General features: G+C 33.4%; 18 protein-coding genes across 28 annotated transcripts; 12 read left to right on the forward strand and 6 right to left on the reverse strand.

The window, feature by feature from the left end:
* Nucleotides 1–2,915: 2,915 nt before the first annotated feature.
* LOC18611531 (RNA-binding (RRM/RBD/RNP motifs) family protein) lies at nt 2,916–7,167 on the forward strand. The gene is made up of 6 exons (XM_007047826.3): nt 2,916–3,195; nt 3,276–3,378; nt 3,718–3,788; nt 6,252–6,443; nt 6,568–6,695; nt 6,791–7,167. The coding sequence occupies exons 1-6, from the start codon at nt 3,073–3,075 to the stop codon at nt 6,837–6,839; spliced, it is 666 nt and encodes a 221-aa protein (XP_007047888.2). The 5' UTR covers nt 2,916–3,072; the 3' UTR covers nt 6,840–7,167.
* A 1,322-nt stretch (nt 7,168–8,489) lies between these two features.
* Nucleotides 8,490–10,786, reverse strand: LOC18611532 (phospho-2-dehydro-3-deoxyheptonate aldolase 1, chloroplastic). Its single transcript, XM_007047828.3, has 5 exons — nt 10,259–10,786; nt 9,820–10,094; nt 9,232–9,508; nt 8,844–9,089; nt 8,490–8,741 (listed from the first exon to the last, which is right to left on the reverse strand). Exons 1-5 carry the CDS (start codon nt 10,784–10,786, stop codon nt 8,490–8,492), a joined length of 1,578 nt encoding a protein of 525 aa, XP_007047890.3.
* Nucleotides 10,787–23,616: 12,830 nt separating this feature from the next.
* On the forward strand, nt 23,617–26,913 carry LOC18611534 (uncharacterized). The gene is made up of 3 exons (XM_018114434.2): nt 23,617–24,442; nt 25,587–25,697; nt 26,328–26,913. The coding sequence occupies exons 1-3, from the start codon at nt 23,798–23,800 to the stop codon at nt 26,520–26,522; spliced, it is 951 nt and encodes a 316-aa protein (XP_017969923.2). The 5' UTR covers nt 23,617–23,797; the 3' UTR covers nt 26,523–26,913.
* A 991-nt stretch (nt 26,914–27,904) lies between these two features.
* Nucleotides 27,905–32,699, forward strand: LOC18611535 (ATP synthase subunit B). Of its 4 annotated transcripts, none has more exons than XR_001926245.2 (14): nt 27,905–28,054; nt 28,141–28,206; nt 28,286–28,346; nt 28,427–28,563; nt 28,816–28,917; nt 29,316–29,390; nt 29,467–29,561; nt 29,664–29,745; nt 30,521–30,613; nt 31,141–31,205; nt 31,621–31,633; nt 31,726–31,810; nt 32,202–32,310; nt 32,397–32,699. XR_001926245.2 is itself a non-coding variant. In XM_007047833.3 (14 exons), exons 1-14 carry the CDS (start codon nt 27,932–27,934, stop codon nt 32,492–32,494), a joined length of 1,227 nt encoding a protein of 408 aa, XP_007047895.3. In that variant the 5' UTR covers nt 27,907–27,931; the 3' UTR covers nt 32,495–32,699. The 4 variants fall into 4 exon arrangements, 2 of the variants coding, with proteins under 2 accessions (XP_007047895.3, XP_007047894.3); XR_016024261.1 differs by having other exon boundaries at nt 31,726–31,864; nt 32,397–32,415; XM_007047833.3 differs by having other exon boundaries at nt 27,907–28,054; nt 31,726–31,806; nt 32,175–32,310.
* An 806-nt stretch (nt 32,700–33,505) lies between these two features.
* Nucleotides 33,506–36,406, reverse strand: LOC18611536 (F-box protein FBW2-like). Of its 6 annotated transcripts, none has more exons than XM_088802969.1 (4): nt 36,295–36,406; nt 35,609–35,701; nt 34,942–35,285; nt 33,506–34,513 (listed from the first exon to the last, which is right to left on the reverse strand). In XM_088802969.1, exons 3-4 carry the CDS (start codon nt 35,247–35,249, stop codon nt 33,862–33,864), a joined length of 960 nt encoding a protein of 319 aa, XP_088659095.1. In that variant the 5' UTR covers nt 35,250–35,285; nt 35,609–35,701; nt 36,295–36,406; the 3' UTR covers nt 33,506–33,861. The 6 variants fall into 6 exon arrangements, with proteins under 6 accessions (XP_088659095.1, XP_088659094.1, XP_017969649.2 ...); XM_088802968.1 differs by having other exon boundaries at nt 34,942–35,293; XM_018114160.2 differs by lacking the exon at nt 36,295–36,406 and adding an exon at nt 36,038–36,253.
* A 5,884-nt stretch (nt 36,407–42,290) lies between these two features.
* LOC18611537 (EPIDERMAL PATTERNING FACTOR-like protein) lies at nt 42,291–43,416 on the forward strand. Its single transcript, XM_088810370.1, has 2 exons — nt 42,291–42,794; nt 42,883–43,416. The coding sequence occupies exons 1-2, from the start codon at nt 42,669–42,671 to the stop codon at nt 43,129–43,131; spliced, it is 375 nt and encodes a 124-aa protein (XP_088666496.1). The 5' UTR covers nt 42,291–42,668; the 3' UTR covers nt 43,132–43,416.
* Nucleotides 43,417–45,881: 2,465 nt separating this feature from the next.
* Nucleotides 45,882–47,641, forward strand: LOC18611538 (mediator of RNA polymerase II transcription subunit). The gene is made up of 5 exons (XM_007047841.3): nt 45,882–46,042; nt 46,163–46,262; nt 46,524–46,581; nt 46,668–47,024; nt 47,409–47,641. The coding sequence occupies exons 1-5, from the start codon at nt 46,007–46,009 to the stop codon at nt 47,509–47,511; spliced, it is 654 nt and encodes a 217-aa protein (XP_007047903.1). The 5' UTR covers nt 45,882–46,006; the 3' UTR covers nt 47,512–47,641.
* A 424-nt stretch (nt 47,642–48,065) lies between these two features.
* LOC18611539 (Haloacid dehalogenase-like hydrolase (HAD) superfamily protein) lies at nt 48,066–51,814 on the forward strand. Its single transcript, XM_007047842.3, has 11 exons — nt 48,066–48,516; nt 48,602–48,695; nt 49,105–49,149; nt 49,277–49,327; nt 49,659–49,733; nt 49,819–49,852; nt 50,494–50,549; nt 50,671–50,730; nt 51,167–51,226; nt 51,317–51,363; nt 51,451–51,814. Exons 1-11 carry the CDS (start codon nt 48,146–48,148, stop codon nt 51,497–51,499), a joined length of 942 nt encoding a protein of 313 aa, XP_007047904.3. The 5' UTR covers nt 48,066–48,145; the 3' UTR covers nt 51,500–51,814.
* Nucleotides 51,815–58,254: 6,440 nt separating this feature from the next.
* On the forward strand, nt 58,255–60,083 carry LOC18611540 (linamarin synthase 2-like). Of its 2 annotated transcripts, XM_018126269.2 has the most exons (3): nt 58,255–58,853; nt 58,987–59,122; nt 59,261–60,083. In XM_018126269.2, the coding sequence occupies exons 1-3, from the start codon at nt 58,346–58,348 to the stop codon at nt 59,919–59,921; spliced, it is 1,305 nt and encodes a 434-aa protein (XP_017981758.2). In that variant the 5' UTR covers nt 58,255–58,345; the 3' UTR covers nt 59,922–60,083. The 2 variants fall into 2 exon arrangements, with proteins under 2 accessions (XP_017981758.2, XP_007047907.3); XM_007047845.3 differs by having other exon boundaries at nt 58,987–60,083.
* Nucleotides 60,084–63,595: 3,512 nt separating this feature from the next.
* On the forward strand, nt 63,596–65,758 carry LOC18611541 (linamarin synthase 2-like). The gene is made up of 2 exons (XM_007047846.3): nt 63,596–64,189; nt 64,565–65,758. The coding sequence occupies exons 1-2, from the start codon at nt 63,682–63,684 to the stop codon at nt 65,509–65,511; spliced, it is 1,455 nt and encodes a 484-aa protein (XP_007047908.3). The 5' UTR covers nt 63,596–63,681; the 3' UTR covers nt 65,512–65,758.
* Nucleotides 65,759–67,698: 1,940 nt separating this feature from the next.
* Nucleotides 67,699–69,586, forward strand: LOC18611542 (linamarin synthase 2-like). The gene is made up of 2 exons (XM_007047847.3): nt 67,699–68,350; nt 68,466–69,586. The coding sequence occupies exons 1-2, from the start codon at nt 67,843–67,845 to the stop codon at nt 69,392–69,394; spliced, it is 1,437 nt and encodes a 478-aa protein (XP_007047909.2). The 5' UTR covers nt 67,699–67,842; the 3' UTR covers nt 69,395–69,586.
* Nucleotides 69,587–72,941: 3,355 nt separating this feature from the next.
* LOC18611543 (linamarin synthase 2-like) lies at nt 72,942–74,564 on the reverse strand. The gene is made up of 2 exons (XM_007047848.3): nt 74,063–74,564; nt 72,942–73,882 (listed from the first exon to the last, which is right to left on the reverse strand). The coding sequence occupies exons 1-2, from the start codon at nt 74,562–74,564 to the stop codon at nt 72,954–72,956; spliced, it is 1,431 nt and encodes a 476-aa protein (XP_007047910.1). The 3' UTR covers nt 72,942–72,953.
* Nucleotides 74,565–75,953: 1,389 nt separating this feature from the next.
* On the reverse strand, nt 75,954–82,343 carry LOC18611544 (Molecular chaperone Hsp40/DnaJ family protein). Its single transcript, XM_018114158.2, has 8 exons — nt 82,220–82,343; nt 80,827–80,990; nt 80,278–80,419; nt 80,038–80,095; nt 78,684–78,726; nt 77,454–77,502; nt 77,270–77,350; nt 75,954–77,166 (listed from the first exon to the last, which is right to left on the reverse strand). Exons 2-8 carry the CDS (start codon nt 80,931–80,933, stop codon nt 76,315–76,317), a joined length of 1,332 nt encoding a protein of 443 aa, XP_017969647.2. The 5' UTR covers nt 80,934–80,990; nt 82,220–82,343; the 3' UTR covers nt 75,954–76,314.
* A 2,323-nt stretch (nt 82,344–84,666) lies between these two features.
* LOC18611545 (uncharacterized) lies at nt 84,667–86,569 on the forward strand. The gene is made up of 2 exons (XM_007047850.3): nt 84,667–85,849; nt 86,144–86,569. The coding sequence occupies exons 1-2, from the start codon at nt 84,982–84,984 to the stop codon at nt 86,194–86,196; spliced, it is 921 nt and encodes a 306-aa protein (XP_007047912.3). The 5' UTR covers nt 84,667–84,981; the 3' UTR covers nt 86,197–86,569.
* Nucleotides 86,570–87,478: 909 nt separating this feature from the next.
* On the reverse strand, nt 87,479–90,733 carry LOC18611546 (alpha/beta-Hydrolases superfamily protein). Of its 2 annotated transcripts, none has more exons than XM_018119586.2 (4): nt 89,884–90,733; nt 88,338–88,430; nt 88,147–88,214; nt 87,479–87,868 (listed from the first exon to the last, which is right to left on the reverse strand). In XM_018119586.2, the coding sequence occupies exons 1-4, from the start codon at nt 90,505–90,507 to the stop codon at nt 87,676–87,678; spliced, it is 978 nt and encodes a 325-aa protein (XP_017975075.2). In that variant the 5' UTR covers nt 90,508–90,733; the 3' UTR covers nt 87,479–87,675. The 2 variants fall into 2 exon arrangements, with proteins under 2 accessions (XP_017975075.2, XP_017975109.2); XM_018119620.2 differs by having other exon boundaries at nt 87,479–87,838; nt 89,884–90,727.
* Nucleotides 90,734–91,143: 410 nt separating this feature from the next.
* LOC18611547 (Pentatricopeptide repeat (PPR) superfamily protein) lies at nt 91,144–94,699 on the reverse strand. The gene is made up of 3 exons (XM_018127102.2): nt 92,082–94,699; nt 91,816–91,963; nt 91,144–91,452 (listed from the first exon to the last, which is right to left on the reverse strand). Exon 1 carries the CDS (start codon nt 94,607–94,609, stop codon nt 92,255–92,257), a length of 2,355 nt encoding a protein of 784 aa, XP_017982591.2. The 5' UTR covers nt 94,610–94,699; the 3' UTR covers nt 91,144–91,452; nt 91,816–91,963; nt 92,082–92,254.
* A 4,359-nt stretch (nt 94,700–99,058) lies between these two features.
* LOC18611548 (putative LRR receptor-like serine/threonine-protein kinase At5g10290) lies at nt 99,059–107,957 on the forward strand. The gene is made up of 12 exons (XM_007047858.3): nt 99,059–99,318; nt 100,742–100,884; nt 101,598–101,730; nt 101,900–101,971; nt 103,332–103,475; nt 103,591–103,662; nt 103,844–103,909; nt 104,102–104,172; nt 104,296–104,439; nt 105,180–105,521; nt 106,178–106,572; nt 107,329–107,957. Exons 2-12 carry the CDS (start codon nt 100,818–100,820, stop codon nt 107,641–107,643), a joined length of 1,821 nt encoding a protein of 606 aa, XP_007047920.3. The 5' UTR covers nt 99,059–99,318; nt 100,742–100,817; the 3' UTR covers nt 107,644–107,957.
* Nucleotides 107,958–127,351: 19,394 nt separating this feature from the next.
* LOC18611549 (4-hydroxyphenylacetaldehyde oxime monooxygenase-like) lies at nt 127,352–129,142 on the forward strand. The gene is made up of 2 exons (XM_018115540.2): nt 127,352–128,257; nt 128,356–129,142. Exons 1-2 carry the CDS (start codon nt 127,352–127,354, stop codon nt 128,983–128,985), a joined length of 1,536 nt encoding a protein of 511 aa, XP_017971029.2. The 3' UTR covers nt 128,986–129,142.
* The last annotated feature ends 10,912 nt before the right edge of the window (nt 129,143–140,054 follow it).

Raw genomic sequence — 140,054 nt, forward strand, 5'->3', positions numbered from 1 at the left:
AAGTAATTTGGTTATTGTGTTTACTAAAAGATTTGGGCATTAATCATATGCAAGTTGTTTCTTTGCATTGTGATAATCAATCTGCACTACATCTTTGTAAGAACCCAATTTTTTATGAACGAACCAAGCACATAGAAATAGATTGCCATTTCATAAGGGAGAAAGTTTCATCAGGTATCATCTCTCCTACATATGTTCATACCAAGTTGCAGTTGGCAGACTTATTTACCAAAGCTCTCCAATCTGGTCCTTTTTCTTCACTCTCTGGCAAGATGAGTATGCAAAACATACACACTCATCTTAAGGGGGAGTCTTAAGTATAAATTAATCATGTTTATATTGTAAATAGATTATTAAAGTTAGTTTAGTTAGCATGCTGTTATTTCGTTGTAGTGTCTGTATATAAATAGTGTAAAAAACAATTGTAAAATGTAACTTTATAGAGAAATGAAATTCAGGGGACATTCCCGATTCTTCTTCTCCCTTTTTCATTCAATGTTTTGTTTTTTAAAGAAAACGAATTGAATATATATATGCTAAATAGGAACATCAAAATGCAAGTCTATGGTAACGACAATGCAACAGACCTAGTGCGACATTACAATTGGAGTTGAGCAACAGCTCACATATCACAATAGCTGGCAAACAACACAGACACTTCGACATAACACCCCTGTCATTCGGACATAACAACATAACATCCTACCAGACCCCTCACACAATCCTCGAATGGATCAATCCATCAGCTCATGATTTCATTGACCGTGATTTCAACCCAGTCACATTCTCAAGAGGCCACTAAAGCTATATTGCAGACGACACAGCACCCACTTGCAAGCAACGTCCAATTAAAGTCCAGAGGAGCCAACAACACAAATGTATACATCATAGGAGATCATGCTATCATTGGTGAAGTCCAGCACAGCTCCAACGGAAGGCATTGAAAGGGAGCAGATGATCATGACACGGCCTAGGGTCAGCGGCAAAGGCTGGAGACATCCAGCAAAGGATAACGGCAGTCTCGTTGGTGAATTAACATCTTCTTATCAACCTACAGTAAAGAAAAGAAAGAAGGGAGCTCTGATCATTCTTCACAGCTCCCTCTCTCTTTTTTATTTTTGTTACACTTTCGTTTAGGTTTTTGTTTTTTTTTTCATTATTTTTCTTCTCACTCCTTTTATTTTCCTGTATAGAACAAGATGAAGTTATTCCAATATATTATGAGTATCAATATTCAGCAAATCTAAAGCACATATCACGTCAGCACAACATCATGTTCCCCGTAAACATTACTATCTATACCATTACTCGTTTCTACTTTCATTTTTTAATTGAAAGAACGGAATTCGAATCTTATTTTTTAAATAAAAGGATAATGTACCGATTAATAAATTAAATGCAGGACATGACATGATACATGGCATGAGCCTATGCTCATCCCAGCAGCCCTAGGATTCGATAACATAAGAGAGAAATACCCTCTCCCACCCCAGCTTACTTCCACCCGAAAAATACCCCAAGAATCACCCATAGCCAGAAATCATATCTAAATATAAAAGGCTGTCTGTACCCCACAACACCCAGGGCCGCCCTAAATAACATAAATAGAACCATTAATTGCATGGGAAGGCACACAACCACCTCACGGCCACTCCAAAGCAGGACCTTGTGATGTGGATGAGTTATGTTCATAGAAAGAGAATCAGTCAATCAGATCATAACTTAGTACTTATTCAATTTGGTTCATAAAATGGGAATTGAAACGTTATTCGTTTCATGAAACAGGAATCAAGACATAATTTCTTACTTGCTCAGAAGGCAGAATTATATATATAAAGCCAAAAGGATTCACAGAGAGATGATGTTGGCATGGCATCGTTTGGCTGGAAGAAAAGAAAAATGTAGTAACAGACAATGGCGTCAGTGGCACTACCCAGGTCACGGGTAAAGGGGGTGTTTCACTTCCATTTTCACCTTCTCTGTTAGGTAATTCTCTCTCTCCTTATTTACTTTTGCAGTTGACAAAAACTGAAAAACTCCAACTGAAGAAACTCAGGCTTATTAACTTCAACTCCAACCAGCATCATCTTCTTGCAACACACATCCAAATTCTTGCAATCTCTTTTTGCAGATAAACAATGTTCACCTACTTATTCTTCCTCTATAAAATACCTCGGAAGAAATATCACAAAAGGAAAACATTCTCACATCCTTATGAATCACTCAGCTATTTTCAAACCCGTCCCCACACCCCCCCCCCCCCCCCCCCCCCCCCCCCCCCCCCCCCCCACCCCCCCTCCCCACACCCGGAAAAGGATCCATACAATGAGGAGTACTTACTCTAGAGTTCATTGAAGCAAAGCTGGGCTGACGTGTTGTGAGACCTGCGCCCTTGGGTCCAGAAGTTTTGTGAGTGGAGCGATGCTCACGCATCTTGGTGTCTTGTATTGATTCGAGAAGCTAAAGCTAATGAGTTCCAGGATCAATACAAGATTCCAAGATGCGTCAGTTTCAATCCGACCATGGAGTTTCTCAACTCAAGGAAGTCTCAAAATAGTTCAGCCTAGCCTTGCCACAATGAACACCGAAACAATATCGTCGTTGAGAAAATGGTAGGGCAAAAATATAACTTCATGAAAACCATGTCTAATTTCTTTGTTTAATTAACTCTTATCAATTTTGTAACGTTTTCGGGCTGCTTCTAATTTATTTGTTATTATTATTTTTAAATAAAAGAGTTAAGGCACGTATTTAACGTTAGGAATATTAACCATTTTTGAGAAAAAGAATGACATCTTCTAGCTCATTAGGATTGAAGAGGGCCCCCATACAAGAAAACTTATCACGAGCAAACGACGTCGTTTAAAGGCCTGGCAGAGACGATTAGCTCTTAAGGTAACCCTGGGGCCACCATTGAGCTTCCACCTGTACGGCTTTGATCGCAAAACGTGAATCCTTTCCTCGCCGTATAAAGTTAACCACTGAAGAAAGGAACAGAGTCGGGAGAAACTTCTAGAAGAATAAAACAGACAGACGGATAGAGAGCGGGGGCGGAAAATAAGAAAACAGAAAATGGAGGAAGAGGAGCATGAGGTGTACGGAGGAGAAATACCCGATGAAGGAGAGATGGAAGGCGACTTGGACCCTCACAACGCCGATGTTGATATGTCCGCTGCCGATGACGACGCCGTCAAGGTAAATTAGAAAAAGTAAAAAGTAAAACCCTAGCTGAATCCTGTCTGTCGATTATTGTTCTTGTTGTTTGATTGTGGTAGGAACTGGATGAGATGAAGAAACGGTTGAAGGAAATGGAAGATGAAGCGGCGGCTCTCCGCGAAATGCAGGCCAAGGTTGAGAAGGAAATGGGTGCTGTTCAAGGTTTTTTGTTGGATTTCTATATGATTTGTTATTTATTCCGAAGTTATTCTGTGGATTTTATTATTTTTGTTGAATTTGATGCATTTATCGAAGCTAAAACTTCTAAATGGTTTTAAATTAAAAATAGAGTATTATTTCATTTTTCAGTGATTCTAGTGTGTTAGTTTATAAAGGTTTTAGTGGAGAACTCTAACCAAGAGTTATAATCTGGATTGCATTGAAGGTGCTGATTTGTGCTCACTACGATTTTAGAACTTTTGTTTCTAACCTCACTCGAAATTTAACATTTATACAATTTTTTTTCCTTTTATCAAATTTTAATCGGAATGTTGCACACAGATCCTGCTGGTGCAGTGGCTAATCAGGCGAGCAGAGAGGAAGCTGATTCACGATCAGTTTTTGTTGGCAATGTGAGAAAAGAATATCTTTTATTTATTTATTTTTTAAATTGTAACATTATTGTTTTTGTTGAAATAGCATCTGCATGGTGAACCTATTCTTGCATTCTCAACTTCAGTGATGTTTCTTAAAAACAATTTGTCTTTTACTATAACTTTTTTTTTTGTTTTATTGCTTGTTTAAGCTTGTGGATTAACATTTTAACATAGATTTATGTGTTAATCTGTTTCCTGTTTCCCCACGTCAAGTGTCTCCCATGAATCTACATGCTTTCATTGAATTCTTACATGTAGAAAATTTGAAGCATCATCATTTATATGAATTATAACAATTAGCATTATTTGGAAGAACAAAATCCAGACAAATGATCCATACATTAGTTTGTAAAGTTCCTCTTTAGCTGCAACTCCAAAAATAGGCGGAATGAATACACCTCTCTGTTATTCCTACATGATCTGTTGCAATTGGGAAGCATTTTCCCCACTTAATGGGCATGCTTTCCTACAGCTAACATTGATGGAGGGGACATCTCCATCCCTTCATTCTCTTCTTCTCTCTTCTCCTCCGTGCAGCATATGCCATGGTCACATTCCTGAAGTACTGATACCCTTTTGTAGTAATTCATGTTGCATAAATCTTTGTAAAATAAACCATGCAATCAAGTAATGTATACAAATGAATTATCATTTTATTCAAAACCCTTTTTGTCTCTCATCTTTCTCTTTGTTATGTTTTTTTAGATACCCATAGTAATGTTTATTTCTGACTACTGCATTTTATTTCTTTCTCTTCCTTTTCTTCGTCTATAGCTTAGCTAAATGGGTTCAATTTAATTGTCTATTAATTTCTTGTTGACTTTGGATCGGGTGTGGGTACCTTTCAGCTATAGAATCATGGTTTGACCTTTATGTCTTACTATGATCGCAGGGTTGTTAATTTTCCTCGAGTTCCCTGTATGTTATCGCTGGAATAGTTACATTATTTTTGAGGGTGGGCCAAAAGCTATTTTGATTTTGAATAGCCTTGTACATGAAAATGCTTTGTATGTGCTAAATTTTCAACAAGGAAATAAGAAAATGAGTGGGAAAAGTCAAATGTTTTCCTGCAGAGAAAGAACAAAAAGAAAAGGGAAAAGTCAAACGTTTTCCTGCAGAGAAAGAACAAAAAGAAAAGTAATGGAAGAACATGTTGAATGGGAAAAAAATGCAGAGAAATGTAAAAGAGAAGAGGAAAAGTTAAACAAAAAAACAGAAGAAAAAATATGAAAAAAAGGAAAGTGAAAAAAATCAATATGAGGGAATTTTAATCAGTTACACCTTCATGCACCAAATAAACTAAGCTTGGTTGGAGTGGATGGATGGAAGTAGCATGTGATTTAACATGCTTCGACTTCTTGCAAGGGATTTAATTTGCTTCTTTTGAAGAGCAAAGGCAAGTCAACGGTATGCAATCTAAGTTTCAAGAACCACGTTGCTGATGGTGGTGGTGGTGGTCATTGGAGCCTTACAAATTTGTGGTCATTTTTGCTGATGTGGTGAGAGGCATTTGTTCACTTCTTGTGTACCCTTAATCCCTTGTTTGCCTGTTATTCGCAGAAACATATTTACTGTGAGTTCTCGTAATAATTAGCTCTTTTAGTTGTTGTTGTGATTCTTTTTGGGGATTTACTTTAAGAATCAAGTCTTACCAATTTTTTTGGCATCCTAGTCATAACAAAATGTTTTGGTTAGTTTAGCAGAAGAGAACCCTTTTCTTGTTATTTACGTGCTGGTAAATATGTTTGGTTTTCATTAATCTGTGGGTTCTCTACCTTAATGTTTCCTTGCATTTTGGTGGCTATTCCCATATAATTGTGATTAAATTACTGATTTTCTTGGAATGTTATTGAACTTGATAATAATGCATATTATATATACAATTATATTCATCATGATAACATTTAGGGAATATGTTAACTTTTTTTTTGGATGGCGTGAGTATCTTAACTTACTGTCGCTCTTGAGATATTTCACAGGGAAAATTTGTCAAACAGCAGTTGAAAGGTGCCTGTTTGGTGTTTGGATTGTTGTGGGGTTCAATGGACATGTTAAATAGATATAATTCACTAAATGTATGATTTCATGTTCAAAAGTAAAATTTTGAGCGCCAGAAGATTGATATACTTTGACAAGCTGAATTAGCATACCTGAATTTGACATTGCCTAGACTTCCATAAAGAAAATTGTTAAAAAACTTTTTGGGCCTCTATAGTATCACATTGGCTGGACCACCCAAAAAAATTTTTCCTTAGTCAACATATTGTTTCCTCATCCTGTGCATCTGCACAAGGTTTAAGGTGAAAACATGGTGATAACCAGGCATGGATGTTCTAGATTTCAATCTTAAAATAAAAAAAATGGATGTTCTAGATTTCCTTTGTTACTGTCTGACTCACATTTCTTTTTGAAAACCTTGGGTCAAATTTTATTCTGCAGGTTGACTATGCATGCACGCCTGAAGAAGTGCAGCAGCATTTCCAATCATGCGGCACTGTGAACAGAGTGACTATTCTGACTGACAAGTATGGCCAACCTAAAGGTTTTGCTTATGTGGAGTTCCTGGAAGCAGAAGCCATTCAAGAGGCTCTGGTGCTAAATGAATCTGAATTACATGGCCGCCAATTGAAGGTTGCACATTTTCTTTAATGAATGTTAAGAAACTTATGAAGCCTGATGATCCTGATAATGAAAGCTTTGTGGTTGCTTCAGTGTCAAATTTCTACTAAATTTGTGTATTTCATGTGATATTCAGGTTTTGCCTAAAAGGACTAATGTTCCTGGGATGAAGCAATACCGTCCAAGGCGATTCAATGCTTATATGGGCTATCGGTTCAGGAGGCCCTATGTACCTCCTTATTTCTACTCTCCTTATGGATACGGGTATATTTCTTCTGGTGCATGGACTCTCCTCTGTTCACAGATTGCATTCTTTCTTTTCTCTTACCATGTTCTGCCCCCATCACATCTCATTGCAGGAAAGTTCCTAGGTTCAGGAGGCCAATGCGATATATGCCCTACTATTAGAAGACTGAGCTTGCTAGAACATATTACCAAATATGGATGGTTTCATCCAGGAAGTATGATTTTAACTGTTGAGAGGATATAAGCTGACATTTTTATTTCCTACATGCAATTTGTATAATGTATTATCAGCTGTATGACATTGCTAAGAGTATCAGAATTTCTAGTTTAAGAATTTAGACTATACCATATGATAATGGTACCGTGCAAGCAAGGTGTTTCAAGTTTTATGTTAGCACATCAGATAATCTCTTAGTTTACAAGCGATTCACGCATGGGAAGTATAAACTAAATCAACATATCTGATTGGTTGCTGACAGTTTATTGTTAACAGTTTCATTGTGGTTCTTATTTTATTGTTAGTGGTTGTTTTCTATTTCATGTTATTAGAGGTTGTGTCTCTATTTTTTCACTTTCTTGCTTTAAGGATGGTTATTCCACCAAGCTGTAGTTAAAAAGGCAGTGAAGTTAATAAAAGAGGGTTGTTCAAAATCTATTCAAGTTTTTGAGTACTTAATACTCAAGAGATTTGTAAGTTCTCTCTAACGAGCCAGCACTACAAACATAAGTCGAAAAAAAAAGCTTTTCACCCAAGTACCTAGCATACTTCAAACTAAACCAAATCTTTTCACACATCGTCTTATAACTCGATTTGTTTCAGGGATCGTATCATTTTAAATTTGTTTGTCATGTTTTCCTTGAATCATGATAGAGACCTTGAGGTTCTTAAAGTGATTAGGCAACAACCCTTGAAATACTTGGTGTAACTCTATTAATTGAGATTTAGAAGGTGTTCTTGTTATTGTCATTGGTAAAGTATCATTGTAGGTGAAATGAACATTATGCCTTACAGAGCTGAAAAGCTCCGTGAAGTCCTTGGTTTGGCTCGCGGGGCTAACGATGGAGAATGAGGACTGGGGAAGAAGTAAGAGGTTTGTGGGAGTAGTCATGGTTAGGGGTGTATAAATGCAAATCGAACTGAATTAAAGTGAGTTTGGTTTTTCGAGTTTGGTTAGTTTGATTTTTTGGATAACTTGATTATTAAAATTAATTCGGTTTGGTTTTGATTAAGAATTTTTTCAATTGAACTAATCGAATTAATCGAACTTGAATAATGATATAATGAAGTTTTCGTGTGAAAAATAAATTTATTTTAATTATTTATCATTATTTTTAATATTTGTTGTATTGATTTATAAAAAAAAGATAACATAAATAAATATATATAAACAAAAAAAAGAAATTTTTCAAGTTCGATTTTCAAAAATCAAACCGAATTAACTAAATTAATTCGATTTCGATTAATTTGATTATTTGTGAAATTTGATTTAATTTTGATTATTTTTAAACATTAGTTTGATTATTATATGTCTAAAATTGAACTAATCAAAATAATTGTTTGCTCAACGTTAATCATGGCTAGTGGGGCTAACAATGGAGAATGAGGACTGTTTGTCAAATTAGTACATGAAAGACATGAAAGTAGGAAAATGTGTCCAAGCGCAATATATGGAAAGCATGCACTCGAAAGGTTTATGCTTCCATTAACTTGCATTTCAAGTTGGGAAATTTACCATTTTATAAGAACATCTTTCACTACGCCAAATTTATTCACTAACAAATTATATCACCCTTGTTAATCGGAGATGATTGTTAAAGGCCCAAGGAAAGTCCAATTCTTTTGCTCCTAAGTCGCTCAGCAATGATGAAAGCCAGCTCCAGAGACTGAGAAGAATTAAGCCTTGGGTCACACAGTGTGCGGTAACATGAGCTTAGGTCATCATAAATCACTGTTGGAGACCCTCCAACGCACTCTGTCACGTCTTGCCCGGTCATTTCTAGATGGATGCCTCCAGGGTGACTGCCTTCTTGCTCATGGACATCGAAGAACGCTTGCACCTCAGCCTATCAGAAACAACATAATACTTATCGCACTGAACTAACAGGGACGAACATTGAACATTGTATAAATTGACTGCTGTGAGCAACATAGAGGGAGACAGTTACCAGAATTGCATCAAAGGCACGGGTTTTGAGTCCACATGGTGCCTCAATAGTGTTACCGTGCATTGGATCGCAGACCCAAGTGACAATGTGGCCTGCCCTACCAATTGCCCTCGTCAAATGGGGAAGCTTGACTCTCAAGTTGTCAGCTCCCATTCTCGTGATGATTGTTATTCTTCCTGGCTTGTTATGAGGATTCAGTATTCCAGTGAGCTTAACTAGTTCATTTGGATCCATCTTATCGCTAACCTGTAACACAAGTTTCACCTTCAGCCATTTCAATTTCTCAGGCAGAATGTTAACTCATGGTATATAACAAATTGACGTTATATCTAAAGCAACGAGAAAAAAGTAACCGTTCAAGGTTATTCAATTGCCTCAATGAGGATACCTTTATGGCTAGTGGATTGGCAATTCCTCTCAGAAACTCTACATGGGCACCATCCAGCCGCCGGGTTCGCTCCCCACACCAAACCATGTGAGCAGAGCAGTTATAGTACAGGCCAGAAGTTGAATCCAGCCTAGTTAGTGCCTGTTCATAAGGCAAAAGCAAGCACTCATGAGATGTCCAGAATTCAGTTGTTTTCATGATAGGATCGTCAACTGTGACTCCTGCAGCAGCCATGAATCCTAAGGCCTCATCAAGATGGTCAGCAAGTTCCTGGAATCTGTCAAATTTCCCCAAGAGAAAACACTTTCAAAATCCAAATTGGAATATTTTAGCACAAACTCAATCAAATTCACACCTAAAATTTAATAGTCATGTTTGGAATAATGTACTTTCGAACCAGTGCGCTGTTATTGACAACTCAAAAGGCAGTCATACTACCTTGTCTTTGAAAATTTAGGGTGCATCACATATCTTAAACATACGAAATTTTAAACCAAATGATAGCAATTTTCTTTGTTGTTTCTTATAGATTGATATAGATCAAAAGACATATAACTGTAACTTCGTAGCAAGTTTAGTCTTGGTCACCTGTCTCCCTGCTCAATATTCTTTGCAAAATCAAGATTCCAGTGGGCAACCCTCTGCATTACAGCGTACCCTCCACTAGCAAAGGCTCTAAGGAGGTTCAGAGTTGCTGCGGATTGAGTATAAGCCCTTATCATCCTCTGCGGGTCAGGAATTCTTGACTTATCAAAAACATGAGCATTCATGATGTCCCCCTTGTAACTTGGCAACTTCATTCCATTCTTCTCCTCAAATTCAGCAGAGCTTGGCTTAGCAAATTGTCCAGCCATTCTTCCCACCTTTAATAACCAACCCCAAAAATTGTCAATGATTCACTTCCAACTTCCCAAATCAACTAGGAAAGTAAAATAGAAAAGCAACCTCTACGATTCAAAATCATTATATGACGAGAAGAAATTAAAAACGACACACAAATAAGTAAAAGAATATCAATCAAATTAACCTTAACCACTGGCATTTGTCCACCATATGTAAGCACAACACCCATCTGGATCAGCAACATGAATGTATTCCGGATGTTGTTGGCGCTAAACTCCTCGAAGCTTTCGGCACAATCGCCACCCTGCAGCAAGAATGCCTTGCCCATGGCAGCCTCCGCCAGCCTCTCTTCCAAGTTCCTTGCTTCACCAGCAAATATTATAGGAGGAAACGACTCAATGGTCTTCAACACTGACTCCACCTTCTTCTCATCCCGGTAGTGAGGTAGCTGCAATATCTTCTTCGATTTCCAGCTATCCAATGTCCATTTCCTAGTGATGGATTGCGTAAATGTTGATGATTCCTTCACTGCTACTTGGTTTTTGGTGGACTCGGCTGCATGAACAGCAGTGATGGTTGGAAGAGATGTTGAATTCTTGTTGCTGGGAGGGAGAGCAAAAGTTGGTCGAGATTGATCCTTGGGTTTGGAAAAAGAGTTGGTGTTGCTGTAAAGAGACTTCGAAGAAAGAAGAGAGGTATTCATAAGAGCCATTTTTGCTCTAAGCAATGCAGTGAAGGGCTTTCAAAGAGCGAAAGACTGATGGCTCTTGAGAAAGAGAGACAGAATTTTCTTTCAAGAGCTTTAGAGAAAAAAAGTTTGATCGAGAGAGAAAGATTGATAAAGAATATTAATTTTTTTTTAGAAAGAATAGTAATATTTTTTAATGAATTAATTCATTTTTAATATCTATTTATAGATAAATTTATGACTATTTATCAAAAATTAACACTATCCGTAAAAGAATCATTATTAGGGGTGAACAAAATCAAACTAGACTAATTACTTATTTAAATCAAATGCAATTTGAGTAAAATGATTCGGTTTAATTAATTCATTAGATCAATTGATCCAAAATGTTTGGTCTAGTTTTTTAATCGGTTCTTAGTTTTAAAATTTTTAAACCAATCCATCCAAAAAACTAAACTAATTATATATATTAATATATATAATATTTTTTATATATATTAAGAAGAATTAATAGTAAATTTAATTAATAATATACTTAAAATATATTAATTTATCATATGTGCGTATACAAATTATAATTATAACAATTTAATTTTAGTTATATATTTATTTGTTTATAAATCTGTATTAATATGAAATTATAAGTTATATATTTTAAATGATATAACTTATATGTTAATATTATAATATATAATAGTAAATATCTTATATATTAATATGTTATGATTATTATACCTTAGTAATGTTTTGTAATATAAAATGTTATGAATATATATAATTGTATAAATATTATATATATATATTTAATTTATACATAAGTATTACTATAACTTATAATATTTATTTATTTGATTACACTTAATAACCTTATTAATTATCACCCAAGTTTTTATAATATATTTTTTATAATTAGTTATTATTTATACAAATTTTGATATAAAACATTATAACATATAAGTTGTGACATTAGTTTCATATATGCATAATAAAGTAATATATTATATATAGATACATATATTTAATTTTTATATATCAGTATTATTGTAACTTATAATAAACTTTATTTATATGATTACACTTAATAATTTTATTAGTTATCACTTTAAATTTTATAACATATTGTTTATAATTAGTTATTATTTATACAAACTTTGATATAAAAATTACAATATTATAACATATAAGTTGTGTCATTAATTTCATATATATAATAAGGTAATATTATATATATATATATATTTAATTTATACATAATTTTCATATATATTTTATAATTATGGATGAAGTTTATAAGTTTCAATATTATAATTTGTAAAAGCAAGTGATAAAATTTTGATCCATTGATCCAAAACCAAACTGATCAAACCAATTCTATATTTAGTCGGTTTGATCTTCTTTTATATTTGATCAATTTTTATCGATTTTTAAAAATGTTTGATCCATTTGGTTCTTAAATATGGTGGACCAAACCACTCAATCCACCCATTTGCTCACTCTGAATTATCACTCTTGAATTTTGAATTAATAGATATTTTTATTAGAACTTGTCAATATTTATCAAATCGTATCAAATTTAAGCTTTGACCAAATAGGCAGGTTTTTTATTAGTTTCCTTCCATATAGTTTTCAAATGTAACTTATTTCGTACTACTTAGATAGGTATCCTTTCACCTTTTAACTAGTCGATTTTACCAAATTGAATCTTTTAGTTTGTGGTAGTACTTGAGAAAAGGTTTGTTTTTCATTATTGGTGACTCTGGGAAAAAGTTCTTAGATCCATTCCTGATGGCGTCCTTCTCATCAGGTTTCTAGTGAGCCCTTTCGTAAAAAAGATTTCGTGAAATTACTATATGTTCACACATATATAATTGTAATTACCCTATCAATAAATAATCGTTTGACATATTCATACCTTAAGCTTATATGTTTAGATGTCTAGATAATTTTTTTTAAAAAATGTTTAGATAGATGTCTAGATTTTTCATTCTAATACTTTACTAAAAATTCTAGAGTTAATAGGTTAATTGTCATAGTAGTGCAAAGAGATAGCTGCCATTTGTTGTGGCTGCAATTCTATCCATTAACAAATGTTTTTAACAATTCTGTCTATTTTTTGCAATTATTAGAGCAACACACTCATATTTTATAGTGGAATAAGTTATGCATGTCTGTTTCTTAGAAAACCATCGAACAACATCTTCTCCTAATTAAGGTGATTTACCAAATGATTTATTATCACTTGAGCTAATTATCCAACCAATATCAATGAAACCTTCCATTACTGCTAGAAGTCTGTTCCAATTGCTTTCCAATCTTTAGTACTTGGATTACAATAGAATATTATTTCATATTCTGTGATTATAGTGTATTAGTTTATAGGTTGTAGTGGAGAACTCTAAACAAGAGTATTAATCTAGATTTCATTTTTTTTCAATTTTATCTATATTTGAAGATGCTGATCTATGTTCAGATTTAAGAATTAATTTTTATAACCTCATGTTAATATTGCACACAGATCCTGCTAGTGCAGCGGCTAATCAGGCGAGTAGAGAGAAAGCAAATTCACAATCAGTTTTTATTGGCAATGTGAGAAAAAGAATGTCTTTTTATTTATTTATTTTTGTAAATTTGTAACATATTGTCTCTGCCAAAATAACATCTGCATGGTGAACCTGGTCTTGCATTTAAGTTTGTGGTTTAACATTTTAACATAGACATATGAGTTGATATGTTTCCCATTTCCCACTTTTTGTTTGCATTGAAGACTTGTTTTTTAGATTGTTGGGTATAAGTGTGTAGGTGTATTTACAAAATTATGTATTTCATATGAAAAATTGTAAATGAAAAGTTATGTTTTTTTATATGATAAGTTGTGACTATTCAAAAGTCACATTAATGGAAAGGTTATGTCATATAATGTAATATAATATGATTATTGTATTGTATGTGGTTACTCATATGAATAATTTTATCTCTTGATAAAATGATATATTAAAAAAAACACGTTTAAAATTCAAAAGTTATAAGATAATTGAAAAACCCTACTGTTTAAAAACTTGGATATAAAAAGTTATCTTTTTCATATTTTAGTTCAAAAGTTATGACTTATAATATGAATCTTTTAATAAGATAATTATTAAAACAATACTTTTATTCAAAAATTATATCTTACAGCATATAAAAGAGTTTTTTAAAACATAAAAGATACTTCATGAAAAAGTTATGTGCTTTAGATACGTGAAAAACTCAGAGGAGAAAATTAGAAGAATAAAAATCCAAGAAAAGATCCATAGGTTCGCTGATTGCCAGACATTTTCTTTCAACAAGGTTCCTCTTTAGCTGCAAATCCAAGAAAAGCTGGATTGGATACACCTCTCTGTCATTCCTACCTGATCTCTTGTAATTGGGAAGCATTTTTCCCACCTAATGGGCATGCTTTCCTACAGGTAACATTCATGGAGTGGCATCTCCTCCCCTTCATTCTCTTCTTCGTCCTTCTCCTCCATGCGGCATTTGCTATGGTTTAGCCTGTGTTGGGTAGAGTTGGTGTACTTTTGTGTATCCCTTTTGAGTTATCCATGGGGTGAAGTACGTAGCTGTCTATTTCACATACCTGAAGTACTGATACACTTTTTCAGTAATTCATGATGCATAAATCTTTGTAAAAAAAACCATGCAATCAAATAATGTATACATATAAAAATTATCATTTTATTCAAAACCAATTTTGTCTCTCATCTTTCTCTTTGTTATGTTTTTGTAGCTACCTATAGTAATATTTATTCGTGACTTGTCTATTAATTTCTTGTTGATTTTGGATGGAGTGTGGGTACTCTTCTTCTTCTTCTTCTTTTCTTAAATTTCAATCTGTACTGATCAAAACAGCAAACCGCAGTCAACCTCTTTACAGCTGATTCTGCAAGGTTATGCCCCATAGAAAGGATAACAGGGGTATACCAGCACAAAATCTCACACATATTCCCCTAGGGACTTGTCTGCAATTCCATGACATACTTACCCTATACATTCCTAGCCAAAGAACAAAATCATCCCCAATACCCTATCGGCACAGCAAGACAGAGAGTATAACACACTATCCAGATTATACACAACAATCACTCCACAAAATATTACTATGATCATGGTTTGACCCTTATATCTTACTATGATCGTTCCTCGAGTTCCCTGTACGTTATCGCTGGAATAGTTAAAATTGTTTTTGAGGGTGGGCCAAAAGCCATTTTGGTTTTAAATAGCCTTGATGTGCTAAACTTTCAGAAAGGAAATGAGATAAGAAAAAGGTGAGAAAATGAGGGGAAAATTCAAAATGTTTTCCAAAAGAAAAGAGGAAAAATATCAAAATGAGGGAAATTTTAATTAGTTTATATGGTGCATGAAGAAAATTTATATACGAAAAATCAGGGAGGTGAAAGCACTAGACTACCTGTCCGTGAAAGGTGTAACTGAGCTTGGTTGGAGTAGGTGGATGGAAGCAGCAAGTGATTTAACATGCTTCAACTTCTACTTGCAAGGGATTTAATTTACTTCTTTTGAAGGGCTAAGGCAAGTCAAGGTATGCAATCTAAGTTGCAAGGACCTCATTGCCGGTGGTGGTCATTGAAGCCTCTCAAATTTGTGGTCATTTTAGCTGATGTGGTGAGAGGCATATGTTGGCTTCTTGTGTAGCCTTAACACCTTGTTTGCCTGTTTAACCCGTATCTTCTCGTGTCGTGTTTAAAATTGTCATTTCTACTTTTAGTGCATGGACTCTCCTCTGTTCACAGATTGCATTTTGTCTTTTCTCTTACCTTGTTTTTTCTAAGACTGTGCAGCGGTCAGTTGCAATCGAGCAACCGTCGGTCATGTCAATCGACCTCGCTAGTCTATCAGCTAGACCCTGGGGGGGACTCCTTCCCCCCGAGCCGACCGAATAACCGGGCATTGACTGTTTTAGTTTCCATTGAAGGTGAAAGCACCAAAATACCCCTTATTAAACACTTTCTCTTCTACCCCCCATAAAGGTAAAAATGTAAAACCCCATTCAAAAGACCCTAAACCAGTAATCAACTTCTGCAGACCTAACTCATATTTTCTCCCTTTCGGCCTTTCCCCCGACAACCTCCTATTTTCTCCGTTCCCTTTTCGCCTCATATAGCCAACGATCGTCTCATATAACCATAGGTGCTTCTCAGTTGCTATCAATTGTGTTTCTCAGTCAAAATTGCTGCCATTGCAAGGTAAACAATAGTTTTTTTTTAAGTTATTTTGTGAAAATAAGCAGAGAGAGAAAGTTTGAGAGAAAATATGTTAGAGATTAATTTGGTATCAACTGTAACCGACCGACTCGCCTATCTCAAAAATTGATCGAAACTGATTTTGGGGGGAGGTGCAATTTGATTGGTTAATTTGGTAAAAAAAAATTATCAGTTTTATGAAAAATCGACCGAAACCGACTTTACTCACTCCTAGTTTTTTCCCATCTCAACTCATTGCAGGAAAGTTCCAAGGTTCCGGACGCCAATGCAACATATGCCCCGCTATTAGAAGAGTGAGCTTGCTAGAACATATTTACAAAATATGGATGGTTTCATCTAGGAAGTACGATTTTAACTGTTCAGAGGATATAAGCAGACATTTCTAAGTTTACGAAAATTAGGAATTTAGGATCCAATAGTGTCACCCCGTTAGCCGATTTTGTATGCAAATGCTAAGAACGTAGGCGTTTCTTTATATTTTCCGTTCACCTTGACCAATATGTTATTTTCCTTGATATTCTCGTATTTCCATTAATCAAGGCGTAATCTCTCGGAGATCTAAACTGATAATTAGATACTAACGAGTTCATGCAATAACCTGGAGTGACCTGATATTCATTCGATTAAATATTTAACTGTCTCCATCTACCGCTGCCAAATGGAACATGGGGTTTTCATTTCATTTGGCACACTGAAAAGTGAAAAACTTCTCATCATGCATGATTCCCTCACCCTTCCTTCTTCAATAATTCATTTGTGTCAGACAGTATTGCCAAATAGTTTTATCGTGAAACACGAGAGATCGTACTCACAACTTAGAAAAGCTGAAGAAAGAAAAAAAAGTGGTGGGGATTGGGACAAGAAGATTCATTCATATGTATATGGTTGCATAAATTATTTAAATGCAACATGGAGGGGTACGTAGTTCGTCCTTTTCTCTCACCACTCAATAGTAATTCTTGATATCTGTTGATGAATGCATGATTTGCTTTTTCAGCTGTCCAATTGAACCAAAGATTATTAAGTAGGAAAATATGTCCTAACGCAATATATAGAAAGCATGCACACGAAAGGGTTAATCCTTCCATTAAATTGCTTTTTAAGTTGGAAAAGTTACCATTTTATAATAATATCTTGCACAATTAAATCAACTTGAATCCACAATTCAGTTTAGCACACTGTAAAAAAACCATCTCCATTTACTGCAGTTTCCAAGCTGCTTTTAATTGTTGGGAAGGACAATAAGCGGTCACCACAACACAATGATTAGTGGCTGAGCCATGCCAAATTTATTCACTAACAAATATGTATCACCCTTGTTCATTGGAGATGATATGGGTTTTTGGAATATGTTTAAGGCCCTAGGAAGGAAACCTTCAGGTACCTATTCTTCTTTTCCTAAGTCGTTCAGCAATGATGAAAGCCAGCTCGAGAGATTGAGAAGCATTAAGCCTTGGGTCACACTGTTGTGTGATAACGTGAGCTTAAGTCATCGTAAGTCACTGTCTGAGACCCTCCAACGCACTCTGTCACGTTTTGCCCAATCATTTCTAGATGGATGCCTCCAGGGTGATTGCCTTCTTGCTCATGGACATCAAAAAATGCTTGGACCTCAGCCTATCAAAAACAAAATAATACTTATAACTGCAACATATGGTAAAATGTCACCAGTGATTGAGTGAAGTGGGAGGGAAGTAGTTACCAGAATTGCATCAAAGGCACGAGTTTTCATCTGCTAGGAAAATAAGAAGCGAATTGTAATACCCAACATCCCACATCTGATGTGAATATGATTGTTAAGACTTATATAACAATCCAAGCCCACCACTACTAGCAACTTGAGCTTAAGCTTTTGAGGACCACGTGATTTAGGCTCAAAAAGCTGTTGGGCCAGTGGTTGGACTTTGGTCGTTACAAATGGTATCAGAACTTGCACCAGTCCGATGTGAACTTTCACATTGCTCTGGTGAGATCTTGGTCCCGTGGATATGATGTGTGGCCTTGATGAGAACATCAAGGATTTGAGTGGGTGGGATTGTAATACTTAACAGCCCACATCTGATGTGAATATGATTGTTAAAACCTATATAACAATCCAAGCCCACCACTACTAGCAACTTGAGCTTGACCTTTTGAGGGTCACGTGGGTCCCGTGGATATGATGTGTGGCCTTGATGAGGACATCAAGGATTTGAGTGGGTGGGATTGTAATACACAATAGCCCACATCTGATGTGAATATGATTGTTAAGACCTATATAACAATCCAAAGTAATACCCAACAGCCCACATCTGATGTGAATATGATTGTTAAGACTTATATAACAATCCAAGCCCACCACTACTAGCAACTTGAGCTTAAGCTTTTGAGGGCCACGTGGTTTAGGCTCAAAAAACTGTTGAGCCAGTGGTTGGACTTGGATCATTACACGAGCAATCAAATTTTCCGTGTTGCAGTAAATGTCAGTCCGATTTTTGTTGGGGCTTCATTATTAGTGTTGCCTGGAGCCCATTCTGGCACAGCCAGACCCTTCAAAATCAAGCTTAATTACCTGCATGCAAACAGCCCTGGAACTAAGAAATTAAGAACTAAGAAGACATTAACAATGCTTAAGTTGATAGGTGAGATGAAAGAATAGTCAAGGAAAGATCACTTAGTGATAGTACGTAGTAGAGGTTGATGTGATGTCCCTTGTACTCTTACTATAGAGAACTAATTCCTCATCCATCAAGTATGATCTCTTTTTAGAATTATCAGTCACATATACTTCTACCAGATTTCTTGTCTATGCCTCTAAATATATACCCAAAATTCTCTTCACCAGCCAGTCCATAGAAGAAAGAATTGGATCAGATTTTTTTCCCTTTTCCAAAGGCTGTGAATTGAATTTTGATGTGGTCGTACATAAGATGGCAATTCCCTAGTGGTGGTAGTTGCTGTCGTTCCCACTTCGACAGTGGTGCTTGATCTCACAAAATCCCTTGGTCTTATCCTCTGGCCAAACCAATACTGCCGTTTTAGCTCTTCAAGATGCTCTACGTAGAACGGTTAAAAGACGATATCATTCACTTTATAACTACATGTTCTTTTCTTTGGATTTTCTGACACTTGCTTGTAAAAGATATCTGATAAAGTCATTAAACAGTAGCAGGGGCCATCCACAGTTTCAGAGAAGGTAGCAAGGTTGCTTACCATCAAGCTACAACAGAGATGTTGATCAAGTAAAATTAGAGCTGAATTGTTCAGTCTTATACTGACTTAAAACAGAGGTATAATACATGTAAGAGTTCTTGACTAAAATTGTACAGAAAGTAGATTGTGAAGAAATTTCATGGCCTTTACCAATCTAATTCTTGTGACTGGTGAAGTGGTTTAAAGTATGAAACTTCATATGTGAAAGTTCAAGGCTGGTAAAAGAGTTTGACAAGCTCAATTCAGTTGAATTTAAATAGGTTTTTCTTCAACTCAATATTTTCTTCCCCTCCTTTGCAAAACTGAACTTTTTTATGTATTTATTTATAGTACGAATCCTGCTATAGAGAGCAGAGAAGCACCAAATAATCAACAGCTACAGAACAGAAATTAAGAACTGACTACTGAGTTACAACCATCTCACATGAAACAGTACAAGCGGTTAAAGCAATAAAACACGGTAAACCAGCTAACATTTGACTTGGAACAGCAGTTCTCCTTCTTGTTCAGTTCAGTTTTGTGGTCATCCCCAGTTGCATGATCCTCCTCCTTGTCAACAACGAGGATGTTATCACCTACAGAGTGATCTTTACTCCGTAGGAATTGAGACCAACCCATGAACGTAACCGGTGCTGTTGATGGTAGCAAAGCTGCTATGCAATCTTGGTTCTTGCCGTAGGTGATTTATTTCTTTGAGCTGTTAAGTTTACAGAAATGTAATCAACACGGGTTGCTAATATAGAGAAGTTAGAGCCACGGGGAAATTCCATTGTAGGTTCAATAAGAGATTAGAGTGGTATGACTAATGGAATACTTTGCATTTTCTTTTACCCTTATTGCAAATTGAATAAGTTTATACCTTTGACTAGTGAACCTTCATTGAAAGTTCAGCATTGGTGCCGTACCAAAAACAAACCTTGAATTAATTCTAATTTGGTGCCGTATCATTTACAAACATGAAATTACATTATAATTTGTAAAGATAAATATTTAAAAATTAATAAATATTTTGATAGCTGTTTGTCAACTTAACTTGGAGACTATTACTGTATTGAAAACACAAATAAAAATTCACAAATGGTGCTATTTCTCTTCTTAAAAACAAAGTAAGTTGAAAAATTAAATATATATTAATTAGTTACATACAAAAAAGTTTAAAGTGAAAACAAAAATAAAAAAATAGTCAAAAATTAGAGATTTGATTCAAAAGATAAATAAGTTGAGAAAATAAAAAAAAAAACAAACGAAGAAAGATAAAGAAAATGAGGAAGAAAGGAATGAAGAGAAAAACTAAAGTGGAAAAACTAAAGAAGAAATGGACAAACAATTCTAGAAAGAGAAACTCAAAGAAACTTTGTAAAATTAAAATAATTCTAATCAATTGCATTCTTGAAAATTAATCCAAAAACCACATCAATTTAAAAAACAGAAAAATTCATGCATAAAAAAAACCAATAGGTAGTTCATATTTACCTATATGACATTTTTTTCTAAAAAAGATAAAATTGTAAATTTAATCAATAAAGAAATTAAACATTAATAAAAAATAACAAAAAATTAAAAAAAATAGAAAAATTAAACAAATCTCAAAACTCACTAAATCTGTAACTTGATAATATTATATCAATATGGTTTCAATAATATACAATTATAAAGTAAATGGTTGACTAATATTATATTTTGTAAAAATACATTTATCTATGATATTTTTAAATATTCAGAAAGTAATAACAAAAAAAAAATTAAATGAGTTAAAAGATAAACATCTAACAAAATAATAATGACAGACATGTAAATTAAAGAATATATTCTTAAAAAAGAACATATTCTTGCTCAAAAGATAATTAAAAGTAAGTTTATTATGAGATAAGATGAGTAACAGGTAAAAGAAGTCAATAATTAATATAACTTGAGTAAAAGTGCAAGTCGATTATTATCTACAACCGAAACGTATAACCATACACTTAATCATATAAGATAAAAACTAAAGAAAGAATTTAAAAACTTATATGGAAGACTTCTAATTTCTATATGGAAGCAACAATATTATAAGAATAGAAATAATAAAAAACCCAAATAATGAAAACTTGAAAAAATAAAAAAATCATGAGATTAAGAAATAAAATAAGAAAAATATAGAAAATACCTTTGAAACAATTATAATTAGAAGCTATCTTTAAAATAAAGTAGTACTAATCAATCACATTCTAAGAAATTAATCCAAAAACCAGATTAACTTAAAAAACAAAAAAATTCATGCATGAAAAAAATAACAACAATTGGTAGTTAATGTTTACCTCTATGACAATTTTTCTAAAAACAAGACAAAATTATAAATATTATCAATAAATAAATAAAACATTAAGAAAGAATAACAAAAAATTAAAAAAAAAAAGAGAAAAACCAAATAAAGAATTCAATCTCAAAACTCATAAAAAAAAAAAACTTGTCTATTATGTTCCAATTTTTCTTTTTTTTTTCCTTTCTAAGAAATCATGCCCCCCATAGTCTCCATTTAAGATGCTCTGAATATTAACATAAATAAAATACCTTCAAAATTAATAATGATAATTAAACAAAACAAAACAAATAACATACAATGATCAATGAGAAACAAATAAAAAAATCACAATGCGGAACAAAAGCAAAAGTAAATTACATGCAACCTAAAATCCTTAAATCCAAAAACATTAAAAAAACAAAAATAAACCAAAAATAAAAATGAAAGAAGGAAACCCAACAACCAATTTCTATGACTTGAAGAAAAACTAAACAAAAGAACACCATAAACAAATAAAACCCATATTATTAAGCAATATGTTGAAGAATATGTTTTCTTATTTAATAAATTAATATGAAAAAATATATTTTTTATTTAAAAATCTATATTATTAAGTAATATGCTGAAATAAATATAAACAGACAAAATTATCCTGAACATCTTCTAAAATACCCAAAATCTCATCAATAAGAAAAATCAAACGAACACATTCAACAAATAACAAAATACTACACATGTTCCATGGTCAATTCAACCCAAATCAAACCATCATGTGTCAAACAACTAAGCTATGTAGATATCAATTAATTAGCTTATCTGGAGACAACTTTTAATGTATATAGATGACTAATGGAACCCTAGTTAAGGTGTTGTTTTCTTACAAGTAATTAAGGTGGAAAAACTTAACAAGCAATTGACTAAGAAATCTAGAATAACCAAGGAAGATAGAAGGAAAAACTTAATAGGCTGGATAATCTTCTTCATACTTTCTCAACTTATTAAATCTATTAGAATTTGACTTGACAAGTCTTATCAATTGCAGCCCATCACCTATATAGGTCATCAATGATATGGCCCATCCAAGATCAAACCCCTTAACAACTCTCCTTTAATGGCTCCACGGACCACTTCTTTTGACCTGTAGCACTCCCTTACTGTTGTGTCCACGTTGTACTGTTTGGGAGCCCCATAGGGTTTCCTTTTATATAAAGTTATAGATTTTTATGATGATATTTTCATTTGAAATATATAAATTAAGACGTAATTTTTAAAAAAGTTATTAAATTATTAAAAATTTTAAATAATTTTTTTTATTCTATTTAATTAAGTTCATATATTTTTATTTTAAATCAAATAAGCTCTTATAACTAATAATTAATTAATCATTATTAATCAAAATATCATTTCTTATTTTCTACTCACATGACGTTGATGTAAATAATAAAAACGTTACATGATCAGGTCATTATGTCATATCAATATGTCATATTATCATCTATTATTATATATCAATATGTCATACCAACTCTGCATGGTATTAAATCACTAATAAAAATTAATCATAAGAGCTTATTTATCTTAAAATAAAAATACAAAAACTTGATTGAATCTAATAAAAGAATAAAACTTATTTGAATATTTGTAAATAGTGTAGTAACTTTTCTATCAATTAAGAAATATATATATTTTATAATAGTAAAAATTTTAAATTTTTTTATAATATTGATGTTCATTTTTTAAAATTTCAAAAAATAAAAAATTTTAATTTTAAATCTATAATATATAAAAGTAGTATTCATAAACAAAAACAATTTTATTTCAAGAGAGTAATTCACTTTTGATTTTTTGTTTCTTTTATTTTTATAGATTTTTTGGGTTGGAATGTTAGTGTGTCTGAATATTCAAACTTTGTAGCCCATCACCTTATCATGGGCTTGTAAAGCTGTAATAATTCCCTTGGGCTTTGTATTATTTCCTGATGCTCAAGCCCTATTATATATCTCCAAAAAAAAATGTCCAATAAGAAATGGGAAAAAGAAACGAAAAATACGTGTCCTATAGCCATGGCGAGTGCACAAAGTCCACACAACATATTCCTACCTGGCGCACTTTAACCTCATTTCAACTTACCTAAGCTAACGTAAGCGAATAGACCTCCGCGCCCAAAACCATTGAATTCATCGCCACCCATCGCCATCTTCCTTCTCTCTCGCCAAAAAACCCTAACAATGTCTTCCCCTTCAATGCAAATCCATCCCAAACCCTAACAGAAGCCAATACGACACCCTTTAACTCCAAAACACGAAAATGTCAATCGCGTTTCAGAACCTCTTCACTCCTTCGTCTCCTCACTTAAACCCTAATCTGAAAAACCCTAATTCATTTCCTCCAATCACCACCCGCCATCTCAGCTTCACCTTATCCAATTCTCAAATTTTGCATTTCCGGACCCGGAATTTTCTCAATTTCAAATCCCCCCACCCTTCTTCCCATTCCCTTCTCAAAGCCTACGAATCCGATTCTTCAATTGCCGCCTCACAAGAACAAAACCCTATATTTAATGATTTCAATTTAGATTCTTTTCTCTCAATCGCTGAATTTTTATGCATTCTTTCTTCAGCTGTTGTTTCGGTTGTTGGTGCCGTTTCGGGATGGAAAGGTGTCATTTTGGGTGGAATTTGGAGGAGGGTTATGGTGTGGGGAATTGTCGGATTGGTGAGTGGGGTTGCCATTGGGGCGTGGATTAGGAGGCGGCAGTGGCGGAGGATTTGTGCGGAAACGGTGAAGGGTGGTGGAGGAGGAAAAAATTTAAATTTAATAGGGAGGATTGAGAAATTAGAGGAGGATTTGAGGAGTTACGCTACGATTACAAGAGCTTTGTCTAGGCAACTTGAGAAGTTGGGGATTCGGTTTCGCGTTACGAGGAAAGCTTTGAAAGAGCCCATTGCTGAGGTAATAATATATAAGCATTTGTTTTTGGTTTGATACTATTAAGTTTTTAGTTAGAGAATTAAAGGACTTGAAGAGATTGAGAACAATAATAAAAAATGGTTTCTAATTTTTGATATTGAGCTTAATGTTTATAAGGATATTGACGATATTTCTGAATAGTCAAGTGTGGATGCTTCTCAGTAGCTTGCTTAATTATACACTGGAAGTCGCTAATCATTACTATCTCGGATTTTCTTTGAGACAGTCATAGAGAAATGGCAACTCATCCAAAAAGTTAAATTGAATGTTCAAGAACACTGTGACCTGCCAAGCTAATAACCATTTTAATTTAGGCTTATCAACAAAAAAAGAAAAACCATTTTAATTTCATTAAGCTGCTATTTATTATTTACTCTCAATGGCTTTCTTTCTAGCCCTTAAATTTAGGTATAATTTTGTGAAGTGTGAAAGATTTTAAGTAGGAAACTGTTAAAATATAGATTAAGAAGAAGAATGAAGGAAAGATAGAGCTATGAGAACAGGCACTGAAGTAACTTCATAATGTTAGAATTTGCCTTGGGTGCTCTAGTTATATAAGAAGAGTGCTCCAGATATATAAGCTTGCAATTAAACAAAGTCAAGGTGACTATGTTAGAATAAAAAGAGCATATTCAAGGCAGCTGAAGATATAAAAGGAAATACCTACTTCAAGTAAAACAGGTCAATTGGTTAGAGTGCTAATGTGGAGCTAAGTAATTTTGCAAAACACAAATCTCACTTCTATAAATAAGTTCACATTCACAATAGAGTTACAGTTGTAGACTGAAGACTTTGATGAAGGTTTGTCATTCAAGACGAAGGGTGTGTGCGTGTGTGTTCAAAAGCCTTTTGGTATTGTTGAGTCCAAGTGTCAATCCATTTTACAGAGGCAAATGTTCTCACAATTGTATTTAATTGTGTCATCATTAGTCTATGTAACCTGGTGTTTGACTTGACAAAATTCATAAAGCAATGTTAGCCGTCGCTCCAATGTGATAATATTGAAGATCTTATGCGCACTTTCTGCTGAGTAAATGGGAAGACAAACTGTTGATAACAAATTGTGTTTACTAATTTATTGTGATTTTTATATTTATAACTTCTAACCATTTTGCTGTGTCTGAAGACTGCAGCTTTGGCTCAAAAGAATTCTGAGGCTACTAGAGCATTAGCAGTGCAAGAAGACATCCTAGAAAAGGAGCTTGGTGAAATTCAGAAAGTTTTGCTCGCAATGCAGGTAACATTTTAGTATTGTTTAATTACATGAATGGACATTTTTAATTTTCTGAAGTCGTAAGGAATATGATGCTCGGTTGATTTACTAGGAGTTCCATAATAGGGCTTCTAGAGCTACAATCTTCTTGTTTACATGAATGGACTTTTTTAATTTTCTAAAGTCCTAAGGAATATGATGCTCAGTTGATTTACTAGGAGTTCCATAATAGGGCGTCTAGAGCTTCAATCTTCTTGTTCTGTGTATTGATTTAAGGGTTTAAACGAGTATATAGTGGTCAAGCTTTTTTGTCTTTTGGGATGGTTTTAACTTTTGAACGCTTCAAAAAGTGTGTTCCCTGATTTAGAGGCCTTAAGCCTCTCTAAAACCAATTGAAAGTTCATGAGCTGTGATTCTAACCCAAGGAAACTGGATTGCATGCATGTTGTTCTAGAATCATTGTACCAATTGAAACCTTGTTGTTGTCTTCACTAGTAGTCAGATGAATTATTACTCAGTAATAATAATTCTTGCTTGTGGCTTTTGGTTTATCAACGTTTAATTAATGGTTAATTAAATATATGGTTTTTGTTGTGTAGTTGTTGCTGTCTTTTGAAAGTAATTTAATTTCAAATATTTAAATGTACTCTGTAGGAGCAACAGGGAAAACAACTTGAGTTAATCCTTGCGATTGGAAAGTCAGGGAAGTTGTTTGAAGACAAGCGGGAACCTAGTCAAGAGAAAAATACAGTTGAAGCGTGTAATCTGACTGAAGAGGTGAATCAAATGGAAATCAATCAGACTCAACCTTTAGGTACAAGCAAGGGATCCGGCAATGACAGAGCATAAGATTTGAAGCAGTGGGTGTATGTAATTAACAGCCGTGATACCAGTTTGTCTGATCCTTCTGTTTTTAAGGCACTAGGACTCCCATAGATGCCACCAGAGCCGTGCTTGGGCATAAACATTCCTGAGAATCTCCTTGTTTCTTGACCCCTGCAGCCCTGCTAATTGAAGATGGAAAAAGAGCTAGAAAGGGATAAAAACAATAAAATAAAATGGGAGACATGCTAATTCCTCGTTGAGCATAGAAACATGCCAAGGTGAAAGAAGTGGCTTTTTTGTGGTTAGCTTGTATGTGTAATTCTTCCTTGTATGGTATTCTGGTAATCATACCATTTTTTTTTTTGTTCTATTTTCTTTAATTTATAGTAAAATATTCAAAAATAGTTTTCTTGTACATCTTGTTGGCAGCTTTTTTAATGCTCACCAGCCCTGCGAACTAATTCCCCTTTTTTTAATCTGTTTGCCCTACTTTCCTTTTGGGTATTGCATTCTTAGTATACTTTAATTTAAAAGTTAGTATATTTTCATGTTTACTTATGTTGCTAAATGCTTTCGCTATGCGATACCATGCAGTTTAGGAAATGTCTAGCTATGTCATTTAATTTGAGAAATAATTATGTTATTGCCATATGGTCTTAGGAATGATTTTGTTATGTCATTTAGATTTACAAATATCATTTAATATGTTATTTACCTCCAAAGGTATTTTTATTATTTGATATATCCTATAGTCTTAAAAAGATATTTCAAAGATTTTTTTATAATATATACATATATATTATGTATATATAAACTTTAATTTCTTCTTTATTTTGTATCTAAATTTTCGAATTAATCATTTTGGTAACAATGAGACTTGTAATTTAAAAATTTATATAATAGATTCTCGATTCCAATTTAAAAATCATGTCTCGATTTTTAAATTTTGTTTAAAGTAGTAAAATTTAGAGTCTAATTAAAAATTAAAATTGACTAAGAAAAGATGGTTGAACAATATTTTTCTTTATTTTGTAATACGGTTGTCTGAAGTTCATATCATTTATGTTAGGATTTGATAAAGTACGTCATATAATATTATGATTACACTAAATTATTATACCATATAATTTAAAGATTATCTTGAACCTAATACTATTCTTACTAATTTAAAAAAAAAAAACTTGTTTTTTCATTTAATTTCGAAAATAAAAATAGTAGTAAAACCTGAAATATATGTATATATATATAATAGTAAAAGGTTTTACTTTTATGAACGACAAAAATATAGGATTTTTCATTTTGCATGAAAAAGTAAAAAGGGTAATTGGGTTGGTATCTAATCTAAAGCGGCCAGTCCCAAAACGCCGTCGTTGCTGCATTGTAGGAACTTTAAAAATTTGTGGAAGACGAAAGGCAGAACAGGGGAAGAAAGAATGGAAGAATTGAGGAAGCTAGAACAACTCCAAAGAACTTTTACATTCATGCAATCGCGTAGCTTTGTTTCTTCTTCATCTATTGACTCTAATCGGTTTCTCGCCAATCTCATACTTCTCTTAGTAATCTCTCTCTCTCTCTCTCTCTCTCTTACTTTTCACCACATTTTAACTAAAATTTCGAAAGATTAATTAACACCCTTTTGTAGTTACAACCATGCGGTGAACTGAATCTAGACAACAAGTGCAATTTACTTTCTGAATATATACCAAAAGTAAGTTTTTTTTTTCATTTCTCATTAATGATTAATTTCCTTACTTTCCCTTTTTTGCTAATCGTTTTCGAAATTGCAGATTTCAGTTACCTTTTTGGAAGAAGCATCACAATGGGTTAGCTTGGAAACTGATGAAAGAGGTCAACTTAATTTCTTTTAAAAATTTTTAATTGGTTTATAAAGCGCTGGACTTTATGTTTTGAAATTTTTGATTTTGCAGATTCTCAAGAGAATTATGTTGAGCTTAATAATCCGCCCGATAAGACGGATTGCCGTTCATTGCAGATAAACCATAAGGATGTAGCAATGGTGGGACTCGAATCAATGGAACGGGCGAATTCTACACTTGAGGATTTCGTAAGCACTCAAATTTAAAACAAAAAAAAAAATTATTTGGTGGTGGTTAGTTATACAGCTTTATATCACTATCTGCAATTGTGTTGTACGCGTTAATGTTCATTGGATGCATTAATATAATTTTAATGGGTGAAGGAATGAATGAACAAATAGGTATGTTATTTAGCATGGTGGGATAATTTTAAGTATGCTTGCAGGCAAACTTGTTCTATTTCATGATCTCAATTAATGATATTATGATTGTGTTTGCAGTGCAGATCTTATTTTATGTTTCATGGAATCGACATTACCAGCCCGCAAGTGATATTCAAATATTTCCCTGTCCTTTCATTTACTGAAAGCTTCATTTATCAGGTAACAGTTAATATTTGAAGAAATAGTGTCATTTTTAGAGTAATCTTTACATTAATGTAAGAATATTGCATGAATTCTATTAATTTGTTGGAGCTAGTTGTACGGCCTTCAAAGCAATGGCATTTGGAAGTTGATGTAGGAATTGGGTGAATTTTCTTTCCCTTGTATACTTCTGTTAGGACATAGTAATGCTCTCACCAAGAAGGAATGAGCCTTGCCTTGGCTTCCATTCGTTCCACTCGTTCTACGTCCATTGTAAAGGACATTCTAGAAGTAAGAATTTATCTCTTAACTGTTGGAAACATGGCATGCAAGGTTGCAACCACACAATTTTGAATGATCTGATACCATGACTGTTTTTCTTCCTTTTCTCAGCACCCATAATTTTGTTTGTGCAGTTAGATGGTTTGAATGAGAAGATACTGTATATACCAATGGAAGGAGTTACCACTCCAGAAAAAGAACTTGAGAAGGTAATACTGAGATCTGGAGAACTAGTTCAGAGTTTATCAACTTCCATTGTCAAATTAAATTCTTTCGGTGGTACAGGAAAAATTCCAGGGTTGGGCTATGAATGTGTTTGAAAAGGATCCATTCAGACCACTTTTAAATGTACTTAAATGCCGGGGACTCCTTACTGAGAGGTAACCTTTTTTATGATATTGCTATTTTTTTTCCTTTTGTGGAAAGGGGGCGAGGGGTAGAAAGACTTATGTAATTGATTTGTATTTGTGCAATGGATTTAGGATCAGAGAAGAATTTAAGTCCGGAGAAGTGTACTGGGCTCTGGAAAGAAAGCTATGTTCTGCACTAATGTGCAAAATGGAGGTACATATACCACCTTTGTACTTATTGTTTCACTTAAGTTAATTATGTTCGTAGTTTATTATTACGTATAACCAAATTAGAAAAATGATAATTGTTTTGTCTACCTTTAGTATTGATTTTGGAATTGTTATCCTTTACATCTAAACAGAACAGAAAATAACAGTATAACTTCATCGTATGCTATGAAAGGTACAATAATTCCCTGGTACCATTTATTCTTATTTATTTGGCTTCTTGATGTTCATCGGCATTGTGTTTCAGCGGAATTTACAATTTCAAAACATCAAACTCATACAGATAAATCTGCTGTGCCCAAAAAAGAAAAGAATAACCATTGACCTAGCATGTTTTTCAATGTTATAATTCACATGACCCTGCACCAGTAGTATTCCAACTTTTGACATTTAAAGTGTATTGAACGAATAGATCTTTGATTTTAACAGTGCCTTCTCATAGCTTGTTAAGCAAAGTGTATCCTGATGCTTATGAACTTTGGTTTGTTTTGACTTGTTGATGTCAAGAGAGAAAAACCTTTCTGTGTAAATGTTCAACTAGTTATCAGTAAATGCATGCAAACCCTGCTTGAGGTTCTACAAATATTCTGGAATACAAGAAGACCAAGGTAACTGTTTAATAATAGCACTGACTTATGTGCTTGATTAATTAATGGATAAAGAATTTTATCCTTCAAATGGAAAGGGTGTAGAAGACAATGTAAGAAGAGGAAAATCATGCACTGGAGAAATATTTAGGGATTAACTGTTTGCTTTTCCAGATCTCCATTGAAGATGTCATGAGGGCAATTCATCTAAAGTCTTTTGACTATCGGGTGCTGAATCTTCTCCTATATCAGTTAAGAGGAGAAGAGGTAATCTGTTATTACCATGTTTATACATTTCCATCTTTTGCATGTACATACCTCTGTTGGGTTTTGTGCACCATACTTGCATTCTAGCATTCGTATTTCTAAGATCTAAGTTGAAAGCTCTACTAGAGTGTTGGGTAAAAGGGGATGGAAAAAGGAAATGTCTAAAGCACCATGTTATTCTTTCAGATTTGATAAAGTGACAATTCCATGATGTTATTATTTGCTATGTTGGTTTTCATCAACTTTTGTGAAGGCACATACATTAATTCTTGCATTACAGTTTCTGCCTTACAGTTATTTTTGTGATAACGGCTTCTTATTTTCAATCTTTAAACAACAAGCGGAACTGAACTTCTGAAGGAGTTTAAAAATCTGCAGTCTATATTCTTATGTTACAAAATGATGTCAAGATGTCTCCATAACTTTTAAGTCTTTAACATGATATATCTAATGTCATGCATACTATAAATCATTTCTAGTAACATACGTTACAAGGGGCTAAATATATTTTCTTTGAAGTTGTTAAGGTCAATGACTTGCACATGGAATTCCTATCAGTCTCTGAATTCCTGGTAGAAATATCAGATGATCTGTAAGTGTTTTTCCTTTCTGTTTTCTAATTTTACCTATATTTAAGTGGTTTTAAACAGTATAGACACATTCCATTTTGGATCAAGTAATTTTTAGTCAAAGAAATGCGTATACAGCTGTATAGCTTTGGCCAAACTGTGAATGTACATTAGCAGCAGCATACTTTTGGCCATTCAAGAGGCATCTGCTTGAGTGCTGGCAAATGCATAAAAGGCTTACAAGTCTCCCCTTGTGTGCATGTTTACTCCAATGGAGCCTGCACAAGTGCTCCAATACACTCAATGCTCAACTGCTTTTGGTCTCTTTTTCTTTCATTGTTGTTGGGGTAACTGATGTTATCATTCATTTTCAAAATAATATGTTGCAAGTATGGTGTCAACTTTACTCAACTCCCAGATGATATAATGATGCTCCAGGTTTGACTATGAGGTACTTTGTTTTTTGATACTTTTCGTAGTTCTGACTACATGATTCCATTTAATTATCCATTTGGTTTTTACAATTTTGTGGCTTCCTTTCAGGATGACGTATTAGAAAATAATTTCAATATTTTGCGTATGTTTGCCAAAGTATACGGACCTTCAACAGCCCCAGCTATGCTAGTGAGTATGAGACCACTCTTGGAAAGAAATTCAATAGGCTGAAAGATTTGACTGACTGGTGAAATTCCTGCTTTCTTCACATGGAATATACTTGTCAAGTGTGACGTTAAACATATGGACTGATCAGAGAATTTTGTTTTCTCGCTGTTTCTTAACACAACCTTTTATATTTTTTGAAAAGCATTTCTTAAAGCAACTTTTAATCTCGTACCTCATTAATTTAATGTGTTGATTCTATTACTGAATTATTACCTCATTAATTTAATGTGTTGATTCTATTACTGAATTATCTTCTAACTTCATCACTGTTCAAAAAGACCAGGCTCACATATGAAGTCTTACACCAAATTGTTCTTTTTCTTTTTCCGGTTGCCAAAAACAATGTTTTATTTCAGGCAAAATACATAACAGATTCTGAAGAGAGGTATGACAATTTATTGAAAACTTTGGATCCTCAGCTGTCCTCGAAATACAAGAGAAGATGTGAAGAAGCCACTAAAGAAGGTAATTTGCCAACACGAAAATGTTCAATTTGAAAGTTGGCCATCTTTGTCTAGGGTGCACTTATGTATTACTTCTGGGATTTTCAGGTGGGAAGGTTTCAGGACACCCTCTTGGAACGTGGAGCATTCCACCTCTGATTGTGAACGAGGAGTTATATCGATCCAACTGTCTAAATACTAAATGAACTGTTTAGAATTTGACGTTTCTAGGTCGACATTTTCTCTTTGAATAATCAAATTTATTTGCACCGACGTTCATTAGAAGCCTTTAGTTTCAGAGAAGAGCATATATATTTCCTATTCAATCTCTAACTCTAGCATGGATTTGTACTAAGCACTCGTCGGAGATACATGCAGTCACTTAATTTCGCTGTTTTCTGTTTGCATTCACTTGTGTGCGCTCCTTGTTGTCCCTGATTAAATTACTCTGAGAGAAAAGGTTATCATTGCACTTACAATGATAATAGGTAGCAGTACTTAACTGAATTATAATATAAGTTAAATAGGATTCCAAGATTCATTCTCCCTTGGTTCCAAGATTCTGTCACTTAATTGGATTACTTTTTTATGGGTTTAGTTCAACTTACACGTGACTTGTACAATTTTCTTGTGACAAGATTTCTAAGCCTTGTTCTGGATTATGGAGTTATACCCACCAGTATTAATGATGAGATCTCTCGATCCAGCCGCTTAAATTGCCTACCATAGCTAGAAATTTGCATTTCATTTTTGGGTTTCCCTCTGGATCACATTTTTCAAAGAAAGAGAAGATTTATATAGATATATTGCTCAGGGACCATGTTTGACATGTGCTGAGTTGGTGTAGCCATTGATTTATACATTAGTGAAAAGCTTGGCTTGAATTCCACTATCATCAATCAGATGATTGAGATGGACAGATGCTTGTTCATGGGGTTTGAAAAATGAAGCAGCCTTTCGAATCTGATGCTTCAAAATGATAGTTTTTTCCGATAAACCATTCCCCGTATAAAAGGATGGACTGTAATGATTCACAAGGGACACTGCTTTTCCTTGGTATATTTCCAAAATGGCGTCATGATGAAGCATCCGAAATGCTCGACCGACAGAGCATGGCTCTTTTCTTCCAATCCTCAAAATTGACCTTTGGAAATACTTTGTTGATAAGAAACCTAAAGCATCAACACAAGTCAAAAGATAAAAAAGGCAAATCCTGCTTTCTGTCACAATCTGATCAATTTCTTCGATATACCATGGAAGTCACCAAACACACCAATCCGGACTATCTTTACAATCCCACTTCGAATTTTATAATTATTTGCAGGGACTGTACAAGAGCATGGAAACGCTATGAGATGTCTATCAATTACTAGGGGAAACATTTTGTTACAAAATTACAAGCTTTTATTACAGACACTCACAGAAAAACTCGTCCTATATACTACTTTAGAAACACAAATGTTTGTACATAGCAAAGTGGCTGCAAAGAAGTAACCACCACAGCAGGCCTGACAGTGGTGGAGATGGTTGACGGGGCTTATCAACCCAATTATGAAAAGCTACCAACAAACCCTCATGGGGAGAGGGGCCAATCAAACGCAGCATTATCCAAATCAAAACCATCATAGAACCTCATTTCCACATCTTCCATACTTTGGTCATCTTCCCAATCCCCATCTGATATCTCATCGTAATCAACACCAACATCGCCCGCAATAAAGTCCCAGGCCAAGTAACCAGAGGAACCTGAATAGTTTGAACAATCATCCCAGCCCTTCATCCCAAAATAATCCACAACAAGAGGTCCAACCACCTTCAGCCGGGAGAATTTCTTCACAAAATTATCGTCTAGCTTCACATTCCAGCATCCTCGCACATCTAATAATTCAAGCTTAGGGCAGTTTTCAAGTATCTTGAGCACACCTTCTGTGCTAATAAGCAGGTATGCCATCTCAAGTTGCTTGAGCTTTGGCATTGTGGTAGCAATGGCAAGGGCCTCATCATCTTGAGACTGCTTGTCAATTACCTCTAACGGGTGCATTGTTCTCCTCAAACCCATTAGTGACTTACAGTGCTTGCCAATTGCTTCAAGGGCTGGAGCCCCAATGTTCCTGCAGTAGCTAACATCCAAGAAAGTTACTGACGAGAGCTTGCCAGCAACCTGTTCCACTACTGCATCACTTATTTCACTTCTTGGCAGCCGCAAAGTCTGAAGAGATTTGGCACTAGAAGTAGGGGAAAATAAGAGTAAATAACAAATGCAATAATCCAATTTACCATATCCACAATGAAGTCATAAATAAAACAGCATGTCACCACTGATCTTAGAATCCCCTTCAGATTCTTTTACCATTAAGTTGGTTATTGTTCCCTTCCCCATCAATAAGATATTCAAAATACAGAACTTCAGCAACATCATGGGAAAATGAAAATTACAAGAAGCGTCATCCCTATTTAACTATGTACTATGTAATTTGCTGTTTAGTAATATTAGTCGCCTAAGCTAACATTTCAACACCAGTATATACCCAATGCCAGCCTTTTTTCATTTACCATGTTAAACTGAAAGTGAGGAATCAAATTAGTTTAGCCAAAGGGATATAAACAGAAAATGCATTTAAGAGACATTGATGGCAACATGTTATGTCCTTACTTATCTGCAATGAATGAAAAGCTCCGGTCATTAGGGAGACCGGTAACACAGAGCTTGCGGAGTGAACCTGAGCTTCTATTTATCAGCATTTGAAGCATGCGATCCAGGGTCTCAGGCAGACAGTGTTGGCTCCATTGCTCGATGTCAATGTCCTGCCAGCAATAAGGTCCTGTAACTGCTCTCCGCCATGATTTGCAGACCCTTGGGATAACTGTAAGTATCTCCTGGAGTGAAAGATTCTTGAAAATCAACCCAAGTGCATCTGGAATCAATTCATCCCAGTGCCTTATTTCACCATCCTCTTCCATCTAATCCTGCTTCCCTTCCTGCTAAAGCATAACCAGCTATGGAGCTGCAAGCAGTAAGAAATGAGAATGATTCTATAAACAATAACTGAAATTACATGAGTTCTAAAATAAAAAAGAGGACAGAAGCTAATTGAGAATCAGTCATAATCTTTTCGTAGAAAGAAAATAAAGATATATGGAGCTCATCAGAAGCCAATAAAAATGAAGCATAAACTATTAGCAAATGCAAAATCCAAATAGTAATGTTGAACAATAAGAACAGGCCTTTAACAATCAATAAAATCTGCGTTCCTGGTAAAAGAGGCAAGCCTCAAGGAGAAAGATGATAGAAAATGAAGACCCCAGAATAAAAACTTTACCTGGAGACCGAAAGCTATAGTCTTTTCAAGTATCTAGAAACCCAAATCCACACACCTTGTAAAATTTCTATTCCCAGCACATTGACCGAATAACTATGAAAATAAAGCAAACCCAGATCAAGAAATAGCTAAAAGAAACCAATTCCACAACAAAAACAAAAACAACTTATCCAAACAAGAAGCCTAATGCTCAGAAATATAGATCAGAGAGTTAAAACCAAGAACATTGACATGATTTTATCCGAATTAACATCACTAAATAAGTCAATGCAGAAAAACTGTGCACAGAATATGTTCTTTTAGAAGAAAAAGTAAAACTGACAAAACAAAAGAAAAATGAACATATGTAGTACTAGACTACACTTTACAGATAGCAGGAAAAAGAGAAAGCAAGAAAGAAAGAAAGAAAGAAGAATAAAAAGATTTTACCAGAAGTTGGGTTTTCCTGGATCTGTAAAGACCCCGGTTTATCCGCCAGAAACAGAGGTTAAAAAGAGAGAGAAAGCTGAAAGAGAGAGAGAGAGAGAGAGGGTAGAGCTAAAGTAGCAGTAGAAGACTACAGAAAGAACAAGGAAAAATAAAAGCAAACCAAAACAACAAAGAAAGGAATGGAGAGAGAGAGAGAGAGAGAAACGTGAAAGAAAAGTAAAATAATTGAATGAAAAAATGTTGGGTCTTTTATTTACTTTTGTGGGTTTGGGTAACAGTGGGAGACCGAATGGGGGATGCTCAACACTCTGGACTCTACTGTTGGTGGAATGCTGCTGGGTCGATAGATGGCAGATGATGCTTAGCATGCTACTTTCTGATTTATGCCTAGCGGTACAGATAGAGATATGATATTTTCTAGGGAGACTCTTCACTCTTTAGCCCTTTCCCTATTTTGTCTTTAACTTCTTTCTATCTTTATTGTATTTAGTACTAAAAGAAAATCTATTTGGATTTGAGAATTACATAAAAAAAAAAAAGCTTGAAAGATAAATAAATTCGATATCTCTTCATGTCCAAAAAAGTTTACTGAAAACTCTTTTAAATTATAATTTTTAAACTTTTTTATAAAAATCTTCTAAAATATAAATTTCAGAGTATAAATAAGTAAACTTTTTAATGTTAATTTTTAAAATTATAATTGAATAAATACGATTAGAATTTTTTTAAAAAAAAAATGCAGGTATAATGCAATTTTAACTTTATAGGCAATACACGTTTAACTACTGAATAACACTATTATTAAAAAAATAGTGAATAAAAGTAAAAAGAGAATTAAAAATAGTGAATAAAAGTAAAAAAAGAAATTAAATAATAATTATAATTACATGTTTATGTCTGTGAGTTTCCTTTCTTTTTGGTGAAGCGTCTTCCTTCTTGTTTTGCCAACAATAAATCTTATCTATTGCAAACGCAATCCATAAAGTATACTTTAACTTACTAAGTAGAACATTTAATGACAATATTAACAAAATTCAGAAAAATTCTAACCTAATTTGAATTGAAAACTTGAAATCTCTTATTACATTATTCTTATTGTACAAATAAAAATCTTTTGTTTCATTCAATATCTTTATCATAATGTTACATCACATGTTTAATTTTTTATTTTTGACTAAAATTCCTATGTTCTGAAACTCTAAATTATAGATCCTAAATCTTAAAATTGGTGTAAAATTATAAAAAGGGCATTAAGAAGGGGTACCAAATGAGGGTAGAGAATTTCTATTTGATTTAAAATTATGAGAAAAAAAGAAACGAATAAAAATCTTAAATCTTTATTTAATATCATGCTTGGTGTCTCTTTTCATAAGTTTACACCATGTATCTAATTATATATTATTAATAAGAAATTCTGATTCTAAAATCCAAAAATCTAAACCTTAAACCCTAAATCATAAATTTTAAAATTTTTATTGAAAAAAATTGGTTACAACAAACCTTAATCCTATGCTTCCGTTGTTTGGTATAAAGTTCATATACGATTTCTCAATTCTAAAATCTACTAAAGGAAGGTGATTGTTCTGGGGCAAAGTAGAGACGGGTGGACTCGGTTGAAATGCAAGGCGCCTGGTGTGGGGTGGGGTGACCTAAAGAAGAGGCTCTTAATTTGGTGGTTACTTGTTTGGAATCTAGGTATACCCCAGCCAATTTCAAATCTACATCTACTGCCACTTGTACTTGGAAGGTGATAATAGGAATTAGGGTTGTGCTAAATAGTCCGGAATCCAATGGGAGAAGGCAAAAATTAATGATAACATATTTAAGTAATACAAATTTGTAAAGACAAAATAATTATGTGTTTTATTGGCATTCTGTCCGGACTCCTATGTTTTTTTTTTTTTGGACTCTTTATCATTTTGCAAAGGCCCCCAAAGTTGATCATATTCCTAATTAAGCACTTCATCATGGCCCTGGCCTTCTATGTTAACAAGCTGGGCACTAAACCAGACTCATAAACATGGCGAGGTCCTGTTAAATGAATGCCATTTCCCTGTTATTCCTTTTCATGCAGGGGTGGAATGATTATTGTGTCTATAACATTGGTGAGGAAAGAAATAAGAGACGATATGATGAAGCAAACTCAGTGGCAACAGAAGTTTTTCCAAATATTGTAGAGAAAATATGCATGGCAGAAGGGATTGGAGAAAACAAGTAGCAAAAAATATGACAAAGAAAACAAGGAAAGGAATCATTGCTGCAGTAGTTCAATCTGCACAACTTTAAATTGTAGTGTAATCTCCCCAACAAACAAACACCAATAAAAACAGTAATCGAAAATCCCAAAATTTCAAACACCTAGCTGTAGGACAACAATGCTAGGTGGTTAGCATATCAAAATCAAGCGGGAAATAATACCCTGAATCTTTGTACATCTTTGTACTAAGACAAGACACTAAAAAATAAAGGTATTCGTAAATCTAAATCCTGTCCATTAAGGTGACCAAACGTGTAAAAAGGCAGTAAAATGGAATCTCATTTTCGTATCTTTGTTTTCCCTCCAAATCAAATAGTTTTTCTTCAACATAATAAACTTATCGATCCATGTAAAAAAGAGATTCAAGTTTATATTCTCTTATTTCAATTAGATTTTGAAAAATGATTTCAAACTTTTCAATCTTCCTACAAACGATTCAGCATCCCTTAGGGTCTGCACTTCCCCATGTTGGGGTTCTAGCTCCGGTTAGGGATGTGTAAATGCAAACTGAATCGAATAATTGAACCAAATCGAAGTAAATTCGATTTTTTCGATTCGGTTAATTCGGTTCTTAGAAAAGTTCAATTAGGATAGTTTGATTATTAAAATTAATTCGATTTGGTTTTGGTTAGGTATTTTTTTAGTCGAACTTAAGTTATTTGCTCAAAATTATTTATTATTGTTTTTATCTATACTTTTAATTATTTGTTATTGTTTTTATGAGTATTCATTTTATTTATTATAATTTTTTTATATTTTTATAGTATTGATTTATTAAAAAAATATAACATAAATAATTATATATAAATAAATAAATTTTCTCAAATTTGATTTTAAAAAATCGAATCAAATTAATTGAATTAATTCATTATTTATAAAATTTGATTTAATTTTAATTATTATTAAATATAATTTTGATTAATTTAATTATTAAATATTTAAAATCGAATTAATCAAAATAACCATTTGCACACAAATAACCCCAGCTCTTGCATATCCTTTTAACAAAAAGATAGCACTTGATTAAAATTAGGAAACCTTCAAAAGAAAAACTTTGGGCTTCAGAAGGTTATCCTTGGGCATGAAGTGCGGACTGAAAAGTTTATCCACAATGAACCAAGCCTGAGCCTGATAGATAGTTTTTCTCCTTGATTTAGGCCAAGAGCAGTTGGGTTATGAAAAAGGCATCGAGGGTCCCCATAGGCTACAGGAACAAAGCTTAGTACCAACAGCTTCTACATTTTGAACTGCCTTTACAATCTTCACATTTCACAGCAACAGGACGCAGCTGCCATCTGCATTGCTTCCCACAAAGCATGTGCGTCTGCACTGCCATTTTGCGAAATTTGCAAACCATGTTTCATAGATGCAATGATGTTTGGGACAACGGACCACCATGCCAAAGAGTTGTAATACCAGCATTTATTCATATTCTTCTTTTTAGTACTTTTGGGATGGATATAGGATGACAGCCAAGAGTCCTGCGACTCAGCTACTTCCCAAGAGGTTGAGTGAATCATTAAGGGCCAAATCCTAGTTGCATAACGTAATAAATTGGTTAATCTACCTTTAGATATATGTATTTTTTTTCTTTTTCTTGGTGGGGTTAATAGATGATTTAAATCACAATTAAGGATCAACAAATTCATGTTCAAAGATTGAGTTCGGATATTCGAACAGAAAGACAAATTACACATGCGCTTACCATTAAGCTTAATAGTAATTAGTTTGGTTGGTGCAAAATGGGCGATGTGGCCTCACTGAGCGACCAACACGCCCGGCACGTAATTTTATACACAAAAAATAAAAAATAAAAAGAAAGTCGGCTCGGCATTGGGGAAATCAAGACCGTTGAATCTATCTGATTATCAGATTACATGTGAACTACTTTGTACCATCCGATTCTCATACGTAACCTCTGTATGACAAGTCTTCTGCAGCTGCAGCTAGTCGCAACCAGCAGTTTCCCATTAATCATCAGCCTTTCCTTTTCATCCTGAAAAAAATGCTTACTCTATAAACTGGTTAAAATAGAGCAGTCTTAGTAGGACTTTAAATACACTAAAAACAAATACTTGATTAAGAAATTTTAAGTTACAATCTCATGAAACCTAAACTTATGTTCATCATATGGCGTAACAAAATCTTATTTTCGTCCATCTCAAACTAATTATTCACGTTTGACTTGATACGAAAATTATAAAAGAAGTAATTCATTTTAGTGCGTCTAATGGGAGTCGGAGAGTCGTATATACTCATAGTCTGATAACCATGTCTCACTGTCTGAACTGTGCATGGGAAGTTTGTTGTGACAATGGCAGACGGCAGTAACGTAAATAGCTTAGTGATTAGAAAACTCAAACAAGTCCTTAAAAGGTTTACAATTATTTTTTACAGGTTTTCTGATGATAAAACTGGAAAAAGATGTAACCTCAAAAGCGAAAGAATACTTCTCTGCCAGCCAAGATCTTTCTTTTCTTCTCTTTAGTCTTTTAAGTTTTAACTCTACATAAAAACAAGTCAGAAAGAGAGAGAGAGTTGTGGGGATATGTTATGTTACTGTTTGCTGCAGATTGACTAATGGGCGCATCTGATTTAAAAAAAAAAAAAAAAGGGGAAAATCACAGCGATAAATCAGGAAACGTAGAGATAGAAAGTGCTGAAAAACGGTGGCAGGAGCCAGGCCCTCTGTTAGAGTACTTGGAAACTCAGCCAGGCAGCAGGCAGGCACTTTTTATGAGCTTTATTCACGCGTTGCTATGGGCACGTATCTAGTCACGAAACTAGCTGATTTGTTGTGTGTAATCTGAATCCTGAATATCTGTTCTTTTTGTTATTTTAAAACAACATTTTCTTGGTTTACTTGGTTAACAAGATTATCATTCTCAGTTTATGGGAATTTGTCTAGCTGCATTGAAAGGTCATCTTGAAAATTGATTGCGGTTCCAGGTTAAGCTAACAAAGAGGAAATGGCCAGGTTGTATATGGTGCTCAGCAGCTCAGGTTCTGGCCTGTACCTGCCAAGTGAGTCAAGGATGTAGAGGAATAGATTGAGGTGTATTTGTGTCAAGTGGGTATATCAGAAACAAAATTACTATGAAAAACCCCTGAAAGTTTGACATAATGCTATCCTTTTTTCTTCCTTTTCTGTGTTTTTGGCTTTTCTACTTTCCTTTCCTTACCGGTTCTTGAACACTGCTGCCAAACTCAAGGCAAATGTCAAGCACCTAACCTTCGAGGACAAGAGAAAAGAGCCAGTTTCTTCTCTGATATTTACCAAAAATAAAGCCTGGCACTATATTTTTCTTAATTTCTTTGTCTTAAGTGACTTAGAGCTTTTATTCATCCTAAGACAAAAACATAGAAATCGGGAAAAGCCATGAGCATCTTATGTTCAAATGACAAGCCATCCTAAGATTCTATTGCGGTGACCATAGCGTATAAACCTGTTTCAAAATGGTAAATTGTCCGAATTCAAAAACAAAGATCAAATCGACTTGAAAAGTAGCCTCAATTTTATATGGTAAAATTTCAAGTGAATCCATTTATAACATGGGATTAAATTCTGCACTGATTTTCAAATTCAGAGAACTGCTTGGATTGCCTTGTACTCTTGTTTGATTCTTGGATTTGCACTTTTGTCCTTCTTAATTTAATTTAATTCAGTTTCATTAACATTCCACATTGTGAAAATGACAGATTCAACAAGTCGCAGTCAAACCCCATAATCTAAAAACTTTGAAGCAACACTTGGGAATCAAAGAGTGAGTCTGAAGTTATTAAATGCTGAAAATTAACCACTGCCTCCCTCTTTGTTTTTCACCAAAACTCAGACACACGATCCTTTCGCTTTCTTAACAGCTGCAATTAGCCAGGCCCTTCCTCAAGACCCTAATCAAGTAAGAGATCAAATAAAAAAAGAAATAGACCTATTGGGTCCCCCTCCTTTCTGATGTGGATTCTCCCAATTTGTTTGCCTCTTCTGAATTGTTCCTTTCACTCTTCTGCCACCTTTCCCTATCTCTCTCTCTCTTTTCACACAATGAGGTCAGACCACCACCCACCACCACATACCCCAATTTATTACCCATCTCTTCCTTCCTACTCTCTCTTCTCTCATAACTAAGCTGCCAATATTTTTATTCGTATTTGTAACTTAGCCAGTTCATTTCCTTTTCTTTCTGGCTTTGGTTTTTGGCTTTTTGCCTTGCCTTTGCAGCAGGGGGGTAAGTTAGTTTCCTATGTACTTGCAGTTAGAGTTCCATTGATTTTTCCATCTTTTTAGTTTCTTTCTTGGTTTTTGGCCAAGCTGGTTTTGAGAGCAATTCTATTATTACTGACTTCATGGTTACATGAAATCCTTTCAAGATCATTATGAGTTCAATTATTTCTCTCCTCCTTCACACCTCTACCTTAGTTATTTCCCTTTGCTTTCTTCTTCTTCTTCTTCTTTCTCCAGCCGCTTCCCTTGGCCAGCTGCAGCCTCCAAACTCCCCTCGGGTCAGCATTCGAAGCCCCAGCTCTCTCTTCTTTCCTAAGGTTATGCTCTTGGATGAATCTAATAATGGTGCCATTGGGTTTTCAACAGGGTTTATCCTTTGAGGAGAAAACAAGGCTGGGATCAACTCCTCCAAGTTGCCACAACAAATGCAACGGATGCCACCCTTGCATGGCGGTCCAAGTACCTACATTACCCAGCCATGAACGATTTCAACCAGGTTTGAGCAAAGGAATCACTAATTCCATGCAGTTTCTTGACCCATCAGGTAACCAATACTCCAATTACAAGCCTCTTGGTTGGAAATGCCGCTGCGGTAAAAACTTTTACAATCCTTAAACGATCAAATCTTCAATAGGTTTGAAATTGCTGTTCATTGGTTTAAGCTTTTGAATTATTGTAAACTTTTTCTTGTTCTTGTCCCCGTTTGTATCGAAAAAGAAATTGTTTGATAGGGGGGGTTGGTGGGGTCTCTGGGATTCTTTGCAGATTTTGAGCATTAAATGTATACTTTAAAATCTTATAGTCATGTACAGAAGTTGCAACTTGCAACAATGCCCGTGAGTTTTTTTCTCCACTCTTTTGCTGCCTCCGGAATGGATTATTTCTATTTATTTTGCTATACATTACTTGCTTTGTCAATGTGTCTCCTCAACTCTGAAGCTTTCGATTTTCTTGGCCTTTTCTCCTTTATCTTCTCGGGATTTTCATGGAGGCCATCAGCCCATCATCATGTATCCATCTCTTTCTCATGTCTTCTCCCCCGTTTTCTGTCTCCCCCAATCCCCATCAATTTACCAAACTGCAGGAAACATGTTAATTCTTTATTAATAAATGTTAGGTTGTATTTGTCATGCCAAAGAAACTGTTTGTTAAATTTGTGAAAGAAAACGTACATGCATTTGTGAATGGTCCCTCAGATGTACTGCAAGCATTAATGTGTTGAAAGAAATGGAAAAATAAAAATGAATGGAGTTATCAAATAAAAGCATTATTACAGAAACATTTGTAACAGCATGGCAGTTCCATGTAAAAATCCACAAGTCCGAATGGAGTGCATCCGTACAGATAGATACGCACTAAAGCAAAGATCTTAGTGCCAACAACTTCGCTTAGCTCAGTTTTGTTCTTCCTTTGTGTTGGCCTCTTGGGTAGGCCCATTAATCTATTTTCTTCCATCCCGTAGTCATATCTCTTTACTTACGACTCTGGTCACCTGCTCGCCTATTAAATCATACCTTAATGACAGCGGTCCCTACAACCTATAATGTGAATTTTTTTTATTGAAATTAAAAGAATTAGTATCAAATATTTTAAAATCATAATACATATACTTATCATTAAATCAAATTACATATTTTAATCATATTTATGTGTCTATGATGTAATATATTACCTAATGTATAAGTATCAGTCAGTATCGTCATTGAAATGATCGGAAAAATATAAAAGTTAAAAAGTTTTCAAAGTTATGATAATCGTAAGTTGGATTAGACAAGCATACACTAATCTTTAAAGATTCTCTAACCATTGATGTTTAGTCAATAATGGAATGAAACACATGTGATAGTGACTGTAAAATTACACGTTACAGTTAGGTTGATGAAGACTTTAAAATAAAGTTAAGCTATATATATATATATAATTTGTAAAACCTTCGTTTAATCGATTTGGTCAAATTGAGTTGAAATTTTGATTCAAAGGAAGCAACGTCGTTAAAAAAGAGGGTGCAATTATGGAGGTTCAGGTTATGTAGAATTTATGTAACTGCTCCTACTTTTTACCAACCTTTTGAAGTGGGGGCCTTTTCGTTGACAATGTCCTCTCAATGAGTGCAGCCCTATCTTCATGTGATGCAATATGAATTTTCCAAATCACGAGGACACTGTTTTGGAATTGTATTTTTTTTCAATGCCTATCTGTGTTTCTCTTCCAAACAATTATTTTATTTGCAATATTTTACTTTTTTATATAATTTTAAAAAATATTTTAAATTATTTTTTAAAAAATAAATAAATTTTAATTTTTTATTTTATGTTCAATTAAATCTTTGTCACTAATCAATATATTATTTATCATTTTGAGTCTCATATTACTTACGTATCACTATAATATATTATAATGGATGATGATGTGGTATGATAATAGTGTCACATAACATTTTTCACCTTCCATGTTAGTACTATGTCAACGTAATATAAATATAAAATTATAAATAATATTTTAATTAATAATAATTAATCAATCATTAATTATAAAAATTTATTTGATCAAAAAAAATATAAAAACTTAATTAACATAGTAGAAGACAAAAATTTATTTAAATTTTCTTAAATAATTTAAGAATTCTTTTAAAAAATATTTTTTTAATAGATTTGAATAGGAAAATACGAATCACTATACAATATACAAGGATCCATAATTCATTTCATAAATAAGTTCAATTATTTTTTATATCTAAGTTAAACGAGTAAAATGATAAATAAGACCGTTGTCATTCCATGACCCAATTACAAATAATTGAAAATAAAATTACTTTAGATATATAAACAATTGCGATAATTGTAATTCTTTTAAATGATAAGGGCACATGTTATAAAAAATCGTTCAACAAATTCATGAACCACAAGAGAAATTAATGTAAAGTTCGATCGGATGCTTGACCCAACTTATGGAAGAGCTTTTCAATTGCAAAAATTGAAACAAAGTATTTTGGGTTTCAAAATTTTAAATTTTTTTACCTTAAGCAATAAGTCCATTTTAACTTTTAGATGAAATTATAATTCAAAAATTTTTCTCAGTACTACAATTTAATAACAAATTTTAATAAGATTTTTTTTATATTCTCATTTGAATTTTCAATCATTTATAAAATGGTGAAAAGGTAAAAATCATGTTTAAATCAAAAAATAAAAATTAAATTAATTGCTTTTTTTTCTTTATAGGTTTGTCAAAATCTTAATTTTGGAATTAAATTAGGCCTAGTGACATTATGGTCTTTGATTGGGTCACAACCCTAACACTACAACTTGATAACCTTTTCAAGTTTCAGCCCATCTTTTTCTTCGGGTGGGGTGCCGGCACAATCCAGCCCATGCCCAGCTCAAATTAGTACAACGAAACTCAGACCAGAAAGGAGAGAAAGGGTTTCGCAGCAGCGAAGGTTTACCAGTTGCATTGCATTTAAGCGTTTGAAATCAATAAAATTGTAAAAATGGAGTGTGTTGTTCAAGGAATTATAGAGACACAGGTAAGAGTTTCATACCCGAAATCGTTCTTTTCTTTTTTAGAAATGTTAACCGAAGTAAATTTGCTATGGTGATCGCGTTAAAAAGATTTGTTTTTTTTATTATTATTTTGAGATTTGCAGTATGTTGAGGCACTTGAAATTCTACTTCAAGGTCTTTGTGGTGTTCATAGGCAACGCTTAGGGGTCCATGAAATTTGCCTTAAAAGTGGTCCAAATCTTGGTAAGTCATCAAATTTTTTTCACTCTGCAAAAGCTTTGGTTATGTTTACAAGTATGTAAATTATACTCTTGCTTGTTGGGTGATATGAGCGTTTTAACCCGTTGGGTTAATGTTGTAAATGAGTTTCCTGCTGAATCATGTATCAATTGATGATTTCTTGTGTCTTTTCCAATTTCTAACATGGGTGTATTTGTAAGAATAATATAATGAATTTGTTCATAAGTGTTAGGTTCTGCCTTTCTAACGCTAAGACTTTTACAGGATTTGTTGCTTCCGAGGTCAGATTATTGTGTGATATTGAGCAGGCTGAACCTACATGGTAAACTGGAGTTTCTAGCTTTTTTCATTTCTGGGTAATTTATTGTTATTTTGGATGTTTATTAAAACCCTTTATATTGTTTGTAGGACTGTTAAACATGTTGGGGGTGCAATGAGGGGTGCTGGTGCAGAGCAAATTTCGGTTCTGGTTAGGAGTATGGTAGAAAGCAAAGCAAGCAAGAATGTGCTTCGATTATTTTATGCACTGGGATACAAGTTGGATTATGAGCTGCTGAGAGTGGGATTCACCTTTCATTTCCATAGGGGTGCTCCAATAACTGTAACCGTTTCATCAGTTAATAAGATGCTTAAATTGCATGCAACAGATGAGGCTGTGCCTGTAACACCTGGTATACAGCTTGTTGAAGTGACTGCCCCTGCGACCTCAGAAAATTATAATGAAGTTGTTGCTGCTGTTTCATCCTTCTGTGAATATCTTGCTCCGTAAGAGTTCCATCTACGTTCTTAAGATGCATGGTTAAAGAACTTGTCTATCTAATCAAATTCTAGTCTGTACTTAGAAGCTTGCCATGCTTTCTTCAGTTCCTGATGATTGGACAATCCTGACTATAAAGTATCATTTGCATTAAGGCATATAGAATAATCTGTTTTCAGTGTTTATAATTGAAAATTTTTTTTTCTTAGGATATGGTTGTAATTACACCCATCTACCTTCTAGTCCATGGTATCAAGTCTTTGGTGGATCCTGATTTAAGGAAGCGAGTTAACAGAATAAATTGGAGATTAAACGGACCTATTCTAGGCTCTGTAACTTTTTTGATTGTATTATATGCAACTCATTCAAGCTGGTGGTGTTTTATTCTGCAGGCTGCTGCATTTGTCAAAGCCTGGTGCTTCGACTGGAGTTGTCCCTACAGCTGCTGCAGCTGCTGCATCTCTCATGTCTGATGGTGGGGGCACAACCTTGTAATAGAATTTGTAAAATTGCAGAATGTTAAAACTTAAAAAAGTACTCTGCACGAATGATGAAGGAGATGATGCATTGCCAAATTTCATTTCCCCTCTTATATATGGCTGTCAAAAATACCTTGTGAATGCTATATTTTCAATCCCCATTTTTAACTTAAAAGATTTTGTAGATAAAAAAGGAGGGTGTACTTGTGGAGTTTCTGCAATATGTGGGTGGAACAAGGAATCTGTCAGTCAACTGAGCCTTAAACCGTGGAACTTCTCCTCCGTGGAATATTTTATCGCAAAATATATTTGCATGGTAAGCCATCATCAGGTTTATAATAGTACATGAACAATCTTAGTAGTTGATGTAGTTTTCCTTGTCACTCAATCTTCAATCTAACGAGACGAAGAAGAAATTTAACTCACGTTTCGAAAGGCAAAGATAACCAAATGGTGCCCCAGATTTGTGTCAAAATTTTACTATGAGGGTCTAAATAGCATCGTTTTCTTTCATTGAAACCGATCGTTTAAATCCGTTAGAAAGTTGCCTGGAGTTATCCACAGCCACACGAACCAAACCCGCCAAATTTCACCTCCTCAACTCAAAAACCAAAACTTTTCCACTTTACACCAATCACTCCAGCCAAGCCATGGCCTCTCACTCCACACTCCTTTTCTCTCCTCCAAATCTCTCTCCCAAATTCTCTTCTCTCTTTCATTACTCCCTACAATCTCTCACTTTCCAAACCAAAAAACCATCATCACTTTCCTTAACAAACACGAGAAAACGAAGACAACTCTCGGTTTCTGTCGTCTCAGCTTCTCATTCTCTTCAAGCTCTCATTTTGGACTGCGACGGAGTCATTCTAGAATCCGAACACTTGCACCGCCAAGCTTACAACGATGCTTTCTCTCACTTCAATGTTCGTTGCCCTCCTTCTTCACAGCCTCTTAACTGGGAACCTGAATTTTATGATGTGCTCCAGAACCGGATTGGCGGTGGCAAACCCAAGATGAGATGGTTTTTGTTTTTAATATTTCTGGGTTTTTTTTTTATTTTTCTTATTTTTGGTTGTCGTTGAGAATTTTTTTTGGTGTTTTTGAAGGTACTTCAAGGAATATGGATGGCCATCTTCTACCATATTTGAAACACCGCCTGAGGGTGATGCGGAGCGAGCCAAGTTAATTGACACTCTTCAGGTATTATTCTTATTATTAAGGTCATGTTTGTGATGTGGTGATTATCAATGAATCACGGCTAGTCATCTGATTATTCTTTCTTTTTTATTTTTAATTTTTAATTATCAGCATTGATTTTGATGAGATAATAGTTGTAGTTCATTGATAAATAGTAAAACTATACATCAATAGTGCATCAACTATAAAGTCTTATTATTATTATCATTTCAGTGTAATGTAATGGAAATTAAGTTTTCTTTTGATTAAGTGAATGTATAAAGCTGGAGGAAACAAGGAATAAAAACCCAATTAGGATTTAGAGTGGCTTTTATTAAGAATTTTTTTTCCTTTTGAATCAAGTGAAAGAAATTATGTTAGCTTATATGGAATTCTATCTACTGATAGATGTGATCCTGTTATGTGTTTGCAGGATTGGAAGACTGAAAGGTACAAAGAAATAATCAAATCTGGAACTGTAAGGAAACTTATTGTTCATTGCATTACAATTTTCATTTTTCTTTTCATTGAATCTGAATTGGTTATCCATTATTATTCAATTAGAAGCTGTTTAGAGTATTATAGAGTGGTATTGTTTTTATCAGGTGGAACCTAGACCTGGCGTTTTAAGATTGATGGATGAGGCCAAGGCTGCTGTAAGATACAACTTACTATCATTTAAGATTGAGAATCAAATTCATGTTCTTTTCCCTTTCCAATCGGGTCACTGTAGATGCAGTCTTTTGCTTTTGTTTTCCCTATTTGGGTCACCTTGCCAAACCTCTTTCTTTGGTTGCATTGGGTTGTGTAGAAATCTCTCTTTTCTTTTATTGGCCAGAGTGCAGAAATCTCTTTCCACTTCTGGATGAATGTTTTTATTTTCCTTTCCTTTCCTTTTTTTTTCCAATTTATTTTATAGTATTTGAATTGTTTCTTTTATCTGTTATTTTCCTGTGATGCCATTTTGTTTTCCATTCCATTCTACAGGGAAGAAAGCTAGCTGTTTGCTCTGCAGCAACTAAAAGTTCGGTTATACTCTGTCTTGAGAACCTTATTGGAATGGTATGTTCTGGTTACAACATCATGATCAACAAGTATCCTTTGTTTCTGTTTCCTTATTCTTTTATTTTCTTGTATCTTGTTATAGGAGCGTTTTCAGGGTCTTGATTGCTTTCTTGCAGGTATGTTCAGTACTTTTAACACATGTCTTGGTTGTTAGATGTATTGTACACCTATGTGAATCAAAACATGTACTCAATGCAGGCTTCTCAGTATGATATATGAGGTGCATTCTTTCTATGTGGAATTTTCAGTATTCTTTTGTATAATCAATAGAAATTCAGATGTAATTCTGTTTGGAACAACATTCATCTGATGATTCACTAGCTTTGAATAAATTGAAACTAACAGAACTGAATTGAAGTTCTGTTTGGATTTTGAAAGAATGACATACCATTCCTCACCCTATATAAAATGCATGAGAAAAGGAAAATTAGTGCAATGCAGTTACAAATGCAACCTATTTTGTTTGGAATTGGAGTTGTCATAAAATTCCGGAATAATTTAGGTCCCCCCCTAAGAAATGATTCTAGACAAGCTATTTTGTAAACTTGATTCAATATGAATTAAACTCTGAAGTTTTATATGTTCCTAAAGCAATACTCTCATTGGTTGTCTTTTGTACTTTTTCCTTTTAGTTAGATCAACTTAAGGTTGTGGCTGTGCATTTGACCCATTTTTAATTTGTCATTTCTTTCTCTGCTTTCCTTATTGATGATTTTCGACTCTTCAACTCTTATTCTCTTTTCTTCTATGCTTGTAGGTGATGATGTGAAGGAAAAGAAGCCTGATCCATCAATATATCTGACAGCTGCCAAGGTAGCTATCAGTGAACTCTATCATGTGCATTTAACCATAGGGTTGCCTATTCTTATATTTCTTGTCTTTCAATCTTTGCTTTCTGTATGCGGATCTGATTCAAAGATCTTATATATGGCAGAGACTAGGCGTGTCCGAGAAAGATTGCTTGGTGGTAGAGGATAGTGTGATTGGACTACAGGTGGATCTTCTATACTCTAGAAAACAGATAGACATGTTAATTTTAGACCAATGACTTCTAAATTTGGTCCAACAGTTGGAGAAAACTGCATTTTATCTTTTGAATTTTGGTTCTTATCTTCAATTGATTAGATGATGAGAGTTGACAGCCAATATGTGTTTCAAATTATTCAATTTGAGTTCCTTTCTACATATTTCTAGGCCATTACACAATGAATCCAATTCATTTACCTTAGCTAAAATCTAAGTCAAACTAAGTTTACTTTTGTACCTTTCTGCGAAGAAACTGTGTCCAATCATGTAACTCTAGTAACACTGTAAGAGTTATTGAAGCAATGAATTTGTGCTAGTTGACAATGTCAATCTTTCTAGCCGTAGACTCTAACAAGTTTATTAACCATGACTAAAGTTTAAGCAAACTTATTTCACCTGTGCAGGCAGCAACAAAAGCTGGGATGGCATGTGTGATTACCTATACTTCTTCAACTGCTGACCAGGTGAGGTCTATAAGTTATACTTGCTGACAACTGGTAGTTCGACAGTTGCTCGTTGAGACAACTGAGTTGTTGTTTTCTAACTTTGTTCAGGATTTCAAAGGTTCTATAGCAATTTACCCTGATTTAAGTAATGTGAGGTATGCCACCACTTCATTTCAGGTAGTATATTTTTCTTTTCCCTCCCAATTTGTGTTTTATTCTTATCATTCTGATTGTCCATCCAGATTGAGTGACTTAGAGTTATTGCTCCAAAATGTCGCTGCTGCTAATTAGGAGATTCAGCACAAATTCTTGGAATTCAAAGCAAGATCGTCATTGATCTTATAGATTGTTTACTGCTTGTTTACTGCTTGCCTTTAAACATTTATTGAGTGCATCTAATCATAACCCAGCCATTTATTTTACCTACTTGCCTCCTCCCAGGAAATTAAAAAAAAAAAGAAAAAGAATTAGATGATATGTCTGTGATTGTGATTTGTCTTGTACTTTTATATTCATAGACGGCAATTGTAAATGTAAAAGAATTATAACATTGAGGCAGCAAAATATTGCAAATAATTTAATTCAAAATTTCTCTTTCCTACTGCATACAGGCATCTCTGCCTCCCTCAGCTCTACGAGTTTGCTCTATTGCCAAAGTCTAATTATTTTAACTTTGCAATTGATCTTTACCGAATTGGGCATTCAAACCATCCAACCTGTACTTGTTCAATCAACTCATAAAAGGCATCCATCTCTCCCTCCTTCTAAAAGTTGATTTTATTCATGTGCCATTTAATTTGTTTTCTTTTTCATGAATAATGGAAAAAAAAAAGAAACAGAGAGAAAATGACACTTACATTTTTTTTTGGTAGCTCGTGATATATACAGTCTGCGTTGCTGAATTATATTCTTGCAGAGTACATATTTTACGACTTACACCAACCCCTCTGACCCATATTCATGATTCCATTCACAATACGATCTTCTTCATTCTAAGAGGGAAGACTATAAGCCCCACTTTGATCACAACAAATACGAATTTGATCAATTCAAATAAGTAATGTGGTGGATCCTAAATCAGTAAAAAATGAAATAAGTTTTAAGTTTATAAATAAATGTCTTCTTTAACTTGGTATCTCTTTTTTATTAAAAATATAGATCTGTGACAAATAATATTATAATTTATTAAACTTTTCATTAATGTGAAACTTCTTATGAGAGATAGTAGAATTGAGAAAAAATCAGACCAAGAGTTGTTTGACTTAGTTTTTTTTTTTTTTAGCTTAAAAGCTATTATGAAGCTCTTATAAAAATTAATAATTTTTAAAATTAAACTAAAACTGTTTAACAAAATAAATTATATAAGTTCTAATTTCGATTAAAATTATCATAAAGAGTATTCATATTATTTTCAATCACTTAATAAATTATAACGAAACGTTTCAAGTTTATATACAATTTTAGATTTTAAAATCAAAGAAATCAATAAAAAAATGGAATAACCCTCAAACTTATATAGTATTAAATTTTTGTTGATCTAATAAACAATCAGATCATGATATTTCAATTCCTAAAAAAGAAGAGAAAAGAAGAAACAATGTATTTAACATTAAAATCATTTTTTGTGAAAAGGAAAGAAAACTTTTAAATAGTATTTAAATGCAGTTTTAAATTTTAATTTTTTTTTTAATTTTTATAAAAACAAAAAAATTTAAAAATTTATTATTTTGTTGCTGGGTCTTTCTTTTTTCTTGGTAGTTTTTATAGAGAGAGGTCGAGGAGAGAGATTACAATTTGTGTTGGAGAATGGTCTTGTTAAGGGAATGATGGAAGGAGAAAAGGGAAATCAGACGAGGCAAAATGCCCAGGAATGGAAGAAGAAAGCTGAAGCTGCTACAAATGTCGGTGGATCTTCTCTTAGTAATTTTGATAGAGTGATTAAGGAGGCTCTCCTTCTTGGTTAAGTGGGAAAACTAGCTAGTTTGGTTTACAATAATTAAGCACCTTGTCATTTGTACTACTGGCTTTTCTTTCTGCTCTGTATCCAATATTTTCTCGTCAGCCTATTACCTTGTTCCTAATCTGCTTTCAGGTCCATTTGTACCTTAAAGTTGTAATAATGCAACTCAACAGGCTTCTTCAAATAAAACATAATCTTTCTTTGATATATAATATATCTACCATCAAGTATTAAAAATCTTTTCTATTTAACAAAGAAGAAAAAGAGAAAAACTCAGATAATTTAAAAGGGTAGCTAATTGCCAGTTGTTGCTAGTGTTTTGTGTGGGATATCATTCTGTAGTTCGTGCTTGAACCGCTTTTGCAAAATTATCATAAATTAGTAGACCAACCTGGGCTCAAGCCCGAACCTAAGCTTTCAATATGTCCAACAAGCCTAAGCCCAAATCATCGATGTCTCTGAGATTAATATATACATACAACAGAAGTCTCCTTCCCTCCCTCCTTCCAAGGGTTTGCTCTATTGTTCTTTTCAGTTTCCGCATTGGGATTATATCAGACTTTGCAATTGAATTTTGTCAAATTGGGTATTTAAATTATTTTAACTTTTATCTGGCCTATAAAAGACTTATTTAAACTGTTTTTTTACATATTGTGATGCTCATATTATCATGACATTTACACACACATATCATGTTGTTTTTACAGTAAATTGATGGATAAAATAATGAAAATAATTTAAAAAAATTATGAATGACAAATGCAAATTTGTTAATCAAAGTCAATAATGAATTTATAAAAACTCTTGAACTTTCATTGACTTTTACTGAAAAATAAACAGAAAATGTACATAAATATTAATTTTTTGTATAAATGAAAAGAGAGATATTTGAACTCTACTCTTTAATTAAGAGATTATGTACTAATCAAAGAATCAAATACTCGAATGCGTATAAATATTAATTTGATTCTTTCAATATAGTTATTACGAGAGAAATGAATTACATTTTGGAGTTGATTTGATTAAATTGAATAAAGTGCGACATTTATGATCTCGGATGCCTACGGACACCAACACGGGTGCAATAATACATATGTACAAAATAAGGTTGTTGGAAATATTGATTGGACAAGCACTGGACAAGTATTGCGATGATATAATGGGTTGGTAAATTTATTTGTGGCCAAGAGCCTTTATAATTAAGGCCTGCCAAAAAATTGATGGAGACAAGTAGGCTGGTAAATTTATTTGTGGCCAAGAGCCTTTAGCCGGTGGCATCTTCACATTGAACATGGCGACCATTTGGATTGTCGCATTCAAATTGTAGCTTCCAAACCACAAACTGTAGTTATCAATTAACTTAGTACAATCATCCAATACGATATTTATAAAAAATTATATATATTAATAATTATATTTTATTTTTTAAAAAGAATTATATTATATTTAATTAAATATTGAAAATGTATCACATGATACATAATATGTTTTTTACTGTAAGCGATGTATCGTAATATAGTGGATATATTTTTTCTATATAATTATTAAAAATGATTTATTTATTTATTTTTTGAATTAAAATATGCAAAATTATTTTTTATGAATTTTAAGGATATAGATGTATGTATTTATTCATATTTATATTTTATATGTAAATTAGGATATATTGTGATTAATATGTATATATATATAGTCAAAATATAATTTGGTCGACTCCTTAGCAGTTTAGTTACATATAAAACAAATGATTACGTTATATTGATTATATATATATATATATATATGAAATTCATCCAACTTAATTTTTGGTTCACGTCAAGTCGTTTATCTGAAAATTTCAACCGTTCCTCCATTTGCTAAAAATAAAAATAAAATAAAACCTAATCATTGAGGTGAGCAAAATAAAACCAAATCAATTACTCATCCAAATCTAATACGATTTGAATAAAATGGCTTAATTTAATTAGTCCATTGAGTCAATTGATCCAAAATATTTAATCTAATTAGTTTTTTGATCGATTTTGGATTTTAAAATTTTTAGACTAAACCGATCAAAAAATTAAAGTAATTATATATATTAATATATATAATATTATATATATTATTTTTAAATTCACATAAAATATAATATACATTCAATATTTTCAATTCTTCATTTTTATTTTTTAACCATCCATCCAATCCTTTACTCTTTCTTTTTTTCTCACCTTTACTACTTTACACTTTACTTTTTTAGTCTTTCTTTTTTTCAAAACCTAAACTTAAATCCTAAGTTCCTATGCTTGCACAAGCCCTTATTTATACTCAAGATTGATTACATGAATCTTCATCTTTCAATTTCAATGAGATTGAGTTGAATATGACAGATACTGAAAAAGTTAAATTAGTTAATTGTAATTTTTTATTTTATTTTTTCTTTATTTTTTATTTTTTTTTTGTTTATGCATTTTAGAAATGTCAAAAATTGAAATTGTGGATTCTATTTCCATTGTTGACAATGGATAAGTGAAGAGGTTAGAAATGCATTCTTTACACTTCAATTGAGGTAAATGTTAAATTTTATGACTATTTACATAATTTTTCATTTTTAATCTTCTTTTACTTTGTTATTACAAAAAATTTATATTAAATATATTTTTTATTTTCTTTCAATTGTTAGATAGCTTATGTGAATGAATGTAAAGAGCCAAGTTATGAAGGAAATTTAAGTTAATAATTTGTGATGGTTAATGATTTTGGGTTAGATAGTTTTATTTTATTTTATTTTTATAATTAAAAGAAGAGAGATTCGAATCTTATTCTTTAAACAAAAGAATCATATACCAACTAATAAGCCAAATGCTCAGGTACTGTTAGATAGTTTTATTTTGTAGATGTTAGTTTTATTATTTAATTTTTTGTTATGTTAAATCTTAAATGTTAATTTGATAGTTTATGTAAAAAGATATAATTATGTGAGTGAAGGAACAAATGTTATGTTTTTTTTATATTTAGATTATTTGTATATTTTATAATTATGGGTGAAGTTTAAAAGTTTTGATATTGTAATTTACAAAAATTAAATAAAATTTTGATCTGATAGTCTAAATCGGACCAATCGAACCAATTTGATGTTTAATTAATTTAATCCTCCTTTAAATTTGGTTAATTTTCTAAAATATTTAATCTATTTAAATTTTAAGTGTAACGTAGACCTAACAATTTGTGTTAACGTATCGTAAATGTGTCAAATACGATTAGACACGAAACACGTTAAAGCTAAATACGAACACGACAAATTTAATGTTCGTGTCTTAAATTTAAAACACGTACATATATACGTTTAATACACGTGTAACACGACACGACACGATTAACACGTTTATTAAACTTGTCAATATACAACACGACACAATTAATAATACGTTTAAATCGATTAACACGTTTAACACGATTAAATAAAAATATTTATAATTAAATATAATTTTATTATTTAAATTTAAAATCTATAATTATAAAAATAATTATAACAAAACAAAAATAATAATAACATCAAATAGTCACCAAAAGTTAAAAATTAGGGTTGAGCATGTATAATTACATTATACCCTTTATAAAATTAAAAAAAATTATTAAAATAATTATTTAAAATTATTTATATAAGATTAAAATAGTTTTTAACTATTAATTTTTAATAAGTTAATAAATGTATCACGTATACACGTTTAAATACTATAATACGATTAAGTAAATGTGTTTAAACGTGTTTGTTGTGTCTAACACGTTAGACACGAAAATTTTGGTGTCTTAACGTGTCAGACATGAAAATTTTCGTGTCTTAACGTGTTAAATACAATTAAACATGAAATACGTTAAGACTAAACTTAAAACTTGTTTAATCTGTATTTTCTCGTGTCGTGTTAACGTGTCGTGTTAACGTGTCGTATCTAAAATTATCAAATCTAGTATAACGAACCAAACCACTTAATTACTCTCCCTTTCCTAATTAAAATGCGGCTGCTACTTTTTAACTTTCATCGCGTACTCTACCATCCAAACCATCCAAACAGCTAGTCATAAATGCTAAATGCTACAAGCTTAAGCATTCGCTTCTTGTCTTGTATCTTCTAAATACGTATAACAAATTTTTTTTACTATTAAATTTAAATATTTATTGAAATCAATTAACAGATATAATACTTATAATTTCATAAGTTTGAGATAAAACAATGTTCCTCATCAAACATCTATAACCAAACCCTGATCAAATAATAGTCACTCCCTCCTACACAAGCATAAAACATCTTGAACATTTCGGATCTATTTACACTCGCCATCAAATAGTTATATAGCTAAAATCCATAAATAAGTTATTAGCAAGTGAGCTAATATAAATAGAATTTTCCTCAAAAAGCTGGAGTAATTACTTGTTTATTTTAAATATGTATAAATATATTATTATTTCAGTAGAGCTAATCATGCCTTTATACAAAACGAAGCTTTGAAAACAACCAAAATAATGAAAACAACACCTTTTCTCCGGTGGCAGGTCATTTCATTCTAATCAACTAATAAAATTACTGGACCTTTTTGTTTCTGCGCTCTAATCATAACGTCATGTAATGAGGCAACAAGTTGTGGGCCCTCGTTTTACTCGCAATACATTAAAGCTCCTCAGATAAAACGTGTGTCTTGTTAACAATAAACAATTTAAAGCCGGCACGGGCTAACTCCATGGGTGTATTCGGTCCGACCAATCTGAAACTGAAATAATTAAAATTTAAATTGAAAATAATAATAAATATATTATTATTTTAATTTTAAATTTGAATTTAATAAAAAATAAATATAATAATCTAAGTTATATAGAAATATCTATACGCAAATACATTTGAATTGTTTTTAATTGTCAACCAGACCGTCACTTATCTACTGTAAACATAACAAAAAAAAAATGCTAATCCATACAAATAATTCTCTACCCCTCAGATTATTTTTATGCAGAATTGTCAATAACGCACAATCGAAGGACCTAGAAGTTTCTTTGTCATCCAATCATTTATCTTTTACAACAGATAAACAATAGGAACTATTTAAGGCATCCTCCCATCCCCTGCCCCCCCTTACTTCATCGTTTGTCTGCCCCTTGGTTTCAATATAATAAGCATTCACTTCAATTCATTGCTCATTACTCAAAGATGGATTCATTTGGAGCCACTAAATCTCATGCAGTATGTGTTCCATTTCCAGCACAAGGCCATGTTAACCCCATGATGCAACTAGCTAAGCTCTTGCACTCAAAAGGGTTCCACATAACCTATGTTAACACCGAGTTCAACCATGGACGCTTGATCCGGTCTAGAGGGGAAGAAGCCGTTAAGGGTCTGCCGGATTTCCAGTTCGAAACCATTCCAGATGGGCTGCCACCTTCTGATTGTGATGCAACGCAAGAGGTTCCATCACTATGCGAATCCACAAGGAAGACTTGCTTCGCTCCATTCTTGGAACTGTTAGCTAAGCTAAATTCCTCACCCGAACTGCCGCCTGTTACTTGCATAGTTTCTGATGGAATCATGAACTTCGGAATCAAGGCTGCTGAAGTACTAGGCGTACCATACGTTCAGCTCTGGACTTCTTCAACTTGTGGCTTTTTGGGCTACTTGAAGTACAGAGAACTAGCCGAAAGAGGCATTGTTCCATTCAAAGGTACGATATATATATATATATATATATATATATATATTTAAGATTGTCTCTTCGCAACGATCTCTTAGCCTGCTATGTTATTTGCAGCTATAACTTGAACGTCTGAAAATAGATTTTCATTTTCCATGTTCAGATGAAAACTTCGTTGGTGATGGGACTCTTGATATGCCGATTGATTGGGTCCCTGGTATGAATAACATGCGCCTCAAGGATATTCCAAGCTTCATCAGAACCACCAATCCCGACGACATTATGTTGAATTTCGCCATGTCAGTATCAGAAGAATGCTTAAAATCTACTTCAATAATTTTCAACACATTTGATGAGTTAGACAAAGAAGTGTTAGAAGTCATTGCAGCCAAATCCCCTGATAATTATGCAATTGGTCCACTTAGCTTGCTTAGTAGGCAAATTCCAGAAAGCCAATGCAAGTCACTAAATTCAAGCTTATGGAAAGAAGACGCAAGCTGTATCGAATGGCTTAACAAAATGGAACCCAAGTCAGTGGTGTATGTGAATTATGGTAGTGTGACTGTGATGTCAGATCATCATCTGAAAGAATTTGCATGGGGACTGGCAAACAGCAAGCTCCCATTTTTATGGATAGTAAGGCCTGATGTGGTCATGGGCGAGTCTGCTGTTTTGCCTAAAGAATTCATGGAAGAGACAAAGGATAGAGGATTCACAACAAGTTGGTGCCCCCAAGAACAAGTATTGTCCCACCCAGCAGTAGGTGTTTTCCTGACACATTGTGGGTGGAATTCTATGTTAGAAGCCATATGCGAAGGTGTGCCTCTAATCTGCTGGCCTTTCTTTGCTGAGCAACAGACAAATTGTCGATATGCTTGCACCAAATGGGGCATTGGCATGGAAATCAATCCTGACGTCACGCGTGACGATGTCAAGGCTCTTGTTAAGGAAATGATGGAAGGAGATGAGGGAAAAAGGACGAGGCAAATGGCCACGGAATGGAAGAAGAAAGCTGAAGCTGCTAATAGTATTGGAGGTTCTTGCCTTGGTAATTTTGATAGAATGATTAAGAAGGCTCTCCATCATAAAACTAGCTAGATTACTAGTACCATTGTTAAATAAAAATAGGTTAGTTTTTCTATCCGTACTGGAATCAATACTGTATCATTGACCCACCTTGTTGTCCTTTCTGCTTTCAGTCCACAAAATAAATAATAATAATAATTGAGATCAGTACCAGGTACTGAAATTTGTGTCCAATATACGTGGTTCTTCATTTTTTCTGTTTCTAACAAAAAGGAGGAAAATTCAGTTTTTTAAAATCAACTTTGAATTTAATATATACGTATGAACTGAGAGTATGCACTGAGGGACTGGTCGCTTTCCCTTCTTGAATATGAGAAGGCCTTCTGCTATCTTGCAATAAATCCTGAGTATTTTTTACAATGTATATTTGTGGTTTGTTTTTTTGGATAAGTCATAGTCAAAAGTCAGGACCGGCGAGAAGAACCTCCTTACATAGAAAGGAAGCTCAAAAAGCACCTACAAATACATCAATAAAGAAAACACCATAAAACGCCTCCAAAAAAGAATAGCACGGACAGTGGAGGCGGACCTCTTTTCATAACCCTCAAAATTTTTGAAATTTTTTATATATTATATATTTTTAATAATTTTTAAAAATATTTTTTATTAAATAATTAATATAATTAAAAAATAATAAAATGACTTTACAAGTTTTATTTAATTTTATTCACTCATCTTTTTCTCTCTTCTTTTCTGTCTTTGTATTATAAAATTATAAAGAGGTAAAATTTTTATTTATATTATTATTATTATTTATTTTTTTCAATTCTATTCTATTTGCTCTTATATTTTAAGTTTCTATAGATTTTTTTTTTCTAAATTTCTATGAATCATCAATCATATTCTTTTTTTTGTTATATAAGTTCTATCTTCTACTTGTCATATTTTTTTTCTATTATATAGATTTTATTTTTAATTATTTTAATTTTTACAAATTAAAAAATTATTATATATGTAATTTTCAAATATAAGTTCTAACGTTGCATTATTAGTTATTATTTAAAATTTCATCAATATATTATTTTTTATTAATCCTAATTATATAAAAAAAATTATTTTGAGTATATATTTTTAATGTGCTTTACGTTTTATATTTAGTTGAAAGAAAATTATCTTGAGTGTAAGAAAAAATTATTAAATATGTATATCGTATTTAACTATTTATATTTTATGCATTATAATTAAATATTTAGTATTATAAGCTTAAATATAATAAAATAAGAATATTGGATATTAACTATATTAATTTTTTAGTTGTTTATATTGAAAAAGATAAAACTTCAAAACAAAATGGATGATAAATTTTTTAGAGACAATTTAGTTGCTCATATTAAGAAAGATATTGCTATCGTCGAACAAAATTTTTCTAAAATACTATTATAAGTTTTTTTTATTTCTTTTAATCTACATGTTATATAAAATTATTGTCTATCATAAATCTTTTGATTATTAATGGTTAAGTTCAATATATTAATTTAAAAAATTTTTAACTCTCATTCTTCTTAGCCTTTGATTCTCTAAAAAAATTGACTAACTCAACCCTTGAGCACAGATTTCCAACATAATCATTCAAGAACCTTAGAGGCTAAATAAAGAACTACCAAATTTCCAAGATAATGCAAATTAATGCGATGCATGAGTTATTCAATATGTGAAAACCAGCATATCTCAAAGCCAAGCAATAAAAAGATTATTACGATTGATTCCATGCTTAGCGAGTTGTTCAGCACAGTGATTGCCCTCTCGAAGAACATGAGACACCTCCAATTGCCTCACATAGAAGGTCAATCTATTGAAAGAATTTCAATGCTTTCTACGGTCTTTGTTCTTGTTTCTGAACCTAGTTAATTGCTGTTCTGAAATCTGATTCAATAATCAGATTCTTAAGTCCTAGCCATGATGATTTATAGAATAATCCCAGGGCAGTCTTAATAGCCCATATTCCCGCCATACTAGCATCGGACGAATCGTTGGGACCAGAAAAAAGAGCAATAATGTTTCCATCCGTATCCCGAAGAACTCAACCAATCCCCCGTGCTACATGGTTTATTTCATAAATATTTGTATCTATAAATACCACAATAAAAGGAAGCTTTGAAGTCTTTTAATCCTATAAGATGCATATCTAACTACTTGAGCTGTACTCTAAAGAGGATTCGACATTTTAAATTCTGTTTAATTATCACTTTTATTTTTTTAATATTCATTTATTTGTGTAAAGAGTGAATAAAAAATTAAAAACAAATAATAAAAATAAAAATATCAATCAAATTAAAATTTAGTTTATTGATGTCCAATTAATCGTAGGCGATTGATGAGGTCCAAAGGGGCAGACGCTGTTACGGGCCTACCTTCTTTCCTGTTTCAAACCATTCAATATGGGCTGCCCTGCCACATCTGCGTAATGATGTCAACATCTGCATGGTTTGCTTAACCTGAAGACTCATGTTACATGATTTCGGATGGAATTATGAGCTTTAACAAAGAAGATCAATATTCAGTTATATATACATAATAAACCAGCCTCCTTATTCCACTTATAATTTGTATGGAGCTTTAACAAAATTTATTTATTTACTTGCTCATTTTATGATCTAACTTCAACCAAATTTTTTTTTTCAAGATTTAAGTTATCAATTTGTTTAACTTAGTTAAAATGTAACTTTTTGAGTTTCATCTATTCAAGAAAAATCGATGATAAAAATTAAAAAACATAATTAACAAAATTAACGGTTGTTACATGAAGGTGAATTACTTTGTTTCTTTTCTCAAATTAATTTGCTAATTTAATATAATATATAAATTTATATAATTATATAACAAACAAATAAATAGTTAAATAGCTAAAAAATTGAATAAATGCATAAATAAGTTACTAGCAAGTGTATCCTATCCTCCATGAATAGGTAGCAATATAAAAAATAAAAAAATAATATAAAAAGTTACTAGCAAGTGAGCAAGTAAATAAATAAATTTTCCTAAAAAAACTAGAGTAATTAATTTTTTATTTTAAATATGTGTAAATATATTATTTTTAAAAAAAATAGTTATTTGATATAAAAATAATCATATAAATAAGTAAATAAATTAATAATTGAAGAAACAATAAATTATGAAACATAAAAATAATTTCAATTATTTGTTAGCTCTAAAAATATCAAACTATATATTATAAAATTATATAATATACAAACTTTAATGTAATGTTTTTAATAATTATTTGTTCTCATCACAGCTTGCTTCACTCGTTATATTTATTAAATAAATATATTCTAAATCACCGATTTCAATCTCATCGTTATAATCGCCAACTCTCATTTTTAATTTGAGTAGAGAGCTAATCACCTTTATGCCAAACGGAGCTTTAAACCAACCAGAAGAATATAAACAACACATTTTCGCCCGTATTGGGGCCTTTTTTGTCCATATGCTCTAATCATGATCTCATTCACAATCTTCTTTTCCATGTGATGAGGCAAAAAGTTGCAGGCCCTCGATTTAGTGGCTTTTTTGTCCATAGCTATTTTTGCATAATAAACAACTCAACTGCTGATCAACTCTAATAATTTGAAGTTGTTTATGATTTCATCATGCTATACAGCCAGTGAAGTCAGGATTAAGGCATCTTTCTTTGTCGGGGCTGGCATCTTCTTTCTTTTAACTTTATATATTTTTAATTAGTTGTACATGTCTTTTTAAGTACCCATTAAGTTGGGAGGGTTTCTCACAGGCCTTGAATTTTACACTTGAACTCATTGCATTTTATTCAAAGATGGGTTCAATCGGAGCCAGTAAACCCCATGCCGTTTGTGTTCCATATCCTTCACAAGGCCATGTTACCCCAATGATGCACCTAGCTAAGCTTTTGCACTCGAAAGGGTTCCACATAACCTTTGTTAACACTGAGTTCAACTATAGACGCCTGGTCCGGTCCAAAGGGGCAGAAGCTGTTAAGGGTCTGCCAGATTTTCGGTTTGATGCCATTCCGGATGGGCTGCCACATTCTGACCGTGACGCGACACAGGATATTCCAGCGCTATGTGATTCAACGCGGAAAAATTGTCTGGCTCCATTCTTGGAGCTAATAGCAAAGTTAAACTCCTCATCAGAAGTTCCTCCGGTTTCCTGCATTATTTCGGATGGAGTCATGAGCTTTGGTATCAAGGCAGGTGAAATACTTGGCATACCAGAGTTCCAGTTTTGGACTGCCTCAGTTTGTGGCTTCATGGGTTATTTGCAGTACAGCGAACTAGCGAAAAGAGGCATTGTTCCTTTCAAAGGTATATTTTATTTCAGATTTTTTTTTTCATCTATATCCCATAAAGTAGGAGAAGCAAGCCTCAATTTATAACATTTTCTTGATCAAGAAGAATTTATTAATAAAAATAGATTAAAAGAATTCAAGTATTACAAATATTTTTTATTTGATTTATAGCTTTTCAAGTCATAAAAATAGTGAAACGTCTAATACTTGTCACTTTTATTTGCAAAGTGATTTACGTTATTCTAAAACTTTGCTATCATGCTCACTTTCGTTTCAACCCCATAACTCTAAGTGAAAGTCATGTTTTCAACTATCTTATGGCCTGATTTATCTTTACAGCTAAGGACAATATTCAAAGGGTAGAATTTAATTTATGCTCTATTTTTTTCAGATGGAAATTTCATTAGTGATGGCACTCTGGATACACCAATTGATTGGATCCCTGGTATGAGTAACATGCGCCTCAAGGATATTCCAAGCTTTATCAGAACCACTGATCCCAATGACATAATGTTTGATTTCTTGGGATCAGAAGCACAAAACTGCTTAAAATCTTCTGCAATCATTTTCAACACATTTGACGAATTAGAACAAGAGGTGCTAGAGGCCATTGTTGCCAAATTCCCTTCTGTTTATACCATAGGTCCCCTGACCTTGCTCGGAAGGCATGTTCCTCAAAGCCAACTCAGATCAGCAAGGTCCAGCTTATGGAAGGAAGACACGAGCTGTATTGAATGGCTTAACAAAAGGGAACCCAATTCGGTGGTGTATGTGAATTACGGTAGTGTGACTGTGATGTCAGATCACCATCTGAAAGAATTTGCTTGGGGGCTTGCAAACAGTAAGCACCCATTTTTATGGATAATTAGGCCTGATGTGGTAATGGGTGAATCTGCTATTTTGCCAGAAGAATTTTTCGAGGAGATTAAGGATAGAGGATTGATAACAAGCTGGTGCCCCCAAGATGAAGTGCTCTGCCACCCATCGGTTGGTGTTTTCCTGACGCATTGTGGATGGAATTCTACATTAGAATCTATATCAGGAGGTGTGCCTGTAATCTGTTGGCCATTCTTTGCTGAGCAACAAACAAATTGTCGATATGCTTGCACCAAATGGGGCATTGGCATGGAAGTTAATCCTGATGTAAAGCGTGATGATGTTAAGGCTCTTGTAAAGGAAATGATGGAAGGGGATAATGGAAAGCAGATGAGGCAGAAGGCGCTGGAATGGAGGAGCAAAGCAGAAGTTGCCACTGATATTGGAGGATCTTCTTACAATAATTTTGACAGATTCATTAATGAGGCTCTCTCCATCATGGATAAAAATGAAACTTTCTAGTCTAGAGAGTGGTGCAAACTAGTCTGATCTCAACTACCCCTTTCAATAAGCACCAATTTGGTAATTCACGACATTGGTTTTCTAATTTTCCCAATTTAAAAACCATAGCACTGTCAAGCTTTCTGTACGTGGCATGGAATCTGATCAGTTTGGTACTCTATGGATTTGTGATGTTGCAGTTTAAGACTGTATCAAACAAAATAACATTGTTGTATCAAGCACTGAAATGAACAGTTTTTATGAGGCATTGCTATTCTGTTTAAACAAAGGCAGGGCCACAGGGGAAATGAGACAGATTTGAAAATGAAAAATAACAGAATATCTAATTTGCTTTAGCTCTAGTTAACAGTCTTGGGGTTTATTTTTTTACATCACAAAAGCCAATTAACTTTCACCATATTTGGAAATTTCTTTTTTTTTTTTTACATTAATCGAAAATATATGTTATTAGACGGGAAAAGTTGCACTACTAATTTCACTAATAGTCAATCCCTTGAATCTCTTCAACAAAAAAAATAAATAAATAAAAGGAAGATGGGATTATTTTGTCATTTTAGCAAATCATAGGGTTGTTTTTAGGGTTTTTCTTTTTTCACGAATATGATAGATATTTTAATATACGATTGCTTAGGCAACTTGACTTTGTACTTTCGGCTACCATCTGTTTCGCGTAACTACCAAAGTTTCTTTGAGCAGCTTAGTCTTTGTAATTTGTTTTGTTTTTTTGCCACAGTGGTCTTTCATTCCAATGAGACTCTCCGGCAATTAATGGCTAGAGACTAGTAATGGCATATCGGTTTTGTGGTCAATAAAATTCATCTTTTGAAAATCAATATATATGAATGTTGTCAGGACCACCACATGCACTTTTTGGCAATAAAAGTCCAAATCCTATCATTATCAATATATAATATCTATTTATAAATTCTTCTTTTATAATTAAATTGTTAAGGTTTAAGACAAATGTTTGAAAACAAAACTATCATGTTATATCAAGTTAATGTGCAGAGATGATGAGTGCATGTCATTATCATTAACATAAATCTTTTGGTTTTTTTTTTTTTTTCTTTAGGCAGCCGATATATAAAAGCAAGATGCCAATTGAATGTTGCCAAACCTTTTGATTAAGTTAAATGATGAATTAAGGAAATTCCCTTCTGATTAATAGTCTTGGATTTAGACTACACACGACACAGATTAGCTTTGAAAATTCAAAACGTTATGTATGAAATGACGTTGTTGTAAAAGGACATGGTGATAAGAATGGAACTCTTTTTCCTCAATTCCTACTCTTATCTCTTCATTTGTTTTTTATTTTTCTTTAAAGTTCTGGATTGTCCGAGAACTCACCGGAAGTAAGGGGAAACAAAGAAAAGAAGATGTAAGAGTAACCGGAGATTCCATAGCAATGAGACATAGAAAGCCGAGATGATGTGCTCTTTTCCTAGATTTATGCCTACCGAATTAGTTACTTAGTCCTAACTAAGTAATTATTTATTAGGAGATTTTATTCATTTACTTGTCTAGAAAATAATTCAACATAATTTTTTTTTTAAAAAAAAGAGACATTATGATGTTACGTGATCACCAACAATTTAGTCAGTAACTAAAATCATTGATCCTTTGACAATTTACAGTTCTTCAATTATATATATCCCCTTCACTTTTTCAAATACATATATATCCTTAACAATAATAAAAATAATTTGAAAATGTCAAATTGAAAAGAGACGTTAATGTCTGTTGAACAATCTCATTTTTCAATATACATATATTTGGAGATGAGGAATTTGTACTAATTTTTTGAGTAGAAAGATGGATAAACTTACTATTAAGTGTAATATACTTGGAATATAATTAGTGTATATGTGTTTATTTTAAAAGAAAAGGTAAAATGGAAGGTAGAATTGGACTAGATGATTCCTTCTCTAGCTTATTAGAGTTAAGTGCTCTAATACAAACAAATTGATCAGAAAGATGGGTACATCCTCTTTAATTTGAGTATTTGACTAAGAAAATATCTAGGCAAACACGGCTCCGTATTTATTGCTCATCCTTAGCTTTCAAATTTTATTAATTAAGATTTTAAAAATACAAAGTGGTCCAGGAATCTCCTGGGAGAAGGACAAAATCTGCTTTACAGGAACAGAACAGATATGCCTCTAATATGTATGTATAATTCATCAATCATGAAACCTCAAACCTTTGTTTCATAAAAGACATTTTCCTTTTCTTATAATTTTTCTTAGTGCTTCTAAAGCTTCACAAAATCTAGGAGAGCTTTTCCCTGTAGAGACCTTGAATTGTCAGCTGTATCATTGCTTTGCTAAGATGGGTTCAGTTGAGACCAGGAAACCCCATGCTGTTTGCATTCCGTATCCATCACAAGGCCATGTTACCCCCATGATGCAACTGGCTAAGCTCTTGCACTCAAGAGGCTTCCATATAACCTTTGTTAACACCGAGTTCAACCATAGGCGCTTGATCAGGTCCAAAGGGCCAGACTCTGTTAAAGGCCTGCCTGATTTCCGGTTCGAAACGATTCCAGAAGGGCTGCCACCCTCTGATCGTGATGCAACTCAGGATGTTCCAGCGCTATGTGATTCAACACGAAAGAATTGTCTGGCTCCATTCTTAGAGCTACTCTCGAAGTTAAATTCCTCAGCCCAAGTACCGCCTGTTACTTGCATTATTTCGGATGGAGTTATGAGCTTCGCTATTAAGGCTGCTGAGGTACTAGGCATACCAGAAGTTCAATTTTGGACTGCCTCAGCTTGTAGCTTCATGGGATATCTACAATTCAGTGAACTACTCGAAAGAGGCATCATTCCATTCAAAAGTAATAAGTTTTATTTTAACTTTGTTAATAGTATCCATCACCTGTGCAATTCTGATCTATATTTGCGGTTATGAAAATCGTCTAAAGACTGAAATTTCACTCTTGCTTGTGTCAGATGAAAATTTTCTTAGCGATGGCACTCTTGATACACCTATTGATTGGATCCCTGGAATGAGTAACATTCGCCTCAGAGATATTCCGAGTTTTATTAGAGTGAACAATCCAAATGATATTATGTTTGATTTCACGGGATCAGAAGCACGAAATTGCCTCAAAGCTCCTGCGATCATCTTCAACACGTTTGATGAGTTTGAACATGAAGTGCTAGAAGCAATCGCCGCCAAATTCCCTCGAATTTATACTACAGGGCCACTGCCCTCGCTTGCCAGGCACATGCCAGACGGTCCATCAAAGTCAATAACATCAAGCCTATGGAAAGAAGACACAAACTGCATTGAATGGCTTAACAAAAGGGAACCAAGTTCAGTTGTGTACGTGAATTATGGTAGCGTGACTGTGATGTCAGAGCAGCATCTGAAAGAATTTGCCTGGGGGCTGGCTAATTCTAAGCACCCATTTTTATGGATCGTTAGGCCTGATGTTGTGATGGGCGATTCTGCAATTCTGCCTGAAGAATTTTTCGAGGAGATAAAGGATAGAGCATTGATAACAAGCTGGTGCGCCCAATATCAGGTTCTTTCACATCCTTCAGTTGGTGTTTTCCTAACACATTGTGGGTGGAATTCTACCATGGAAGCCATATGTGGAGGTGTACCGGTGATATGTTGGCCATTTTTTGCTGATCAACAAACAAACTGTCGGTATGCTTGCACCACTTGGGGCATTGGGATGGAGGTTGATCATGATGTAAAGCGAGAGAACATTGAGTTTTTGGTTAAGGAAATGATGGAAGGGGATGCAGGAAAGAAAATGAAGGAGAAGGCTTTGGAATGGAAGAAGAAAGCAGAAGCAGCTACCGATGTTGGCGGAGCATCTTACAATGATTTCGATAGATTTGTTAAAGAAGCTCTCCATCATGGTTAACTGGAAATTGTTGTTCAAGTGGAAAGTGCATTCGAGAACTACTTAAATAAACCACTTCCACTTGGGTAATTCATTGCCCAATGCCTTTCACTTTATTCTCAACCTGTTTTTTCTATTTTGTGTTAGCAGGAGCTCAAGAGGTTTCTATATAAGTTATCAATAAAATCAAAGAATATCTTTGGTATAGAGCAATATTAAGATTTTATATTTATTCAAGATTGATTTTTTGAAGTGTTGAATTCTTTGATAATTAAAGTTACATGATCAAGAATGTTAGATGATCCGATTTTTTATTAAATATATAATAATTTATATATTAAAGTTAGTTAATTATAATTGTAATTGTAATTGTTACTATGGCAGTTATTGTCTCCATCATAATCATGCTTCCCTTCCAAAATGGAGGGTGGTAAGTAGAATTTTCGCTTCCATGATCCATAATAGTGTCACCTTTTTTTGGAAAAAGGGAGCAAAACAGGGCAATTAATGAAGTAGCTAGTCTCCAAATTTGTTTTGGAGGCATACTGATTGTTTCTTAATTCCATTAATGTATTGTAAAATATATGCATCTAAGAATCGATACTAATTGTAATCTCACAAGATAATCAAAATAAAGAATAATAAAAATCATCTGTCCCTCTAGTTGCAGTTGCTCTGACAAAATATTCAAAACAAATTCCATGCTGCAAGCTTCTCATTGCTGTCCTTCTTTTTGAGCTTTTCTTGGGCTTTAGGTGGATTCCTTGCTTTCGGACCACAAGTCGGTTCGTTATGATGGATTTGATGGTTCAGGGCTTGCTCTTTTGATGTCTTTTTTTAATATTTAGATTTTGTCTAGACTTTGTTTAGGATTTTTGTTGCTTACTGCTTGTTGAGCAGTGATTCCTTTGTAATTGTATGGTAGAGAGTCTTTGTCAATTAGACTAAAGATTTACTGTGACATTATCGGTGATAGAGAAATAAAACTTAGCTTTTCAAAAAAAAAAAAAATCATTTGCCTCTTAAATGTGACGGTTTCTTTTATCAGCCATAAAACCTATGATCGATTCATTAATGCGAAAATGAATACAATTCGAGGTGGATGAAGGGAAGGGATGAGATGAGATCCATTGGATTTGTAAGCAATTATGAATACCCCACGAAAACGAAGAGTTGGCAAGCACGATTTAATATTGGATGACTAAAAACGGAAGGGAAATTTCAATATCAACTTTTAAATATATATAAATATATATATGAAATTGTATAAAAACAACAAAATATCCTTAATTTTTCTTCTTCTTTTTTTATGAAAAGGGATATTCGTTAGAAAACCCTTCAATAATGCATCAAAACAATGCAATTCGAATTTAGTATTTTCGTGTCACACTTTCAATGCATGAATGGGATGTGATTTTAAGATTCTTCCTCTGTTAGAGGCAATAATTGTACTAGTGCTGAGCAAAATAATTGTACTAGCTAATGACAAGAATCGCCAGATAAACAGAAATTTGTCGCATGGGCAATATGTACATATCTCTCCAGTACCTCCACCTTGATCTTATACCAAGGAAAGGAAAAATGAAATGCTTGTAACAAGTCATTTGGATATCTTGCCAGGCTGTTGAACTTGTTTTTGACCCCAAAATAACAAAACTAGGCCTGTTCTAAAGGAACACAACAGTGCCACAGTTTTCAGCAGCTAAAGCAGAACAATGAAACAGAGTTTTGTGTTAATTATCCCAAGTTTCATGCTCGAACCTTAATTCATTCCCATTAGCTGGTATACGAGGGTTTATACTCTTAACTACACCGTACAAGTGGTTTAAGTTAGCCATACAGGTTTCTACTCCAGAGTCTTATCACACCATCGATAATTTTAACGCAACAAGTATAATGACTAAATAAACTGAGAAACAAGTTCTCTATTCAATGAGAATTAAATTTTTTTCGTAATTACAACTCTAAGGCCCTGCCAGAATCCTTTTTCCTGGTAGTGTTTCATGGCAGTAATAAGACCCATCAAATACAAGTCCTAAATTTGCTTAGGGAATTCAAAGTATTGAAGATGATGGATGAAGAAAGTGTGAAACACTACTTAGAGAAGGTTTTGAGAGTAGTCAATCGGTTGAGATTACTTGAGGACAATTTACCATAGAAAAGAATGGTCAACAAATTCCTTGTAAGCCTGCTAGAGAAACTTGAAGCCAAGATATCTTTTTTGGAAGACTTGAAGGATATATCAGCGTTAACCGTGACCGAACTCGTAAATGTTCTTCAAGCGCAAGAACAGAGAAGGGCTTTAAGACAGGAAGATCATGTAGAAAATGGTTTACTGGCACGAGCAAATGAGAAAAAAAATGGTAATAAGAAACAGGGTAAGCAAAAGGCTTGATACCCTCTCTGTTCTTACTGTAAAAAATGCAAACATACTAAGTGTTTTTGGTACTACAAACCAAATGTTACATGTAGGTCTTGTAACTAGTTTGGTCATGTGGAGAAAGCCTACAAGAACAAAGCCGATCAAGGAGAAGAAAAAGCTACAAAAGTCGAGGAACATGAGGCGAATGAGGAGGGGTTATTCATGACCAAGATACCTAAGAGGTCAATAAGCTCTAGAGCAGTAGAAGATATTAGTGTACTTCAGCAACATGTTGCGTCTTTTGACCAAGACAACGATGGAATTATTTATCCCTAAGAGACTTACAAAGATAAGCGTGAGAGTGATTAAGGAACATATGACTCTAAAGGATAGATTTAAATTAATAAGATCCAAACTGGGAGTATTGAAAGATGACCCTAAGGAGGTGAGTTGGAGTTAGGCCCTGCTTGTAATACTCCCTACTGCAAAAAGTTAGTTTTCAACTTGGAAAAGTAGTGTTGTGTGCTAATTACATGTTTTTACTTTGTAGTTATTTGGTTTCTTTTACTTGGTGGTTATTTAGTTTTTCATGTTGATCATGTTTTGGCAATTAATACAAATGTAAGGGACAGCCCACAAATTTAATAGTGTCACAATTCCAAGTAATGTTATTTATTTTCTTTAATTTTATCCGTTTGTTTTTCAGCGTTATCTTTTGTAAAAATATAAAAATTGTTATATTTTTTAATGAAAGTTTATTTTGTTTTGCATTCAACAAACTCTTAAATCTCTCAAAATTCTAACAGTTTATAGCAGGATCTGAGTGTGCCAATCTTGACTCAATGGCCAACAAGAGAAAAATCAGGCTAAAAGAAAAAGAACACTGGTCCAAAAAGCAAACATATCGTGCAGACTTTGATACAATGATAGCTAACTATTAGACCTTAAAGTTTAAGTTGATAAGCTGGAGACAACCAAACATTATTATATGTCCTAAAATTGAGTTATGCTGTCGACTGCTCTGCTTTGATGTTTGCAGCAATTTATATATGCCAACAGATCGTGTAAGTTTTTCCTTAAGCAAGCTGCCTAAGCTGGTGGAAGATTAGGTAGGTGAACTTTGGAGACATCGATGTATCATTTGTAAACACATTATTATTTCAATTAACGATACAAACAATACCGTGCCAAGGAAGCATTAGAAGAACAGCATCTACATTAATGAATTTGTAGAATTTCCTTAATGAATTTGTTAAAATTATTGTAAGATGATCCTCCAATATTAGTCGCCTCCTCTGCTTTCTTCTTCCATTCTAAAGCATTGTTTTTCATTTGCTTGCCTTTGTCTCCTTCCATCACTTCCTTCACTAGAGTTGTAACTTCATCACGCTTCACGTCATGGCTAATCTCTATGCCGATTCCCCATAGAGTGCATGAATATAGACAATTTGTCGGCTGTTCGTCAAAGAAAGGCCAACAGATCACAGGCCTACCTCCGCTGATACTTTCCAATGTAGAATTCCATCCACAGTGTGTAAGAAAGGCACCTACTGACGGGTGAGTAAGCACTTGATCTTGTGGGCACCACTTCACCATCAATCCTCTGTCCTCAATCTCCTCATAGTATTCTTTAGGCAAGATACCGGAATTCCCCATAACCACATCAGGCCTTACCACCCATAAAAATGGGACTTTGCTATTTGCAAGCCCCCATGCAAATTCCTTGAAGTGTTGGTCTGACATCACGGTTATGCTGCCAAAGCTTACAAACAAAACAGAGCTAGATTGTCTCTTATCAAGCCATCCGAGACATTTGGAATCCTCCTTCCATAAGCTAGACCTGAGAGACTCAGCTTGGCTGAGAGGCGTATGCCTTTCCAGCAAGGAAAGGGGGCCGATGGTATATATGTTAGGGGACCTGGCAGCAATTGCCCCTAGCGCTTGATGCTCTAGCTCCTCAAGTGTATTTAGAATGATTGCAGAAGATTTTAAGCAATTTTGTGCTTCTTCACTCATGAAATTTAACATTATATCCCTTGGATCAGTGGTTCTGATCAACGTAGGGAAATCCTTAAGGCGCATGTTCATCATGCCTGGAACTCCGGGGACTGGTGTATCCAGTGTGCCATCTTTGATGAAGTTTTCATCTGAAGACACATCAAAACATAAGTTTTGTTACTAAGCATGGTTTCCTGTTATATATAAAGATCGATTAAAGTTAGTTGAAGGATGAAGTTCTCGATCCTCATACTTTAAATAGCAAAAAATATTTGGTTATTAAGCAAGGCTTTAGGTCGACTGATTCTTCGTAAATAACAAAAATGTACCTTTAAATGGAACAATGCCTGCTTTGATGAGTTCACTAAAATGCAAATATGCCATGAAACCACAAGCCGAGGTGGTCCAAAATTGAGCTTCAGGTATGCCTAGTTCCTCAGCTGCTTTGATGGTGAAGGTCATGGATCCGTCTGAGATAATACAGCTCACTGGAGGAGATCCTGTTGAAGAATTGAGCTTAGCTAGCAGCTCTCTAAATGGACCCAAGCAGTTTTTCTGAACTGAATCAGATAGAGCCCAAATGTCTTGGGTTGCATCACGAGCAGATGGCGGCAGCCCATCGGGTATGGTCTCAAACTGAAAATCAGGCAGACCCTTGACAAAGCCTGGCCCTTTGGACCTGACTAGGCGCTTATGGTTAAACTCAGTGTTAACAAAGGTTATGTAGAAGCCTCTTGAGTGTAAAAGCTTGGCTAGCTGCATTAAGGGATTTACATGGCCTTGTGCGGGGTATGGGACAAAGACTGCATGAGGCTTGTTAAGCGAACCCATCTCTGGAACTTGAATGAATTTGAGTTAGCAATCTTAGGTAGTATTTATAGAAGGGATGCTTTGATCCTAACCGTCCATCGTTGTAACTAGGTGACTCAAAACAGATATTTTGATCGAATTTTCAATATTTTTAAAGCAAAGAATCTGCATGAATCTGGATTTCTAGGCTTATGGGGAGTTGGTTCGGGTTCGTTCTGTACTTAAATATGAGAGGTTGTGGCTACTAGCTGCCTGCTGTTGACATTTAAAATGGAATCCTGACCCTAATGACGCCCGCTTCCAATCGGGCAGTTTAGATTGACTGCATCAGCTACGATCCAATAACGGAAAGTTTCATCTTTCCTTTCTCATTTACTGCTTTTCTTTCCTTTGGAAATGAGCGGGGGTCATCCAAAACAAGCATTCAATCCTCTGAATATCTTCTCATGTTCTAGTTTTGACGACAGGGTGAACCAAATGAAATCCGGATTCACTCAGACAAATCAGAATGAAAGGTCAGTTTAGAACAAGACAAAATGCACAGCAACAAACTCCAACTCTCCGAGCCAGCTAACTAGTCATAAACAAACAACACATATCACCTACCAAAAGTTCCTGCCTTATGGGCACTGCATATAAACCTCTATGGAATATGCCATTAGGCTTGTCTCTGTTGTTTGACTAGTGCAACAAAGTCGAAGTCGCGCTTTGTAAAAGCCACCAATCGGGGGGTGGGTGTGATAAAGTAAACTAAATGCACCTTCCAACGTCTAAGAAATGACATCAATCAATCTAAACCTCTCATCCCATTTGATGGCCCAAGAGACAAGGAAGCTGCTTCAGTCTTGTCAATGGGGATTCTTTCTAACGTTTCTTTGTGTTTGTGACTCTTTCCTGGCCTGGTTGTTAAAGAACTGGCATCCATCTCGTGTGAAACTAAAAGGTCAGGACTATAACAATGATATTACAAAATCTAGGACGGTATCCTCTATTCCTCTTCGATTGGTAGAAGAATTATATATTTTTCTTGTATGGAATGGGATTAAAAATAGAATATATATATCTGCAAAGGGGCTTACAGTTACATGAAGCAACCTACATCAAGACATAGTAAGGGAATATAAGAAATATTCCGGAATACTAACAGGAGTTATATACACACACACACACACACACACATTGGAACTAGTATTCTTTTGAGTGTTATCCCTTTGCTTTGCTCATGCATTTTCATCATCCACTAGTGCCTTGGAGATATCCGTATAATATATACGTAAGGATGTCTACGTTCATTCTTTTTAAGGTTTGCAGGCAAAGGAAGACAGTGTTACCTGATAACTAATGACAGAACTATTATCATGCATTTGGATGCATTAGATTCATCATTCATTCATCAAAGTTCATAAAAAATAAAACAAAATTGAAGGGTAACATTGTTGCCCAAATTTTAGTTCAATCTCAAAGAATAGCTAATAAAAGACTGCAATCAAATATATAACAAAATCAAAGAGGGATGTATCGCTAATCTTCTTTTCCTGCTTTCACACCCCCTGTTTCCCTTAAAATTTCTTTATAAGGGACAAACCTATCACAACATAATTATACCTACGACTACAGATTGCCGCTTTCCCCTTTAGCGGTTCAAGCATCTGAGAACTGCCAAATTCTTTTTGGAAGCACTGTAGTTCCGAAGCCGCACACACTAAAGGGTGAATACATATTTCCAGGGTAAATAGCACATAATTGATGTATACCAATCATGCCCTAGCAACTATCTCCTACTGCTTGCTGTCTTGCCCTTGCTTAAGTCAGCAAGCTCCTCAATAAGCTTCCTCTCTTCACTGCTCAACCTTTTTGGAATTTCAACTTGTACACGGACCAACTGATCACCCCTCATGTTGCTTTTATTTAGAACAGGGACACCTTTCTTCGCCATTACAAGGGTGGTGTTTGGTTGGGTCCCAGCTGGTATCTTCAAATCAACCATACCATCCACTGTTGGTACCTTGATCGTTGTTCCCAGAATTGCGTCTATATATGACACTTTGCAGGAATACAATATGTTGGTATCATCACGTTTTAGAACAGGATCTGGGATAACTTCAATAACAACAAAGAGATCACCAGGAGACCCACCTCTCCTTCCAGCATTTCCTTCAGACCGGACCCTTAAACGGCTACCAGAGTCCACACCAGCCGGAACTTTCAAACTGATCCTTTTTGTTCTCCTTACTCGCCCATCACCAGAACATGTATTGCATGGGGTAGAAATTTCCCCTGTACCACCACAGGAAGAGCATGTCATTACCTGCTGGAAGACACCCAATGGAGTCCTTGCAGATGATACAACCTGGCCTTGCCCACCACATGTGGTACATTTGGATGGTTTTGTGCCAGGTTTTGCACCTGACCCGTTACAAGTTCCACAGCTTTCAAGTCTGGTTATCTCAATCTCTTTCTCAACTCCAAAAACTGCTTCCTTAAAATTCAGTACAAGACTGTAATATTCATCCTGCCCATCAACTGCTCTATTCCTGGAACTTCGGCCACCCATGCCCATGCCACCCATACCACCCATGCCCTCAAACAGTGACTCAAACAGATCAAAAGGATTGCTAAAATCCTGGCATGGTAAACAAGCCATCAATGACAAGATGTCGAGAAAATCCAAGGCAGATAATCTTGAAATGAATGATCTTATTCAGCATCAGTCGAATTTAACTTACCCCCATTCCCATACCAGCACCTTTAAGTCCAGCCTCCCCATATTTGTCATATAGAGATCGTTTCTCATCATCTGACAAGACCTAAGCAAACATATTGTGCCTCAAAGATCAGATATCACCACAGGGACTGACACATTTCAGTCATATAAAAGAAACCCAAATAAGAATAACATTGAACTCTTACCTCATATGCATTGCTAATTTCCTTGAATTTCTGCTCCGCCCCAGGATCTCTGCAGAATCAAATAGAATGATTAGAAAAGAAGAATGACAAAAGAGCACTACGATTCAAACATATTTGGATTAAAGAAGATATTGTAACTAGCAACACATTATTTCTGAGGACTTCAGAAGACGAAATATTTTAACCAGAGTCAGAATCTACAACTACCATTCTATATACTCTCCCTTTCAGCAAACATATTTAAAAATATATTGAATACAAACTCAATAAAATATCTACCTCAGGAAATCTAAGACTACTATTTTATTTTCTCTCTTCCAGCTAGCAAATTCTCCTTCTAACCATTATTTAAGCTCTAAATTTAGATATAGATGCCATCAATTTTTTTTATTAAACCCCCGCTTAGGGCATAAAATAGATAGACATCCCTTTCGCCACTTTTCAATTGACAGAATGATTAGATAACTCAAAATACTCAAAAGAAGGTCAGAGTGTGCTCCATATACAGAAATCTGCGAACCCAATTCCTACATCCTGAGATGACGACTTTAAAAGGAAAAAAGATGCGCATTGATCTATCTAATTAATATGATTTCTCTGGGAATTCTAACCTGCACTGTTACAGAATTTCCCTAGCAACAGCCTAACCTATATTTTATAACATCATAAGGAAGATAATTGCTATGATTCAATCAGAATGAGAGAAGCTATTTTTCTCTTTATCATTGTGGTCACTTCTATAGGAAACAGCTTGTACCATCACTGGATCCAAAAATGAAGAAGAAGAAAATGAGGAGAGTAAATTAAAGAAAGAAACATTGACAATTCTCAGAGATTAGACACAACACTATGGCCCAAGTATTCACACACAGGGTTTTTCTAAATAAGTTGTATAGGTAAATAATTAGCCATTTCCAGATGTTCATTTATCTATTTCTTTCTTTCGAGCTTAATTTCCAATGAGTAGATTCTTGCAACCCCAATCCAGTTCTCAGATTGCATCACACCAAATCCCACAAAAATCCAGATAATTACAAACTTGCTGATGAAATCATCTCATGTCTTTTATCTGAACCACATGCTACTAAAATTCAAGTTTCCTAGCACTGCATGTCACATATACATTTTCCAGCTGATGTCAACTGACATAATTTTGTAATGGAACATAGACAACTGTAACAGACAGACAACCATGAATAAAAGGCAAGAGGTACAAGATTATCAACTGACTTGTTCACATCCGGATGATAGCTCCGAGCAAGCTTCCGATAAGCTGTAAAACAAAAGATTTTAAGACTGTAAGATAATATTATACAGGAGATAAGAGCAGACCATTGCAATAGAAATAACAAAGTTTACTTTTGTGGTACTTATAACCAAAAGAGAATCTAGTTTTCATCATGATCAATCACTTGTACATGTATGTAAGTTTACAGTTCAGCAATTTTGAAGCTCCAATGAAATCAAGACAATCATATTCCATAAAAGTTTCTTTTTTCCCCCAGGCAAACAAGCATCAGCCCAGAACTCTCACAAACATTCAATTATCCTAAAGCTTAAAAAGTTCACTTATAAGCCACAACACTCAAACTGAATCAATTACATTTGTTATGGCACCAGCATAATGGATGCAAGCCCCATTTATATACATTAACTCTACTATTCAACTGAAATAATGACTAAGCATTATGAAAGACAGGAACATATTATCAGAATTAGCAAACATAGCTATACTCAAAAGGAACTAAATCCCCAAGAGTACTCATCAAATTCATACATATATCCCTGTCAATTGTCAGTTAGCCACTAATATCCATCAATCAACATAATCTAAATTTAAAAGGTAATGGCAAGAGGCATTCCAAAATAAACCTTGGATAATGGGAAAATGTCAAATATATCCTACTTACAGGCATCTAAGGAAAAATTTATACAAAAGGCTTAAATTGAAAACCATCTAGACTAATTGCATCAGTATTTTGTCTAGAACCACCTTGGCAGCATTCTAGTCATATGCATCATAATCAGCTAGAACATTTTTCATTTGTCATCTAACCAACCATGAATTTTCCTTCAAAACCAAATAGAGACTTCCTTTTGATTAGCCTGCACCTTAAATGTGAATACCACCATATGTCAACTCACCTTGACTGACCAATAGTCTTACATCTCTCTCTAAGATTGCAAGCATTCATTTTATTCCCCTTGAATTACTAAGTATATGTCTTACTTTTATAGAATAAAACGGAGTGATTTTTTCAACTTCCATGCTTGCTTGCTATTTCTACCGATTTATATCCTCCAATGTGTCTTAATTTCTCTTCAAATTAATCCATCCATCATCTCTAAGTTCTCTTTGATTTATCTCATTCAACCCTACCTTCCCTTAAAATTAAGCTTGTGCAATGTTTTAAAACTTTCAATGCAGAAACCCTTAAATCTGTGCAAACTTAAATACAGTAAGTTGCAAAACCATAAATAAGAAATAGATTAGCAAACTAACATAAGCACATAAATGCCACAAGCAATCATGTAAGGAATAAAATAGAATAGTCACCAAAAAAGATATGGTAAGTCAACATACCACTTTTAATTTCAGATTTACTTGAGTTTCTTGACACCCCAAGAATAGAATAAAAGTCCTGCTTATTAAAAACATTATCATGTTAAATTGAGAATGCAAACAGTGAGTAAGATGCCAATTACAGCAATAAAATGGTTACTGAAAGGTTTAGAATAAATAAGTAAATAATGGAAAAACCATTACAGCCTCTATTTTCACCAAAAAATAAAAGCAAAAGGAAACTGGAAGTTTTATACTCACAGTTTCAGCTCTAACAATAAACCGTGCACCCCTACGACGATGTGAAGTCTGAGATGATCCCACAGAGGATAACAATGGTAAGGAATCACGAGAAAATAAGCTCGAACTTGGTGCTCCCAAATAATTTATCCTACTTGTGACTCTGCAAAAGAATAATAAACACCTAAATTATTCTTCCATAGATACCAGCAAATAGAGTGCTATGGCTAGAGGTAATACACACCCCCCCCCCCCCCCCCCCCCCGTTTTTCTCTTTCTCCCTCTCTTTTTAATCAACACAACAAATATAGCCAAGTAAAAGAGGAATTAAGAAAGGGGGTAAATTCGCCCATCTAAATTATGTTCACCAAAATGCTATGAATCAATAAATTCACAAATGTTATGCATGCTGATGAAGAAACCATAAAAGTAAATACCATAACTAACAATAACATTGCAAATTTAGCAATTCCACTTCTATATAAAGCTCCAGAAGCAAATAATTGTAGTCTGACCATTAAATTCAGCAAATTCCATTCTACAAGTAAAACCGTTAAGCAGAAAACTTACCCCGATTGTGTTGTCATTATTCGGTTTGTGACATAAGATCTTATAGTGAACTGAGGACGAATACCCCACTGGGCAACCCATGTACTTCCACAAGGTATAATGGCCATCCAATATGAGGGTAGAGGACCTGATTTACAAGTTTATTCTGAATGACCTTTCACAGGCTGAAATAGATGAAAACTTAAAATTTAGTGTACTCTTGAATGATAAATATGAATATTATTAAAAATTATGAAAATTCAGAATTGATTGACAGCACCATCAAAATGAACTAAGCTCAATACGACGCCTCCTTAAGAGAAAGAAAGTAAAATAAAATAACTAAGACTTTCTTCATGCATCAACAATGTAATACAAAATGGGTTAAAAACAAAATAAATCCAAAGGATATTGCATTTATTCTCATGATCATCATTCACATCAACAGTTACCATTAACATAACAAGAATAAAGAAGAATAAAGAAGATAAAATAAAATAAACCGGTAGACTCCTAATATTGAACTTCACACTTCGCTGCTCATTGTGACAAATCCAAAATCGTAATTTAAAGTAGCTCTATGGAAAATATGGGCTACTATTTGAAAGGCCATGTATTTTCATTAATTATTATGATGAGCACAGCATTTTAACACTATAAAATGGCCACAATTACCATTAACGGTGCAAAAGCCTACATAACCAAAAACAAACCCACAGCAAGATTTCCAAATCTTGAATGCCACACTTTGAATGCCACACTTTGTTCAGACTAACAAATAGTTTCAAAGACTTCAATATCAGGCAAAACCTTAGGAACCATTTTCTGACCCTAGAAACAAGGTTCTATTTAGGCAGCATTAAAACCTGTTCTTGTCCACTGCTTCAAGGCAACGTGCATTTGTTGTGGAATTTGTGCCTTCATTAGTTTTCGTTTAGGAATGTATCGTCATTGCCTTCAAAAGATGTTAACTACTGACGCTTGTTAAAACACATTTCCAATTACCTATCGAAAGCTATTCCTAACTAATCATTCAAGACCAAAAATCACCTGTGCATTTTCTGGCTATTGGTAGCAAAAAGAAAAATCTTTCAAGTAGAAATAAAATGACTTATCCAAATGCTAAGCAAAGCACTTCAAATCCTTCTATCCACTAGGGTAAACTATCCACCACCCAAAAAGAAAAACGGTAAATTAAAAATTCATGAACAACAAAATAAATAAAATAATAATAAAAACACGAAATGACAATAAGTAGCGACCAGATAATTGATAGAACAATAAAATTTTCAATCCGCATGCCTTATGTCAAGAGCTAACACAAACAGGAATTTAGATTTTAAAACAAAAATGAAAGAAAAATAGGGAAATTGAATTCGAAATTAGGGCAAGAATAAGGAGCTAACTTGCGAACCTTTTTGGCTCCAAAGTGGTTCGCTCTCTCTGAGAAGGAAAGAGCGAGAGAGAGAGTATTTGGTGAGGTATGTAGCAGGTGGAGGATGAGGTTAGGGCCTCTAATTCTAAATATTGAATCTTTATTGGGTTTTTTTAGAAAAATGGCTGTCAAGTCTCAACATTGACTTCTTCACCGTTGGATTGATTCGAAGATTTTTGACCTTTTGCTACTGATCGTCCGATTTGTGGAAAGTAATTAGTAGTATTTTTGTTTTTTATGAAGTAATTAGCAGTTTTGCGTGCTCGTCAAACCAAGATTCGTTTTGTAAACTAAAGTAGTAATTTTTTGAAAGAATTGTAAATGTGGTATGAAATTTTAAAATTAATTAAAATTTATTAGTACAAAGTAAAATAATTATAATTGTAATGACATTTTAAAATAAAAGTATTAATATTTTTATGAAGAATGAAGTGATTCAATTTAAAAATGTTTTGTTTGTGCAACTTCTTGTATACATAATAATGCATAAAATATAAGAAATAATTTAATATTTTAAAATAACATAAACTATATATTTTGTACATAATGTATATATATATATATATATATATATATATATATATATATATATATATACATATATAGATATAAGAATTTTGCATTAGTGTTTGTGTATGCACATTTATACTTATTTTGTGCACATAAAAATTTTTAAATGCATAATTGTAAAAACAAAATTCAATATTTATATTTAAATAGGCAAAAAAAATGAAGTTTTTATAGATTTCTTTAATGTTTTAGTATAACTTAAAACTTTGAATTCTTCAACAATTAAAATGAGGGAAAAAATATTTTTATATTATTTAAGTTTAAAACCTTAAAAAATGTATGTTTTGTCAAAATATATTAAATTTGCAATTTTAAGTATCTGGGTCCGATCAAATTTTAATTAAGTCTAGCCCAAATACAATAAAAAATCAAATATATTGTACGATACTTATTAATCTGCTTGTGAATAAATTGATACGTTACCAATTCATGAAAAATTCTATTCTCTTATACATGCAAATCGAATTTACTATAAGTCAAATTGAATCGTATCATACATATTGATTTATAAAAGCTTTACTTTTAATAAAATAATACTATTTTTTCAATATTTAAAATATATTAATTATTATTTAATTAAAAGAACATATGATTATTTTAACTAAAATGTATCATCATATCACAATCATCGCTACAAGTGAAAGCAAAATTTTAAATCAATTGTCCTTAAATCAATTTTTAATAAAATGTAGGTCTAAATTTATTAAAATTGAGCTAACTGAACTAAAAATGTCAAATTGATAAAGTAGAAAGATCAAATTCAAACTTTAATCAATTTTTTTAATAAAGCATGATTTGAACCTTGCATTTTAAGTAAAAAGATCATACACCAATTAATAAGTCAAATGCTCAAATATCAAACTTCAATTAAATTAACGATGAAATGGTGCACTTATTGAAAGAGATTCTATGAAATTATTTTGATTTTGTCTTAATTCTTGTGATTGAGCCTCCAATTAACTTCTCAAAGTGCACAGCTTTAAATAAACAGTTAAAATCGTATTTAATTTCTACAAAGTCTATCTTAATAAATTTCAGTGGGGCATGAATATGAGTCAAAGGAAGAATCCTTTTAGCTTATAGTTTTATGAGATTCTTTTTCTTTTTTTTTTGAATAACAGGATTTCATTACAAGAGGCAGAGTCCCAACAAAAAATGACACCTCAATAACAATTACAACAGCCAATCAGGAATAATCCTGGAGCAGCAAATCACAAGAAAAAAGCAAGCAAGGTGAATTTAGTCGTAAGTTAAATGCGTGAGTACATATGGTGGGTATATTAAAAATAAGGTCTAATTGTGTGCATTGCCGTAATTTTTATCCGAATAGGAGATTGTTGATTGAATATGGTGAATTTATCAAGGAAGAGTTTAATTGTCAGCTGGCACATATATTCACTCCAGGGTAATTTTTTAGGTAAATTCAATGTCCTGCTTAACCCATTTATGCCCGACATAATCACAAGCAATGCCCTCCAAGGTAGATCATCTTGATCTTGGGTTGAGTCTTCATAAGTTTCTCCGGAACCTGCGAAGGCTTAAAGCCACTACTTGTAACTGATGTAATTGACGATTTTGTGTGCCAAGAAAAAGGTACATGCCCGACCTCTTATCCTGAAAGAATCTTAGCTCAACTGATCCGTAAACCCCTGCTTTCAGCATACTTGGTCATGTACAAGGTTCTGGTTGGCTTTTGAGCTAAGCAAACCTGCAAGAAAGATTCTTGCGTCAGATAGTATTAGATTAAACAGATAACTAATGTTTATTAAATGCTCATATTAAATGAAAAGATTTCAGTTTCTCATCCCTTTCGGCGTGCTTGCTCTGAGGTAAAAAGCTCTCAGGTCAGGAATAATCAGAGAGCTAACATTCAATTCAAGAGAGACAGAAAGAGAAAGAGAGACAACTGATGCATTAAACATTAGTACTGTCGCTGGCTAAGTTTGTTAGCATAAAATCAAGGGTCACTGAAATTTTCATTGTAAAATTCTAATCCACTCATTTAAGAGCCACCTGCCCTTTTTTTCTTTGTTTTGGATTTCTTCTGCAGCGCCTGCATCATAAAGCATCTGTTTTTGTCTAGTTCAGTAAAGTAACGAAAAAGTAAAACTCCAATAGAGCCCCCCGTTTCCCTTTGGTCTAAGAGAGTCGAACAAAAAACTTAAGCTGGTATGGATAGTCTTCCTCTTCCCTTCATCATCTTCCTGATCACCCTCTTCACTCCCCTGCACACTTCATCAGCCCCTGGCTCAGCATGCCGGTCCACATGCGGCTCTCTTCAGGTCAAGTACCCCTTTGGCACCGGCTACGGCTGCGGCTCTCCCCGGTTTCAACCCTATGTAACTTGCAGCTCCGACCGTCTCCTCCTGACAACTCATACAGGCTCTTACCCCATCACCTCTGTATCTTACAAAGATTCAACCCTTATCGTAACCCCGCCGTACATGTCCACATGCAGCTCCATGCAACAATCACCCAACTTGGGCCTTGACTGGGCCAGCCCTTTCCAGCTAGGTCCATCAATTTTCCTCCTCCTCTCCTGCACTCCCCCTACGTCCTCCCTCACCATCAAGGGCTCTCCTGTCTGTGATCCTTCCTCCTCAGACCTCTGCGCCTCTATCTACTCTTGCCCTTCCGTCGTCAGCCTCGGCCTCCATTTGTTCCCGCCTACCAACACTTGCTGCGTGTACTCGCCGGCGAATTTTAACAGCAAAGGTGAGTTGGACCTGCGTGCAATGAAATGTATAGGGTATGCATCAATTGCCTCTTTTCAGGATTCTCCAACAGACCCTAGTAGATGGCAGTACGGGGTGACATTGAAGTATACCAATGGAGCGTTTGATGATTATTACATGAACAACAAATGCAATACTTGCGAGGATAGTGGTGGTCTTTGTGGATATTCTCCTCCTAGTAATTCATTTGTCTGCGCATGTAAGAATGGCTTCAATACAACTACAGCTTGCTACAATAACTACAATCCGATTCAGGATGACGAGGATCAGGGGATTACTTGGAGTTCCACTTTATTACCAACCTGTAAGTTGTTTTGTTCTCTTTGTTCTTTATTCTTGATTTATTTTGTTGCTCATGTTGATTAATGTATGAATGTTGGGTACTGGGTAGATGGGGTATTAGATTCTTATGCTTTGGTCGAAAGTGAACTTCAGTTTTGCTAAACCACGTATGATTTGGTTAATCTTTAAGTGGAATATGCCAAGGGATTTGTCTTGGGGCATAAAGGTGTAGTTTCTTTTAGGTAGAGGAAAAAACAAAACTAAAAAGTGAGCGTTGGAAAGTGTAAAGGAATCACTGATATGCTGGTTTTGGCAGGGAAGATTTGGCTGGGATTATTAGCTGGTCTGACTTACTGCCTTGCTGCTTGAGAGCGAGAGAGAGAGAGAGAGGAAGAATGGGCAAGCAGGAGAGGGGCCTCAGTCTTTTTTGAAGCATCTTTTCCTTCGGTTTTTTTTTTTTTTATTTTTCTAATATCCTGCCCTGGCTATGTTTGTAAGTAGTAAATTTTCTGTTAGACTCTTAAGAACTATGCTCCCACTTGGAAAAGTTGTTAAGATAATGTTTAGCCACAAAGGAAGTATGGACGACACGAAACTGTCCGACCACAATGTAAACCAATAACAGGTTTGCTGCACGAGGACTTGTCAAGACATCATCCCCATCGGAATACCCTTTTATTCAAAGCGAGCTTAATTGCAAAGTTCTGGTTCAATTAATGAAATCTGTACATTGATATTGGTATATGATCTTGCGCCTGTATAATTTGATCCAATGTCAAATTGCGAAGTGCCAAATCCAGTACAGATTGTACTAGTTTCTTTGCAAATTATCAACCTTTTTTCAGGGCTACGCCTTTTTCTTTCTGTAGCATGGGATTTCATTCATATCAGATGCCAAGCAGCCTAACCCACTATACAAGAATTACAAAGCCGCTATTAAATGAAGACAACAAGAAGAAAAAGGTAGAACAAGACTAATGCAGACAAAAATTGACAAAACTAATGATATGTGGCGGGGATAAGAATTAATGATATTGTAGATAAACAACCATTTTGGAGCAAGAATGTATAACAGTTCTTCTACAGATTAAATGTCTAAAACAAGCTTCACATGTCATGTCCTGTTCTAAGCACAACTTCTCACCTCCATACTATCCAAGCTGCTTTGCAGACAATATTAGGCATTTGCAAAGAATTAAAGGACAACAATCACTGCCCAAAATTATTTTGATTCTTTGACATTTTCTTCTGCGACTTTAATTCTATCTCAGCTTGACAATTCATATATAAATTTCAAATGCTAGAAGCATGCTTAATCTATGCAATAAGTTTGAATGGCCGGAAGGATTACATTTGATACCATTGAAAAAAGTTGAACATAACTCAGTACAATTATATTTAACCAGCACATTAGTTACACAGAAAAGATATGGAAAGATGGGCAGGGGCATTCAACATAAATGGTGATAAAAAGTCATGAAATTTCCTGCAAAATGGCTGGACACCAATTAAAGGAAGCAGCAAGCACCAGCCAATGGTAAATTCATCCCTGGCAATGGAAAACAATCAAACCAAGAGTTCACCTGTGGCATTAGACTCCATAAGCAACCTTGCTAACTTGCTAACCTTCCAGGGGGTGATAGCTCATAAATTCCCATCATCATAAGTTTATTTATATATAACTATAAGAATTGAGTAATGTCACAAACTTTAAATATAATGTTTTATGAAGGCCCAAAAAATATTTCCTGTTTCATATTCATCCACAAAACACAACACATCCCCAAAATGAAGGCTTATGTGAGAAACCAACAACTCCTGGGTTATCTTCAGTCTTTTGCTTACCTCTCAATCTGTTTTACGGTCATTGCTGTAGTTTCCTTGCTTAACTGGAGGAAGCGGATCAATAAGGAAAGATTTCATATGCTTGTATAGCTCTTTAGGCTTCTCTACATTGATGGCATGCCCTGCATTCTTTATGATCACTAGTTCTGCATTGTCTCCCAGATGCCTGCATTGGCAGCATAAGATCACAATTATACTGCACCCAAATGAAGAGGTCAAAAAGCATGTGTAAATAACAAAACCAATCTCATTTCTCATATATAAAAAAAAAGGATGCACAGGAAGGTTTCAATCAAAGAACTTAAAAATTTCTTTTCATTTACTTCATTAATTGAAGATTCAGAAGATCAGTCCAATCAGGTTAGATTCCAGACTCATACTTTTTAGATGTTCTTTCATGTAAGCAAAAAGGTCATCATATAAAGAGCAGAAAACAGAATTGATGTTTTATCATTATTTAGTCCTTAGAATGACCTTTTCAATCTGTGTCCCAATTCCAAAGGGAATATTTGGTCATGTTCTCCCCAAATTATTAGTGTTGGCTGCAAAAAAGAACAATATTAACTCACTAAAGGCTCAAGAATGAAAAAGACAGCTCTTAACAAATAGGACATGCTATATAGTTGAGGATATGTTGATTAAAATTTTGAACAAAGTACAATAACCTGGGTTATCTTTGGCAGATCTGATAGTTTTCTGTCCTTGTGTAATGCTTGGATCAACTCTTTTCGCTCTTGCAGGTATTCTGTGCACATGACCTGCCAACCAAATTAAATTCTCAACACAAACATAAGGCAATAGTGTAATAGAAAAAGCTTGCTTCCTTGCTAAAACTAACATTAATATCAAAAAAAAGTTGAAAGTTTAGATGAAAACCTAGAAGCATTATGTGGAAGAGAAATCTACTAGTTGGATCACTCAGCTGTGCATGCCAACATCAGTGTGGCAGTGAAGGCAACAAGATTTATTGACTTAATGGTCATTGTATGTTTGTTAAGGGATACATTTTTTTTTTTGAAATTTATTTGTTAAGGGATACATATCCACCAAAATTTGAAACTTTATGACCATCTTAAAATTATGGTCAAAATTAGTGGGAATACAGGACAAAAATTAGACTAGCAGTTTCTGAAAGAAATACACTGATCACAATCAGTCAAGGAACATAAACAACAGAAATCAAAAAGAGAGTCAACAAAATAAGAGTGATACTGTCTAATTACAAAGTTTAATATTGTCAACTCAGAAAAAACGCCCATGAAGCTAACTATTTTCTCATCATAAACTTTTCGAAACCATTTTCCAAAAACTAAGTTTTTTCTATATCAAGGTGACAGCCTGATTATGGAAGAATGTGGAACATCATTCGTTTTAGTTGCTTTTTTGATACTATTTCCTCATCATTCTTGAATGATGTAATTACCAAAAGAGAACAATTCGTACTAGAGTTTTTCTTTGACAGGTACATAGAAGTGAATGCTTGCCGTTATAAACTATAACTGATTTATGATGATGGTAGGAAAATTTTGGATATTTGCTTTGCAAAAGTTAGCAGAAAAATCATCTCTGAGATCAGGTAAGAACTTCAAAAGCAGCAGCAATTAATTTTCCAAAATACTACATCATATGAACATCAAATGGCTCTAATTCATCAACTAAATCATGATTGGAATGTCCTATGTGGAATTAATATTTTCACTATTGTTTTCTTAGCTTCTGCACTTTCTGCAGGCAGCACTCTTGAATACCATAGCAGCAAAACAGCTTTGCTTCTACCATTCCCTTGAAATGAATATGCCCTTGTCATTACTAATAAAGAAGCTATAATCATATAACTTATAACTAGCATGGACACAAAGTAGCTTCTTTCACCCATATTATAGACTCAATACCTACGCAAAGTTTTCAACTCCAAACATCGTTTTCCAAGGATTTGAAACCCAAAACCTCTTTTTCGAAAATATGACTATCAAAGTATCGATTAAGCTACATTCCCACCCTTACACAACAAAGTATTACTATAAAGTATAAACCTCTAACAATTCCCAACAAATGCATTATAAGAAAAAAGAAAGAAAATTCAGCCTTGGCCCAACTATTAGCCTAAAACCAGCAAAAGAAGCCCAAAAATCTAGCACCATTTGTTTATTCAGAGTGACCTAATTGAAAATGAAAAAACAATGATCAAATGAATTAGAGTAGCTTACTCACATGGATGAAATCGTTTAAAAAACAAGAAGGAATTCCTTTAGTAGGCTTATGAAACGAAATCTTCATCAACTCCCTCATCTTATCTGGCGTTTGGGCCAACAACATACTAATAGCCTCATCCACACTCTTCACTTTAAACATCCCTTTCTCCATATCTTTCTCTTCCAAACACACCCCAGCGCAACATAGCACCAACTTATCCAATCTCTCCTTAAACTGCGCAGCCATACTATAACCAACAAAGCCGCCATAACTAATCCCAACAACGCTCATAACCGTAACACCGTAGGCGTCCATGACCCGCATGACATACTGGGCCTGGAACTGCTCCGACCTTTCGGGTCGGGTCGTATAGGATTCTCCGAAGAAGAGGAGGTCCGGGACGTAGACGTTGAAGCGGGACATGAGAGGGGAAACGAAGTCGTTCCATTGCCACATTGCATTGGCACCTATGCCGTGGATGAGGACTAACGTGGGCTTGGATTGAATATGGGCTTTGGGTGCCCAAACGTGCATGACGGTGCCGTCTCCGAGGTCCGTCGTCGATGATCGCAGACCAGCGTTGGAGAAGCTGTAACGGTAGCACCAGTCCCGCGTTGCAGTAAAGCTGAAACACTTAGCCATTTCTTTCCTTTTTTTTTTTTTTTTTCCGAAAAGTGATAATAGCCAAGCAGAAGGAAGAAAAGAAGAGACTTTAAACAAAGATCAAGATGACGTGGTGGGTTTTGATTGGGGGTAAATAAAGCGCCAAATTTTCTCTAACGAATTTTTTTTTTTTTTGGCTGACAGAGAAAGTCAGTGTCTGGATTCCAGAGTTTGGTTTGGTTTTTGGGTTTTTCCTTTGGTTTGTGGGACAAAGTATACGGGAAATTTGGGGATTAAATCAAAGAGGTCGTGGGCAGTTGTTAGGAATAGGGCAGGGCAATGAAGATGAGACATTTCTCGAATGTTGTGAGGAAATGTCAAAAACGTCTTTTTAATCAATATTTATTTTAATATAGTTAAAATAAAAATATAGATATTAGTAATTTTCAAGTGATTTTAATATCGCATAATTTTTATTCTATGGTGTATGTTCTCTTACTAATCAATTCCACTCATCGCGGTGCCATTGGAATTGTAATGTGTCATAGCTTGATCAGAAAAGTGAGGACGAATCAAATTTATATAAAAGAAGAAAGCAGAAATTCTTGTTGGCCAAATATTCCTGCTAAAGTGGGATTGTAATGCAAGGATGTCTCCTTATTGACACTTCATAGATTCCTCTCTCAAAATTATTCCTACAAGAAATTCATTGAATTAGAGTTTCCTAGTGAGGCCCAGATGTTTCTAGTTAGCTCACGGGCTTTTTCTGGCTTGTTATTGCTTTCAAGTGCAAACTTTTCCCTTTGCTTATCTCTCTGCATTTTTACAGACAACTAGCCTACACTAACCAAATATGTATTAGGCTATTAGCCAAGGAACGGTTTTAAGTGTCTGTACAGCTCTTTTTAGGCTTCTTTACATTGATAGCATGCCCTGCATTCTTTATGGCCGCCAGTCCTGCATTCTGTCATTCTCTCCCAGGGCCTGCATGAGCATAAGATCACAATTTTATTACAACCAACTCATGAGTTCCAACTGTTGTGAAGGTAACAAATATTATTTCACATCATGAAAAAGGAAGAACAACGGATATTAGGGTGCAGGAAGGAAGCATACAATTAAAGATTCTTGAAAAATCTTTTCATTGTCTCCATTCTTAGGAAGATTAAAGGTAATTTCTGCTGTGTTCATACTCCATAAAAACATTTAAAATATATAATTAAACCAATATGTTTTTTTTTTATGATATCAATATTCTTTTTGTAAGTGCTAGGAATGAAACAAAATTAGTAGCTTAAAACTGCAACACCTAAAAGGACGGAAAGGCATGCAAGATGAAGAAGGTACCTCCAAACTATGCTATCATACTGCAGAGCGGCCCTCATTCTTTGGGTGCAGAAAGCATCAGCCCTGAATCCATCAAGCCATTTGTTCTGTTACTGAACAAAAGGCAGAGCCCAGAAGTACACATTTTCCGGGGCACATTTGAATTTCCCTAACCACGAGATAACCATATTTTTTCATCAGCATGATAGGAAATGAAACAAAATGTGTAACTTATAATTCTAACACCTAAGGGAGGAAAAGGCAGAAATAGAAGATGAAGAAAGCACCTGCAAACTAAGCATACTGCAGTTTGCACTTAATTCTTTTGGTGAAGAAAGCATCAACCCTGAACCCATCAAGCCATATGTTCTGTAACAAAACACAGGTGGATCCTGGAAGTCCATATTTGTATAGGCATATGAGAAATTCCAAAACCAGACTGGATGTCATTATCTTCAGATTACATTGCACTCCAACCAGCTTTTTTCCCTATGCCCCTTTCCTTCATTATTTCTCTGGTCCGTTCTGCCTCCTCCCACCATCCCATAGAACTACACATGTTCGAAATCAAAATATAGTACCCATCATTCTCGGGGTCAGAAGCAACAGCACACTTCGCTATCCTCACTCCCATCTCAATTTCATTATGAACAACACAAGCACATAGCAAAGCTCCCCAGATACCCCCATCAGGTGAGATGGGCATTGACATAACCAGGGCTTCAGCATCCTGAAGATTACCTGATCTGCCAAGAAGGTCCACCATGCAAGCATAATGCTTCAAATTTGGCTTTAGAAAATAATGTTCCATTCTACCAAACAAAAACTTCCCTTCTTCAACAAGGCCTGCATGGGCACAAGAATTGAGAAGAGAAAGAAAGGTAAGAGCATTAGGTTTAACATTTGATTTCTCCATCTGCTGGTAAATCTCAAGTGCTGATTTTGCATCTCCATGCATTCCATAACCTGAAATCATTACATTCCAAGACACTGCATCTTTTTCCTTCATTGAGTTGAATAACTCTCTCGAATTCTCAAGTTGCCCACATTTTGCATACATGTCAATTAATGCAGTAGCAAGAGATTGACAGAGCTCATATCCTTCTTCCTTGATGTAACAATGAATTATTTCCCCTTTCTCCCATGATGCAAGATGAGAACAAGCTGAAAGCACAGTTAACAACGTTGCCAAGTTGGGCGTCAAGTTTCCCGAAATCATTTGATCAAACAAGGCAATAGCCTCAGAAAAATGCCCACAACGAGTATAGGCTGACATCATTGTGTTCCATGTGATAATATCTCTTTGTGTCTGATTAAATATCCTCCATGCAATGGTTAAATTTCCATTTTTCCCATACATATCTATGAGGGAATTGGCAATTGTGATGTTGTCAACCATGTAACTTTTAACTATGTTGCAATGCAGAGAGTGGCCAATGCGGATTGCTCCTAGCTCTGAACATGAGAAAATCACAGAGACAAAACTGTTTAAATCAGTTTCAATGCCAAGATGTTGCATTTCTCTAAACAATTCAATACTTTTTTCTTCTTGTCCATTCTTACAATAGCCGGAAACCATTATATTCCAAGACTCTTTGTTGCAATTAGGTATTATGCCGAAGAGTTTCTCTGCTATTGATAAGAGTCCAAACTTGCAGTACATGGATAGCAATGCATTATGAACTATCTGATCTAACAGAAAATTCCTCCTTATGAGTAATCCATGAAATGCCTTTCCATCGCATACACTCATGAAATTTCCAAAACCCAAAACAATCGAACTAATCAAAATTCCATCTGCACATAAACCATCAACCTGCATTTTGGAAATCAAATCTAAGCATTCCTTCAAAAAACCAAATCTAGCATACACACCAATAATCGATGTCCATGAGATAATATCTTTATGAACGACTTCGGAAAATGAAGCATATGAATCCCCAACACTCCCACACCTAGAATACATAGACAAAATCGAAGATTGAACAACTGGATAAAATCCAAGTCCAGTTTTCACCACAAAACCATGTAAACATTTACCTTCATACAAAGCACATAAACTCCCACAAGCCTGAAGTCCACCTTCTAAAGTCCTAAAATTTGGCCTTTTTTCACCATCCCCACCGACCCTATGCATATCACGAAGACGCTTCAAAGCCTTCTCACTCTCCCCATTTTGTACATATCCAATTACAAGAGCTGTCCAAGCAACCACATCTTTAACAATAATTTCATCAAACACAAGACAAGCATCCCCCATTGAACCACACTTTGCATACATATACACAAAAGAAGACCCAACCGCGGAATTTTCCGCGAAAAGGCCAAATTTTAAGGTCAACCCATGAACATATTTCCCACAACCTTCCCATCTGAGCTCAGCACAGGCAGAAGCAACCATGGGAATAGTGAAATCATTAGGTGGGGTGTTATGCAACCTCATTTTAAGATGGTACTCAAAAGATTCAGCGTAGTTTCCATTGGAGAAATGGGATTTGATAATTGAATTCCAAAGAAAGGTGTCCTTTGCTGGGATGGAAAGTGAATCAAAAACTTTGGTGGAAAAATGGGGTTTGTTGAAAAAGGCATATAAAGAGATGAGCTTTGAGGCTATGAAAATGTTGTTGGTTGAGTTGCCAGTGGTGATAATGAGAGCATGGGATTGGAGAAGGGATTGGAGAGTTGATGAGGAGGGGTTGTTGGAGAGGAAAGAGTGCAGTTGACAGTTAAGGTAGCCAGAAGTTGAACAAGATGAGAGTTGAAGAGACGTGGAGGGAAAGTGTCTCAACATTTGGGTTGCTTTGAGTTTTAGCATTGCTGTTCACTAACGGCTATTGTGGTTCCTTTATGGCTTTGTAAAGGAAGCACACAAATTCCCACAAGCCATCTACTAGTTTGAGTAATTAGAAATGAATATTTTGGGTCGTTTAGATATCTAGTATGTGAAAGCAACTCTTCACAAATGGTGGCCTCCACCATGGATGCTAAATTATATAGTACTATAATAGCATAATTTGGGTTATCAACACATACTAGTTTCAGCATATTGAATACTGTCTTTTACTTTCAATAGTCATACTATACTCTTAATTATATGCAAATTTTAATTATTTAAGCCAATTCCAACTATTCTAACCAATCCTTATCTTTAATGGGTGTTGGCAGAACCATTATCTCAATTGACATTCTCTTTTCCACCATCATCAGAGCAAATGGATGCTAGATCTCTGCTATCCCATCAAGCCTCTCATGCGTGTTAAGGTTAACACCTGACAACTTTAAAATCAGGTCCCAATTCAAATCATTATATCAGCTGGCTAATGCAGGAAAAAAATAAAAAGGAGAAGGGGGTCAGAGAGGGAAATTAAAGAAGAATCTGGACTATGATAACTCATTGTTCTGGAAGGACATGCAAAAAGTCTTGGTTGGCTGGCTGGTCCTACTTTAGGAAATTAAACACCACCCAAATAGCTGTTAAAATCTATTTAATTACTCATCATTGATCCAACGTATTAATGGACCACCAACTAATTAACGTAGAGTGGGAGCAATGGCCAAAAATTTCCTGCCTGGACAAAAGCACAATGGGAAAAAGGTAGTAGCGCAAAAAGGACAGTAATTCTCGTAGTGCATCTTGTTAATGACTCTGGGGAATGACCAATTATTAAATGGCCTGAAGACTGCAGTCTAGGACTGCCTATGAAGTAATTGAAACGCTGGTAGTCTACAGAGAAGGATGGCCCCTCCCTCGGTCCTCTTTCAGTGATTAGAGAGTTAAAAATAATAATATTTTGTATACGAGATTCAAATTTATATCTCTTATTTAGTTGTTATAATTAAATAGTAGTTTAATAAGTGCCCTTAGAGCGCAGATTGACTTGTTTCCAGAGATTATCAGGAATGTTTTTGAGCAGGGCCATTCACAAGCTGGGAAGAGCCAAAGGCCAAAAAGAGAAAGTGAAAAAAGAAGAAATTTCCTGCATGCTGCTATAAATGCAGTTTCCAAATTTCCTGGCTGTTTAATAGATTCAAGATCGGAGTGAGCCCCATGCCTGCATCAATCAAAGACAGGGGGACCTTTGCGTCTGTGGACTAGTCCAACATTAAAGATCCAGTGAGAAGCTCCAACTTTGAATGCTGGACTCCTTTGATTGCTCCTAACCACTCCTTTCTCTGTTTTATAATGTTCTGCTAATTTTTTATCATCACATTTTTGACCAATTTTACTTGCACTGTTGACCATTTTTAACCAAGAAATTATTGCGTCTTTGATCCAAAATGCTTCTAAATAAACATCAAATTCATTTGTTTATATTTTTTCATTTATATGCCTTTCCCACCCAGCAAGAAAGTATAGTGGAAATAATTAAGGAGGGAGAAGATGGAAAGACAAAACTAGATTATGAAAAGATACACTTACTATTTTGAATGAACTCTAATTTTGTCATTTTCCTTTTGTTAACATAATAATTGGTCTTTTCTTGATTAATATTGGTACATTTCTTTTTTCATAAAATTGTGAACCTATTTTCAGCTTTCCATATTTCCATTGATTTCACAAATATATATATATATATATATATATATATATTTATATATTCTTTAATGGATTAAAAGCCAATGGAGGACAGGCATGCAAACGCATGCTGTTGCAACTTGGCTGACGTCTTGAGAACTTATCCACAAAAGATTCTAAGGCAATAAGGCAGTCATAGATCAAGATAGAATCCTTTGCTTGGTACTAGGAGAAGCTATTTCTTCATCTATAAACTAGATTGCAATGATAATGCAAGTTCCACCTTGACCATAGTATTTTCTTTTATGATACTTTTTTCTAGTTTTAAATTGTGGTTACACCTTTCCTTAATGGAAACCCAACTGAAATCACAGCTACCTTGACTACACATTTCCTTAATGATAATTCAGAGCAGCCTGTTTTCTTTTCCTATATATGTATAATATATGGGTCGCTTTATGATATTTATTTTGTCTCTGAACAATAATTATCATGTGACTTCGCAAAATGTAGATAAAATAAAAGGTCATGAAAGACCAAATATAAAGTATGGTAATTAATTTATGAAATGGTGGTTTCATTTTGACCGCAGGATGGAGGACACCGGATATGGTGATATATTAAAATATCATTCATGTTACATCCTTGGAATAAAGAATTAAAGATGGGATGACCACCACATCCATGATACCTATAAAAATTACAACGTGTTGTTTAGCATTTACTAGCAATATTCTATATAGCATGATTTGGATTTTTGCAAACATTAAATAATTTAACTAGGGTAAGATTGAGGCATACTTGGGTATTGAATTTTTTTTCAAAACCATAGGTTAACATCATTTTATGTTCTTAAACACTTCTATTTAAAAAAGCAATATTAACTTTTAAATAATAAAATATGTTAAATTATGCAATTAGTTCTTATACTCTACAAAAAGAATGAATTTAGTTTATATATAATAATTTGTGTAAATTGAGTTCTTATATTTTGTGAATTTATTAAATACAGTCTCTACTTTAATATCGTTAAATTTAATTATCAAATATGCTGACGTGACGTTGACTATGTGTTAATGTAACGTAGTCATGTTGAGCTGGGATAAATGTTGACATGGCACAACGTTGACCTGTCCACATGAATTTAAAAAAAATAACAAAAAACATCATAACTCTAAATCAAATGAGATTTACCAACAAAGATAAAAAAGAAAATTAACAATAAGAATCAAGCGAGGAAGAAGCAACTGGTTATGGAATTGAATAGTTGAAATTTAAGAAAGATATGATCATGATTTGTAGATTTGTTTTGAATCTTAATTTTCAGTGAACATAATTTTCAAAGAGTTTTGGACAAGTTGAGAGATTTAAGTGGACAAAACAATAAAGACGAATTGGAGATTTTGTAAGGTTTTGTTAATATCTTTTGTAAATCCTCCCCATTCTTGTTAGTTTTTTACAAAATGCAAACATATTTTACTTAGTTTTCTTGTGGGTATTTTTTATTGTTGGCTTTTGTTTTGTTTTGTTTTGCAAAGTAAAATTAGCTTTTTGGATTATTACAGGAAAAGCTTTAATGCCTAGTTGAATATAAAATAGTTTTTTCAATAATAATAATTTTTTTTTGTTTTTCTTATTTTTACTTCTTTATTATTCTCAAAATTATTATTTTCAAAATTCTTCTCTTTTCAGTTTTATTTTTTCTTCGCTTAAGTGAAAAAAATAGATTGGTTCCCATAGGAGAAATATAGATTCATGTAAGGATGCTTTTGTTAATATATTTTTGGTAGGTTGTTAAATTCTTTCTTTGTTTGCTTGTAAATATCATCTAATTTAAGGTTAGGGTGCTTTTGCTTTTTTTTAAAAAAAAATTCACATGAATATGTAAGTATTATGCCATGTCAAGATTGTGTCATATCAACATGACTATACCACATTAGTACATAATCAACACCACGTTAACATACTTAATTGTTAAATTTAATAGTATTAGAGTTAAAAATTGTAATTAATAAGTTTATAAAATATAAAAATATAATTTACAAAAATTATTGTATAGGGATTAAATTTATTTTTTATAGAGTATAAAAATTAATTATATAATTTAACCAATAAAATATAAATTTTGGATTTGCCAATTTGCTTGAAACAACTCATTGTTCCAGGTTGCACCTTGCAATTATCTTATCCTTTCTATTTAATTTTAGTTTCTTTTGTTACAGTTCATTTGTTTAGATTGAAATTCTAAGATTAGACGACATATTCCAACCGAAAAAGACCGAAATCCAGACAAAACATGCAATCCCACGTTTTCCCTAACTCTAGACATATCCAACAAATGAGACAGAATTTAGTACCAGTAATTTTCAACCCAGAGAAAAAGTAAATAATAGACAGTAAGACTAAAAGGCAGTGAAGTGAACCTGGGCAATACAACTCATTCTATTTGCCTGTGACAGCTTTGTTGCGTTGTAACAATGAAACTCAGCCTCAAAAAAAGGTAATAAAAATCCCAAAGATTTTAGATTTGGTCACAGGCTACAGCGTAGGTGAACCACTAAACTGGTCACTACGAACCCACACATTGTATCCACGAACCCACACATTGTATCCACGAACCCACAGTCTGAGAAGGAAAGAGAAAGAAAGAAAGAGAGAGAGAGAGAGAGAGAGAGAGAGAGAGAGTAATAATTGCAGAGTTTCTTTCTAAAAGTCTTTGTATATCTACCAAAAATTTAATAGAAAATAAGACAATAAATAAAGAGAAGACTGATGGAGAGAGGGGAAAAGCAAAAAGACAGAAGCTTCTCATTAGATTTGTGTTGTTTTTAAAAAACTCAAAACAAATATACTGTCTTTCCTTCAGTAGCCAGCTCATTCCTTCTAATATACAGATTAAAAGAAAATCAAAGTTTGATTCTTTCACTTTCAAGTCTCATGATCCATCTTAAATTTTAAATGAAAACACCCATTTTTTTTTCTTCTCCAATCTGATGGCTATCTCAAAGGTAAGCAACTTTCTTCCTAACCCAAGTTGTACGTTTTTGCTTTTCTCTTTGCTTTTTCTTTTTGGAGATTCTAAGTTTTGGGTTTTCTTAAGTGACTCGTTATTGCTTTTCTCTCTGGTTTTTGGTTAATTCATTGTTTTTGGAGAGGGGTTTTGAAAGTTGTAGTTATTCCTTTCTTATTCACGGAAAATGTTTGGGATTAAAAAAAAAATTGAAATTCATTGACTTTTTCAGTTTTGCTCCTTTTAGTTATTGATTTTAGACTTGTCCAGTTCTGTGAGCTAACTGACTGCGCTTTCTTTACCAAACTAAAAGAAGGAATTCGGTTAGGCTCAAAGTTTCCATCGTTTTATATTTTTCTCTGTTTTTAATCCAAACATTGTTTTTGAATTGGAATTGTCCTTCCTTAGTTTTGCTTTTATTTGTCTGGTACTGAATGTTAAAACCTGCATTTGCTTTTCTGCAATCTGGATAGGGCCCTTTTTAGTTTTGAGTTTATTGGGATGTTGTTTGGCATTTTTTCTCTAGATTATATAACTAAGATTTTGATGGAAACGTTGTTACTAATAGCTTCATGTTATAACCGAAACCACAGTTTTATTGATATTTTGTTTTATTTCGACATTCTTGTAGGTATAAGAAGACTATTTTTAATTATATCCTTGGCTGCACCCTAGCCCTATATTGGTCTGTCCCTTTTATGCATTTTAACTCAAATTGGATCTTTAAAGAATTTTAGCATGCTAATGCTGGGGACATAGCTTTCCCCAGGCTCATTTTCCTGTTAATTTTCTTAGTCGTGCGATTCCCTCCACTGTACCACCCCCCCCAAAAAAAAAAAAAAAGAAAGAAGAGAATGATTTTGCAAAAATGAAGTGCTTTGTGAGACAAAGAAAAATTACGAAGTTATTTTTTCATTATAAAGTTTATGGTCACCGAAACTAAAACTTGCTTGAAATGATGTTTGTGAAGTTTTTTCAAAAATGTCACTGAAATGTAAGTCATAAGCTAAACAGAAGAGAATTTCCTGCCAATGCCCCCCCACCCACCCAGTTCGTAGAGGCTCTAGTAAGTGCTGTAAAATTCTTGATGTGAGTCAAGAGCACCAGAGGTGGTCCTTGAAGGTGGCTAGTTTTCATTATTTGACTGATTGTGCTAACACAAACTTGTGCATATGGGAGCCTTTTTGTTTTTTTATTCTCTTTCTAGAATATTGATTTTACTGCCAATGTTGCTTGGATTCAGGTGTGAATGTGGAAATGGGTATGTTAAATTTTTCTTAAACCTTTTCCAATGCCTGTTTGGAAGTGTCAGATATGTGTCCAAGAATGCTAACTGAATAAACTAATTTTTGTATAGTATGACTTTTTATTTACCATTTGAATAAACTAACTGAATAACATTTTCCTGGATGTTTTTGCAGATATGGAAGTCACTTGAATGCTCATAAGAGATTTTGTATTTTATGGCATTGATAATTGGGGTTGATTTTGCTGAAGATGGAATTATTTCTTGGTGTTCTTATATTGGCTTGCTTGCTTTCTTTTGTATCTGCTGATTTTCAAGGTAAAGAGTTATTCTTGTTTGACATTTATTCATCAAACATGTACACATTTCACTTGTTGAAGCAATCTGGATTTCACTACTTGTTGTAAATTTGACGATAGATATCATCCAGAATATGCATGTGTCTGTATGTGTATTTCCTTCTTTACTTTTCAATGTTAAACTCAACTTATGTCTAATTATTTTACACATAACTATAATATCTTTGGAGTTTTGGGTACTCTTTGATGCTATAGTGTTTAGATGTACAGTGAAGATAGAAACACAATAAGATGCCTGAGGCTTTTGTTCTTTCTCAATGGGATTCACCTCCCTACTGTCTGTCAACTGTTATCAGTCAGATTTGAGTTACTGAGGCCTCTAGAATTGTTTGCTTATTTAAATTTAATCAAACTATATGATACTGTGTTCCATCTACTGAAATGTTACTGAGTTGAGTTTTTGGGAAACTTGGGCTGATGTGTGTCTGATATTCTAAATAATAGCAATGATAAGATATCATTATGGTCAACACCCTGATTTCTATGAAGAGGTGTATGGAGGTTCATGCATGAGTGCATCTTTGTGTGGTATATTGAGATGGTATTCCTTGATAATTTTATTTCCTCTTCTTACTTTCGTTGAATTTAGATACTGATTCTTTACGCCTGGGTAGGCCAGAGCGGGTTATTTGTTTGCTTAATTAGATTATGAATTTCCATATCTCTTTTCAGGAGATGCTTTATTTGCATTGAAGAATTCACTCCATGCTTCAGCCAATCAGTTGACAGATTGGAATCCAAATCAAGTTAACCCTTGCACTTGGTCAAATGTTATGTGTGATCCTAGTAATAATGTCATTTCTGTGTAAGTAATTCTTTATTTTAGTTTAATTTTTCTTCTTGACTATGATGCATAGTCACAACTCACAGTTATATGCCTATATGATTTAATTGTTCATGAAATAATATTTTGTTTCTTTGCTTATCTGTTACTCAATTATATAGTTACCCTTATTTTGTCAATTTGCTTTCAGGACATTGTCATCCATGAACTTTCCTGGCACCTTGTCCCCTAAAATAGGAGTTCTGAAGACTCTTTCATCACTGTATGTATGGAACATATTTGAGCAAGCAATTGATTTCAATGATTTATGTTCTTGATATATTGAATTCTGCTGAGGCCATTTTTTTGATTTCCAGTGAATAAATCCATGTGTATCTTACCTATAGTGATGAAAACTCTTTTCTTTGTTATGATAATTGTTCGTCTGTGCTTTAGCGGTTAAATTTGATTCTTTTCTGATGTAATTTGTTATTTCTTTGGGTACCATGGATCAAGGCATTAAAATGCATCACTAGCAAGCAGGATAGTTATTAGAAAAAAATAAAAAAAGAATAAGAAAAAAAAGGAAGCGATCTGCCATCTCTAGTTAGTCTGTCTAAACCAGTCCTGATAGGGAACTTCTTAATATGCATTAACATATATCTTTGGGGTATAAGTGTTGGGTCCTCTTTTTTTAAATAAAGACTACTGGTATTTCAGTTAGTAAGTATGTGCGCAAAGTAAATGACAAGGAATGTCTTTCCTATAAGATGTTATTTTTGATGTTCTATGTGGTGGTAGTACCACCAGGGATAGCCTAAAGTAGGATTGAGATCCTAAAACTTGAATATGCCTAGGTAGATAGTGGCTGTTGGTGGTGTATTGGAGTTGAAAAAGTCTCAAAGATGTTTGCTGAACTCCATATTCAAATCCCTTTATTGCTAAGGCTGCACGATACTTAGCTCAAGTAACATTAAAAGCCTTATATTTCCAACTTCTTAGGGTTGACAACAAAATCTCTTTGCTATAAAACAGTGCATTAACCTTTCCTATTTATCATTACCATCATGTCATGGTTCATACAGTCTACTGATTTGTATTGTACAGCATTACTAGGCTCTATGTTCTTCTAATATGATGGGGCTGAAGAATCTAATTCCCTCATGAAATAATATGAATATGTTGGAGACTTCTGAAAAATTCTGAGAAAAGTGAGTAGCTTAATAAAGCTTAACAAAGAATATTGATCTCAAGTGTAGAGAGGAAAGTAGCTACCTAGGATTGCTGATTCCATAGGACTGTGCAGACTGTGCTGCTGAATCTAGTGATGGAATTAATATTTAGCTTCATAATTTTCGTAGTATTGGAGAAAAAAATATGTGATGCATGCTGCATGTTTAGTTAGTTGTATCTTGTATCATTGGAAAATCCTTATAATAAAATGCTAGGGTTGATAGTTATCACTAATTTGAAGCATACGCTGAATTTGGAAGTTTCTGCTATATCCAAGTTCATATTTGCTTTACTAGTATGTAATGTGAACAACTTTGTTGAATTCGTTATATTTGTGTACGCTTCATAATGGACTTGGCTTGAATCTTTTGTGCTTATATATTTATGTATTGTGTGTATTCATCATGCAGTACGTTGAAAGGAAATGGTATAACCGGTGAGATACCAAAAGAGTTAGGGAACTTGTCAAGCTTGACCAGCTTGGATTTGGAAAATAATCATTTAACTGGAGAAATACCTTCTTCCCTCGGTAATCTTAAAAAGCTCCAATTCCTGTAAGTAATGTAATGCCCTTTATATTATAACATAAAGGTTTTTATTTGTTTCTATATATTGGCATTATCTTGCAACTTATTCCATAGGAAAGCATTCTTTCTTTCGTTCAAGCAGGACACTGAGTAAAAACAATCTTTCTGGAATAATCCCTCAGTCAATTTCAGATCTTCCAAAGTTGATCAATCTGTAAGTATTAATCCTGAATGATATCTGAATGTATGGAAAAACATTACCTAATTGAATAAGGCTTAAGTGCCAAATGAATCGCTCCATGTTTTTCCAGTTTGTAAAGTTTTGAACTTGAATGTGAGTTGTTTCTCTTTTTACATTTTAAAGTTTCTGATGGTGTGGTTGAACTTTTTTGCAGTCTGCTCGATTCGAATGATCTTAGTGGTCAAGTTCCTGATCATTTGTTCCGTATTCCAATTTACAAGTATGTTTGTCTTTGATTAATTGTTTTATTTCTATTTTCGCAATACAAAGAAATAAAGATATTGTAAACAGTTCATTGATTTTGATATCTGTGTATTTACCTTCTCTCTCTTCTCAAGAGTGTATGTGCACAACACCATAGACAAATATTTATCAGCAGTGACTTAACCTGACATGGCTTTGTTTCTTTCAGTTTTACAGGAAATAGGTTAAGTTGTGGTGAAAATTTTCCTCACCGTTGTGTATCAAATGGAAATGATTCAGGTAATTGGATTAACGATTTTGACTCCATTACATTGTTTTATGATTTAATGGTTTCAAAGGAAGACCTGTTAAACTTGCACCATAATTTGACCAGCTATCTCTGACTTTTCTCTTTGCTTGCAGGTTCTTTGCAGAAGCCAAAGGTTGGAATCATTGTTGGAATGGTTGGGGGATTTATAATCCTTCTTATTGTTGGTGGGTTGCTGTTTTTCCTGTGCAAGGGTAGACAGAAAGGCTACAAGCGTGAAGTGTTTGTAGATGTTGCAGGTTACTGCTAACTTTCATTTTTGAATATTCTGAATGACAACCAGTTGCTGATGATTTTTTTATGTCTATGTTAAAGTTTTTCTCTTGTTTACTTTCCTAGTCTTGTCTCCCTGCTGGGGGATCAAACAGTTTTTTCCATCTATTGGGTGATATGGTCAAAAGGTCAAGGTTTACTTAAATTTGCCTCTATGGTTTTAGTCCATTAAATCCATATGACAAGGGATTAATATTAGTTCAGTAAGTGAACATTAAACTCTAAATCTACCTTTTTTTTGTGTGTGTTTCATTTGTAAATTTTCTTGCCAAAAAGAAAATATTAATATACTTGGCTGCTGGGATAAGGTTTTCTGACCTAAATCTGGATCAGGATCAAGTTTGCTATTTTTGAGAAACATTTATAATTAATGGTGATGAAGATGAAAACTTCTGGAGTACAAGTGGGTGCCTTGTATAAAATGTTAGAACTTGGTTGAAATTCAAAACTCTGACAAAATCTCAGATAGCATACAAAAAAAAATCTGTAATTTGCAATTATTTAAATTATTGTTCAGAAGTTGGTAGATGTTGCTTTGTGAAACTCAAATCTAGTTTTTATGGTTGTCTACTGTTTAGGAAGGCCATATATGTTTTACTCTACTGTGCTTATGAACCAAATTTTCACCTTTGACATTAATTAAACAATGAATTGTGCATCATATTTTGGTAGTTTGTTCTGAAACTCCTTAAATTTGCTTCTTCAGGTGAAGTTGACCGAAGAATTGCTTTTGGTCAATTGAGAAGGTTTGCATGGAGGGAATTACAGTTGGCTACGGATAACTTCAGTGAAAAGAATATTCTTGGACAGGGAGGTTTTGGAAAGGTTTATAAAGGTGTGCTTTCTGATAACACAAAAGTTGCAGTTAAGAGATTAACTGATTTTGAAAGTCCTGGAGGAGATGCAGCTTTTCAACGCGAAGTTGAGATGATAAGTGTAGCTGTTCACAGGAATCTCTTACGGCTGATTGGCTTTTGCACGACTCCAACAGAACGCCTTTTGGTCTATCCTTTTATGCAGAATTTAAGTGTGGCGTATCGTCTTCGAGGTATTAGTTTGAGAATTTAATTCAAAACATGACTTTTATTACAGCTTTTAACTCTTGATCTTGAGTTTCTTAAGAAACATAGTGTATAATTTCTGCATGTTATAGATGCAAACATGACATCTTCTATTTTGAGTATATACTAAGAACACACATATTCAATAACACTCAAATGTAAGTAATTTGTCAGGGTTGATATAACAGCTTTTAACTCAGCTGAAAAGAATAATGAATATTGCCTTTTTTTTAGCCTGCCTAGATAAAGGGAATGCTCTTTAGCTGATTACTGTTGTACAATGGTGAGGTAGTTCAACTTAGTAATTTAAAGTAACTGTGGAAGATATTCAAGCTTTCTATCTTTTCTCCTTTCAGCATCATTTGTATATAATATTCAAACTTCTAATCTTCAATCAAAGACACTTGTCTAGACTTCTTACTTTTGTAGATAACTGCAGTTGGAATTCAATTAAACTGTAGAGGTTGTAGACTAAGTGCATGTAAGAATTTGAAAAGGAGAAAATTTTAATTTATTGTCATTCTTAAAGCAGAACTGCGGTTGGGATTCAAATAAATAATTCATTTAATTTATTCTTTTTAAAATATTCAGTTAATCTAGGGACCTTCCTATAATGGTTGACTAATATCTAGAGCTGCTGCAGAACTCAAACCTGGTGAACCTGTTGTAGATTGGCCTACAAGAAAAAGAATAGCCCTAGGTGCAGCACGTGGGCTGGAATACCTTCATGAACATTGCAATCCTAAGATCATTCATCGGGATGTGAAAGCAGCTAATGTATTATTGGATGAAGACTTTGAAGCAGTTGTTGGTGACTTTGGCCTAGCAAAGTTGGTGGATGTGAGGAGGACAAATGTGACAACTCAAGTTCGTGGTACAATGGGCCACATAGCACCTGAATACTTGTCCACTGGGAAGTCATCAGAAAGGACAGATGTCTTTGGTTACGGGATTATGCTTCTGGAGCTTGTAACAGGTCAACGTGCAATTGATTTTTCACGCTTGGAAGAAGAAGATGATGTCTTGCTGCTTGATCATGTGAGATAACACCTATCTATAATTGTGTTGGCTTTTGCTTATATGATTTTCTCCTTTTCCTTTATATGCTTGTGTGATGTGCATGCTATTCATTCAGCAATGCTGCCACCATAAGTTGGACTTGGAGCAATATATGTTGTTTGTTAGTCTAATGCTGTATTTACACAGTGACCACAAATTTTTACTGTGTCGCTACATGCACCTCCCGTGTGTGTCTGTGTGTGTATTGTCTCAGGTAATAAAATTGAAATGTATGTAACCATTGCAGCCGTATTACCTTATTGGTACTGAATTTTGGGTTCTCTTAACTACCCATAATGAGCATGCTTGTATTGTTGATTTGAAGGATGGGTGCTGTTGTTGGTTCAATTCTAACTCTTGACAGGACTGGGGAAATAAAATATTCTGAACTTGTATGGGAAGTCTGTTTTTATTGTCACAGTGGAGTTCAATTAGATTTTTTGCACAAGTAGAAAGCATACTAAGTCTTGAGTCTTAACCTATATATTAAGCGAGTGATATAGGACAAGGGTATGCATTGCTGGCCATATCTTGTTACTGTTATGTCAGTCGGGAACAATGAATGAAATAGTTTTAGGCTCCATTTCACCTATGAAAATTTTGTATTTGCTCTGTGAAGATGAAATCTTAATAGTTTGATTTGCAAATACATGCTGTTTCTTGATTGTATTGATTCAAGGTTTGCACCATTTGGCTTTTTTGCTCACTCGCTGTGGTACTTATTTGTTTGTGAAGGTCAAGAAGCTGGAAAGGGAGAAAAAGCTAGATGCTATTGTAGATCGCAACCTTAATAAAAATTACAACATCCAGGAGGTGGAGGCTATGATCCAAGTTGCATTGCTTTGTACCCAAGCATCACCAGAGGACCGTCCAGCAATGTCAGAGGTGGTGAGGATGCTGGAAGGGGAGGGGCTGGCAGAGAGGTGGGAGGAATGGCAGCATGTTGAAGTTACGCGTAGGCAAGAGTATGAAAGACTTCAAAGGAGATTTGACTGGGGAGAAGATTCATTATATAACCAGGATGCAATTGAGTTATCTGGTGGAAGATGAGGGAAAGAATTCCCCCTGCTTGTTAAAAGCATGTAACATTCTAGTTTCTATTAGTAGGTTAGGTAATTTATGTTTTCATTGGGTGAGCAAATTTTTAATTTGAGCAATGATAGGGAAAGAGAAAAAACAAAAGGAGATGGCATCATATTTTTATGTGCATTGTGTCATAGCTCTCCTGTTCTTCATGTTTTATTCAAGGTTTCTTGTATGTGTTTGTTGCATCAAAGAGCAAACCTCAAGAAAGTATATGATCGTGTATTTCAACATCATGTGGTTTTTCGTAGAATATTGAAGATTTTTCAGAATTTTACTAATCTTGTTTCCAGTTATTATTCTCCTAATTCCAAGGTTAAAGAACCGGTTAACTTGTTCATAGCCAATTTGGATTGGGTTGGTCTATTTATATGGTCATTTACGTTTCAATATATGATAGTTTGCTTTTTTTTTTTCTTTTTTTAAAAAAGGAGAAAAACAAGCCTACAAATATGATTTACATGGAACACATGATCGTCAGCCAAGTTAAACAAGCCTCAACTTTATAGCTGTACCAAAATGAAAAGACAAAAATATTACAGTAATTACTTTCGTTAAAAAAAATTCGAAAGTATTCATATAGTCTCATGTATTTTCTTCAATTTAGTCTTTATATTTAAAATCGAAGTAATTTAATTCTTCAATTTTGAGGATTGAAATAATTTAGTCTTTTTTTCTAAAGGCGTTTATCTTTTCTGTTAAGATAATGACGAAATATTTGTTGGTGTAGCAGTGGCATGCGACATCGATATGATTACATGGCAGTGTCATGTAGCACTAATATGATGATGTGGTATTGACATGTTGACGTGGTAGTGCCATGTGGTAATATTGACAGAAAGTGCCACATGGCAATGCTAATGTGACAAATCGAGCAAAAAAAATTTTCAAAACAAATCCACGCCATATCATAGGAACAAAATTGAATAAAAATATATAGTATAAGGATTGAATTGAATAAAATTGAGATGTTTAAAAATTAATTTGAAAAAAATATAAAATTTTGAGTAAATGATACATAAACTTATTAATAAGTCAAATAATTTAAGTGTAAAAAATTTATCGTATTAAGAAATAAATATAAATAATTTTTTACTTAATTATTTGATTCCATAATAGGTATATTTATTTATCTTTGTGTAAAAATTAAGTTTAAATTTCTCTTCTATAGAAAAATTCTAAAATTTTATAGAATTATTTTTATATTATTATAGATTGCATTGCACTAAAATCACTCATTCATACACAACAACAACAAAGGAGATTATTTGATTTACAATGTTACCTGTCATGTGTAAATCAAATAATCTCCTTTGTTGGTGTTGTGTGTGGACGAGTGATTTTAGAGTAATGCAATCTTTAATAATATTAAAATAATTCTATAAAATATTTGATTTTTTTTATAGAAGAGAAATTTAAACTTAATTTTTACAAAGAAGATAAATTAATATACCTATTATGTAATCAAATAATAAAGTAAAAAATATATATATTTATTTTTGAACACCATAAATCTTTTACACTTAAATCTTTTGGGTTATTAATAAATATATGTATCATCTATTCAAATATTTATATTTTTTAAATTTTTTTTTCAATTTAGTTTTTAAATTTTTTAATTTTATTCAATTTAGTTATTATATTATACATTTTTGTTGATTCAATCTTATGACGCAACATAGATTTTTAAAATTTATTTTATCTACCACATCAACATTACCTCGTGGCAATGTCACGTTAATATTGCCACATCATCATGTTACTGTCATGTGACATTGTCATATCATCATGTCGCTGTTACGTGACATTGCCACTTCAGTAAATTTGTCACGTCAATATTGATGTTATCACCGATGTCAACGTTGACGTCATCGCCTTAACGACAAAATTGGATGCCGTTAAGGAAAATGATTAAATTGCTTCAATTTTTAAAACTAAAAGGCAATTGTTTCGATTTTGAATACAGGAATTAAATTGAAGAAAATACATTAGTACAAGAACTATTTAGATACTTTGACCAAAAAAATATTACACAAGGAAAAAAGTAATTAATTAATTAATCATCAAGTAAACTTGTATGAGAAAAAAAGTCAATTTTTTTTTGTATTGCAATAAAAATCAAAATGAAAATTGAATTATTAAAACTAAAAAGAGAGATATGCATATGATGCATAAAATTTTGAAATATAGCGCCAATAAGGGAAAATATGCATTTCACTTTCGTTGCAGTTATTATATAATTTACATTCTCTTCTGTGACATAAAAGAAACTAATAAAAATGTCGGTTCAGGTACTACTCAAATCTCTTTCTTTTTTTTTTGTTAGCTTTTTTTCTTTGATCTCTTGATGAAAGCTTTCGCTTTGTTTGGTTGATGAAAAAATGGAAAAAAAATATTGTTGTTAATGGTTGTTTTATTCAAGATAATCTATAATCTCCTAAGGTGTATGTATGAACTAGTGTTAAGAAATGAACATTTAAGAAGTATATGTTATATCAATACGAAGTCCATTGCTGTATGAGTACACTTTAATCTTTACCTTTATGTGATCCATCATTCAATTCCATAGTCTTTTATGGCAAAAGTCTTGTTTCTTATCATCTACGGTGAAATTGTCAAAAACGTTATCATCTTCAACGTTGTTTCCCTATTTTCTTCATGAAACAAGTCAATTCGTTTCTTAATAGTTAACTTTGCACCAAAGCCACTATTATTGCTTATATCTAATTTAACTTTAGTTCTTTGTTTCAACTGTTTCAACATGTAATGATTTTTCTCTTGTACCATATATTTATAATGTATAGTTCAGACAACAATTTCATTAACCCAAATAACCACACATGTGCCTAATTTACATAATGTTGACTCTTTACACAATATAGAAAAGAGTAAAATATTCCTATCTCTTAAGTTTTGATCGAAATTAAAAGCAGGTTCATTAATTTTTAAGATAAACACTTTACCTTAAACGTCTAAACAGTGTTAATGTTAAATATAAAATTTTTAAAATGCTTTTTTTTTATTTTATTGTTTTCTTTCTCTCAAACCGACCGACAACGTCCCTTGCACTGACCAATCATCCATCTCCAGCCTCAAATCGGGCTCCCCAAAGGGAGCAGTGGAGCTAGTGCTTCAAAGCTCCCTTAAGAAGCTAGATCGAGGCTTTTTTTTAGAAAAACTTAATAAAAAATTGATAAGGTTATATAATAGTAATTTTTAAAATTAATAAAAAGTAGAATTATTTTTTTAATATTATCATGTCATCAAACTAACAAAAATATTAACGATTGATTAATGGTTGGACCTATATGTTTAATGAAAGATATTTTTTTTTGGACGGAGTGTTTATTCGAAAATTAATAGACTACTATGTAATTTCGATTAAAACTTAAGGGCGAGAGTATTTTACCCCATAAAAAAATCATGATCTCATCATAAGTGATATCAAAGCAATTTAGTTCAATTTTGCACTAATAACCAACCTTCTTCATTTTTTTTTGGATACCAAGATTCGATTTCATTAATCAGCGGGAATGAGTTTTTCATCACCTTGCAAATATGAACAAAAACTCAAGATACAAGAGAGATTTGGTTAGTATATCAATCAATTCCCAGTGATATACCTTTCCAAAACTGCTTTTTAGAGATTTGGTTAGTTTTTAATCTTAAGGCTAAGGGTCGGTTTGTTTTGATGTAAAATACTTTTTAGAAAATGTTTTTAAAATTTATACTTGTTTGAAAGACAAAAAATTTATTTTACACGTAAAACATTTTATGACTCAATGAGAAAAACAGCCATTGACCACGGAAAATGTCTTAAGCACGAAAAATATTTTACGCACAGCAAATGTCTTACGCACGGCAAATGTCTTACATATGAAAAATGTCTTACGCAAGAAAAATGTCTTACGTCTATGCCGAGTGTAAGATGTTTTTCAAAGAAAAACAAACTCTTATATTAAGTCTAGAAATTTATATTTACTAAATATTAATATTTAACTTAAAATATTAATATTTATATTATTCAATACTATTAAAATTAAAAAGAATTTTAAGGAAACTATTAATGCAATTAAATTTTTTATTTATAAATTGAATAAATCTTACTAATAATTATGATAAAAAATATTTCAATAATCATAATACATAATTATAGGTTTTGGATGTCTTACACAATCAATAAATATTGATATTTTTATAATAAATACATATAAATATAAATTTTGGATGTCTTACACAATTGATAAATATTGATAAATTTTTGTTGTGTTATGGTAAAAAAGTGATGAGATAGAATTTTTTTTAAAAATTAGAGTTTACTTTAATTGTAAACTAACATTATATAAGCGTAAAGTTATTATGCATTGTCATGCTAAGCTTTAATTAGGGATAATGAGAGTTAGGAGGGTAATTATTTTTATGGGTGAAGTATACATCCTTCACCATTATAGGGATGATGATTACAACCCAATTGGTTATATTTAACCTAAATTTCACTAGAAATCCAAAGAAGGCTAAATTTATATTTAGAGGGTTTATTGTCATATCTTGGGTCTTGGATTTTATCTCATTTGGCATTACGTATGCTTTCCATCGAATTGGTTTCTTCATTTCTATGATAGCAGATTTAGTTTTACTGGTAGTGGAGTGGTATAGGATAGATGGCATTTTTTGCATAAGCCTAGCTATAATCATTCCATCTTTGGGGTTGATTGTTATCGAGATATGCAGTAGAGATTAGCCGCTCGTTATCACACATTATATTTCTTTAATAGTTTGACATTTTTTTCATTGAAACAATTGTATTCAATTTTTCAAAAAATAATTGTTTTCAAAGTAAATTTTTTGTTCAATGATGAATATTTTAAATTTGATAGTGTCAGGTCAAGAGATTAATTTCTTAATCCTGATTACTAATTTTGTTGATAAAATTTTGTTCGAAATTTGTTTTGTAACACTAAGGTTTAAGGTGACGTAAGAAGATATTGACTTGATTATTTTATATAAAAAGCTTTAAGGTTTTTCTTCTCAGTCAGATATTGGATTTTATTAAGCATTAAATTAATACAAATTACCGCATCAATAAATGTTGTTCTAGAATTTTGTTAAGTTTTAAAATTTTTTCTTCTTTGTCAAATATTGAATTTCATTAATTATCAAACTAAATTTTATTAAGTTTTGGAAGGGAAGATAAATATTTTTTTAAAAGAATATTTGTGTCTTAAAATATTTATGTAATATTAGGTATAATTTTTTTTACTATGGAACAAAAACATCATTTTGAAACAAGAGGGACCAAAGTGTCATTTTAAAGTGTTTTGAAGTTTTTTTTTTTTGTAGATTTTACCCCACTAATAAAAATAAAAGGCATAATTTTCAAAAAAACTCCTAAACTATTCAGAAAAATTCAAATAAACTCTTATACTTTTATTGTGTTCAATCAAGCCCTTATACTTTTGTTTTGAGTCAAATAAGCCCTTTTGACTAGAGGTGTACAAATGCAAACTGAATCGAAAGCTTGAACCGAACTGAAGTGAGTTCAGTTTTTTGTTCAATTAGTTCAATTCTTTTAGTAGTTCAGTTATGGTAGTTCAATTATTAAAATTAATTCGATTCGGTTTCGATTAGGAATAACCCTAACCAAACTAATCGAACTTGAATAAGGATATAATAGGGTTTTCGTATGGAAAATAAATCATAAACTATTTGTTGTTATTTTTATCCATATTTTTTTAATTATTTGTTGTTTGAATGAGTATCCATCTTATTTATTCTAATTGTTTAGCATCATTTTTAATATTTTTGTAGTATTGATTTATAAAAAAATGCAACATAAATAAATATATACAAACAAAAAAAAAATTCTCAAGTTCGGTTTTCGAAAATCGAACCAAACTAACTGAATTAATTCAATTTTAGTTATTTGTGAAATTCGGTTCAGTTTCGGTTATTTTTAAATATGAGTTCAGTTATTAGATTTTTCAAATCAAACTAACCTAAATAACTGTTTGCTCTACCCTACTTATGACTAATGATTGATTTAGTTAAAATTTCATTTATCATTTTATGCAACGTGGCACTGACATAATTGTTGATTATGTGACATGTTGACATATTATAATTGACGATGATATGACATATTAATTTGACATGATAACATGACAATGTGACATTTTTTACCTCCACATCAACACTATGTCAGTGCAATGTGGATATAAAATGATAAGTGGTATTTTGACTAATGATAATTTGTCAATTATTAGTTACAAAGGCTTATTTGACCCAAAATAGAAGTATAATGGCTTGATTGAACGCAATAAAAGTATAAGAGCATATTTGAATTTTCTTGAATAGTTTATGAGCTTATTTGAGTATTATGCTAAAATAAAAATAATAATAAAAAATAATAATAAAAAATAAGAAAAAAACAAATAAAAAATAAATGCTGAAATAATAATAATAATAATGATAATGATAAGAGTAAACCAATCCTAATTTACCAATTTTGAAATTCAATTTTTAAAAATGAGAATCTCAATCCAAGTTAAGATTAAAACAAAAATGGTATAAATACCTCTTAGTCAGCTAGAATCAACACATCAAAAGAACTTTTGTCAGGTAGAAAACTTTGTTTTTGTGGTGAGAGAGAAAAGTCAATTTTAGGGAAATTTGAGGGTTTCCAATTGGTGAGAATGGAAGGAAGAAAGAAAGAAAGGAAAAGAGTGTTTAGGGCCATTGTTGGTGGGGGAAACGACCAAATGAGGTATTCTAAGGATTTTTCTAGAAAGAGAGCAAAGCTTTGGTAAAAATGGAGTTAGGGTTCTATTTTTGGTTTATATAATGAGAGTATTAAACTCCACCATTTAAACTAGAATAGGATAGTCAACACCAACTTGTGTCGTAGCTTGGCTAGTTGAATTATAATTTGGTAAGTGGGAGGTTTTGTGTTTGAGTCCCACCAATAGCATCATTTTTATTGAAGAAGGAAGTTGATTGTTGAGTCGCATTGATTTGGTTCATTTCAGTCCAATCCTAACTTGTGGCCAACTTGAAATAGTAGACATAAAAGGGTATGGACTTATTTTTTCTTTTTATTTTATTTTGGTATTTATTTTTATTCTTTTTTATTTTTCCTTTATTTGTTATTTCATTTTTTGGCAATAGTAAAACTAGCAAGAAATATAAAAATATGATAATAATAATAATAATAAAAATATAAATGTTAGAAATATTTAGTAATAAGAAAATTGTATCATTTTATTTACTTGTGTGCTTAGCCTCAAATAAATGAATGAATAAATAAGTAAAAATTCTCTGATGATGAATTTTAAGAATGTTATAAGGGATAATTTTCTTGAAAATTTTTATGTGAGAAAGTTTTCTTAAATTCTACCAAAAGGTTGGGGATTTTAGGAGAAATTTCAATATCAAAGGATTTTTATTTATTTAAAAAAATAAAATTTTTTGAAATAAACACATAAAATAAGCTTAACATAAATAAATAAATGAGTAAATAAAAACTTTTCAGTGATGGAATTTCAAGAATGTTATAAAAGTAATTTTCTTTAAAATTTCTAAAAGAGAAAGTTTTCTTAAATTCTACGAAAAGGTTGGGGATTTTAGGAGAAATTTCAATATCAAAAGGTTTTTATTTATCTAACAAATAAAAAAATAAATTTGAAATAAACATATAAAATAACTTTAACATAAATAAATAAATAAATGATTAAATAAAAACTCTCTGATGATGGAATTTCAAGAACGTTTTCTAGGTGAGAAATTTTTCTTAAATTCTACCAAAAGGGATAGGGACGTTAATTTTATATGTTTTTGATGATAACAAAATATTTCTCATTCCTTAAAGTCTATCTATGTTAGTTAAGTGTGTAGGGGTAAAATTGGTATATTATTGTTTATCTCACATCTCAAATTTCCCATGATAAGTCTTAAGTCTGATTACCGGTATATATTAGAGTTGTTGGCTATAAGATATGGGATGTAATTACCAAAGGTCTTTTCATTCCCATTAATACAAATATGATTATTGGTGAGAAAATTCCTAAACATAGAAATGAGTGGATAGAATTTGAAATGAGAAAAGTTTAAATAAATGTCAAAACCATCAACACTCTTCATTGTGCATTAAGCCCTATAGAGTTTAACAAAATTTCTGTCTACACCACTGTCAAGGAAATTTGAGAAAAACTAAGAATCATTCATTAAGTGACTTCACAAGTTAAGTCTAAGATCACTTTTCTCACTCACAATTATGAAAAGTTCAAAATAGAACCAGGAGAAGACATTACCACTATGTATGATTGATTCATAAATATAGCCAACAAGCTCAATTAACTTGGAAAAGTTATTTCAGAACATAAGTTGGTAAAAAGGTTACTTAGAAACATACCAAAAAGTTGGAAGTCAAAGGTGATAGTAATTTGAGAAGCCAAAGATCTTAGTGTCATCTCCCTAGATGAGATGTTTGAGGTAATTTTTTATTTATCTAACATTTCCTATGATAATTGTTTGTATGTTGAATTTGAAAAGTCAGCTCTAAAGTATAAGGTTTTCAAAAAGAAAGTTTTGTCTTTAGATGATGAGTTAAAAAAGATCAAATGTGATTTCGATTATGTTTTTGATCAAAAAAATATTTTTTAAATTGAGTTTGAGAATTCTAAAACAGATTTTGAGTCTTTGAAGTTAGAACCAGAGAGTAAAAATGAGGTTTTACAAAAGGCATTGGATGAGAATGTTACTTACAAAGCTTCAATGGAAAATTGCTTAAAACTAAAGTTGAATAAAGAAGAAAAACAAAAAAAAAGTTGTTTTTCGAAAAAAATGATGCATCTTCATTTCACTGTTATACTTGTGGGAAGAGAGGTAATCTCTTTTATGATTGCTATCATTGATGGGTTTGACTATGGATGGCATGCTCAAAATACGTAGCGGAAAGAAAATTAAGAACTTTATAACTAAACAACAAAACATGCTTTCACCCATGGATCACCTTGGTGATATTTAACACATAAAAATACAAAATAAATTATTATTTAGAAAGTTACCTTACCATGTAATTTCGTAATCACGATGACACTTTCTGAAGCAATCCCACGAACACCACAAGGAGTAAAAACCCTAGCCAATCAAGTGCTTGGCCTCCAATGGTAGTACACACGATCGCACTTAAACCTTTAACAAAGGAATGAGTTTTTAACTATACTTTGTGCTAGCAAAGAGGATAACAATTGTCATTTTCTTCTTTTTCACAATCTTAGCGGAACTTTTCTCGAAAATTGCTTCATAAGCAATTTTCTCTTTCACACAAAAGGAGTGGTGGCAAAGAAAGAAAACGTTTTTCTTTTTCTGACAAAAACTACGTTTTCTTCAATTGTGAAAAACTCTCATATGGAAAGTAGTTAAAATGTGACTTATATAGTTAGGTAAAAATAACTTCAATTTTACAATTAAGCCCTCAATATTATAAAACATTATAATATTGGGCCTATTACTTAATTAAACTCTTTTAATTAAGTCCTTGAAAATTAAAATCAAAATTAATTTCTTTTATATTTTGCAATCAAGGCCTTATAGTTATAACTATTTATAATTATAACAAAAACTTAATTAAACTATTTTAATTAAGTTTATAGAAGTTAATTACCTAGCATGTGATTTAAGTCTAACTTAAATCATCACTCTCCCAATTTAATTCAAATGCAATCATTATGTGTGACCCATTAGGTTCCTAACATATTGGCAATGAAATTGATTAACGACTTAATTGATTAATATAAATTTCAATCAATTAGTTTATAATCAATTTCATAGACCAAGATTGACATCTAGCAATGCATCATGGCCATCTAATTGTTGGGAGAGTCAAATGGTTCTTTGACAACCTTTCAATGGACAGTCTATCAGTGTAATTCATTCCTTCATCATATATCTCGGAGATGATAAGAGCTTGGTACAGTGTCTATTCTTATTGACCTTCATATTTGTTCCTGTAATTATAGCATTAGCTTTATAGAAAGTTATGAAACCTTTTTCATAATCTCCATGTCACCTTGGCCAAGGATTTCAATAAACTAATGTTAACCAAGAACTGATAGGATATGTCCTCTAAAATACTTGAGGTGATGATTCCTATCTTGACAACTTATTTGCCTTCACATACTTCATACTATACCTAAAAGCATCATGTTTTGGCATCCTTGGTTAGGCACCCATAAGGATGAAATCAAAGCATAGCACTCCACACTTAAGACAACATGGTGTCTCAAGTCTAGGTAGTATTTACACAATTGACACATGAGAAGTATTGCATAGACACTAGAGTGTATTACCAAATGCACTTCTCATGGCGGGTCATGTTCAGTGAACTTGCTCTTATAGGCAAGCACTTATATTCTAGTTTCAAGTATCTCTATACTTCAATCTATGAGATCGATTGCTTACTTCCAAAGTAAGAAACATAGAATATACTAGTCTCTAAGCATCATTGATGTCCAGTCTCAATGATACATTGACCAGGAACATTTTGAGATTATGCTTTGATGCATAGGAATCTTATAACTGCAACCCATTACAGTTTCCTTGCAAGGCATTTTAATCTCATGGACTTCATCCAATTAGACTTATAACTCATTATAATTAACGTCTTATTGATGAAGGAAAACCTCTAATCATTCAACATGAATGATACTGTTGAATGATTAGAATCAAGCCTCAACCAATCCCAATTGGCTGCAAGGCTCATCCCAACATTCATAAGGGTAATAACTTCCCTAAAACCAAGATGGTTTGGTGCCTAAAAGTTCTTATATGCTTATTAACCCTTAAGAACCCAAGAAAGTATAAGTACTTTTGAAAAAGAAATGAAAAATTGTTTTATAGATTGAGTAAGAATAAAGAGAACAATGTTTGAAAGCTCAATGAAAGAAGAGAAGCCTTGGTGATATTGGGATCAATTTTCGAGGATCGATCAAGGCACATGATCAGAAATGAAAAATTATTTATCAAGCTTAATGAAAAAAAAACAATAGTATTTTTTTTTGTGATAACTGCAAAGGTATCATCCAAAGAATTGAAACCATTCGTAATACTTCTCAAACTCAAATCAAACATGTTTTACTTGTTAAACGTCTAAAGTATACCATGTGATTGATGTAGACACTGTAAAAGAAAAAAGAAAAAAAATCTTAATTAATTAAAAGTAAACAAAAAATAAACAAAAAAAATAAAAAAAAATAGAGAAAATGGGAGAGGGTACGACTGGCAGGGTATGGACGCACCCTGCCAGGCACCTCCCTCATCCTGCCAGACGTAAAAAATTCGCGTCTGGTAGGGTAGTGGAGGCACTACACTAGGCCAAAAATCGAGTGTATAAAGCCCCCACTGTAGCAAACCAGCAACGGGGGAGAACTTGCAAGCCAAAGAGAAAATCGAGATAAAAAAATCCCGAGGAGCAAAAAATCAAATTCCTAGCTTTCTAACAGCCTCCAACAATCCATAAAAATCAAGAAATATACCAATTTTTTTTTTTCAGAAATACACACGGTGAGGGAGAGATTTTTGGGTTCATTTCTTTTTTTCTTTTGGGGGCTCGAGTTTGCGTCGGCAGGAGAAAAGTGAGAGGGAGGAAGCTCGACCGTCGTTCCACCAGATCCGACGCAGGGAAGAGAGGAGAGACACCCGATCGGCGCCAAAGGGGTTGGAAGCCGGCAAAGCGCAGAAGAAGAGTGAGAGGGAGGAAGCTCGACTGTCGCGCCATCAGATCCGACGTAGGGAAAAGAGGAGAGACACCTGATTGGCGCTAAGGGGATTGAAAGCCAGCAAAGCACAAAAGAAGAGTGAGAGGGAGGAAGCCCGACCATCGTGCCACCAGATCCGGCACAGGGAAGAGAGGAGAGACACCCGATCGGCAGTAGAGAGGGAAAATAGGGAGCTATCGGTTGGGGAGGAGAAGGAGAAGTGAAGAGTAAACCCAACGACGTCGTTTGTTGCTCCAATGGTGCAGTTGGAATAAGCTGTTTGAAGCTTGGTGGGCCGGTGCTACAAGTTTGGGTGCCCTCTTGCAAGTTTTGTAACTTGGGCCAGTCCTAGCCCAGAGAGGTAAATCATTCCTCTTTATGTTTGTGGACTAGTTGTGATTTAAGCCATTTAGGTCTAACCCATTTTTATTTTGTGAAAGATCTATTATTTGATGATATAGTGTGAATTTAAATTACTCCAATACAATATTTTAAAATTTTTAGGTGATATTTTAGGGTCAAGAAATTAAAACAAACATAATAATAATATAATAATAATAGCAAAATAACAAAAAATGCTTTAAATATGTTTTAGCCATAAAGAGAATTTAAACCTAGATGAATATTTATTTATAAAAATATATGGAGTTAGGTAAGTGAAGTATATATATATATATAAAAGAATAATGATAAATTGCAAATTGGGATGTGTTTTTTAGAGAAATGTAGATGGAAATAAAAGAGTGAATATAAAATAAATGAAACAAATAAATGATAGGCTAAAATATATATAATTAAAAAAATTGGAAATCATTAGATTAACTATTAGAATAGTTATAATAAAATAGGTATGAGAATCAATCTTAGAAAATTAACTCTAAAAAATACCATGATATTAACTACAAGTATAATATGTCGATGATGAGATGATCGGTCGGGACACGAGAAGTCGCAATCTCGAGCTTATGTTCCCTAGGCTCGGAATCCGAATCAAGGCTCCACCAGTACAATGGGAGGGCCTCGATTTCAAGATCCCGAAATTTTTAATAAATAAAGAATTTGACTATACGAAAATTACTCAATAAAAATAATAAATAAATAACAATAGATAAAATAAATGATAATAATAAAAATTAAAATATATAGTAAATAATTAATTTGTAAAAATGTAATATACATGACGTGAAATAAATAGATATATATATATATACAAAATATAAAAATATAAAATAAAATAAAAAAATATAAAATTTTTGTCACTAAAGTAACATGGAATCATAAACAATTTATCTAATCATAAAAGGAAAATATAAGAGTAACTTAAAATAAAAAATGTAAAGTATAAAAAAATAATAATTATAATTAGAAATAAAATAGAAAATAAAAATAAAAAATAAAAAAATATAATTAAATATTAATAAATGACCAAAAAATAGATAATTGTATTAGCATAGCATATATATATTGCATTATATCATTGCACATAAATATTTTTATTTTCGAATTTAAGCCCCGATGATGGGATCTTCTGAGGATCTTGTGAAGACGGGTATTTCTCGGATAGTTTCCTAGGTAAAAAGGTATCCTCGGGTCCCACCAACATGATGGGAGGGTTCGAGAAACATATTTAATAAAAGGCTTTTACCCGAATTAGGTTCATTATGCACGAAAACATTATTTTTAAAGAAAAACGTACAATAACTCCGATGATGGGAATTATTCATCGAATTTGCGAAGGTGAATTTCTCGAATAATTACCTAGGTGAGAGAATACCTCGAGTCCTACTAGTATGATGGACGGATTCGAGAAAATATCCTCGATAAAAAGTTATTCATCCGATATTTTTTATCTCACGCAATGCATTTCATCTTGCCTCACATTTGCATTCCATTTTACGTTGAATAGGAGATAAAAATAAGTGAATAATAACTAAGGAAGTATAGTGAAATTAAAAATTAAAGCGTAATAGGATAATCTAAAAATGGTACCGTTCATAGAACGAGCGTTTCGAGAGTGCTAATCCTTCCCCGGGCGTAATCGTACTCCCGAACCTAGATCTAAAAAATCGTAGACCAGTTGAAGGTTCTTTTCGGTGGGCTTAAAGTTAATTTAAGGCTTCATTGATTAGAATTGAGTCAATAGGTGGCCAATCGCACCTAGTAAAAAAAGATTAGTGGCGACTCCTAATTTTCACCTAGTTTTAGAGTTTTCACATCGAGTTTGGCGGTCGAGTTCTCGGACCCGCACGTTACGATAATTGACATTCACACTAATAAAGTTATATTCATTGGCAAAAGATTTGAAAATATTTATGTGAATTTTCTTGATGAAATTAATATTCATAATGAATTTTGTCTAGGGATTTCAACGAGTAAAGTATTTGCTAATTTTGAAATATCTGAACCTGAACCCTATAAAAAATAAACTACTCGAATCCTATTAACTATCCGAATATTTCTTAAAATTATTACCCTAACCCTTACCCTAATACATCCCCCTACCCTATAATTACCCTAACCAGTTTAAAAACCCGATTATGTAAAAATATTATTAAAATATTATTCATGGGTACCCAATTATCCGAATCCGAATTCGAATCCGTATCCATATACAATAATATTTCTCTTACATATTTCATATAATTTACTAATAATTAAATTAATTAAAACACACAAATAATAAAATTTAAATTTAAATAATAAAAAATAAAATATCTCAAACTTAATTAATAAATTTATTAGTTATAATTTTTATAATGTTAACACAAAATAGAAAGTAAATATATTTATATTTAAAGTATATATATACTAAAAGTATTTTAATATATATATAATAGTAATTATATTTCTTATAAATGAACCCAATTTATATAATGTATTTATATTAAAAGACATTGCAAGTCAATTAATAATCATAGTTTCATTAATTAATTTAATTAACTATATAGGTTTATTCTTAATTACAAGAAATTAAAATAAATAACTAAGTTTCTAAACTATTCTAATCTCACAACTTCCCATTAGATTTCTATGTTATAAGTTTATATAAATAAAGGTACATATGTTGTAATTAATAATTTTATGAGTTATAATTTTTGTAATGTTAACACAAAATAAAAAGTAAATATGTTTATATTTAAAGAACATACACACACACACACACACACACTCATATCTATATATATATATATAATAGTAATTATATTCTTTATAAATAAACTTAATATATATAAAGTATATATATATTAAAAGACATTACAATTTAATTAATAATTATAGTTTCATGAATTAATTTAATTCACTATACAAGTTTGTTCTTAATTTCATGAAATTAAAAAAAATAACTACGTTTCAGAACTATTCTAATCTCACAACTTCTCTTTAGGTTTATATATTATAAATTTATATAAACTAAGTTATATATATTATAATTAATAATTTTATAAGTTATAATTTTGTAATGTTAACACAAAATAAAATTAATTATGTTTATATTTAAAGTATATATATATACTAAAAATATTTTAGTACATATAATATTAATTATATTTTTTAAAATTAACACAATATATAAACTAGATATATTGAAAGACATTACAAGTTAATTAATAATAATAGTTTCATAAATTAATTTAATTAACTATATGGATTTGTCTTTAATTTCATGAAATTAAAAAAATAGTTAGGTTCCAAAACTATTCTAATATCAAAATCTCTCTTTTAGTATATATATTATAAGTTTATATAAATAACGATATATATATTATAATTAATAATTTTATAAGTTGTAATTTTTGTAATGTTAAAACACAAAATAAAAAATAAATATATTTATGTTAAAAGTATATATATATAAATAATAGTAATTATATTCTTTCATAATATAATATGATATTCATATTATTTAAACATGATTAACAATCTAATAATTTTTTAATTTAAATATATTAAAGTCATCATATTAATAATTAGAGTAATCATATTTTTCATATATTTGTTAATTTTTAACAAAAAGAATTACTTGTAAAATTGGTAAAAATTGTATATTTTTAATTTAATTATTAAACTAATAATAAAATATTTATAAATAATAATTGAATTCAAATAATGAATACCCAAGAAGTGATATTCGAATCTGTTCCAAATCCGATTATAAAGCACTTTAACTCTATATAACCAGATTGAATATCCAAAAATACCTTATAATCAAGTACTCATTGTCATCTTTAATCTTGTCTTATTATTAATGACATAACTAATTGTGATATAGATAACTAGGACATCCTTACGTACAAACCGTGGCCAGGCCCACGCTGAGGTAAGTTCTCCTTATCATTTGAGTTTAGCCCATGCCCGCTCTTTTTTGGACTTGTCCCTGTATCTCTACCATTCCCTTGTGCCATCTTTGAGCAGTTCCCTACGAACCCACCTTTTGTATGGCTATTTGGAGAAGGTCTACAGGAAACCCTCCAGTTCCTCAAACCTGTCCTAGAGATTTGCACTGATGTTGAACTCTCAACCCTTTCTCCTTTTCATTCCTCGGGTAGGGATAGTCCTTAAACACCTAAAACGTTTATCATATATTTTTTAAATAATTAATATAAATTAATAATTAAAATTTTTAATTCAAATGAATCTACTATCATATAAAATAAAGATAAGATAATAATCTAATATAAACTTTAAATTAAAATAAAAAATTTATAAATATTAAAATAATAGTACTTAATTATTGAATACTTATTATAAACTACAAATAAAATTCACGATTTTATAAAGATAATAATATAATAAATTTTTTATTTATTCTTTGAAGAAAAATTAAAATTAAAAAGAAAAAGGAAGAAAGAGCAAATGAGAAAATAAGAATTCAAAAGTAGATATTATACATTGAAAAAAATAATTAATTATATATATAAAAAAAATTATTGAAATTTATTAAATATGTTAATTAAAAATAAAAAAAATAAGTAAAAAAAATATTGAAGATGATTAAATACATATGATCGTTAGTTGATTAAAAATAAAAAATTTAAAAATTAATAACATTTTAAAAATTAAAAAATAATAAAAAATTAAAATTTATTAAATATATAATTAAAAAATAAAAAATAAATAAATATATTAATTATTAATTATTTTTACATATTTTTAATATAATTAATTATATTATAAAATTATAAAACTTTCTCAAATTTGAGACCTCTCTAAATTGGGGTCTAAAGCCATTACTTGAGTGGCTTCACCCAAGGGCCGGCCCTGCCTCGGGGCCAGGCCATCACCACCCTTCATAGCGAATCTCTCTCATCGGCCTCTTCCCAACACCGCCATGTTCTATTTTCAAATGACTTATCACCATTCCTTGTATCACCTATAACCTCACGGTCAGGCACCACAATTCTATCAACCTTAACAATGGATGCCTGTACAAATAAGAACCTTCCGTTAGCCTGAATTTTAGTATAATTGGTGATGTCCCTCAGACTCTCCACTCTAAATTGTAACCTGCCTTGGTCAAACCTTCTTCTTTCCTTAGTATCTTCACCGATCCTCAAGAATTGATCCCATCTATCACCCACCGCCTTGAAAAGTTAGCGATGCCAGAGATATAATGGAATCTCTTCAAGCTGAACCCAAACAATGAATGTTAACTTACTCTCTAATGGGTTGTAAGGTTCAATTTTATTAAACAGCGCATCGAAAATCTCTTAGTAGATGGACAGCAAGAGATCCATGCAATCTTTATGTTCGGAAGTAACCAAGACTTGAAGCCTTCCGGCCACACTGACTAGGGCCATAACGCCCTCCCTCTGAAGACCATTTTCAACAAGTCTGAACATATGCGCTTCATGTAGCGTACGTTTCGCGCTTCTATTAAGCTATTCCAGTTCTTCCTCCGATATCAAAACCTCTATACCCTCCTTTAGATGAACCTTATCCCCTGTTGGGATCTGTATAATGTCTTTTAACCCACCCTTGGTCACTTTCTCAACTTTCATGATCTCTGTTACCTGCTTTTTCACTTGTCCCGTACCGGCCTTATCCACTTCAGATTCATGCTTTTGCCCTTATCCTTCTGCCTTTTTCATTTTCCCCCTTGCAAGCATCAGGCTGATTGTTCCTCGTTAGGGCATTAGGCCCCCAATTTGAAGAGGACTCAAATTTAGAAAAGTTCTATAATTTTATAATATAATTAATTATATTAAAAATATATAAAAATTAAAAAATATATAAAAATAAAAATAATTAATAAATTATTTAATTTTTTATTTTTTTAATTACGTGTTTAATAAATCTTAATTTTTCATTACTTCTTAATTTCTAAAAAGCTATTTATTTTCAACAATTTCATTTATTTTCAATCAATTAATAGTCATATGTATTTAATTATTTTCAACAGTTATTTTTTTTATTTATTTTTTTATTTTCAATCAATATATTTAATAATTTTTAACAGTTATTTTTTTCTTATATATAAAATTAATTTTTTTAATATATAATATTTACTTTTAAATTTTTCTTTTCTTATTTGTTTTTTGTTCTTTCTTTCATTTTCCTTTTAACTTCAATTTTTTTTTCAAAAAATAAATAAAAAGTCTGTTATATTATTATTTTCATAAAATCGTGAGTTTTATTTACGGTTTATAATAAGTATTTAATAATTAGGCACTATTGTTCTAATTTTTATAAATTTTTTTACTTTAATTTAAAGTTTATATTATATTATTATATTATCTTTATTTTATATGATTTTTGACTAATTTGAATTAAAAATTTTGATTATTAATTTATATTAGTTATTTAACAAATATATGATAATGACTTTAAGTCTTTAAATTTATCGTCCCTGCTTTGAAAGAACTAACCCCATAGCTCCTCTGCGCCTTACCTGGATGAGCAGTTACCGATCCCGCACCTATTATATCGCCTCTCAGCTGCCTATCCGCAACTTTCACTATGATTCTCCGAGAACTTTCCCATTCAGCATGGAAATGGCTTGACTCATCTCATCATGTTCTCTGAATCTCACGAAGGCAAAGTTAATCATTCGTTCCCGGTGAGCCCTTGGAAGGAACACGTCCACCACCACCCCTGCTTGATCAAAGAACTCCTTTGAGTACCTCGATGTGACCCATGGGCTCAGATTATCAACAAAGAAATGAGAAAAACAAGCCTACAAATTTGATTTACATGGAACACATGTTCATGAATAAGTTAAACAAGTTTTCACTGTATAGCTGTACCATAAAGAAAAGAAAAAAAAGCTTATATATATGATTCACATGGAATACATGTTCAATGATTTTGAGGATGTTTTCGAAAGATTATAGAGGCGTGCGTGCGATTTAATATAATAGCAAGTTGCACATTCGTTAGGATCAACAAGGGTTACTCTTAGGAAATCAATTTTGATATTTCATCGTATGTATGCAAAATGTTACATTTATTACTTTTGTTTTCAACAATTTCGAGTTTAAAGTAACTAATTAACTAAGGTAGATTGGTTTATAAATCAAGACAATTTTAATTTATGGCAAAGTAGTCGAGTTGTATAATTAGTTTAATCAAGCACAAGGCTATGTACAATAACGTATATAGCTAAAACTTAATATTGTCGGCATATAAACCAAAAAGTTAGTGGTTCGATGCGGGTCATTTTTTTATTGTGACTGATTTGAGATAAAGAAAGACATTCAACATCAATGCCAGAACCATGTACTTGTCTATTGTTTTAATGTGAAAAATGAGGAAAAAAGATTTATATTCCGTACAAACAAAATAATTCACGAGTAAAATTAATGACAGGATACAGTTTTATAGATCAGGAAGGTGGCTAGCAGGTAGCAGCCCCGTGTCATGCTATATGTAGTAGTTTGATATAAAACCAACGTATGTGGATGAACACTTCACACATCTCAATAATGTTGATAGCTAATTTCTCTCAATTAGAATGGCTTTCCGGCATTCTTCTTTTCCTGCTGCCAGTGTTCACGTACCTTCTTCTAAAGAAGAAGAAGAAAATGGGAGGTATTAAGCTTCCTCCGAGCCCTCCAAAACTACCTATCATTGGAAACTTGCATCTATTGGGGAACTTCCCTCACCGCTCCCTTGAAAAATTGTCCAAAAAACATGGCCCCGTCATGTTATTGCAGCTAGGTAGCATACCTACTGTGATTGTTTCATCAGCCAAAACCGCTAAACAAGTCCTCAAAACTCATGACATTGATTGTTGCACCCGCCCTGCCTCCCCTGGGCCAAACAGATTTTCCTACAATGGTCTAGACGTGGTGTTCGCATCATATGGTGATTATTGGAAGGAGATGCGCAAATGTTTCGTTTCCGAGCTCTTAAGCATGAGGAGGGGAAGATCTTTTGCAGATGCGAGGGAAGCTGAGGTTGATAAATTGATCACCTCTCTATCTCAGGCTTCTCCAAAGCCGTTCAACCTCGATGAAAAAATATTTGCTCTCGCAGATGGTATCATTGGTACGGTTGCTTTCGGTAAGATATATGGAAAAGACGAATTCCAGAATCAAGTATTTCAAAATGTTCTTGGTGAAGCCATGAACATGTTGGCTAGCTTCTCAGCAGAGGATTTTTTCCCAAGGATAGGCAGGTTTATAGATGCTTTGACAGGATTTCATGCTAGGCTTGAGAAGAGCTTTTACGAGCTTGATGCTTTCTTGCAAATGGTGCTTGACCAACATCTTGATCCTGCAAGGCCTAGACCAGAACATGAGGATCTTGTTGATTTCTTGATTAGATTATTTAAAGATCAAAGCAGCACTTTCAAGGTCAGGGAGAACAATGTTAAGGCAATGCTCTTTGTAAGTACTCTTGCATGTTTCTTGTATTAGATTTTTACAAAGAAAAGATTTAGGAACAAATTGGTTGAATTTATTTCCTTCCTTCTTCCTCTTTGCAGGATACATTTGTTGGCGGTATAGTCACTACTTCTGTTACAATTTTATGGGCAATGTCAGAGCTGATCAAGAACCCAAGAGTGATGAACAAGGTGCAAGCTGAAATAAGAAATTGCATTGGAAGGAAAGCAAAAGTAGAAGGAGAAGACGTTGCAAAACTGAAGTACCTAAAAATGGTTGTTAAAGAGACCTTCAGATTACACCCACCACTCACTATGTTACTCCCCCGAGAGGCAATGCGCCATTTCAAGATTGGTGACTATGATATACTTCCTAAAACAAGAATTTTGGTTAATGTTTGGGCTATTGGCAGAGACCCCAACAATTGGGAAAACCCCGATGAGTTTTACCCTGAAAGATTTGAGGAAAATGATATCGACTTCAAAGGGTCAGATTTTGATTTGCTACCTTTCGGGGCTGGTCGTCGGATTTGCCCTGGATTGGCAATGGGAGCCACGAATGTTGAGTTCACGTTGGCTAACTTACTGCACTGTTTCGATTGGGAGTTGCCCAGTGGGATGAAGAGAGAGGATATCAGCATGGAAGAAGAAGGTCGACTTACTTATCAGAGGAAGATACCCCTCTGTCTTGTGCCAATAAGAAACAATGGCCAAAACTTGAATTCAGTTTGAACAGAGCGGAGAGAACTACCAAAACTATACATATATATATATATATATATATATATATATGTATAGCATAGAATTGTATTACTAGTAAGTGACATTTGCCTTGTGAAAATCTCCTGCTTTTCTCAGAGAAATAAACATTAATGGTAGTTTCTCTCTTCGTTTCACTTCTCTGATGAAACTTTGAATGATGTCTATCAATTTCATGCCTTCTTAATTGCAACACTTCTCTCTCAATCAAACACATTGTAAGCAATCCACATACTAACAAATAAGACCATATATACTCGATTTCCTATTCATATGAGCAAGAGTCTGATCATCTTCTAAATTTAGCCATGGGTATTGCATTAATTAGTTCGTAAACTGAATTATAACTAATGAGAAAAAGTCACTTTGTTATACTGAATAGAAATCTCTTGCCCCACCTTCCTGTCTCATTTTTACCCACCAATAAAATGCTGTCACGTTACACAATAAAAGAAAATAATATTAGTTCTCACATTAACGTTTAAAGGAAAACCTTATTTAAAGCACAACCAGGACTCTTCCTTTTACTTGTCTGTATCCTCCATTGCCGATATGTGTTGACTTTTGACCTCTTGATTTCTACATCTTCCTTCTTCTCTCTTACTTACAGTATGATTTCTTGATGAACTCAAACTATTTCTTTAAATTTTAAATTTAAGACTTCTTATTATGAAAAAAAAAATCACATAAAGAAAGTAAAAAATGCTATTTTTACATTATAATAAAATTCACTTTCACTCAACCAAAGGAATAGAATTCCTACACGTTACTTTCTTTTACTAAAACTAAAAATGGTTCATATATATCATCATTTTAAACAATTTCGGTTTAGATGTTACTTTCGTTGCTTGTTTAATACTTTTTTTTTTCAGGACTCATACCAAACCCAATTTAATTAAGATTTGTTTATTTGCCTCTTTTTGTTATTTGGTTTTGCAAACAATAGGTCAAAACAGATTATGAAAACATTATAAGTTAAAACTTTAAGTTTGTAAATGAAAAATATGAATCTATTTATGTGTTATTGTTATATTAGGGTTACGAAGAATATTACCACCTTTTGGTTTTAAAAAAAAATTGCCACCGAGAATGTTGCGGGGTTGACAGGTTCTGCTGGGTTGCATTAGATTCCTCTGGGGTTTGGAAGGGGCCTTTGTCATTACAACGTGGGAAATGGCAATGGGGTGAGGGAGGAATCTAGGTGAGGGTTTGTTGAGGACTTTTGGTGAGATCATTTTGTGAAGAGGGTGGCGTGGAATGGGAAAGGGAAAGGAGGGGACCATGGAATGACCAACGCTTTTTTGAGTTGATTATTAACTGCCCAGTATGTAGGAAATGTGGCGAAAGTATGGGGATTGACATGAGCTTGGAGGAGAAATGGGGCTCCCCAAGATCACCAATTGAGGTTGAAAGGTTGAGAAAACTGATCAAGTTTGATCGTATTCAGTATTTATAAATAAAAAGAAAAGAAAAGAACAAATAGAAAAACGAAAAAAAAAAGAGATTTCATTCACAAACACACTTGCAATGAACACTCCTCAGACTTTCATATTCCTTTTGAGCTTTGAATTTGAGAGCAGAAGGTGTCTTGGTATCTTTATTTTTATTTTTAGTTTTATTTGAAAGTTAGGTGTCTTTGTATTGTGGATGTTACTGGCTGCTTTGCTCTCATTTCTCTTTAGGTTTCTGCTGATCGTGTTCTGAGCGCTGGAAACCTTTCTCTTGTTCCCCTTATTTGTTTCCATCTTTTGGCGTTTTGAGTTGAAAGGCTGTCATTTCTCTCTCTTTTCTATTTTTTTATTTTATTTTATTATTATTGTTATTATCTTTATTTTTATCTTTTTATGCTGCTGGATAATTTCTTCTCTGCTTCATGGTTCCTGTTGCTTTACGGATGATCACCTTGAAACCAACTGTGGATGCTCTAAGCAAATATTGGGAGAGGTTGGTTACATTGAACTTTATCCAATGATTGGCCACCCCTAAAGGTCATTTAATTGCAAAACAAATGAGGATAACAAATGGCGAGGACTTGACAATGAAGGGTCAAATGAAGCAAAGAAGATCTGGGTTGAGGACGATCTTGTGGTTTCCATGGTTACCTACATTAGTATGTTGTTTCGTTTCCTACCAGCTTTCGAGGGAGCAATCGTGGCTAACTAAGAGGATATTGCTTCGTGAAAGTCTTTTCTATCAAAAAGTTATTGTGTCTATCATCTGTTTAGATGTAAATTTTTAAAGATTGAGTTTCTTGATCATAGGAGGAATTTTTTTGTAATTGTATAACTCAGTCTTAAGGGTGGTGACAACTCCTAGATGCTAATCTTTTGCATACGTCACTGATGATGATTTTAGATCAATAAATTCACTTGAAAATCTATAAGTATATAACCTTATTTGCTGAGAAGAGATCTTCTCCCGCTTTAAATGAACTCATAACTTTTTTTTTAAAAAAAATTCATTTCTAGCTAAACCACCAAAAAGGTGAATACTTTGAAAACTCTGAGTAATTGTGTGTATTTGGCATAAAATGCTTTTCGACTACTCATTTGGTACCCAATGCTTTTCAATTGCACACTTTTGTACGATTTCAAATATTTCAAATTTTGCTGTTTATTCTGCATAAGTAAGCAAAAGAAATAGTAATTCGGGAAACAAAGAATAATGAAGTTGTAACCAATGCTATTATTAGCAATGATCTTTACTTGGGTTTAGTTAAGGTGATTGGTTCAGGAGAAGAAGAGTCAAGAGGTTAAGTTGGGGAATAAAAAATTTTTTACTTTTCATTTGCTAAGGGAAAGTGACTTTCCCTCAAGGTCATTCCCTTCTCTCATTGCAATCACATTGTTGAGAGATTACTTTCTCATCCCCAAAACATCAATCAAATACTACAATGTGATTCTTTTCATTTTAATTACAGGAAATGTCCCTCACTTATCATTTACCAAACCTCTTCTTAGGGGTTTAGGTTTTCTTTTAGGCTAGGGGTGTCACAAGAAACCGTTTAGAAGAAAACAACAATAAAAAAAAGAGCAGCGCGTGGGCTAGAGAAGGTTTTGTTGAACTCCTAGATCACACGAGGCCCCTTCCTTCTGCTGGGCTCTTACAAGTACTGGTTTGGTCCAATTGGGCCTAGAGTGGGTTGAGATTTCTTTTGCTCATTGTTTATTGGGTTGGTTTATGTATTTGCTTTTGTTTTATTTAGCTTATGTTATTAACGGTTTTCATTAGTAAATAATGTAAGAATAAAGATTTTAAAAGATATAAAAAGTATATGTATTAACAATATTAAAATATTAGGATGCATTCAAACTTTTTTTTAAAATATATATATATATATATATATATATATATATATATTAAACACAATAAATAGAATTTGTAGTTTATTAAGAAAACATATTAGTAAGGATTTACCCTTGGAAATCAGATATAAAAAAATAATAATAATACATAATAAATAAAATATAATATAATGACTCACAAGAAAATATAAAAAGTACATATAATAATAAACAATGGAAAGCAAAAAATTCAATTAAAATATAATTAATTAATTAATTTGGAAATGTGAAGAGTCACCAATTCCAAATAGGTGGAGACTCCACCCTGGTTTTAAAGAGTTCAATATAATTTAAAAATATTCTAAATAATAAAATTGGAATATAAACAGACAAAAAGACTATTTTTTTTTTGTTTTTATTTTCATTCAAAAAAAATTTTATCAAGTGACTAGTGACTGATACAATATTCTGATCTGCGATAAGAAGATAAGATTGAAACTTAAACTACTAACCGAAAGAAGTAAACTGTGACAACACCAAATAAGTGAAGTCAGCCGCCTTATGCAATGCTTTCGTTTTTTTGCCTTAATCTGTCATTGCTCTACTATATTGGCACTCTCCCTCTCAAGATCTGGGCATGGTTTTTAGTCAGCCAAAAGATGTTTCGGTGTCAAGCTTCTTCTTGCCCCCGTAATCTCAATGGATTCCAGGTTATAATGCCTCGATGCCATGCCATAGCGAGCTCAATGTTTGATTTCATTATTTGTTTGCTTTAAATTCGAGACGGGTTAGCTAAGCTGAGCTCTCCAATTGTGATTTTTGTTCCTTTTATGACCCGACTTCTTGAACTAATGTAAATGTTTGTGCATACATATAATGCATGTGGTGATCAACACTCTTTTTAAAAAATCAAGAGACATTTCATTTGATGCCACCTCCAAGATTCTTTGAAGAAATTAATTAACCTTAGCCATGAACAAACATGGGGTTAATGTATACAGTGGTTGGTGGTGACAGATGGGCATGTGAGTACTTGCCGTTTATATATGCTGCTCCTTTTCCTTTTGGGTTAACCTTTTATTCCGTCAAAGGTCAATTTGAAAGAACTGCACCTATGAACCAACGTAATTTATAATTAATGGGACTTTGATAAAGTTGGTGTAGATGCATTGCAAGGAGAGGAAATCTGTTGCTGTTTTGTCCTACAAAAAAAATATACATCGGCAAATCCAGGCCCATATGTGAAGTGTATCATCATAAAAGATCAATAAAGGAAAATATCAACAGGGAGAATGGCTCATCATATACATATATATATATATATATATATATATATATATATATATATATATATATATATATATATATATCTGTATACTTCTCATGATAAAATCTCTTGATAATTCATGCAGCATGTTAACTAAATACATTACTCATTCCGAGCTGAAACTCAATCTGATTCATGGAAAAACGATATGATTTTAGCCTATTCGAGCATTTTTACTTTTACCAATAGTTCATTAACCAACAACTTGCTGCCGCCGATCTTTTACTCAACTTCATGGCTGGAGATTTGCTCTGCTAATAAATAGGTTGGTGGCTGCTCCAAACCTTCATGCTCCCAGACTTCAAAGTCAATACTGCAATCGGTGTAATCGACCCCTGCCATTGTCAGAGCTTCAATTGAGCTTGCTTCTCTCACAAACTATTATAATAAAAGGTACTCTACCGTCTAGTTTGTCATCGCAACTTGCATTAGAAGCATTTATATAGGTGAAGCAGTTTCACCTTTTTCCTATACTGATTGAAAGATTCACGGGTTGCCTATAAATTTAATTTAGTTGATACTAAATATGTCATTTTATCTATAAAAAATGATCTCTTTTTTTATATATTTTTTATCAATAAATGCACATATATACTATGATAAAAAAGGTTAAAATTATTTATATTTAGTACGTTATAGTAATTAGTTTACTTGAATAATTAAAATCTTGTTTGATTTATATTTTTTTATTTTAAATAAATTAATTAAAAAAATAAAAAAAAATAGTATCAGTTAAAGATCAATTAACAAGAACCAGCCATTTCAACACAACGGCGTAGAACCACTAAGAAGCAACGGAGTTGAATCATGAGTCTGTCAACATCCTGAAAAGAGGTCTCTGAAACATCGTGAGAGACAGAACCAGTTGAGTGTTCAGGTTAGCTCTTTCACCCCCTCTGCTCAGACATCATCCTAAAGGCCATCAAAACACACCTTCAGCTGCAGCCACCGCGAAGTCGAAGCCGCAAAAATCTCAACTCACAGCTCTCCACCCACTCACGCATCAAAGCGGCGGCCCTTGGAACCAGAAGTACACATCAACCCAGCCGCCTCAATCCCCCCCCCCCCCCCCCCCCCCCACCCCGGTCCCTCAAAAAATCAACATCCACCCCCATGCTTAAGCCACCACTTCCTATCGAGCACAACTCACAACCCCTTTTCAAGGATGCAGGGTGTGAGCCAGCAAGCCCCTGCCAACCCGAAAGAACGGACCCTCCTCCCCCTTCCAAGCCGTTCACGTTTCCCCTGTCCACAGATGAAGCAGGAAATGGACCAGCAAACCCTGAAGAGACGGAACAAAAAGAATCCTTCTTCCCCCTTCACTAAAGCATCCTAAAGCAACAAGAAAGAAGGAGAACCCTCTCTGCGGATCACAGAACTTCAATCCATACGCCAGCCCCTCTTTTACACCCCCCGCCACTGCTAAACACCCCCTAACTCCCAAAGCTGGTGCAGAGAAATAAACCAGTGAAAACCAACGAAAACAGAGCAGAAAGAATCCACTTTCCCCTTCACACTTGGAGCTCCTGCTACATCAAAATAACAAGAGTGCAAAGAGCATTACGAGCCCCTGAACAATCAACACAAGAAGAAACAAAACAGCAACCCTACTACATTTAAAAAATATGCTGTTTTTTTTTTTCCTCATTTACTCTTTTTCTCTCTTTTTTTTTTTAACCACTCTGGAATCTAGGAATTCCATTCGCCTAATGTCTTTGCTCTATTCAGTGCTGTTCACATTAGGACAATTAACCCTCCTGCCGTTCATAACATACCCTCCCAACCACCAAAGTCCCCTCCCTCTCAACTCCCATCCCCACCTAATGAACTATCAACCAAACCCAAAAACGCAGGAAGGACCCCCAATCCCTTAGAGGAAGCACAGGGAAAAGACACCCTTGCACATCATCTATTATATTTTGGACAATGATATTTCCCAGCAAAGAACATAGTATTATCTTTTAGAATATACCTATACCTAAGCTAAAAATACATCTCTCCCTGCTCTCGAACTGAATTCATATAGCCGGGAACAGAAGAATTGTTGAACTTCAAATTTTTGACAAATTAAACAGCATGAAAACTCTTGACCATACCTACATGCTTTGGCCTACTAATTCATTTCAGAATGTTGTTCGACTCATCTTTCACACACCTGGGGGCTGAAAAATATATACAAAAACATGAAGATAGTACTTATGGCACAAGAACCATTTGCCAGTATCCTTTCTTTCAACAAAAGAAAACATGGTTGTGGACTTTATCAATATTTAAAATATATAACTAAAATGTTGGTAAACTAAGATGCCATTGATCGAGATCACCAAGTATAGAGCTCTATAAACTTGCTATCATAATAATCTGGTTCATTAGGGCAAGCTTTGCTTAATATTCTGTCAGCACAAGCTTGACATTTTCCAGTAAAGAATTTTATAATTTGCTTGCTATTAGGGGAGAAAAGAGATCAATTAAACCATGAAGTAATTGATGTTTGCTCGAGGAAAAAAGAAACAGGGTTTGATGAATTATGTAATTCCTGGGATTAGACCCGCATAATAATTTAAGAAATCCTCAACATTGCTCCTAACTGAAAGCCTTAAGACGAGAAAACAAGGGAAAAAGAAAGAGCCAACTCCATGCTGCTACATCAGAAATAGATGACATAAAGCACTTCATTTTTCATATCAACGACGTACATCATTATTGTTGATCCGTTCAAGCATTTCGCCTTGTTCACAATTCTTCAGCCAGATCGTTTCACACTCATTACAGACCACTAGCACCATTATGTGAGTTAACAAACTGATGATCAAATGGGAGATAGAAGAGCTATCCTTGATATTGTTTTGGAAGATGTCTTCCTCTGCTTCTTCAGCTAGTAAATGGGGTGGAGGCTCCAGGTCCTCAAGCTCCCATTCTTCAATCTCCATTCCCCATTCAAGATAATCAATTCCTGCCATTGCTAAAGCTTCTATTGAGACTGACATTCTTTATGCAGGTAGTGTTTTCTTGCCTTGCTAGTTGTAGTAATAAAAACTAGACAGAATGGTTATGTTCTTACAGAATGACAACGGGAAAAGCTGCTAAATACTAGGAAGAAGCTAGCTCTTTTTTCGAAATTCACAAGTAACATAAGAAATTCCTCTTCAACTCTCAAGATTGCTCTGTTGTGTACAGTCTCGTGACCATGAGCCAATTTGGTTTGGTACAGATTAAACACATGACAAAAGCTTAGTAGCTGACGTATTATTCAGTATTAGCTCAGTAATTTAACGTATGTTTGATGTCGTCACCATTTCTTCAATAAAGCAACAGTGTTGTAAACAGTTTCATGATCATATATAGAGCCAATTTGGTACAGATTAAAGGCATGACGAAAGCTTGGTAGCTGACATATTCAAGTATTAGCTCAGTAATAACGTATGTTTGATGTGGTCACCATTTCGTCAACAATTAAGCAACAGAGTAGATGTTGACAACTGAACAAAGGGTACGTTCTGGAGAGTTTGGAATCATATTCTAAAGTAGATAAATCAAACCATGAGGAATTTAAAAAAGGTTTAATTGAATTTAAGTTCCTGTAAATAAATTTTTACTACGTAGAGATTCCAAGAGGTTAAAGTAAAGAAAGGAATCGTGAAGATACATATGTTAAAAAGTAGAAAATACCCTAAGGGTATCATGACAATATTGCTATGTACCCTTTAACTGTCTGTATGTACTTTGACATCAACAAGATACATCTTGTGATTGGAAGGAAAGAACATTAGACTTGTAATTTCAGTTAAAATTTCATAATTCCATCTGGAAGAAGCTTAGAAGCATTAGATAGAATTTCTCTTTTTTTTTTTTTCTTGGAAATAATTAGAATGGAAAAGGATATATGTTTAGATATATCACATGCTTCTACTGATAAAGGTGTATGAACCGTGAGCATTGGTTCATGGTTGAATACTAGCTGAGCTGAAGAAGTCAAGGTTCAAGAAGCGTTCTGATATGGCCCTTGATGCACTTAATATTAATTTCGAACCACACATGTTGATATTCTCTATATTTGATTTTTTGTAATTTGATTATTCTTTTTTTTTTTAAAGCCAAGTCGATATATTGAATATCACAAAACAACACACATCGTTAGATTAAAAACTGGTCATGCTACAAAAGAACAACTTCAAAACACCACACAGACAAACACTCATGATATATATATATATATATACCAATCACAATCAGAAAAACACCAAAAACATGAAAATAATATCAATTATTTATTTATGAAGGAATTTGAATATCAAGAACTCAGGAAAAAACAGAGAGTAAATCTGGAGAAAAACTCAAATGAAGAAGAAAATCAATTCAAAAATTTTTCCTCAACAAAACGGTTATACCTTTCATTGAAGCTTTTATACTCTCAACAATAACAGACTTGGAGTCTTGGAAAACTAAATTCTAAAACAACTCAGCCAAGCACAGAAATTCATGTATTGGTACCTGTGCTGGAGTAACAGCTTCAACAGACCTAGCGTTAGGCTTTTCACTAAACCAGAACAAAACGACACCAATTAAAGTGTTTAAAGAACAAACAACGAAAGAATAAAACGACACCAGGTGAAGTCGTGTATTCCACACACTGAAACTCAAACGACACAACAACCAACGTTTTGACACTAACAATCAACTAAAACACAAACTACATCGTTTTGACATCTGCCACAGTCTTCTTCAATCTTCAAATACCGTTGACTCCAGCCACGTAACAGCTACTCAGCTACTAAGCTACCAGAGAGAAGATTACTCTTTCAACAATTTAGGACATTTTGTAGCAGGCCAGGATCATGCCTTTAGGAGAACGGAAATTTCTCAACTTTCTAAAAGGAAATAGTTTCTCTTCCTTAGATATTTGATCATCCCTGCAATCTGAAGTAGATGGCAGGGAGATAAATAAAGTTACCTTCGCCAGTTTTAAAACGTTTTCAAATTGGGAAATATTTGAAATGCATGGCACTTTCTTCTTTGGGAACGTGGAAATGAACCATAAAAAATGTGTTCAAACACACTTGACCTCAACTTGAAAATCTGGTCATGGAAGTTACCTAGTACCAGGTATTGTTAAAACTTCATTAAAATTTATGTAGGTAGCCTTCTCTTTGTTTCAGAATTGCAGGTCTCTTTCCAACTCTCAGGATTGTTTTTCCTTTTTCGGTTGGGGTAGTGGGGGGTTTTCTAGGATTAGAGCCATCACCAAAGCAATAGTCTCGTGACCATATATAGCAGTTTCCTGTTGATTATCAAAGCAATGACGCCAGCTTGATAGCTATTGTATGTGATCGCTTTCAACCTGATGTGACCTCTAACTAAATTAAGTGCTAGCAGAGAAGATGTTGATAGCAAAACAAAGCAATACATAAATTAAAATAGGTTTTGTTGAATTTAGGAACTTAATACTACTATGTTTTGACCACTAGAGGGCAAAAAAGAGTAAATTATTTATCTGGAACTCGAGTACTTTGAGGGCATACAGTCACAGTCGCAAAGCAGTCGTGATTAGAAATTCAGTCCGGAATTAAGCACTAAGAAATGAATTCAATGATAAATTTACCCTTAAAGAATTACTCACCATTAAACCAGAAAAATAAAAGACACATATTAAGGAAAGATATGAACAACCAGAAAACTGCAGTACTTGAAAGTTGGAACATTAGAAACAAATTATCAGGAACATAGGAAAGATGCAGGGTGATTGCCACTGGATGCTAAATTTTAATAGATCCGGCATGTCTTATTATCCTTACTACAAGGGGTGGTTCACTAGGACCAGATACGCTGTCTTTTTCACTTGTATTTGTATTTCCAAGAGATAAAGCTATCGGGACAGGCTGATAGCCAACACCAGCATTATGATACCCAACACCAGCACCTGGCTTAGCAAGTCGAAATGGTTTGCAGAAGAGCCATACGTGATACTGTTTCCAATGATTTCTTCCTCTCCTTCTTCTTCAGCTAGCAAGTGGGCCGGGGGCAAGTCCAGGCCATCCTGTTCCCATTCTTCAGTATCCATGCCCCATTCAAGATAATCAATTCCTGCCATCGCTAAAGCTTCTATTGAAACTGACATGATTTATGAAAATTGGGTCTTCTCTTGTTTCGAATTTGCTCTTGCAACAAAGAACAAATTAGTGTGTAGATTGTTTGAGAACTGAGAACGACTACAATCTTATTTACAGTAAAAGCACCAAAAAACAAGTACGCATTTATATTACGCATATGATTTTATGATAGGAATAAGATGCAGATTTCTCAAAATTCACGAGCAGCATGAAAATCTCATGCATGTTTCTCTTCAATTCTTAAGATGGGTTTCCTTTTGGAGAGTTCATAAGACGTATAGTCATCAAAGAGGCAACAGTCTCGTGATTATATAGGCAGCTTTC

This window comes from Theobroma cacao, chromosome 1 (assembly GCF_053813885.1).
Source record: "Theobroma cacao isolate CCN51 chromosome 1, ASM5381388v1, whole genome shotgun sequence".
NCBI classification, from domain to species: Eukaryota; Viridiplantae; Streptophyta; class Magnoliopsida; order Malvales; family Malvaceae; genus Theobroma; species Theobroma cacao.

Bases quoted from the DNA above. Each gene is read 5' to 3' on its own strand.
- LOC18611542 (XM_007047847.3), top strand. From the start codon at position 67,843: ATGGGTTCAGTTGAGACCAGGAAACCCCATGCTGTTTGCATTCCGTAT. The intron at 68,351-68,465 runs GTAATAAGTTTT...TGCTTGTGTCAG, and splicing joins AGGCATCATTCCATTCAAAA to ATGAAAATTTTCTTAGCGAT.
- LOC18611532 (XM_007047828.3), bottom strand. From the start codon at position 10,786: ATGGCTCTTATGAATACCTCTCTTCTTTCTTCGAAGTCTCTTTACAGC. The intron at 10,095-10,258 runs GTTAATTTGATT...TGGTTATTAAAG, and splicing joins GACAAATGCCAGTGGTTAAG to GTGGGAAGAATGGCTGGACA. The intron at 9,509-9,819 runs GTGACCAAGACT...GAAATTTGACAG, and splicing joins AATATTGAGCAGGGAGACAG to ATTCCAGGAACTTGCTGACC.
- LOC18611534 (XM_018114434.2), top strand. From the start codon at position 23,798: ATGTCAATCGCGTTTCAGAACCTCTTCACTCCTTCGTCTCCTCACTTA. The intron at 24,443-25,586 runs GTAATAATATAT...CTGTGTCTGAAG, and splicing joins TGAAAGAGCCCATTGCTGAG to ACTGCAGCTTTGGCTCAAAA. The intron at 25,698-26,327 runs GTAACATTTTAG...TGTACTCTGTAG, and splicing joins AAGTTTTGCTCGCAATGCAG to GAGCAACAGGGAAAACAACT.
- LOC18611545 (XM_007047850.3), top strand. From the start codon at position 84,982: ATGGATAGTCTTCCTCTTCCCTTCATCATCTTCCTGATCACCCTCTTC. The intron at 85,850-86,143 runs GTAAGTTGTTTT...TGGTTTTGGCAG, and splicing joins TTCCACTTTATTACCAACCT to GGAAGATTTGGCTGGGATTA.
- LOC18611536 (XM_088802969.1), bottom strand. From the start codon at position 35,249: ATGGAAGAGGATGGTGAAATAAGGCACTGGGATGAATTGATTCCAGAT. The intron at 34,514-34,941 runs GTAAGGACATAA...CCCTACTTCTAG, and splicing joins TTTTCATTCATTGCAGATAA to TGCCAAATCTCTTCAGACTT.
- LOC18611546 (XM_018119586.2), bottom strand. From the start codon at position 90,507: ATGGCTAAGTGTTTCAGCTTTACTGCAACGCGGGACTGGTGCTACCGT. The intron at 88,431-89,883 runs GTGAGTAAGCTA...TTTGGTTGGCAG, and splicing joins TTTTAAACGATTTCATCCAT to GTCATGTGCACAGAATACCT. The intron at 88,215-88,337 runs GTTATTGTACTT...TCTTTTTTGCAG, and splicing joins ATCTGCCAAAGATAACCCAG to CCAACACTAATAATTTGGGG.
- LOC18611548 (XM_007047858.3), top strand. From the start codon at position 100,818: ATGGAATTATTTCTTGGTGTTCTTATATTGGCTTGCTTGCTTTCTTTT. The intron at 103,476-103,590 runs GTAAGTAATGTA...TCGTTCAAGCAG, and splicing joins CTTAAAAAGCTCCAATTCCT to GACACTGAGTAAAAACAATC. The intron at 106,573-107,328 runs GTGAGATAACAC...TTGTTTGTGAAG, and splicing joins ATGTCTTGCTGCTTGATCAT to GTCAAGAAGCTGGAAAGGGA.
- LOC18611544 (XM_018114158.2), bottom strand. From the start codon at position 80,933: ATGGCCATTATACCTTGTGGAAGTACATGGGTTGCCCAGTGGGGTATT. The intron at 80,096-80,277 runs GTGAGTATAAAA...TTTAATAAGCAG, and splicing joins TTATTGTTAGAGCTGAAACT to GACTTTTATTCTATTCTTGG. The intron at 77,351-77,453 runs GTAAGAGTTCAA...ATGTTTGCTTAG, and splicing joins AAATTAGCAATGCATATGAG to GTCTTGTCAGATGATGAGAA.
- LOC18611547 (XM_018127102.2), bottom strand. From the start codon at position 94,609: ATGCTAAAACTCAAAGCAACCCAAATGTTGAGACACTTTCCCTCCACG.
- LOC18611531 (XM_007047826.3), top strand. From the start codon at position 3,073: ATGGAGGAAGAGGAGCATGAGGTGTACGGAGGAGAAATACCCGATGAA. The intron at 3,196-3,275 runs GTAAATTAGAAA...TGATTGTGGTAG, and splicing joins CCGATGACGACGCCGTCAAG to GAACTGGATGAGATGAAGAA. The intron at 6,696-6,790 runs GTATATTTCTTC...ATCTCATTGCAG, and splicing joins TACTCTCCTTATGGATACGG to GAAAGTTCCTAGGTTCAGGA.
- LOC18611538 (XM_007047841.3), top strand. From the start codon at position 46,007: ATGGAGTGTGTTGTTCAAGGAATTATAGAGACACAG. The intron at 46,043-46,162 runs GTAAGAGTTTCA...TGAGATTTGCAG, and splicing joins AAGGAATTATAGAGACACAG to TATGTTGAGGCACTTGAAAT. The intron at 46,582-46,667 runs GTAAACTGGAGT...TATTGTTTGTAG, and splicing joins GAGCAGGCTGAACCTACATG to GACTGTTAAACATGTTGGGG.
- LOC18611543 (XM_007047848.3), bottom strand. From the start codon at position 74,564: ATGGGTTCGCTTAACAAGCCTCATGCAGTCTTTGTCCCATACCCCGCA. The intron at 73,883-74,062 runs GTACATTTTTGT...ATGTGTCTTCAG, and splicing joins AGGCATTGTTCCATTTAAAG to ATGAAAACTTCATCAAAGAT.
- LOC18611537 (XM_088810370.1), top strand. From the start codon at position 42,669: ATGAGTTCAATTATTTCTCTCCTCCTTCACACCTCTACCTTAGTTATT. The intron at 42,795-42,882 runs GTCAGCATTCGA...GGTTTTCAACAG, and splicing joins AGCCTCCAAACTCCCCTCGG to GGTTTATCCTTTGAGGAGAA.
- LOC18611535 (XM_007047833.3), top strand. From the start codon at position 27,932: ATGGAAGAATTGAGGAAGCTAGAACAACTCCAAAGAACTTTTACATTC. The intron at 29,562-29,663 runs GTAACCTTTTTT...CAATGGATTTAG, and splicing joins CGGGGACTCCTTACTGAGAG to GATCAGAGAAGAATTTAAGT. The intron at 29,746-30,520 runs GTACATATACCA...TTGCTTTTCCAG, and splicing joins CACTAATGTGCAAAATGGAG to ATCTCCATTGAAGATGTCAT.
- LOC18611539 (XM_007047842.3), top strand. From the start codon at position 48,146: ATGGCCTCTCACTCCACACTCCTTTTCTCTCCTCCAAATCTCTCTCCC. The intron at 48,696-49,104 runs GTATTATTCTTA...ATGTGTTTGCAG, and splicing joins AGTTAATTGACACTCTTCAG to GATTGGAAGACTGAAAGGTA. The intron at 49,853-50,493 runs GTATGTTCAGTA...CTATGCTTGTAG, and splicing joins TCTTGATTGCTTTCTTGCAG to GTGATGATGTGAAGGAAAAG.
- LOC18611541 (XM_007047846.3), top strand. From the start codon at position 63,682: ATGGGTTCAATCGGAGCCAGTAAACCCCATGCCGTTTGTGTTCCATAT. The intron at 64,190-64,564 runs GTATATTTTATT...TATTTTTTTCAG, and splicing joins AGGCATTGTTCCTTTCAAAG to ATGGAAATTTCATTAGTGAT.
- LOC18611540 (XM_007047845.3), top strand. From the start codon at position 58,346: ATGGATTCATTTGGAGCCACTAAATCTCATGCAGTATGTGTTCCATTT. The intron at 58,854-58,986 runs GTACGATATATA...TTCCATGTTCAG, and splicing joins AGGCATTGTTCCATTCAAAG to ATGAAAACTTCGTTGGTGAT.
- LOC18611549 (XM_018115540.2), top strand. From the start codon at position 127,352: ATGTTGATAGCTAATTTCTCTCAATTAGAATGGCTTTCCGGCATTCTT. The intron at 128,258-128,355 runs GTAAGTACTCTT...TCCTCTTTGCAG, and splicing joins ATGTTAAGGCAATGCTCTTT to GATACATTTGTTGGCGGTAT.